Source organism: Bidens hawaiensis, unplaced genomic scaffold (assembly GCF_021521415.1).
Source record: "Bidens hawaiensis isolate Kalapana, Puna unplaced genomic scaffold, B.hawaiensis_p1.1 tig00020887_1, whole genome shotgun sequence".
Lineage (NCBI taxonomy): Eukaryota > Viridiplantae > Streptophyta > Magnoliopsida > Asterales > Asteraceae > Bidens > Bidens hawaiensis.
The window spans coordinates 209588-340264 of NW_027493214.1; the positions used below are offsets into that span (position 1 = coordinate 209588).

At 37.8% G+C, this 130677-nt stretch overlaps 9 protein-coding genes and 2 pseudogenes across 9 annotated transcripts; 6 read left to right on the plus strand and 5 right to left on the minus strand.

Moving 5' to 3' along the window:
- The first annotated feature begins 10224 nt into the window (after positions 1-10224).
- On the plus strand, positions 10225-10785 carry LOC143561946 (uncharacterized). Its single transcript, XM_077049897.1, has one exon. The coding sequence runs from the start codon at positions 10225-10227 to the stop codon at positions 10783-10785; it is 561 nt and encodes a 186-aa protein (XP_076906012.1).
- A 5077-nt stretch (positions 10786-15862) lies between these two features.
- LOC143561947 (triacylglycerol lipase 2-like) lies at positions 15863-18083 on the minus strand. Its single transcript, XM_077049898.1, has 8 exons — positions 17793-18083; positions 17558-17698; positions 17377-17487; positions 17001-17144; positions 16892-16932; positions 16733-16812; positions 16563-16658; positions 15863-16196 (listed from the first exon to the last, which is right to left on the minus strand). Exons 1-8 carry the CDS (start codon positions 18081-18083, stop codon positions 15877-15879), a joined length of 1224 nt encoding a protein of 407 aa, XP_076906013.1. The 3' UTR covers positions 15863-15876.
- A 2050-nt stretch (positions 18084-20133) lies between these two features.
- On the minus strand, positions 20134-20592 carry LOC143561948 (uncharacterized). Its single transcript, XM_077049899.1, has one exon. The coding sequence runs from the start codon at positions 20590-20592 to the stop codon at positions 20134-20136; it is 459 nt and encodes a 152-aa protein (XP_076906014.1).
- A 3698-nt stretch (positions 20593-24290) lies between these two features.
- LOC143561935 (large ribosomal subunit protein uL30w-like) lies at positions 24291-26413 on the plus strand. The gene is made up of 6 exons (XM_077049889.1): positions 24291-24472; positions 24633-24730; positions 24852-24909; positions 25740-25819; positions 25900-26002; positions 26077-26413. Exons 1-6 carry the CDS (start codon positions 24296-24298, stop codon positions 26290-26292), a joined length of 732 nt encoding a protein of 243 aa, XP_076906004.1. The 5' UTR covers positions 24291-24295; the 3' UTR covers positions 26293-26413.
- A 1955-nt stretch (positions 26414-28368) lies between these two features.
- On the minus strand, positions 28369-32546 carry LOC143561936 (AUGMIN subunit 2-like). Its single transcript, XM_077049890.1, has 6 exons — positions 32421-32546; positions 29418-29540; positions 29232-29336; positions 29083-29151; positions 28879-28992; positions 28369-28789 (listed from the first exon to the last, which is right to left on the minus strand). Exons 1-6 carry the CDS (start codon positions 32544-32546, stop codon positions 28490-28492), a joined length of 837 nt encoding a protein of 278 aa, XP_076906005.1. The 3' UTR covers positions 28369-28489.
- A 4817-nt stretch (positions 32547-37363) lies between these two features.
- On the minus strand, positions 37364-42937 carry LOC143561949 (uncharacterized). Its single transcript, XM_077049900.1, has 10 exons — positions 42749-42937; positions 41645-41798; positions 41385-41559; positions 39572-39687; positions 39438-39497; positions 39213-39345; positions 39063-39129; positions 38902-38973; positions 37817-37882; positions 37364-37709 (listed from the first exon to the last, which is right to left on the minus strand). Exons 1-10 carry the CDS (start codon positions 42935-42937, stop codon positions 37575-37577), a joined length of 1167 nt encoding a protein of 388 aa, XP_076906015.1. The 3' UTR covers positions 37364-37574.
- A 2278-nt stretch (positions 42938-45215) lies between these two features.
- Positions 45216-49817, minus strand: LOC143561937 (putative plastidic glucose transporter 1). The gene is made up of 12 exons (XM_077049891.1): positions 49768-49817; positions 49536-49662; positions 48151-48351; positions 47945-48044; positions 47682-47794; positions 47496-47589; positions 47239-47395; positions 47023-47169; positions 46855-46928; positions 46691-46779; positions 46463-46577; positions 45216-45458 (listed from the first exon to the last, which is right to left on the minus strand). Exons 2-12 carry the CDS (start codon positions 49565-49567, stop codon positions 45264-45266), a joined length of 1317 nt encoding a protein of 438 aa, XP_076906006.1. The 5' UTR covers positions 49568-49662; positions 49768-49817; the 3' UTR covers positions 45216-45263.
- Positions 49818-55481: 5664 nt separating this feature from the next.
- LOC143561938 (uncharacterized) lies at positions 55482-57333 on the plus strand. The gene is made up of 5 exons (XM_077049892.1): positions 55482-55825; positions 56549-56670; positions 56787-56878; positions 56962-57048; positions 57129-57333. Exons 1-5 carry the CDS (start codon positions 55482-55484, stop codon positions 57234-57236), a joined length of 753 nt encoding a protein of 250 aa, XP_076906007.1. The 3' UTR covers positions 57237-57333.
- A 26086-nt stretch (positions 57334-83419) lies between these two features.
- Positions 83420-87225, plus strand: LOC143561950 (uncharacterized). The gene is made up of 7 exons (XM_077049901.1): positions 83420-84446; positions 84570-84730; positions 84809-85016; positions 85138-85375; positions 85456-85600; positions 85898-86099; positions 87077-87225. The coding sequence occupies exons 1-7, from the start codon at positions 83420-83422 to the stop codon at positions 87223-87225; spliced, it is 2130 nt and encodes a 709-aa protein (XP_076906016.1).
- Positions 87226-104356: 17131 nt separating this feature from the next.
- LOC143561951 (endoribonuclease Dicer homolog 1-like) lies at positions 104357-106695 on the plus strand (annotated as a pseudogene).
- A 4109-nt stretch (positions 106696-110804) lies between these two features.
- On the plus strand, positions 110805-112854 carry LOC143561939 (ribonuclease 3-like protein 3; annotated as a pseudogene).
- Positions 112855-130677: the final 17823 nt, after the last annotated feature.

Genomic DNA, 130677 nt, shown 5'->3' on the forward strand with positions numbered 1-130677 from the left:
GTGTTCGGGTTTGTCGGTTCGAGACTTGATAATTGACCAAGCTCACAGTTAACTTCCCAAAATAATAAATGTTATGAGATAACTCAATAAAATCAAAATAGTCTTAACCAAGTATGTAGTTCTATTGTGAAGAACCTTAACGTTCGTTAAGAGAGTATACGACCTTATCGGTTCGAACTTGTTATAAGATCAAGTTGGTTACCGACATGCCAAGTATGTTTAGAAACTAACTAAAATTGATTTAAAATATAATCTTGAAGAAAAATATGAGTTTTGGTGGCTAAAAACACACTTGTGTGTCTTAAGCGAGTGAACTCGGTTTAGTTCGGTTTTTGGTTCGGTCCTTGACTCGGAATAAGACCGAGGATGGTTACCACATACCCAATTACCATGGAACTTGTAAAATAACTTATAATTCGGTTTTTGGTTCGGTCCTTGACTTGGAATAAGACCGAGGATGGTTACCACATACCCAATTACCATGGAACTTGTAAAATAACTTATAAATAATAATACTCAAGTTTTACATTCAAAAAGTTAACAATAATGCTTTTAAACAAAAGTTCGGTTTTTGGTTCGCTTCTCAACTTGGGATGAAACCGAGGCTAGTCACCACATACCCAATACCATGGAACTTGACAAATATGAACAATAAACTAAAATATGTAGAAGTTAAGCAAGTATAACAAGTTATATGGTTAGATTTGTTAAATATATAAACAAGGACTACAAAGTCCTCCATGTAACCTTGCCTTACTAGCCTGATATTTCAACCGGTCGAGACCGGAGAAATGAAAGACCGAAGGTAAACAAGGTGTGTATATTATATATATGTTGTAACATCAAGCTTTAAGTATTGAGAAGTTAGTTAAAATGAAAGATTAGCTTATGAAGAACAACCTTAGAATTCAAGAATTTGAGAGAGAAATGAAGAAATGAGCAAACACAAATGAAGAAGATATGTGTGTATATATAGGGTAAGTTGAATGGGTCTTTCATAAAGGGTGTTTCATGAAAATGGGTTGGTTATAGACCCAAAAAATACACAAACTACAAATGGGTCATTCAAGTCTCCATTTTGGTAGTTTTAGTCCCTGGAGTTAGTTTTGAGCGTTTTCGGGGAATTTTAAAAACCGAAAAGGGTGTTTTTTTTTTATCCAACAACTATAAAACAAATATTTAACATACAATTCATCATTTTGATAATATCGAAAGGTTCGGGATACAAAACGGGTCGGGTTTACATTAAGAATACAAGTATAAAATAACCAGAAATTGACAAATGTCACAGTGGATGTAAGGCCCCGGGTGCTGTTATGAATGAGGTTGTTGAGGTTGAGGCTTTTGGTAGCTCGAACCATGTTAGAACGTCTCGTAGGATAAACAAGTCCTTTCGATGTCATTTGTGATGATTGTATGTTTACCGGCAGGCGTTTGAGTTTTGTGGATACTTAGGGTTCTCTAGCTCGTGGTGAATTCGTGCCTTGTGTCGGGTGAGTTCATAAAGCCCCTTTTCTACTCTTTTAAGTTTTTGGGCTAGCATGCACACCTAAGCGATTTTGCTTGATGAACCGTTTAAACTATTTTGTATAGGCTTACTTGTATAGGGTAGGCATTGGGATGATATTATCTATGTTTGTACGTATGTTTATACATGTATTACTGTATGGCCAATAATTTGCGATGTTAATTAGTCGTTATCGAATAAGGATGTTTACATATGCCTACTTTGTGTTTGCATACGTTGGATGAGATGTTACGTGTTTGGGTTGTACGTGTGCTCGACCCTGATGTTATTACTTGGATGATATACATATATAGGGATGTAATTATAAGGATGTTTTATATATATATATATATACTAGGTTATAACCCGTGTACTACACGGAGCTGAGAATTAAAAAATAATCAATGTGAGAACTTCATTATCATATTATCTCCTCATTTTAAATTTATAAAGTTATTATACATTATATCATTAAGTCATAAACTATCATTTTCAACTTTTTAAAATTAAGGCAAAATTATGCATTCAGTAAACAATTTGTTCAAAACCATCAAACCACAACCAACTAAACTGAACCATAAAACCGTCAAAACCAGCCCAATTGATGATCAAGAAATATGGTGAAAGTAATCACACACACGAAAAAAAAGGTGTTGTCTTCTAACCATGTAGTCTTAAAAACCATGTAGTCTTAAAAATACATAAATAACCACATAGTCTTACAAACAAAAATAGTGTAGACAATAAGAGAAATTCAAAGCTAAACAATTAATACCCATTTGGCATGCCATGTCGTCAACTTCTTTCAAAGAGAGCCTAGCAATATCCCATTCTCCATTACGCTAAATGTAGAGAACTAAACATCACCAAAACATGCTAGCTTGTCAATGTTGTAGCTTAGATAGCAAAGAATCACCAACAAAAGTCAAACTTCAGTAATATTAATTAAACTGAAAAAATACACACCCAGTTCATCATTAATCAAGAAACCCAACACATGCAAAGCTAACAAAAATCATTATAAATCAAACACATTCTTATTTTAGGTTACCCGTGGCAACAAAAATGTCAAAGCATACATTAAAAATGGAAAGACCACCCACCAAAATCAAGTTTTATTCAGGAGTAACAATAATAAACGACGCCATAGATTTGTAGAGAAACTTGTTTTAATTCGGTTCCAAGCTCTTGCCCGATCTTATATTTACACCACAAAACACATTATTATAGATTTAAAGTAATGAAATGAAAACTTTATGAGTTTAGAAGAATATGATGAATATGCTAAGTAATTTCAAATTACATAAATATAAATGGGCCGTTTCCGTTTATGATTTATTTTTAAATGTCAAAAGGGTTATGCAATAATATTTAACTAAATTAAAAAAAAAAGTCCAATGGCTTGAAAGTCACCGAGCATGCAGTCTATCTTTTCCATTCCTGGCGAAATAGGTGAGTCACGTCGAATAAGTATCCCAGGTCATACGGTGTTCGGCTCAGATTGGGTTCGGGTCAAAACGGGCCAATTTGAAAACGATTCAATTTGGTTAGGGTCAAAACGGGTTATGTCCAAAATATGTTCAAGTCATAATTGGTCATGGCTAAATTCATTTTAAGGTCATGACCAAAATTTTCAGGTCAAAACGGGCCGTTTTAGAAAAGAAAAAAGAAACAATATTTATTTTAATATGCATATAAGCAAACACCAAGTACCAAAGCAGATCCAACAAAATATAATTCAAAAAGATTTCTATGACCCAAGACATGAAAACATCAAATCTCTTTGTAAGCTAAAATTATGATAACCCAATAATTCAAAAAGATTTCTATGACCCAAGACATGAAAACATCAAATCTCTTTGTAAGCTAAAATTATGATAACCCAGTAATATCTTTGGAACATCTACACTGGAAAATGATAAATTTGACACGTTAATTGAAAATGATGTGTGATCTGTTTACTAAAAACAACATTTCCGCTTGCTAAAATTATATATTTTGACCCGTTGACTAAAAATGATAAGTTTGACCCGTTTAATAAAAATGAGAAGTTTTACCCTATCTTACCTTAAGATCTACCTGAATGTAAACATTGGCCCGTTTTGACACAACTCCATTTTGGTCAGAACCAAACCCGATCCATAACCAAAAAGTGACATAGTTGCTACAACATTGTTTCCAATTGTTCCTCAAATTAAAGCGCATTTAACTTTCTTGAAATGTTTACGTGATATGAATGTTGCAGCCATACATGCAAGGCCATGCTCACTAAGACTGGTCCACACAAAGATCAAGGGATTTTTAGTGTGAAAAACTTACCAACAATCTGTGACAAATGATCTTCTGCATGACGAAACGCATCCAGGTTCCTTATTTAGCTTGTTTCGCACCCATGATGTTAAATGTATTGATTCTTTTACAATACTTTACGCTCGCCTGCGATTTTAAGAAGAATTAAACAAAAAATTAAAATTAAGTTAAATTGAAAACAACCATCATGCAACTACATAAAGGCGTTTTGTAAATAAAATTATGTACAATTAAGTACATAATGAGTTTAATGGTATTTTGGTAACAGAATAATTTGATTGAGCATAAATCAATCAATTTAAAATATTACATATTTAAAATAAATTCCATAACTATGTCAAAAAAATTATGGAGTTAACATAAATAAGTTGAACCAGGAAGTGATGATACCTGATATAAAGCGGGGGAGATTAGTATCAGCATTATATGATCTGTAACACTTGCAGATAAAATTAAAATCATCATAGAAGATTGATAGCGATCTGGTGGATGCCTTAATCATCATTATATGATCTGCAACACTTCAAACAATCACTTTATCATCATCTTGACTGTTATTTTAAGAAGAAAACAAATTAGTTATTGTATCATCAATCAAGTTATAATAAACAATCCTTTTAAATAACTTTTTTGTTCTTTAGTCATACATGAGATGCTCACCAATTACAACATGAAGACATTCGTTTAAGTAAAACCACATAGAATGTTCACCAATAAAAAAAACAACACGAGTCATTACTTAGCACAATTATCGACAATATGCAAGTTGAATCAAACATGATTAAAAGATTGAAAAATATAAATCAACTTTTTTACAGCAATCAAGAACATTGAAATGAGGAAAATAACAAAAATTTGTAAGTACCCTGTGATAATTGAAAATGCTTTTATCTACAAATCAATAATTCACATCAACTTTGGAGTTCATATGTATCATATTGGAACTATCGATATAATTTAACAAAAACATATAATAATCAACAATATGAAACAAACTCTAATAAACAATATGGAACAAACTCTAGATCACAAGCTAATGTCACAAGTTAATAATCAATAAAGTCAGAAATACAACAAATCTGAACCAATATATGAAAATTTGCAAAGAAAGTTCAAAATACCTGAAGCAATCGAACAATGATGATTGGAAACATGAAGATACTGATTCGTTTTTTAGCATAGATCCACAAAAGAAAACGAAGGATAACGATTTAGGGTTTTGAAGATAGTGATTCGTTTGTTAGCATAGATCCACACAGGAATCAAAATCGGCTAAACCTATAATGGTTGTTAAACAACTGTTTAGATATCTATACTGTGATAGAAATCCTCAATTGAAAAATAGAAAACCAACCCCAATACTAATAGCCCCCAATTTGCTAAAGCGTTAAATGAACAGAGGCTTCAATTTGAAAATACAAACACAACTTAAATTAAAAAAAAAAGATTAAGTTTCAAATCGTAGAATCAAGTATGCCTAAATAAATGAGTAAAGCAACCTAATCGACTGAAACAAATGATTATGAACTGAATCCAAATTAAAAAAAATAACGGCTAAACCTATAATGGCTAAACCTATATATTTAAATTAAACTGTGATAGTAATCGAAGAAAGGCATACCGACCGACATAAAAGTTCCGATTGAATAGTAACGATGGCGAGGAGAGGAAACTGGAAGGTGATTTTGAATATGGCCGGATCTGTGGTGGGAGGCGGTAACGATGAGACGTGGATGATGGCGAAGATGATGATAAGATAGCGGAATTTGTGGTGGGCTGCAGATACACGATGAAGAAGATGATGAAGACATGTTGATGATGAAGATAAATTTAGGGTTTGGAAAAGATAAAATGGATATTTTGTGAGATAAAATGGGTTGGATACCCGGTTTGGAAAAGATGTTTTTTGAGAGCGGGAATTGGTGAGGAATAATGTGGTAAGGAGATGACACGTGGCACGAGGAAAGTTTTATTTATTTATTAGTATAGATAGGGGATGGTTCAGGAGAGAAGTCATTTTATTATGAGAAGTGTGATAAGTTATTTACAACCTTTGATTATATTTGATCAATGGACTACATTAAAATGACAATTTAGTAATGTTGGCATTCCTTTTTTAATGTATTTAATGCTAAAAAGGGTATATTGGTATTTTATTATTTAGAAGCCTAAAATAAAACTTAGATGCGTTGATTGCATCTTGTAGTCTGCATATCACTCCATTATTAAATATTCTAAAGATAGCAACAATTGTTTAGAAAGTAGAAACATAGAAAATGTACGTTAATCACATTAGTTTTTATTTTTTATCAAACTATTGGGGTTTTACATTATAATGTTGGAACAATTGTTTTAATGTGTAGGAAAATATCGCATGTGTTGGAATAAACTAAGACTACATTTTTTTTTTATTTTGTTTCTTATTAATTGTTGTATGGTTGCGATTTCAAGTGTAAGACATATTTTGACAATATGTATGAATAACTTTTATCAAATAATTTTGTGTAAGTATATTATGTTGTGTAGGTTTTGAATTATAAAGAATGAGGTTAGATATTTAAATCTACATAGTTTGAGCAAAGCCTAAACATTTAGTATTTAAATCTATGGGTTATTTTTTTTATGTAGGCTTCATACATGTACGTTGTTTATGATATAAAGTGTAGGATACATAAATTGTTGTGTAGGAATGGAAGATAATTTTAGGAATGGAAGATAATTTTTGTTTATGAGTATACTTAATTGGTGCGTAGTGATTAAAGACAATATTTTGTTTGTGATAGATAAAGTTTGTGTAGGATACATACATTTAAGTTGTATGTGCTATAAATTATTATGTAGTATCTATAAATTGTTGTGTGGGAAAAAAAGTTATTTGAATGCTTATGGTTTTTATTTATCGTTTTGAATGATCAACAAAATTTTATATGTTTCAAAAACGAAAGTTATAGTAGAACGTTTGATATTTCTATGATAAATATCTAATAGATCTTTTTTTGGAGGGGCTCAATTTGAATGTAGGATGGGGAGATAAAAAAAGGGTCTTGGTGTTTTTTAATTTAATTAAAAACAAAGAATTAAAAAAATATATAAAATTAAAGATCTGAGCATGATGCATACGATTAAAACAAAAGGCACTATAAATGTTTTTAACTTAATTAACAAATAGAAAAACTAATAAAGGTATAATAATTAAGAAACAAAACTCTTAATCATTTAATAGTTACCAAATATAATAGTTTTATTTCTTACCATTATACCCCTAGAATTAATTAAAAGAAATAAATAAAAGAAAATTTTTAATTGGTTGAAATGACTTCTCACATTTCTCACACTAACATATTTTTTCTCCTGAACTTAAACCTATATATATATATATGTATGTATATGTATAAGAATGATTATTTATTGATGATGATGGCCTAACTGTTATACCTCGTTTATTTTAAAACTCTTGGAATGACTATTATGATTATTATTATAGATGTTAATTAATAAAATTTGAACTCACTTAGCTCAAGCTGACTTTGTGTGCATGTTAGTGTGAGTTTCAGGTTAGGAGGTGGATGCATTACCGCTTGGACGTGCACAAAGCTACTTGGACGGTGGAGAGCATGCTTAGTCGGAAGTTTTAATAATAATAAACATTTTTCTTTTAACTTTTTATTAAATACCTTTCAATTTGGTTTTGGGCATAATTCCCGGGTTTTGGAAACTTGTTTTATTAATTATGATTTTCTGCTGAATTATACTCTGAATTGGTTATTTTAATAGAATGAACTGTTTTTGAGTTTAAATATCTTTGTAAGTATTTGTATGAATACCAACTGTAGGATTCGGGGTCTTACATCCTAGCTCCCAAAAAGACTTTATTTCAAACATATAGAAATCATTCATCCAAAAATCATTACTAATTAATTCTCCCTCTATCCATATTCAGATGAATTCTTTATTATTAAGGTTGTCACAAACATTTGATATAAAAACCTGTTATTTTTAATAGGTTAGTAAGTAACAATAACCAGTTAATTGGTTACTAACATTAACATTTGTTTTTAAACGTTTTGACTGTTTTGTAATGGCTATATAGTCGTTTCTAGCAGTAGAAACCGGTTATTGACCATTTTAACTCTCCTAACTTACTATAAATAGGTATTGGATGTTTAGATTTAATTACAGTATTACACCACTTTTTTCTCTCTTAAAATTCTCTAAAACACAAAACCAGTCAGCCATCTCAAGTGTCAACCCAATTTGTTTAAATGGCAAATGAAGAAAACATTGTTTTGACACTTGAAACAAAGAGAACCCCCGAAATAGTCAAAGTTCGAGTTATGTCTTATGTCGGACAACACCGAAATGGCACATTACGAATTTAAGAGTGTTTCTCAAAGCCATTAGGTACATATGCAAAACATCACAAGACGGTTAAACCAAAATGAAGATGAAGACTCCAAGGGAGGCAATTAAAGACGAAAACGACGAGGCGACAGACAACAAATAACGATGATTGCATATCATCAAATAAATTTATTGTCGTTTTGTATTTATCTATGTTTGTTGTTTTAGGGTTTTTTTTTAATCTTTTCGTGTTTGTTTATTTTCTTTCTTTAATTTAGTAAAGCGAGTTTATTATATGTTATTACTAGTAAGTTACTTTTTTTTAAATAAAACCTTTTCTTTTTAAACAGCTATTAAAGCCTGTTAATTTAATCGGTATACGATTATAGGTTAACCGGTTAGATTATTAACTGAAACTCGTAGATAGAGGTGTACAAAACCGGTTTTAAACCCAAACCGAACCGGTTTGGTCAACGGCTGGTCAAAACCAGTTTAGACACAAGATATGCCGCCCTGGTCACGTCGGTTCGGTTCGGTTTATAAACCGGTTTTTCTCAAACCGGTTCAGTTTTAAAACCGGTTTGGTAGATCTTAAGGGGAACCGGTTCTGAAATCGGCAGTTTGGGTCGCTTTGGGTAAAACCGGTTTTAAACCCAAACCAGTTCGGTTCGATTTGCCTAAAACCGGTCCCAAACCGGTTGTTTGTACACCTCTACTTGTAGACATGGTAGAGAATTAGAGATTTTCACTCAAAACCGGTGCCGTCTCATTTAATCCCTTTTAGTTCAGTAGCCCATCAAATGTGAGCCCACGAAAAATAATATTGAAGTGCAGCCCCTTACAAATTAACTAGCCCACTAAAACTAAACAATTATTTTCCTCTTTTCTTGATTTGTATTCTCACGAACCTTTTTTTTTATTTGATTTTTATGTATCATACTGTTCCCGAATAAAGTAACCACCATTTTGGATGATCGTGGCCGTATGAAGTCTTTAACTTTTAATTTTATCCGTCCAAAGTTCTAAAAATTCTTCTAAAAGGAGTAGACGGAGGTTTCACTATCCCTCATGCTCCTTACCAATCTCCTAAATCGTTGTTCCCGCTCAACATATAAACTCAAATGACCAACCTTTGGGTTAAAATGGGCAAACTTTTTACTTTAGAATGGTCTCAATTAAGCAAGTTTGGATCTTAAGGGTGTTAGTTCTTAATCCAGGTTTTACGGGTGGTGACTTGACGCTATCTAGAACTGTCATAACATGCCGGACACGGCACGATAAGACACAATGACCTGTGGTACTAAACACGAACACGACATGATAACTAATCATGTCATATTTTCCAAACACGAGCACGAACTTGTTTAGCAATAGGTTAACCTTAAAACTTGTTAAGGGACTTGTTTAAGTATACAATGAATAATACATGTGTAATGAAATAAAAATTTTCAAAACAAGCATAAAAGTCTTAATTAATGCATAAGCCATAACATATTTGAAACGAAAAACCACAATCCTTAACATATATGAAACAAAAAACCACACCGTAGCACTTGAAACAAAAATCATAGAAGCAAATCATAACATCCATTAAAAATATGATGGCGGGTTCTGACGGACATGAGTGAAATGTCGTATATAAGTATAACTTTAGGTTTAGGATTTTAGGAGTGTATATTTATTTATTTAAATTAAAAATCTACACAGGTTACAACAGGTTAACAGGTCTTTAATTTGTTAGGATGTGAATTTTAACATGTCTTAAATAGGTTGACCTGTTTAATACACGAAACCTGTTAAGCTCAAACCCGAACTTTTTAAAACTTATGTCATGTCGTGTCGTGTTAACATGTCCATGTCTTAAACACCATCTTCATGCTAGATGTTGTAAACATTTTCTCACTTTAATAATACGATGCATTTTTATTTTATTTTTTAAATGTGGGCTTACCTACTCAATTTTATATTTCTAAATCTGACTCTACTATAAAGCTATTCGGTAACCTAAAACAAGTTGACAACGTCACATATTCCGCCACAATTTTTTCATAAGAATCCCCTACACCATGAGGAATCTCTACAACCCCACCAAAGGCAGAATCAAAATCCACCCGTCGCCACCGCAAACGTTGCCTTCCACCACCCCTAACCACTCTCTAGCCACCGCTCTTACACCCGAAGACCAAGAAGTGTTAGCCTACCTCCTATCAATCCATGCAACCAACACCAACATCTCCAAAAACCGAAAACCGAATAAAAAGTTCGGAGATCACCCTCCGCAGTTTAACTGTGGTTGTTTTAATTGTTACACCAGTTTCTGGGTTCGGTGGGATGCTTCACCGAACCAGAAACTGATTCATGAAATAATTGAAGTTTATGAAAATGGATTGGTTCGTGGTAGGAAAAATGGAAAGAGTAGAAAAGAAAGACGAAATAAGAAGGGTTCTTCTGATGCTTTTCACACTGTGGCGAATGTTCAGCAAAACCTAAACTGCACGCCACAGCGTGCTGAGCAAAAGAATATTGGTGGTGAGGGTGAAATCAGCATCGGGTCGTCGCAAAAAGGTTCTGTAAGGAAGATTGTAAGCTTTGTTGGAGAAAGGATTTGGGGTGTTTGGGGTGTTTGATTTTTGTAACAATTTGTGTAATAATTACGAAGAACAATAAGGTTCTGTTTTGTAAATTTCCTGAAAGTGAACGTTCGGTAAAATTTTCCATTACATTTAGTATTTAAAATTTTGAAGGTTTTCGTTTTATTTAGTTTAATGTTTTTGAATATATGGCAAATTTATTTAAATTACATTTAAAAAAAATATTTCATACATATCTTAAATTTATTAAAACATTACATACTAGAAACTCATGTATTACCCGAGTTAGGTAAAAAAAAGTATTAAATCATTATTAATATGAATTTAATAATTATAAAATGATTTGATAGGATTATGTATGATTAAAATTAGATATAACTAGTTTTTGTATACGGCGCGTTGCGCCGGACAGGTCAGATATAAGGGCCGGATATGTCGAATATGTTTATGTCACGTTTCGATTGTGCATTACTGCGGGTTTGGTTGATGAACATATAAAATATTACAATATAAAAAACGGCATTTGTTCAGTCGATAAAACCCAAGTGTTGTTGGTATCGGGCGCTGCAACAATGAGTTGGTAAAACTCGAACGTTGGCAAAACCTAAGTGTTCCTGGGCGTCGCGACGATGAGTCGACGCGAATTCGGTCGATTTTGATTACGTTCGTTATAATACAAGAAGTAAACAAAAAGAACATTAAATCCCGAGCATTGGTAAAAACCTAAAGTTATCCATCCCGAGCATTGCATCAGTGAATAAGACGATTAACCGTTTAATTATCAAAATTTAAAAAAAACATAAAAACAAAGTGTGGACTACTTTGGTGCCGCCACTTGGCCTAATAGAAACATAGCGGCACCAAAGTTATAAATTATATATATGTATGATTTATTAACTAATAATTTAATATATTTGAAGTCAAATATCTCACGTAAGTTATAGTATTTAATTTATTAAGTTTTATTACTATAAAATTGAAGGGGTAAAATAAAACAAGCCGTAAAATAATTTTGTGATCACGAGAATATAACGCATGGCATAAGTGTTTCTTATTTTGTTAGGTATAAATATGTTCAAACCGGAAAACCATTTTAATCGGGATCGTTTTTGCTAGCTCTCGACTTCCTCACTAGCTATATGTCTATCATGTATAGTTAATGTAAGAACGTATATTACGAACTCCGTCTTCTTTAAGCTTCGGTATGTTATCGTCTTTGTCACATTTGAATCGTAAAACTATAACATACAACATAATAACTTAATTAACGTGAGAGTACGCCGTGAAACAGATGTTAGATAACAAATATCATTTCGTACATTACATTTTCGTTATGGGTAGGAAGTAATTAATCAAAGAAATATCAAAAGCTTTAATAGTATAATTTGTTATTTTAATTAGTACTTATGATGCTTAAGAGTTACGTCTAAAGCAATATAATCATATAGAATTCAATCATATATATCAATCATACCCAGTAAAATCCCACCGACAGCAGAGCTATAGGTAGGGTCTGGGGAGGGTGGGATGTAGGCACACCGTACCTCTATCCAAAGGAATAAAGAGGTGGCTTCCAGAGAGACCCTCGGCTCTAAGAACATGTGTATGAAGCAAAAAAAAAGAAATCAAAGTTTAACAGTTATATAAAAAACTACTACTAATTATAGTAATATTAATAATAAGGTCACAGTTTAACCGCAATATAAAAGCTAATAATAATAATAATAAAATATGTAAGAGAAATACCATTATGGTATGTGACCTAAATAAGTTAAGTCTAAGCCCTAAGGTATTCAATTCTCTCTAAAAATCCTTAACTTTAATTCTACTTCTCCACGAATTCCTATCCTCAACCATGTCCTCGGAGAGGTTTAGGTCTATCAAATCATGCCTAATCCTCTCATCTTGGGATAAGGAAAAAATATATATATATATATAATCATATAGAATCTTTTATTTAAATTAAATTTATGATAAGAATATACTTGTTTTAAATCATATAATATAAAATTTATGCATCCTACAGGAATAAAAATATGTATGACGACAGCAATCCAGGATGGAGTAAGTTAAATAATTATAAAATTAGTTAAGGACATACACTAATTGAAAAACTGATATCTTTGAGACGACTTTCTTAACAATCCCGTCATTAAAGTTGGTAATGATTGACACATTATTTATGTTTAAGTTAGAGACCGGTTTAGACGTTGGACAGGATGGATGGAAAATAATAATCTGTTAAATGTAGTACCAATAATGATTTGAAAACTTAACTGGACCGGCCAGCTCAGTTAAACTGAAAATACGTAAGCGTCGGTTCAACTAATAGTTATAGATTGTGCACATATCAGTGTATCATTAGGGGTGAGCAAATTAACCGTCATAACCGACATAGCTGGTGGGTCGGTTTAATGAATTTTTAAAAACTGTCAAATGTGAGTCCGTTTGATTAAAGATAATTCCAAACCTGCCGTAACCGAACCGCCACATTTACAAGATTCTTAAAGTTATGGAGTACAATTAGAAGATGTAATTGATAGTTTAGAGAAAACAGAAGATATTAAATTAACAGTGTTCTTATTTGTTACCATGCAATTTACTTTTACTAAAAACTTGGTCCATTTATCGTTTGTTTGAATATTTGGTGTTGTTATGGATTATATATTTTGTTGAATTATGCCATGTTGTTCTTTTCTTTTTCTTTTTTATAATATTTGTACGAAACTTTTAGATCCAATTAAACTATTTTGGTCACGGTTAACTAACCCATAACCGAATCGTTATAATTTTCAAAACCGATTAACCGAAACCGTCATAACGGATCAATCATATATGGTTATAGTTATCTATTACACACCATATTCGTTATGGTTGTAGTTATCTATTAAGTATTAACCAACATATCTATTGATCCAAAACCGTCCCAAACTAACTCATGCGCATCCCAACATATCACAAGACCCTACTCTAACACTCTATGAGAGGGATTTTACTGAGTATTGGGTATGACTTATTAATTAATAATTTTGATATTGACTTTTAGATAGTGAACCGTTGAAGCCATCAGTTTTAACTTTTGATGACATGTTTGGTTTTCAAAAGAGTTGCCAACCAACAAGACTTTGAATTCATTTATTACTTAGCTGTTCAAACTCAAACCAATTTTAAATTCTCCATATTTTGAATGCATAGTTTTGTAATAAGTTAAAGAAATATATTCAAAGAGAGATGGTAATAACTGGGCTACACCAACCAACATAAAGGTGAAAAAATGTAACAGCATATCCAAGTGAGGGTCTTTTTTTTTTCTTTTTTTTTTTTCGGTTCAAGACAAAAAATGCATCGGTTTTAAAGGCAAAATTCATTGATAACAAGATTAGTAATCGACCCTCGCCTAATGGGTGGGTCGGGCCTAATCAGGAACCGATGAAAATAAGTTCATGTCAAAATGGGTATGTTTTAATAAGAAAAAGAAAATTTGGTTTTAGGTGAATTTGGGGTGAATGCATCCGAAAAACCTAAACCTAACCATAAAAACAGAAGGCACAAATAACCTATGGTTCGGTTTTAAGTTTTCTAAAAACCGAATGCTTTGGTTTGGTTTCGGTTTTTGTCATCCAAAAAACCGATATAACCGAGTTAACCTATATTCTTAGATACATACCACAATTAACTTTAAAAATGTTAGCAAGCCCAAGCCTTTTCCAATTCTTGATATTTGGCCCATTGGATTAGAGTTCAAAGTTTTAAGCCCAAATCAAAATTTTAACCCAAAAAATTCGGTTTAATCCAAATCGAGCTACAACCCAAACCGTAAACCAAGCTAGAGGTGTATAAAAAAATCGGTTTGGGACCGGTTTTAGGCAAACCGAACCGAACCGGTTTGGGTTTAAAACCGGTTTCACACAAACCGGTTCCCAACCCGATCAAACCGCCAGTTTCAGGACCGGTTCCCCTTAAGATCTACCAAACCGGTTTTAAAACCGAACCGGTTTGAGAAAAACTGGCTAAAACCGAACCGGTTTGAGAAAAACCGGTTAAAACCGGTTAAACCGGTTTATAAACCGAACCGAACCGACGTAACCAAGTCGGCCTATCTTGTGTCTAAACTGGTTTATAAACCGAACCGGTTTGAGTCAAACCGGTTTTGACCAGCCATTGACCAAACCGGTTCGGTTTATAAACCGGTTCGGTTTGGGTTTAAAACCGGTTTTGTACACCTCTAAACCAAGCCATAGTGAAACAAAAGAAGATCGGTTTTTAAAAATTATTAAATTTTCAGTTTTGGTTGGGTTGTGGCCGAAAACCGACCCATGCACACCCTTAGACCATTCGCATTCACAAACTAACCAAACCCAATCGTTATCATAAAATTAATTTTACTCTTTTCCACCAACCTAATCCAACCAAACCAAACTTTACACACTAATTAGCAAACCAAACTTCTCTGTTTTTTTAAAATAAATATAATTTATAATTGTTTTTTATTAATAATTGTTGTTTTTTTAATAAAAGTGTTTAGAAATATAAAAAATAATTTCTTTATTTAAAAATATAAACCAGTAATGATTAATATTTATTTTATTATAGAAATATTTTTTTTTCAATCTTATGTTTTTTAATAAAATTTATACCGGTGTGCTAAAAAAAACTAAACAATATGTGTTTTTAGATTAAAAAAAAAACTTATTTATTAAAATTTACTAGAGAAAAACATTTTTAGTGTTAAAATCAATTAGTATGAAAAAAAAAAGAAAAATAAATTAAAATACAAGCCATTCATTAGTGACATGTGGCAATGATTGAGTTCAGTGTTGTCGAGCAAACTAGTTTGCGTTTGCGAGCTGTTCGGCTGTGTTTGATGCTTTTTTCTTTTTAAAAAAAAATAGTACCTCAACCCATTCACATGTTCACCGATAAGAATGGTCTTGAGATGTGAATCCATTTATACAATCATGCGCATGAATATGTCATCTTTGTTTCATCCATATTATAATTTGATCAATCTTTTATTTAATTTCCATATCATATAAAAAACTGTACATATATATTAATAACAAATAACCTCAAAGTAAACAAACATAACCAAAATAACAAATAATCAAATTTGTTGCCAATGCATTCTCAATGAAGCTTGAAGAATGCCATAAGAGGTTCATACACAACTTGTCTAGCATTTGTGCCCATAACAAAATCAGCATGAGCATAAGATTCAATGAACTGAACCACAATCTTGTCTTTATCATGATGTTTTAGCATTCTTAACAAATGACTCACATCATTGACATCCGAAAGGGAATCCGCACCACCATGGCTGAGGAAAAGTGGAACATTCTTCAGTATGTTTTCTATGTTGTAAGCCGGTGGTGTGGGCTGCCCGTAACGCCTTCTGTTTTCGCCTGCGTCCTTATAATCATACATTCGGATCGTTCCATCTCTTATCACTGTTAGAAGTTTCAAACAATAAATATCATCAGGGCTGTCTCCATGAAATATAAATACATCGGCTGAGCTGAAATAAAAAGGACTGTAGGCCCTGCCGGCTAACGAAATAAAAAAACCCGTAGGCCCAATATCTCTAATGGGTTATGGGTAAAAAAATTGGGCCCTATATCTAAGAGGATTAAGATTTGTACCTATTTTATAAAATTTTTTTAAAAATATATATAAAAGAAATTTTGTGCCCCCAAAAATTAAGTGCCCCGGCCAGTCGCCCGGGCTGCCCAACCCTCCAACCGGCTCTGAATTTCGTTCATTAACCAATATTTGATGCGAAAAAGCATTAAACACATTTAGAACACAAAGCTTACTTTGAGCAACATGCATCATGTTTTTTGTAGAGCTCGGCTGAGGCTCGTGGTCAAGAAAAACATCGACTATCGAAGGCTTCAAGCAACAGTTTTTGCCTACATCCCAACAAAATTTGAGCTTTATTCCTACAATATTAAAGTTTTGGGGACAAAAACAATGCTTAAAATACCTGTGAATGAATTCAACAAGTTGGTACAATCAACGCCTCGTAGCGCACAAATTTTCTTGAGAAACTTGGTCACTGCGTCCCTGATCACATAAACAAAAAATCGTGTTAGTAAATAATAGAAAAAAGCGTGCAAAAAATGTGACAACTACAACATGTTACCCTTTTGGATTGAACTCATGAAGGCCCAACCATTTCAATTTCTGTTACGATAAAAACGGTTAAATTATGGAATTTGAGTAATTATGTAAAATAATAAATTAATCTTTACTTCAGCAATGAAGTTTTCAGCAGCGGTTCTGCCTAACGGAGATGTGATCTGGCCCACATAAGCAACGGGACTAAGCAAGCCCGCAGACCTCAGCATGCTAAGAAGCTCGCCTTTTGAAAGTGCAGCCATTGCAATCAAAGTTCCCTACACAAGTATGCAAAAATTGGTCAATCTTTGACTTGTTGACATTATGGTGCTGTTTGTTTTTTAGAGGTAAAATGTCTGCAGTCTGCGGACCATATCTGCAGACATCTGCAGCAGAAGAGGTGGACCAAACCTCTGCAGTCTGTAATAAGAAGACTGTTTGTTTTTTTAGCATCCGCAGACTGCCTATATACGTGCAATCAGACAACATGTTAAAGGGTTGGACACGCACCAACGAGTGGCCCACATAATGCAGTTTCTGGCCCGTTTGACCATGAACATATCGAAATGTGGCTGGAAGATCATTTGCTGATAACTCATCCCATGTCCAATCCCAATATGCCTACAAAGTAACAGAAAACTGTTTAGCATAGCATATGCAACATGAGATATTATGAAAAGACAAAATTAACCTCATCTTCCGGCTTGAGATACGCATGGCCACGGCTATATTTGCTTCCTCGCGAACTAACGATCCACACATCAAACTCATTATCAGCTAAAACCAAAGCCAGTGATTGGTCCGGTGGGCTCAACAGCCATGTTATACCATCCTGGTTCATTAGAAACATTTAAGGTGAGTTTAAAGAATAACTTAAAACATTAATATACACATGAGTGTAAAATGTAAATGTGTAATTCACCAACCATTAGAAGACCATGTTGTAAAAGAACCGGGACCCGATTGCCCTTCCTGCCACCCCCGCGTCCCAATGGTATTCTTTGTATGCTTAGGACATAACCATCTTTTGTTTTTACTTTATGTTCTTCACAAGGGTAGCCACGTAGCGTCACCATTGACTCGCAGATGCCCTTGGCATTAGAAGCTGCAGCAACCGCAGTTGTTTCGTTCCAAGATAAGTGTGGTCGGTTGGCTAAAGCTGATGAACAAAGCAGAATTAAAACATTTGTAATTGTGAATATTAATCTGTTGGCCATTTTAGATGGTTTTCTTGCATGTGACTTAAAGTAGATCAATCTTGCATATTATTATAGGGAGAAAAGATTAATGCAAACAAATTTGAGTATATGTGAATATAGAATTTAAAAAGACAAAAAGATAATGTTAGACCTCTATGATTGTAATTAAGTCTTGTTGCTAGAATCATTTGTAGGATGAATCAATGTTCCTGTTTCTCACTTTATGGACAATGGTTATGATTTTTGTCTTGCACATTTAACTCCTAAGAAATATATAAAAGCATGATTCCAAAAGTTTGGATGATATTTAAGGCACATGAGAGAAAAAAAAAAGATTCTTTATTTCATCTTGTTCTTTGTTTAAAATCATTTACAAATATGTTTTCTAAATAGTTGAATTTTGCTTAAGGTAACCTCAAGGGACTTCGACTCATCCCGCGTATTGTACAGGGAAAAACATTTACGAACTTGTTCACTTCTTGCATTTACATGCATCTTTTACTTCGCCTTTTAAATAAAATTCTGTTTAAAAAATAAAAAACTCAAAAACTCAAAAACTATTTGTATGACTATAAAAGTATATAAATGTAACTAAAAGAATATAAATGTAAAAGTGTAACTAAAAGAATGTAAGTGTACACTTTTTATGTATTACATTTAGAATTTTTATTAGATAAAGTTAGAAAGCTATGCTATTTTAGATTTAAATTTTATACCAAAATATATGTTACTCATTCCACGTTGAAGCAAAAGCGCTAAGAGGAGCCTCAAGGTATATAAAGAGAAGCCCTCACATGACCATTCTTACATGATTAAACACTTTCACCTTGTTTTCTTGCGGTTTTACCACCATTAAGCCTTACAAAAACAGGCATGTTTTTCTCATGCGGCCTTTTAGTTCGTGAAATGATCTAGCTAATGGCTTATCTAATAAGTGGATCAAGCTATTTTAAGATATCTAATGATAATTTTATCTTAGTAAGTTTTTATCGTAACCTTGTAATAATCTAGTTCTCTTTTTAATTATCTTAACTATTCGGGTCGTGAATATCACTTTGTGGCTATTTCTAAAAAAGTGATATATATGTTTTGAAATATGTTTTTCTATTTTATTTTCAATAATATTAAATTAAAGATACAGAAAATTTATTCTAAGTAGTTTCTATCTTTTATTGCCATTTGATAAAGGATCTAAAAGAAAGGGGGAAAAGTTCGTAAACAATTGAATCGACATCACAATGACTCAACGGAATCATAGCAAAGGGACAAAAGGGGATCTTCTCTAAACCGAGTTCCAAATGAAAGTGTTTCAAAAATAATGTACATCCAATATTTCTAGTTGCTACCACCTCGAACCCCCACCGGCCACACTATCTGAAGGTTAATCTTGAATTATCGTTAAAGTTGACGGTTTATTTTGTTGTGCTTTATTTTAATTATTTGAATTATTATAAGTTTAGGAAATGTTTTGTCTTGGAGAGAAAGCTTAGTAGTTGTCTTGGAAGACAAATTTAGCAGATCTATAAATAGGGGTTTAATTTATTGTTTTATGTAAGTCAAGAGAAATCTCTTATCCTTGTATGTTCCTAAAGTTATGTTCGTTTGTTAAGTTCGGTTGATTGTATGAAAAGATTCGAGGGTTGTCACCTCAATATCTCGTGTTTGTATGTTTGATATGATTGTTTGATCCGTCTGGGCCAACACTGTCTCCTTCCACCTCCACCATTTGCCACCCGGACACTACCACCCTAGTAGGGTTTTACAAAAAGATCTGAATCCAAACATACAAATGAAAAGCCCTAACACCGTCACATGATGGGAGCAACTCGGTGTGGGGGGGGGGGTTAAAAAGATCTGAATCCAACTAACTTGTTACAACCATATAACCTATGAGAAGATGTGAATGTAATTTTGTAAAACAAAGACCAAAAATCGACTTGACAAAACAATCAAATAGAAGAATACAATATTCACCCTTGAAGTACACATATTCCTAAATTTCTACCCAAACAATCATTTCTCACCACCCCCCTCAAGATCTTCAAGTTTCCATTTCCACCCTCACACTTCAAAATATTTCAAGGATCTCAGTAATCGACCGGCCGCAAACCGGACACGCCTCTTGCTTCGACCACATCGCTCGAGCACACACCCTACAATACGTATGCCCACATGGAATCAACGCCGCACCTTTGCACCTATCACTACACAAACAACACATGTCATTGACCACTCCACTGTCTTCTACTTCAAACAATCTAACTATCGACTTCAATGGTGTGGGCCCCGCGTTCAGTTTCCTACGGTCAGCCGCCAATGCCGTTGCCAGGCTCATTGTAGTCTCATTGTTTGTCAGAATCTGGTCGTCTGGGATCATTAACGGTTGTTCTCCGGTGCTTTCGAGGACCCACTTGGAAGATGAAGAACCGCAACAACCTAGGAATATGGTGGTTGGTTTGAGTTTGAGTTTAAGTCGGTGTTTAAGGTTGGTCCATAATGGCCAATGCTGCGGGTTGGTGGGCTTCATGTTTAGAGGTTGAAGATGATAATTAGTTAGAATGTAAGGTGTCATGCAATAGTGGAAGAGAGTGTTGTTGATACTGAAGAAAGTGGAGTGTGAATGAAAGCTGGAGGTTGAATTTTTGTACAAAATGTTTGAATGTTTTATATAAAACAAAGATTTCTCATTAAACTCAAAACAATTACAATAAAGTAACAGGTAAACATTCAACAAGCTGCGCCGCAACCTTTCTTTTGAATAATAAAGTTAATTCTACTTAAAAACGAAGCTTTGGGAATTAGATGCAAAATGTTGGTTGTTCGAATGGTTAGGCTAATTAAGGTTTTATCAAACGATGAAGAACGGAGACAATCAAAATGACAAGATAAGGAGCTGATTGTAATCATAAGCTTTATATAATGATTAGAACTCAAAAACTGAAACTAAAATTTTTTATAATTTATTGATAGTTACAGAGATACACTGCCATTCCCATCACACTTTGATGGGGTGAGTCGGTTAGGGTCGGAATAGAATAGAAGGTCAAGAATTTAATTATTATAAAGTTTAACAATTTGTGTTAAAAAAGAGTGAGATACAGTATAATATTTTTTTTTCTAAAATAAGAAAATATTTATAGTTTAGAGTGTGATAAATTTTTAAAATTTACGACATATCATTTTGTCTTTTAATAAAGTCATCGTCACAGCTCACATGATGTGAAGTAATTTATGATTGGTTTCTAAAAACAATAATTTTATAAAATCATATATGTTTAAAAAGATGATTTGAAAAATGTGCATCAACTAATGATGTTGGGCCCCAAAAAGGGTATACGTAGTAAAATTAAAATGATAAGAGTTTACAAATACCCAAAAAGGGTATTTGTAAATCAAATATCTCCTTTCAAAATCAAAACCACTCCATACGATCAACATCATATTTCAAAACCGGGCATAAACAAAACAGATGTCAACCGATTCAACCTCCATGGTGCAGAATTTGCTTAGTGTCGATATGAATAAAATTTCAAGCAAAAGGAATACGATTTTACAATGAACGTCATATATAACATAACCCAACCTATTGTGTTAGTAACTTAGAGGGTGTTTGGTAGAGGGATTTGATTGGGGAGAAATGGAATTAGAAATATTTCTTTTTTTGTTTTCCACTTTTCATTTCTATTTCTCTTTCTATTTCTCTAAAACTAGAGAATTCCATTTCTCTTTAAAACAAAGAGAAATCCATTTCTCAGCAGCCTCCTCATAGCATGTCACCACCTCGTCTCCGGCCACCAACCCGTCTCCGGCCACCACCTCGTCTCCAAGTCTGCAACCGCCATCTCGTCTCCAAGTCTGCAACCGCCATCACGTCTCCAAGTCTGCAACCACCCCGTCTCCGCCGTTCGCAGTGGTGAACACAGAGATGGTAACCGGTTGTAGGTTGCAGGTGGTACGGGTGAACGGAGATTAGGGTTTCAAGTGGTGGTTCGTGGTAGGTTAGGGTTTTCAGATGGTCGGGTGATTGTGGTCGCAGGTGGGTGACAGTGGTGGTGGAAATCGGCGGTGGTCGCAGGTGGCTTCTGATTATCATCATCGCCACCACAACCACCACCACAAAATCTCCAAAGAGGCAGTGATGACAGATCTGAGCCTCCTTTTTCTATATCTTATGTTCCAAAAATTTGAATCTTTTTAATTTCTTGTGTACTGTGGTTGAAGAAGGGGATTTGGTGGCGGCAGCCGGTGGTGGTGGGCTGTGGTTGAAGAAAAGGCTGTGGTGGTGGTGGTGTGGGGCTGTGGTGGTGGGGCTGTGGTGGTGGGGCTGCGGTGGTGAGTGGTGTCAGGTTGGGCGGAGGTGGGGTTGGGTATGGTAGAGTTCTCTGTTTATTTTCTCGTGTACCAAACAAGAGAAATGATTCTCATTCTCCATACCAATTCTCTTTCTCTACAATTCCATTTCCATTTCCATTTCTATTTTCTCTCCTTTTCCATTTTCTGTACCAAACACCCCAACCTATTGTGTTAGTAACTTAGTATACTTCATACAAAGTCCGCCGTCAAATCTATCCTTTAATGCATGGTGGGATACATTCATCATTAAACGGATTCAATACCTGACTTTCTTGTACACTTTTTTTCATATTTGCACAAGCATGCTTATAAAAGCTATAGTTTCTATAGAATATTAAATTCAATTAAAATAAATTATATTCTAAAATATATGTTAAATGTATTTATTTACAAATAAAATCAAAACGCATTCAAAGGAAAAGTTATGTGACAGAAAAGACATGTAAAGCAATGAATGTGTAGACATGGTGGTAAGTCAATTATTCCAAATTTATGAAATAGGAAATTTAGATTATAATAATCCTATTGGACTATAATAATTTGTGCTTGTACCTTGATCAATCAATGATAATACTAGCTTTAGTTTTTATTGTCAAGCACAATATGCTAACATAATCATTATAAAAATATACTTGATTTTAATCATTTTACCTAAAGTTAACAAAAAGGTTAACAAAAGTTAGCATTAGAACCTAAACTTCATACCAAATCGAAACCACAAACCTCAAACTTTTTAATTTAAAACCTTATTACCTATGTGTGCTACTTTACCTAAACTAGGGGTGTAAATGAGATGAGCCCGAGCTCAACCAGGCTCGGTCTTGACTTGTTTTGACTTGCAAGAGCTCAAGCTCAGCTCGTGAGTTTTATTTCAAACTAGGGCTCAGTTTGTGAGTTTATTTTCAGGATATGTCTCAGCTCGAGCTTGACTTGTTTATCGTATATTAATTAATTTGTATTCATTTTTAATTTTGTTTATATTTTTTGAGAAAAACCTTAAACGAACCTAAGCTCGGCTTGAGCTTGTGTAATATCTTAAACGGGCCAAAAGCTCGGCTCGAGCTTGGCTGTGCAATGTGAAATTAATACATGAAAGTCTAAAACAGGTAAAACTTAAAAATACACAAGGCTTGATAAGGCTCAACGGGTCTAAACGAGCATCCCATATAAGGCTCGAGCTCAAGAACGAACCGAGCTTTATTTGAATCTCAGGATCAACTTGACCTTGAAAAATCTCGGCTCGTTCAAGTTTTTTAATAATCCAAGCTCGTGAGCTGCTAGAGGTGTACAAAAAATCCGGCTTAACCCAAACCGCCAGTTTCAGGATCGGTTCCCCTTAAGATCTACCACACCGGTTTTAAAACCGAACCGGTTTGAGAAAAACCAGCTAAAACCTGTTAAAACCGATTTATAAATCGGACCGAACCGACGTGACTAGGCCGGCCTATCTTACTTCTAAACCGGTTTATAAACCGAACTGGTTTAAGTCAAACCAATTTTGACCAGTCGTTGACCAAACCGGCTCGGTTTGGATTAAAACCGGTTTTGTACACCTAGCCCAAACCATATGATGTAATAACTCCTAAAAATTGTTGGAAGTTAAAACCCATTTGGATCATACTTTTAGCCAAGGCCCACAAGTCCTTCACGTAAGCCCATTGGACTAAGCCCAAACCCAAGTCAAGATCCACACATCTGGTTTTAAAACACACGCTACAAAACCCTAATTCTAATTCCTCCATCATCATCTTCATCGCCGGTGCCGCTTCCAATACGTAAGCTTCTTCAAACCCTAGTTATTACCAATAATAATAATATGTGGGATTGATGAATTGAAATGTGGGTTTTGCATAAAATGTGTGTGTTAGATTGAATCAATGGCTGAAAAGGCAGGATCACTTGTACCAGAGTCTGTGTTGAAGAAGCAAAAGAGGAATGAAGAGTGGGCCCTTGTCAAGAAGCAAGAGGCTGCTGAGTTGAAGAAGAAGAATGCTGCCAACAGGAAGTTGATCTTTAATAGGGCCAAACAATACACCAAGGAGTATGAAGCTCAGGTATTATTATTATTATTATAAAAATCTTTATTATTATTATTATTATTGTTATTGTTGTTATTATTATTATTATTGTTATTGTTATTATTATTATTATTATTTGTTTAATTTGTTGGTTTATTGGTTGTTTGATATGTATGATTAATTGGTTATAAATTAGGAAAAAGAGTTGATTCAGCTGAAGCGTGAGGCTAGGTTGAAGGGTGGGTTTTATGTGAACCCGGAGGCGAAGATGTTGTTTATCATTCGTATCCGAGGGTACGTGTTGTTGAAATTTATAGTTTTTATATTATAATTATGATATGTTTTGCATTAAGTGTAATATTATTATATGTGTGTGATGAAGTTACTTAGCTGTTTAAAAAAAATTATGTTTCAGTATCAATGCAATGGACCCAAAGTCAAAGAAGATTTTGCAGCTCTTACGTCTCCGACAGGTGATTTGCCGTGATGTTTAGTTTATGGCTAATTGGCTTTGTTTTATTATAGTTTTTTGAGAACTGCTTGTGATTTTTGTGCATTGTTTTGATTGTTTGTCATGAAGTTGTTGCCCAAAAACAGGCATTAGTTTTAGACTTCTTCGAATAATTTTAGCTTTTTGCATTTTGATTATCTTTGAAACATCCGGTATGAATGCCGTGGTTGTTTATCTTGGAAACAAATGAGCCTTTAGCTTTAATGTTTGAACACAAATAGTTTCGTGATTCATAAGCCACTAGAAAGCAAAGCATAGTTTGATCTTATGTTGTTATAATTTATAAAACAGTTGACATACAAGTGTATTTGTGTGCGTTAAAGGTTGTTTCTGGTCTTTTTTTTAAGATTTTATAAAAACATGTTTCATGTATTGTATTCAAAAAGAAGTTATGTTATTGATTTATTTTTATTCCTAAGTTGGGATTATTGATTTTACTTGCTATTTGTGAAAAAAAATTTAACAACTCTCGGATTTTGTATACACCTGTAAGGTAGTTTGAAGTGATTTTTTTTTTGTATTTTTATCACTTCTAAGCATGTTGAATAACAATGGTTTGATAGGTTACTATATTCATAATTGCTTCACGATAACATGCACCATCTGATTTTTGCTCACACTTTTTTGTTGGTGCTATTTTCTTAATCACGAGATGTTTGTTTATGGTATATCAACTTTTTTTTATCTCGATTTCATGTATCATTTGATTTTTCCAACACCATCCTTGTAGGTTTCTTTGTTGGTGCTATCTTTATCATTTGTTTTAATGTAATTTCTGTTTTTATCAACCAGATCTTCAATGGTGTATTCTTGAAAGTGAACAAAGCCACTTTGAACATGCTACACAGGGTCGAGCCATACGTTACTTACGGGTATATATCTCTACACTTATAATAGCTTTTCAATCATCATTTCCATATTTGTTATTAACCGAACACCTGTTTCTTTTCAGTTACCCTAACTTGAAGAGCGTGAAGGAGTTGATCTACAAGAGAGGATACGGAAAACTTAACAAGCAAAGAATCCCCTTAACCGACAACTCAATCGTTGAACAGGTTTTTATTTCTTACGTCTTTTTGATAACTTTTTTTTTAATAAATATTTATTAAACCATCTTTTTGAACAACAGGGTCTAGGTAAGTTTGGTATCATCTGCGTTGAGGATCTCATTCACGAGATTTTGACGGCTGGCCCACATTTCAAGGAAGCCAACAACTTCTTGTGGCCATTCAAGTTGAAGGCACCTTTGGGTGGGTTGAAAAAGAAAAGGAATCATTACGTTGAAGGTGGAGATGCTGGTAACCGTGAAGATTTCATCAATGAGTTGATCAGGAGGATGAATTAGAATGATGACGTCAATGTTGAGATCTTGTGTTTTGAACCTTAGGTTTGATATTTTGTTTGTTTGTTTTTGTCGGATACTTTTGTTTTTCAAGCAAAGAGAATTTTTCATCGTCAAGAATGTTTTGATTATCTTCCAAAGAGTTGGTGGTTTAAAAAAAAATGTTATGAGAGTACTCGGGTAGTGCTTTATGCTTCATTTGAGTATTTTCGGTAAATTGGCGAGCACCAAATGTTATGAATGAGTGTGTTAAAAGCGTTTGGATAATTTGGCTATATCTGGAAGACCACTGCAACACATGCTAATTTTGATGATCATTGCTAGATATGACACATTGTTATGCTTTATAATAGCTTCTACAATTTACAATTTCACATACTGCACACCATAGGCACATTACCAATCAATTTAAAGCAATTTGAATATAAGGAGGGCCGTCCAAACCGTTCGTCGCTCGCTTGGAAAATGCTCGCTCGTTTCGCTCGATTGTAAACGAGCCGCTTTGCTCGGTTCAGTTTGTAAACAAGCCAAGCAGCGAGCAAAGGTCTGCTCGGTTTGGTTCGGCTCGAATATTTTTAATTTATTATATATATATATATGAACAAATATATAATATATAGACAACACACATAAAATAGTATAAAAATTTTAAATTCTTAAATTTTTCTTATCCCGTCAATTTTATAGTTTTATTAGTTCAATTCAAGTTTTCAGAATACTAAAAGTTTGTTTACATACTCCTTATATCTCACTTCAAACTTCTTTCTCCTAAAAATTTACAACCTATTATACGTTTGTCTAAAAACTACTAATTTATTTACAAAATATATTATTTACAGTCTTCAAAATTGTTTCTTATTGAAAAATTTTGAGGTAAAAAGGAAATAAAAAATGCTCGAAATCACTCGATGTTCGATCGAAAAATGCTCGGTTCGATTTTGACTCGTTTCGTTTTTCGCTCAGTTTGAATTTCAGCCGTTCGGTTCAGTCCGATTGTAAACGAGCCAAGCAACGAGCAAGCTTTCGCTCGGTTCGGCTCGGCTCGTGAACAACCCTAAATATAAGGTACAGCTGCCATAGAAGTTTGGCAACTCATTTTATTACACAATCCTAGTTGTTCCAAAAGAATCACTTGCTAGTTAGATGATAATTTAAATTGGTAAACTACATATATGCTTAGTTGATGAAATTGTTGCGAAGATGTGGAAGCATTTTATTATTAGATTCTAACAGTTAAAATAATAGTCACCATAGAATATATGATCATGGCTACAAGTATACAACTAATGATGTGCTGTTATATCTCGGAATGGTACCGGTACCGGTACTGAAAATCCCGATCCTGAAAATCGGAAATAGTTGGTACCAGCACCGGTACTGAAATATTCGGTCAGTACCGGTATAGTATCGGTGTTTCATGCAAAATTCTTCAAATCCTTAGCCGTGAACGAAGTGTCGTAAACCTTTTGCATATCCGGATAAAACAAACCATAGTTCCGCTCCGACATCGGTCCGGACTTCTCATTCTCTTTAAAAAGGTCGAAAAGGAACACCATAAGGTTCGCGTACGGCCGAAGGTCAACGGGTTTACTAAATTGTAATAAGCAACTTGCATTAAAGGTAAACGGGTCAAAAATAATCAACATTAAAAAGCCAACATCCGGTTCGTTAAAACTGGTGGAGGGTTCAAATTTTATTTATTTAAAACCATAATGTTGCAAATTATAAGGATAGTCTTTAACATAAAACCAAACTTGGGGATCATAGCGGGGTCTTAATTGAAAAAAATGCTCGCTATATTTACAAAAATGTATTTTGTAAAAACGTCTTGTATTTATAAAATACTTACCACAAGGCCATATATACCTGCAAAAATGTCATCATAGGATTTATACCTGCGTTTAGGGTTCCATCATATGAACCATATTTACAATTAACTCTTATGTTAAATATGAGACAATTTGTATGTTGTAATTCTAAATTATTGCTATATCACTAACAAAGAGACATTTAGTAGTAAGTTAGTTTGCCGTTATAAAACATTTAGCTTCCTAATATATCAAAATAGACTCAATCTCATAGTCATATTCATATTCAAGCACTCATCAAACACGCTAAAAATACACAAAGCACACAATGAAATTATAAAACCACCAAACAAAACCACATCAAATTATCATAAAACAAAACCCGAAAACAATTACAAACCATTTGCCTTCCCCAAAGGCCACGATAACCTTCGGTTGCTCATACCATCTAAATTATCACTACCATTCCCATCCTCAGTCGGGGTTGTTAGAGCCAAATCATCAAAACTGGATTCTTTACCCCAAGGCGGAGGAGTCACACAATCCGAGCCGGCACCTGTCATTTTCAGTTGAGATTCAGAAGATCCCAACCGCAACTTTTGAAGGGTCACAAAAGATTCTCTCATTGCAGTCATTGCTTCAAAAAACCGTGTGCATGAAGCCAGCGCAACAGGAATTGGCCGAAGCATCTCCTGCATCATGAGAAGGGTAATATAGTAATTTGCAGCTGGATTAACGACATCGTTTTTGTAAGTTGTTATTGATATAAGATTATACGTACCCCCCATACTGTAGGTGGTTCTTTAAAGTTTTGAGTCCACTGAAAATCTGCCACAGATGATGTTAGAAGACCATAATCACTGGCAGCCTTCATTAATAGTTCTGAAAATTGTTTCTGTAAATACCATGTGAAAAACATTATTATATTGATTATTAAATGTTGCAAAATGATAAGAAATTGGATTTTGAAACTGTGATAACTAACCTGATATTCTGCTTCCACAGGAATACAATCTAATGAATATGGTTGTTGAAGACGGGATATAATTCGATCCTGCAAATTAAATGAAGAAAAACTAGGTTATTTTTTGTAACCGTGAGAACTCGTTTAGGAAAACTCTCCATCTGTATTACCTTATTCTGGATAACGTCTTTTAGTATAGTAGTGATTCTTGATAAAGTTTCTATCTTCTTTTCCATTTCACTCACATGTGTCAAGTGAGCAACATTCTTATCTTCCTGAAAAAAAAATTCGCAAACAATATGATAACTGAAAGCACACAATAACATGGTCAATAATATGATAACTGAAAACTTTACCTTGCGGCCTTGAAGTTCAACTTGCAAATCTGCAATTTTTCTTTGTACAGAGGTGAGTTCCCTCAAGACTCGTATCAAGTCATCACCTTTTTCACCACCAGCTGATAAATTCTGCAAGTCTTCCTAAACAAGGAAAGAAGGTAGTATAAAGTCAATGGCAAAAGTGAGGAGTCTATTTGATAATATAAGAGACCATTGATAACAAAATTAAATGACAAACCACCATCATGTACATAACTTCTATCAAATATTCAAATGTCTAACCACCATAATTCTATGATCTGACAGACCACATTGTATGTCTCACCAAATGGAACAGTCCATGTTTTGGAAATTCAGAAATTATGCATATGCTGTTGCCTGTGGAATAATCAATGTTTCTACTTTGTTGAAACTATGCTTACAGTATCTGCATATGTATTTTTTAAATAGTCTGTATTCAAAATGGTAGTCCTATTTTCAGGAAATTGTTAATCAATGAACTTTGCTTTGAGATCTCATTATTAGTGCAGTTTGGAAGGGTTATAAAGTCTTTCACTTAGAAACTAAGACTATAACCATCAGCAGAGATGTGCACTTCACGAAAAATGGAGTGGAAATATGAAGACTAAAAGATCGTTGCAGCAAATAGGAACCCATGGCTAGATGAAACCGAGGATGATGTATCAATTACAACTTTACAAGTAAAAATGAGCAGGTACCGGTACCGATTTTCCCAAATTCTTGGTACCGGTACTGAACCTACCGACATTGAAGGCAAAATTCAGGAAATACCTGTACCGAAAACTCAAAACTTGGTACCGTTACCAGTTTTGCTCATTGGTCGATCCTAATTACAAGCACTCTTAACCAACAAACTCATGACTTGATGAAAGAGAGTATGATCAGTCTGACATACATCAAAGATGCAATATTGAGGAATGTGAACTGCTATTCAAGAAGCTCTAGAAGACCCCAAATGGAAAAATGCAACACAGTTTTTTATGATAGAAAAAGAGCTAACTTGGGAGAATCTCAATAAACCTCAATATAAAACGGTAACTGAGGTTAGACGGGTGGCATGCTCAAAGCAAGGCTCGTAGTCAAGGTTATGCACATATTTTTGGTGTTGAATATTTTGACACGTTTGCTCCGGTTGCAAGGGCTGAAACAATTAGGCTACTTCTTGCTAGTTCATGCATTGTCCGAGTGAACCGCATCTAAAGGCAGCCAAAAAAATTGTTTGCTACATCTAATAAACTCTCAAGTTTCAACTATGAAGTCATATTTCAAAAGACTCAAGACAAGAAGTTGTTTAGGTATTCTGACAGCAATTAGGCGGTTCCTTGGCTCCAGGTTTCTTTCATGGAGCTCTAAAAAGCAGGATAGTGTGCCTCAATCCACTGCAGAAGCTGAGATTTAGGCAGAGACAACAGCAGTGAATCAAGCATCGTGGCTAAGGAAGATATTGGTTGATTGGGGTATGAAACTGATAGAACCCCGAAACTTAAACAAGAAATTAAAGGATAGTTGACCCGATTTGAGACGGGTTATTCTCCAATTAATCCAATTCGAGAAGGATTAGATCTCCATTACAAGGATTTTAACCAAGTAAATTCATAAACATAAAATCGATGATCAATACACTAAAACACCAACATATAAATATACCTAACTATATTAATAATGATGGGGTTACTTAAACCCTTCAGCATCCTCACCCATTTATTTCCCTTGGACCCTTCTACTTCTTTGGATCTGGCTCTAATACCGACCCGTAGAGAAAACGGGTTTGTATCAGAAACAAACACAAGTCAGTGAACTTTTTTGTGGATAATCAAGGTGCAACACCAACTTCTCACAATCTTATACTTCATGGCAAAACGAAGCACTTCAAAATCAAGTTTTTCCTTCTTAAAGGAAGCAATTCAAAATCAAGTTTTTCCTTCTTAAACGTAGCACTTCAAAATCAAGTTTTTCCGTCTTAACCGAACTCTAATTACAAAAATGCTGCAAATGTCTTATCCTAAGTACATAAATCATAATAAAGTTTAGTTTTTTAAATCTAAATATTGAATAACATAATTCTTTATTTCAAAATATGCAAACCCAAATATATGTCAGAATATCTGCATGTCTCCCATTTGCACCAAACTACTATATTGCAAAATATTGAGGATTGACAATATTTACCAATCCTACATTATCAAATATAAAGTAGGTCACATGCAACAATGTACTATATGAGTCCATTAAAGTCTTCATATATCTATGACTCGAAACATGAAATATGTCAAAAGTGAAAACCTGGGTCAAAATAAACAATTCAAATTACACAATACACCTATCTTCAAATCACAAACCCTAAGTGTAAGTCTAGCGATCACGAAACTAGCTAACAATAATCACCCACTCACATCAACTGAACATCACACATACCTAAACCCTAGAATCCACAAACTGAACATAAAAAATGGGCCTGGGTGCAAGAAGCGAAGGCTTTTAATAAGTATGGCTCAAAGCAAGGCTTGTAGTCAAGGTTATGCACATAACTTTGGTGTTGAATATGTTGACATGTTTGTTCCAGTCGCAAGGGCTGAAACAATTAGGCTAGTTCATGCATTGTTCTAGTGAAGTACATCTAAAGGCAGCGAAAAGAAATGTTCACTATGTCAAAAACAACTTTCAAGTTTCAACTATGAAGTCAAATTTTGGTTAATGTTGCGGCGCAGCTTGTTGCCCGCTCACCTACCTCTCTATTGGAATTTGATCCTTTTGAGAAATCAATTTTATTTTATACGAAAAAATAAATAAATAAAAGTTCTTTGAATGAAATCATGAATCAAGGTGCAATAGGAATTTCTCACAATCAAATGCAATTAAGTTTCAAGGCAAAGTAACTAATAATAATAATAATAATAATAATAATAATAATAATAAACCCTAGAATCCAAAAACTAAACATCAAAACCACACTAAACAATAATAATAAGAATAATTAGATGAGATAATATTACAATTGACCTGAGGAGGAGGAGCAACCGAAAAGCCTAAGTCAGCGGCAATGGAGAGTGCATCGGACATGCCACCGAGTCGCCGGAGAGGCTTCTTTCCCACCCAACCACCGTCACTACCCTGAATTGACGTCATTTTTCAATAATAATAATAATACTAATTATTATTTGCAGATCGGAGACTTGATCGACAGTTTGCTGTTGTGTGTGATCTGGTGGCCGGCGAAGTGGTCGTTGAAGATTGAAAATTGAAAATTGAAAATACTAGTTTAACCGCAGCATTGAGTGTTGATGTGTATAGTGGTATAGTCCTTGGAGTATTAGGGAGTTTACATTTCTAGTCTTCTAATGTTTTTACTACCATTGACTTCCACTTTGGTTTACAAGTCATGATCTATTATAGGGGCGAAGGTACTATGCCGGTACTGAAAATTATAAATTCTTGGTACCGGTATTGATACTGAGATATTCGGTTCGGTATCGAAACAGCACCGGCTTTGAAGGTAAAAATTCAGAAAATACCGGTACCGTACCGATCCCGAAACTCAAAACTTTGGTACCAATGCTAAAAGCATCTATTATAGGGAATGTCATAAAATAGTAATCAAGTTTTAAAAGTGTTCCAATTAGGTCACTTAAGTTTAAAAAATGTTTCAATTAAGTCACCCAACTTTCATTATTTGATCAAATTAAGATTTTAACAGATGCTTTTAGCATTTTTATTTTTTGTTTCACATAAAATTTTTTTTATCTTTTTTTTATATTAACGTTGAGTGGTGACGTGAATTTTATTTTTTATTTTTAAAATTTAACTACATATATTGAAATTTTTGACGCCCACATCTTATCCTCTATTTCTTTCTTGATGCACAAAAAAATTGGTGAGACTCGATTTAAATATTTAGTTACCCGATTTATGAAAAATTTACATAAGTGACCTAATTGAAATACTTTTAAAGCTTAGTCATTATTCTATGAAATAGCCCCCTACTATAAAAACAAACTTATGAACAATGTTTATAAGCCTATTTCAATGCTATTTGTACCCATTATGAACAATGTTTATATGCCTATTTCAATGCCATTTGTACCCATTTTAAAGCATATCCTTCCTCCTTTTTGCCTTCTACTTCACTGTATTTTTCTTTTTCTATTTTCCTCTATTGTGTTCTTACGTTCTTCAACCGTATATATCACAAAGACATAATCTTCTTCCAATTTATTCAAACTTTCACTCAAAATACATACATATATTCTTTGCTTATTGCATACCCTCTATGACATTACGCTTTGATTTCATCGGTGGTTGTTGTCGATCATGATGTGTTCGCTAGTTTTCTTGCTTCTGGCATTCCTCCAAGTACGTTAGGGCTTTATTTTCGTCATTGATTCTACTAAACGTTCCAAATTTGATTACCGAAACGGTTTGTTTACAATTTGTTTAATTTGGATTTTGTATTTCAATATTTAAGAATAAGAGTTTAGCATCGCGATTTTTAAGAATAGAGGTTTGTATCTAGTGAGTTATATATGAAATTAGCGATTGATATGCAGAAGTTTGTAGCTCCAAAGAACTAGCAGACATTAATTGAAGTCTTTAAACGAAGGTGTTACTTCTTTTCTTAAGATGTATGCCAATTAAAACACATAAAGTGGATATTAACAACTTAATGTTTAGGATTGAGTGGCTTATTAGGGTTTTCAAAAAGCCATTAAGATAAAACGTGTTTGACAATCATACAAAATTTTATTATTTTAGCTTTTTGAGAAAGTTAAAATACAGTTTTCCAAAAGCCTCAAATATTGGCTTTTCAAAATGGTTTTTTGAAAAAACCAATAAGCATGTTTTAAGCTCAATCCCAAACATGCTCTTAATTATTATTTTATCATGTGAACTAAGATTTTCGCATATGAGACACATCATCATCATTATAATTGCCGTACTTTGTAAATCCATCAATATCAAAACTATGGTAGGATCTAAGGAGCGTAAGATGTAGATAACCTTACATTTATCACATAGGAATAGAGAAACTACTTCTAATGAGTCCACTTGCTCAATAATAGTCTTGCATCAAGCATTAAACTCAAGACACATAACACTCAACCATAAACCGATTGGCGCATGCACCCTTGTCTTTCGACTGTCAACGCCACCACATGATGCATTAACCTTCCACACTTTTAACGTTATTTCCACAAAATTAGTAAATTGAGATACCCGGTCCTAAATTTGACCCGAGTTTGCTTTGGGCCTTCGCAAAATTAGGGTTTCCGGTCCATCCTCTACTTCTTTATAAATAAACTAAACCTCTCATCCCAAACCGTCTGCTTCAAATTAGGGTTTTTAATTCTTTGTTTTCTTATCGTTTCAAATACAAATCCGTTTCAATTCTTCATCGACGATTTACTTACAAACAAAATGGAACGAGATCTCAGTTCTCGTAAACTCCAATAACAAATCGTCGTAAATCGAGTCTTCTCCGGCATGTATCGGTTGAGCCACCCGTCACCGGGAGGTTCTCGTTGCCGGAGAAAGCGTTGTCACATCCTATCTCCGTCGGTAGCAGTTTCTGCAATTACCTCTTTGGATTGGCCGTGAGAAAAACATTTTTATTAATATTTTTATTTTTTGTGCTTATGGACGGTCAAGTGCTGTTTAGATTTAAACCGGCAGTAGTTAACATTATTCATAAGCTATATTTAATTGTAGCCGCAGTTGTTTGTTTTTGCTTTTACTGGTTTTTAGATATGGTTTTGGCTATACATGCTGTGGCTAATATCTTATTTAACAATTGTGCATGTCAATTGTTACATGTTTATTGTTACTTCTAAATGTTTCAACAAAAACAATACGATTACAGTTGCATCGTTTTCAAGCACAAGTTTGAAGTGTGCTTTTGTAAAGATGAGCTAATTCTAATCGTGGTGGTTTATGCAATTACGGGCCTTAGGTTAAGTTAATGTATTGACTTGATTAAATACAAAGGATCACTATTTATTCGTTTTAACATGAACACACATGTAATGGTTAAATGAATATTTGTAACATCTTTGAAGTTGTAATATAGCTTCAAATGAATATTGTAACATTTTTGGTTAATTTTACTCTATGTTAGTACGAGTTCAAATGGTTTTATGAGGTTTTGATATTTAAAATGTTTGTGAAGTTATTATCATTTATACGAAGAACTAGAATAATTATGTTAGAAATTATTATATAGTCTCTTAACTTTTGAGCTATACTAATTATTGTTTTTTATTTTTTTATAATAATAATTTTATACTAATTATTGTAACATTTTTTTTATAACAATACTTCCACTGGTTTTTTATATGTTTTAGTAGATATATTTTATTTGTATAAGATTCCATCTTTATATGTGTATTCATGTTATATAGCCTATAAATAGTGGGCTTTTGTATTTGGTCAAAGCATTACATGTTATTTAACTTATATTTTGAAAGTACGTATACCCCCATGATTAGAAATGACTCATATATACAAAAGTACACTTTAAACTTATGCTGAAGGTGGTGCAATTGCTAATGTGTTGTTTTTTTGTTAAGATATTTTAAAAGAGTTGAAATGGAAAAAAAGGAAAGATTGTGAACCATCTATATCTTCGCTTGCACTTTGAAGAGGATTTATAAGTGAGCTCTGTATTCTTGTTCTCAAGGCACATGCTTCTTTGGGTTTGAACGTATTCTCGCCAAACCATAAGTTTGAAACTTGTTTCCCAAGTAAAAGACCGACATAAGGAGAATAGTGATTTTTTGAGTGGCTAAAATAATGGTTTTACGTATAATCGTTAATTAAAATTAGTTTTAAACAAGTGAATTTTAAAAAATAATTAAAATGTAGTACTCTAGTGTGTCTTGTTTTGCCCATCTTTAAGTACTAGTCATTGATGCCGATTGCGTTGTTGTAGACGAGCTTGCGTATAGTTGAAGTACGGTTTTGAATAGTGGTGAATCCCAGGGTCCCTCGCGTATCCGGTGCTGCTGAAAGTATTCAAAGTTGCGCTCCAAATCTTCAATAATGCGCTTTGGACATCCAAAAGCGACGTCCAAAACTCTTCGGGTTCTTCTTTTTATTTAGTGGTACATTTAAGTAATTTGCCATTAAATGAGCATTCGCACCTTAACGATCTCATTCAATATATTCCTTTTTTGAGCCCATGGATGGAGAACGAAAAGATTGCATACACTTTGCCGTAAGGTATTCAGACTCATAACCGCCTCTTACTCTGTGTTGCCATTGACATTCCCAAAAAAATGTTTTTTAAAACTAAAGAGGGAGAATAGATTGAGTTTTGTAGATTTTATTTATTTTTTATTTGTTATTATTTTATTTTTAAAAAGTTAATGTTGATTAGGGATTAAATAGATTATATGGAAAAAAAATTAAATTTTGGTCCGTTATTGATAGTATTTGACCATTCAACCACAACCTCGTGCATGTAACAAGCCCCGGAGAAAAGAGCACGAAAACGAGGGGTGAGGGTGTGGTGTGGAGCATGTTTTGGGAGGAAAACACTATCACTACGTTTGGTTTAAGAATTTGACTCAACTTCACACTTGTAAAGGGAGCACTGGTGTACCATGGGTTTATGATCATTATAGCCAGCAGTTTACTATTAACAGTTTAATAAGCAGTGAATTAGAACATCTACAACTATTAACAGTCTAGGGTTAGCGAATCGTGGGTCAGAGCACGAATCGTGGTTACTCGTCAATTAGTTCTTAACTCCTTTTTGTGCTCATAACAAACATCAAGCGGACTTGACCAGTAAAACCGGACTGGCATTCTGTTTGTTTTCAATTCCAGCTAAATATCATAAGAAGTAAACAATAATATCAAATTATACAAATCTCAATTTACAAATACCAAACTAACAAATATCGAAAGAATATTATTTGAGCCAAGTAACCTTCATGAGTTAGTTTAATGACTTTCAACAAAAATATTTTCACTTACATAATCATATAACTACATCACGTTTCAACTTAATATACAGCTTAAGATGAAGGATATAAATTTGACCCAACATAAACAAAAATATAACCAAAAACTTAAGTATGCGAATTATAATACTTGAATTTCAAAATTGCATTTTGGGACGCAAAAACATAAATGGGTGCGCATTGATTTCTGCACATCTTACTCCATTTCTTTTTCTGGTCCAAAATACATCGTACAACAAGCTGAAACAAAAACAAGTAAACATCCAACAACTTTACCGAATGACAGAGCCACTCGCAATGAACCCATGCCCCATAACTGGTATAATGCAACCTGAAACCAACATATTATTATATAAATCAATCCGCAATAATTTGAAAATAAACATAGTAGTGTAACTTATAAACAAAAACCGAATTCATATAAGCAAGTGATGTTACCTCAAGGTATTGAACATTTGCAACTTTGCTGGTTTTCTCAAGCTGAAGCCCACGTGCCAGAAATAACTGCAGCAGAATATTATATTTCTTTCAGATTTATTTTTAACTTGTGCTTGAGCACGTACAGAGCGATGGGGAATTAGACAGTGATGTCACCCACCGAGTTCAGGTAGGATGGTGTAGATGGAAAGCAGCCACAGGTATATTGTGCGACAAGAGTTTCCCGACTAAACTAAAGGGAAAACTCTATAGGGTGGCAGTTAGACCTGCAATGCTATATGGAACAGAGTGTTGGGCCATCAAGAAGGCACAAGTGCGGAAGATGGAGGTAGCAGAAATGAGAATGCTACGTTGGATGTGTGGGCACACAAGGCTAGACCGAATAAGAAACGTTGTGTTTCGCGAGAGATTAGGGGTGGCGAACATAGCAAACAAGATAAGAGAGTGGAGATTGAGATGGTTTGGACATGTAAAGAGAAGACAGACGACGAATCCTGTTAGATCCGTAGAAAACATTACTATAGAAGGGAGGAGGGGTAGAGGACGACCGAAATTGACTTGGGATGAGAGGATTAGGCATGATTTGATAGACCTAAACCTCTCCGAGGACATGGTTGAGGATAGGAATTCGTGGAGAAGTAGAATTAAAGTTAAGGATTTTTAGAGAGAATTGAATACCTTAGGGCTTAGACTTAACTTATTTAGGTCGCATACCATAATGGTATTTCCCTTACATATATTATTATTATTATTATAATTATTATTAGCTTTTATATAGCTGTTAAACTATGATCTTATTATTAATATTATTATAATTAGTAGTAGTTTGTATATAACTGTTAAACTTTGATTTCCTTTATTTTGCTTCATACACATGTACTTAGAGCCGAGGGTCTCTCTGGAAGCCACCTCTTCATTCCTTTGGATGGAGGTACGGTGTGCCTACATCCCACCCTCCCCAGACCCTACTTATAGCTTTGCTGTCGGTGGGATTTTACTGGGCATGATTGATTGATTGATTGATTGTGCTTGAGCACGATAATATACTGAACATAAATCTTTAGTGTGTAGATATTGTATGTTACCTCAGCAAAAAATGCCAATATGCTGAGAAAAATCATAAGAACAAACGTATAAAAGCTAGGCAGCACAAATTCCTGAAAGAAATTATTAAATACATACGTTAAATGGCAGTAAAAATAATATGAAACACATACATTCGTGTGCTAACATATTACAGTCTTACTTGGGTGGTTATCATGCATATTGCCACTGCAGCAGTAGAGAGTAGACCAAATGAAAATATAGTACCCCTGAAACGAAATGAAATAAAAAAAAATAGATTTAACTTGGTAAAATAATATTGACAGACAGTAAAATGAGAAGCCATACTTACACTGGTTGGTCAGAAGCCTTAGCTGCAGCCCTTAAAAAGCAATAACTAACTCCACCAGCCAATGATGACACTAAACCAATCAAAACTGCAAAAACATGCACCCCTTGACCTAATTTAGGTTCCACCAATACCCCTGCACAGAAAATATAAACACATATGATAATACAAAAGCTGTTAAAAGACCTACAATATTGAAACATTTTGATTATTAACTCACTTCTGTACCTTCTATGCTGGTAGGCGATCCAAGTAGAAAGAGCACCCCAAAGAAACTGAAAGCAACACCTGAAGAACAGACATTGGTAAGCATTAAGTATTAAACTAAATCAAATGTTTCATAACTGCAGATGTTATTGTACCTGCTATGTCTGTTATTTTCAAATTCTCATGTAAAATGAAGCGTGCTGCAACTGAGGCCATTAACGGAGTTGTAAAGCTTAATGTCATAGCTTGAGACATAGGTAGTCTCTGAATACTGCAAAGAGAAGTTTCACCATAAAAGTAAGAGACAAGATGAAGGATGTAACCTTGATTTCATATGTGAAACGGGTCAAAGTCTATTGGATAATCCGATAGGAATGGAGCCGAAGAGAAGCAAGGCTAGCATTGTTGGTTATGGACTTATGAGTCAAGATAATTATCAGTTTCTAGTTTGTACTTTTAGTCTTATTGGGTTGTTTTATTAGTTAAACAGTTAAGAATAGTGATTAGGAATTTGTTGCTTATCATTAGAAGTTTGAATTAGGATAGGTTTGGGTCAAGTGTTAGTATCAATGTGTGGTTTTTGATCAATAACAATATAAAAGGAGTTGACCTAGAGTGGGGTCAGGAAACCAGCTGTTTGTCAGTGATACTCGATCCAATTAGTTTCCAACAGATGTATTGGACAAATGCTTAAACACATGTTTGTGACAACCTTAGGCAACAGCAAGGCAAATATAAAATTAAAATCTCAATGAGAAGTTAATAGCCACTACAAAAAGCATCTAAAGTAAATGGCATTTAATTCGATAACACAGTTTAACTGGTAAACAATGTTGCAAAAAAACCAATCGTGTTTCAGAATAAATCATTAATAGTTGGAGAAGCACTTAAAAAAGCATGATGCGCTTATCCGGTTATCCTTGAAAACAGTATAAGAATTTAATACGTAAGAAAACTAACACGTGTTATTTTTCTCACAGAAGAATGCAATTTACTCTCTCGTCTAGTTTATGGTTAAATTGGCATTATACCATATACATGAGTGGAGAAAACATATGGCTTCTTCTTGGCAGTCATATGGGTACTGTTAAAGGTTTTACCATACTGAAGCAGACCAAATCACTAACAACGGTTTTGACAAAAAAAAAGGGCCGAACTGCTAACAACGGCTTCAGAATATGGCAAACCAAATCGGCTGAATTGGTTGGGTTGACCAGACCCACCAAAATAGGTCAATCTGGTGATTTGACCACTTCTTTATTTCAAGATTGCTAGTTTGTGTAGAATAATAACATATCTGAATTTTGTAATTGCAATGGAGGAGAAACCCTCAATATACAGGAAATAAACCTTATATAAACTTATAACGGGCTCGTTGGCAAAAGACAACAAAAACCAAATAATGACAGTTTGTATCAACTTTTTTCTAAAGATAAAGATGGCATATGAATATAATGCATGAATGCATCTACATAATGCATATTCCAAAATAAATATTAATAACCAAAAGTAAAACATCCGGTTCTAAGTTCAAAGTTCAAACTGTTGGCTGAACCATTAAACTGGTTTTTCAAAACATAAACCGTGGATTGAACCGCATAAACCTCAAACCAGCAGAACCGGCCGGTTTGCTTTGAAACTATGCCCTTATATCCACTCAGATAAACTCACAACTAGCTACATAAGAGGGGGAAAAAATCTAGAAGTCTGATTTGATTTGCAAAAAAACCCAGAAAACATCAACGGCAAGATACTAAAAAATGATTCTATCACAAAACAGATAACTAAGAGCATACAAATGTAGAAATTTAACCAAATGCATACACATTTCAGATTTGAATGTGAAACATAAATGCCAAAAAGCATGAATGATCCGATACTAAGAACACAAATTTGTAGTGCTAACGGTTATTCACAATGCATAAGGGTTAATAATTCAACGGCAGACGGTTCAGAAGGAAGACTTACCAGTAAATGAAAGCTAACAATGATACACATCCAGTAACAGCCCTTGAAGCTAAAAGATTCCAAGCATTTGCAGGTCCAAATATAGGTTCTCCGCTTCTTCTTAACCACATAAACGATAATATTGAAATAACTACACATCTTGTAAATGCTACCTCAAATAGAGGAAGTGACTGAGCTGCCATCACATAAAAATACACAATTATTGTCATTCTAGTAACTTAGTAAAGGTCAATGTTCAACTGCAGCAAGAAATTACTAACCAGAGAAAACATCCAGAAGCACTTCCATGATACAGTAAATGGTAGACGATGATGCCATACATAGCAAACCAGAATACCTAGATCCACCCCATAACCAACTAACAAACTGTGTAAAGGGTGAAGTCTCTGCTTCAATCAATCTTGCAAGTTGTTCCTGTTTTAAACACAATTGGTTAGTTAAGTTATCAACAAAACACCAGAGCGGATAATCATGTTTCTTTTCTTTTATGTTTTGCTATTCTTTTCCAATACAAGCTTCCGACTCTCTACAGCTCTGCCAACGGTGGAGTATCAGAACTTATACCTAAAGGTGAGAAATAACTGAACCGTTAACCAAAAACCTAACCTAAACTAACCGAAAACCAAATTAACCGAAAATCAGTTTTCATTTTTGTCTTGTGTACCCTCGGTTAACCAAAATTAGCCGAACCGAAACGAACCAGTCATATTTTCATATGTTTCTAGTTTTTATACCTCCAATTCATGTATCTCATGTTTTATACCTCAATTTCCTGTATTTATGCATCAACTTCGCATATGTATACCTCAATTTCATGTATTTCTAAGCAAATATATTAGCTCAACCGAACCAAAAACCGACAAACTAAGCAAATAAACCAAACATGTTAATCAAAAATCAATTAATCAACAAAAAAGATTAACCGATGACTTCGGTGGTTTCGGTTTAGGCTAATAACCGAAGTGCAGTATTTAGAGTTTTGTACCATCAGGCTAACCAAAATTAGCCTAGCCGGAACGAACTGGTCATATTTTGATACATTTCTAGTTTTTATACCACCAATTCATGTATCTCATGTTTTATACCTCCATTTCAAGTAACTCTAAGCATATATATTAGCCCAACCGAATCGAAAACCGACAAACTAACCAAATACACTGGACAGATTAATCAAAAATCAATTGATCAACAAAATAGATTAACCGACGACTCCGGTTTCGGTTTAGGCTAATAACCGAAGTGCACACTCCTACGGCTGGCTACCTATAGTATTTAGAGTTTAAGTATCCAATATAATAGCGCAATTAAGTCTTCTATCATCTTACAAACTAGTACAAATAACCTAGGGTTTGTGAAACGAATACCTTGCTGGATTTACTACGCCTAGGGTAAGAGACGGTGAATATGTTGATATTAGGCTTATTATCTGATTGAACCAATAGAGGCGTTATCTGATCTTCTGTAGCTGAATCGGAAGCTTCGGTTGATGCGACTAATTCGACGATATGAGATAGCTCTTGATCTTGTGCTCCGTTAACCGCCGTGGTGTCCATTTCCGCCGTTACATGAATCAGAAACCCTAGATCTTCACGAAGGTCCTTTAAGTTATAATTGAATTTGCTTTGCTTGCAGGGAGAAGAAGAAGAAGAAGAAGAAGAAGAAGAAGACAACCACTTGTGTGTTGGTCAATGATGTGAAATTGTGGGTGGTGACATGCCAACGGTCAACCGAGCTGGCTATACGGGTCCAGTTAATTTACTACTAGTTGCTGGTGGATATCATCGACGGTCAGGGAGCCGGCTGCCCGTCAAACACAAGTTTATTGATTGACGGTTTGGCTATTGGGTGAAACCAAAACTGAAACCGAAGTGGTCAGTTTTTTATTTTTCTGTTATTTTCGGTTTCGGTTCGGTTATAGTCGGGTTTTTTTAATAACCGAATCGAAACCGAAAATTCGGTTTTTCCAAGAAAAAAAAAACAAAAAATTATTTCGGTTTGGTTTTTTCGGTTTTGGTTCGGTTAATTCGGTTTTCTGCTCATCCCTAATCAACTAACGTGAAAAGAAGAATTTTGTTTGGTAAACTTTAAGAAGGAACACGAACATAGGTCACGTTCGTTCAATTGTGTTTGAGAACGTTCGTTAATGTGTACGTTTAGGTTGGTTTGTTTATTTCCGTCTGTCTGGTTATGTTCGTTTATTAGAATTTTACTATTACTATTTTTATTATATGTTTATTTATTTATTGCTCTTACTGTTTTTCATATAATTATGTTTATGAGTACTACATTAAGCTTTTTTGGGTATTATGTAGTGTACTTATGGATTTTAATGTAGTTGTGTGTTAATTTATTGATTATTATTCTCAAATTAATATATGTTCTTTTGTGTCCATTTGTGACGGGTTAAAATCATATGTGTCTGTTAGTGTCTATTTGCGTATATTTTTAGTGAACTAACACGACAAACACAAACTCAATTCCTTAATGTACAATCAGTATAGTGTTCATGAACCGTTCGTTTGTCCAATAAAAGCTTAACGGATGAACACGAACAAGGTCTCATCCGGTTCGTTTTGTTTACGTCCCTATTTATTATAAAGGCTTTTAGCAAGATGAAAAAACTGTTTCCAATAGGATACATGCATCTTTGATTCTTTTGAGTATATGCATTGATGATTGCTAAAAAACAAAAATTCCAAAATGACATATAATATGGTCAATACCATGAATATGAACTTAGATCACCTATAATATGTTACTTTTTTTAGAAAGTACAATTCTTACATCAGAATCTAATTAAGATACTTTTTATTGAAAATAAATAAACTTGAAAATAAGCGACTCAAGAAATTCTAGGCTAAAGGTTTGATTATATACAACTTGCATCAAGCGCGACATGTAGCCAATGAAAGGGCACAAACCAAAGAAAGCAATACGTATTGTAAAAGAGCGCACTCCTACTTGGTGCAACTCGTCATAAATGTTCCAAATACCATAGATATAGAGGGCTGCTATGCAAACACTTGTACAAAAATGTATATCAATGTGCATGTCACATCATACGGTCATATAATGTCATACAGACCATATGATGTTAAATTAAGTATGCACATCAGAGTCTGTCACATCATACAATCAGTAGGCACTAAGTTATTTCTTTGTCAGTCAAACGCATCATATAGGCCATATGATGTGCGTCTCATACGACTCATATGACCAGTTTTCACCTCATACAACCTATGTGACAATTTTTCCATCGTCAAACGGCCCATGTAGACCATATTGCCTGTATAACACGCAAGTGGTGTTTGGATAATGTGTTGTCCCTTTAGATGCCACCCGTATATAAGATACTTAACTGAACATTCAATACCCTCATTTGTTAACTTGTGTTGATTTACTCCCCACAAACTATGAACGCACTTTCACATTGGAGTCGGGTCAGAGTGTTGAATTATCCTTATCGGCTCTTGGAGCGCAAAATAATCACAAATTCAGCATTGCAGCGACCCGTTCGTTGTAACACAATGCCTCTACAACCAAATCATCTTTAAGGTTAAGGGCAATTCTAAATTATGTTGTTACTCCATCTCATAAAATATAAGAAGATATCACAAATTCCATATACTGTTGTAAAATATAGAATTATAATTGAACATGAAAAACACAAAAAAAAAACTGGTACAACATATCATACATATGTGTCAGAATTCGACATAAATAACAAGAGATCCCTTGTACAACCTACACAACAGGCTTTATGGTTTATATATACATTAACACAAATGAATGTGGAAACAAAACTATCTTATATCTTATACACTGACTATACAGAACATGCTATTTTGGTTCCATGGACCTAAACTAAAAAAACTTACCCTAATCACGTTTTACAAAATTCGAGTTTAATGACAGCTCGATTTCTTCAAGAGACCGCCCTTTAGTTTCAACTAAGAAAGCATAAGAGAATATCGCTGCCAATATAGAAACCGCACCAAAGCTCCCATACACCGGCGCAACACCAAATTTCTCAGTTAACTCAAGGAAGAATAGCCCAACCACGAAATTACACACCTGAATTAAAATCTCATTCAGAATATATATATATATATATATATATATATATATATATATATATATATATATATATATATATATATATATATAGTAAGGATCCTAAGAGAACCATTGATAAATTGAGAACTTTGAGAACCATTTTGGACCACTAAAAAAAACCTCTAAAAAAATATTTAAAAAATTTTAAAACAAAAAAAAAACGAAAATTTTAAAAAAGTAAAAAAACCAAAATTCTTATATTTCATTCCGGTTTCATTAAAAATAAAAGTAAAAAAAAAACGAATTTTTTTTTTTCTTTTTAATTCGTATTATACTTATACACATATGTATACTTTCATTTAATCTCTAGTTACGTAATGTACACATATGTACATTATCATTTACCTTAAATTATACATATGTGTATAGGAAAAAACATGTTTGTACATATTATACATATATGTATAATAAAAAAACGATTTTTTTTTCTTTTTAATTCGTATTATACCTATACACATATGTATACTTTCATTTAATCTCTAGTTACGTAATGTACACATATGTACATTATCATTTACCTTAAATTATACATATGTGTATAGGAAAAAACATGTGTGTAAATATTATACATATATGTATAATAAAAAAACGATTTTTTTTTCTTTTTAATTCGTATTATACCTATACACATATGTATACTTTCATTTAATCTCAGGTTACGTAATGTACACATATGTATATTATCATTTACCTTAAATTATACATATGTGTATAGGAAAAAAACATGTGTGTACATATATGTACATATTATACATATATGTATAATTTAGCTAAACCAAGATTTTTTTTTTTGAAGCCGGGATGATAAATTAGAACTTTGGTTTTTTTAGTTTTTTTATTTTTGTGTTTTTTTTTTGTTTTATAATTTTTTTTATTTTTGGGTTTTTTTTGTGGTCCAAAATGGTTCTCACAATTCGTGTGTGTGTGTGTATGTATGTATGTATAGAGAGAGAGATCAGTGCCCAATGAACTGAAAAACTAAAGCTCATGATCTTCCCGCGTGTCCTGCTGCTGCTAAGCTCGGGTATGATAACACCGGTTACTGGACCGGCTCCAATTGCAAAAGTCAGCATATACCTTACATTAACACATACTTTATAATATCAGAGACACCATATATATTAGTATTTCGGTATTTCCAAATAAGCTCTATAAGCGTGAGGATTTTAAATATCAAAGATTCAGCTTACAATATGGTCCCGAGAATAGACAAGTTGTTACGAAGCTCTTCATCTATAGGAAAACTGATAGCATATGCAACAAGAAACATTGACATTGCCTGTAAAAGGAAGCAACAATTACAGTATTGCATTTTTAAATAAAAGATTATACAATGTTTATGAAAATAAATTACCATTCCCAGATAACTTCCAATTATAAGCTTCTGCCTTCCTTGCCTATCAAGCAAATATAAAGCACAAAGTGCACCTGTAAGCCATAAATAACATTAGATGAAGTTGGATTCATGCATGTGTGATCAAAATTATGTAGTTAATAATATTATTAATATCACATTATAAACCTGCAAAATTGGTAAGTCCGACATACAAGCTTGCCAATGCACCGTTTGTAACTCCAGCATCTTTGAACGTCAATGAGGAAAAATAAAGAACTGCATTGATGCCAGCAAACTGTTGCAGTACAAACAGAGCACCTCCAATGAAAGCAACTACAAACCATTAAAGACAAATAATGTGAATTTCAATTTGATTTCATGGTCATTAACAAATAATAATACCTCTAGAATGTGGTTCTTCTAGAAGCTCTGACCAACTGCTGTCCAAATCGCCACCGTCATTGTTAAGAACAGATTGAAATTCTTCAATGCTTTTAGCAACTTGAGTAGGGCCCCACAGGTTAGAGATAACCTTTTTAGCTTCATCAAGTCTTCCAGCCTTCACAATCAATGAATACAAAATTCTTAACATGTTTTTTACTAAAAAACTATAAAATTTGACGATGGAAAAGATATAAAAGTTATTTTTGGAACCCTACTTTGCATAGCCAGCGGGGACTGTCTACAGCAAACTGCATACCAAATGCTATAATAAAACCAGGCACACTTGCAATGTAGAGCATTGTTCTCCACCTGTCCAAAGTTCAATAACTTGTATAAAATATATTTATCAATAATCATAATAATTAACAAATACAGAAGTCAATTCCATGTAAGCATGTTACCAATGCGGATCAGTTTCTGAAAAAACTCCTAAACAGAGTGAGGCTATAATTCCAGTACATGTACCAATTTGACATAAGCTTCCCAATGCACCCCTGTACTTTGTTGGAGCCACCTGAAAATAAATGGTGAATGTGTTATTATCTATTAACATAACAGCATACTACAAGTGTAAATATTAAATAATACATAAAAGTGAAGATGCTTCTTATATATTAACAAGAGACACCAAATAGCGTTACCAATGACTCATGGCAAAGTATACCTCTGATATATAAATAGGGACAAGAACCGCATTTGCTCCAATACCAAGACCAACAAAAAACCGCCCCCACAATAATTGATCCAAAGAGTCGGCTTGTGCACTGTCAAAAAGATCATTTAAACTGTATTAAAAAGGATTAACTGGAATTTGGTGAATACTTTGTTATTTCAAAGTGAGTGATATGATTTCAATCGAGCTAAAAATACCTTAAAATAGCACCAAGAATCAGTGGTAATGTGTCAACCTGAAGCGTTCTCCTAAAACCAATTTTATCAACCAGAAAACCTGCACCTGCACTTCCTAGAAAAGCACCTGCAATGAATATGCTCACCACCAGCCCTTCGAGTATTGAATTGCCTTCAAACCCTAGCTCTTTTGCAATAGATAATATAGGTCCATTCATCACACTGCATCACACAATTATATTCAAATTTTACTTTTAAGACTTAAAATGTAATTTCGTTGCAAGCGCAATACTCCCATTGGCCCACGTGGGAGCCTATGGGTGTGCCATCATCATCATCATCATCATCATCGTACTCAGTATATCCCACCAATAGCCAAGCTATGGTAGGGTCTGAGGAGGGTAAGATGTAGACAGCCTTACCCCTACCCCATAGGGATAGAGAGGCTGCTTCCGATGAGACCCCCGGCTCGATAGTAGTTTTGCATCAAGCCTTGGACATAAGGCACATAGCACTCAATCATTGGGACACCGGCTGATTGGTGCATGTACCATTGTCTTTCGGCTATCAACGCCACCACATGATGCCTGATTAACCTTCTGCCACTTTTAACGTTATTTTCACGAGATTAGTAAAATAACGTTAAAATTAGTGCAATTTTACTTTTGCCCACCCGAGGGTTCACACATATATACATTATATGCGCGCACCGCAAGCAGGGCGATGGGTGTGCCACATCCGCAAAAAAAATTATTTTTAAATATGCTATTTTGTTGTATCATAAGCTATACGAGTGCTGATACTATCTTGGATGTTTATTCTTTTTTTATCATATATACAAGTGCTGATATTATCTTGGATGTTTATTTTTTGTATCATATATACAAGTGCCGATACTATTTTGAGCGTTAAATTTTTTAAATATGTTATTATTTGTATCATAAGCTATACGAGTGCCAATACTATTTTGGGCATTTATTTTTTGTATCATAAGCTATACGAGTGTCAATACTATTTTGGGCATTTACCTTTTGTATCCTAAGCTATACGAGTGCCAATACTATTTTGGGCGTTTAATTTTAGTATCAAATATATGAGTGCGGATACAATTTTCAGCGTTTAGTTTTTTAAATATGTTACTTTTTTGTATCATAAACTACACGAGTGCCAATACAATCTTGGCGTTTATTTTATCAATCACAAGCTATACTAGTGCCTGTACTACTTTCGGCGTTTAAATTTAATTTTTTTGGTTCCACGACGAACTTAATTCATACCGACCGATTTTTCATCAAATTCAAAATTAGATTTGGTATTTGAAATAATTGCCCTAGAATTAAACTAATCACACAGTTTCATCATGTAATGTTGATAAATAAATAAATAGCAATAATTAATTAGCATACCCTATGTGAAAGCCGAAAAGGAAATTGGACATGGAAGCAAGTAGAACATGAGGAAATGCAGGTAGCCATCCAACGTCGTCGTTTTGATTAGTATTAATATTAATATTAATATTAATAATATCTTCTTCTTCTTCCGTCGCTAAATTATCATTATCTGTCCAAAATAAACAAAATATAATAATGTGACTAAAAAGCCTAAAAAGTATTTGTGTCAGGTAATAGATGATGATACCTGAATTGGAATCGATGACTTCTGGAAGCTGTGATTTGTTGACGCAATAAGGTTTGAAGCGAAGTGGTCGGTGAAGGTGAAGTGAGGAGTTAGGGTAGGTGAATGACGGTGGCGTGCGGATGTGGATGCCGGAGAATGGAGTGATGCAGCGGTGGCAGACGGTGGCGAGCATCGGATCAAATTTATGAGGTGAACAAATTACGCATATGTATCTTATGCATAAACCATCTTTTATCGTTTCTTCTAAACACAAACTAACATTTTAACAAAAATCATGTTTGCCACCCGTTTCGGTACAGGTCGGTTACCGGGTGCTATCGGGATGTGATTCGGTACCAACTATTTATGTTTTGAGATCGATACAGTACTGGTAACGGTACAGTTTGATACTGGGATTTATCAAATTTTTGTATACGGTATCTGTTGGACACGGACTGCCCAAGACACATATCATTATTGTGTGGCTAGTACGTTATGATCCAAGTCGGGTCATACCCAATAACAAGCTAGACAAACACCAATAATATTTGTTTATATATGATATGATCATAACAAACAAATATTAACACCTGAGTTATTTGGAAAGGGGTTTCTAAATACATTGTACTTGTGAAATAAATAAATTATATGGATGATTTATACTTTGAGAGAGAGCATTCCATAGTGTTATTTAAGATGGTTAAATAATAATATGTGAATAATGGTTACCAAGCATGTTACGTATATTGTGTTATATTTATTTTGGGAAATAACACAATGTGAGTTTTATGATATAAAACTTATTTAAAGACAAAAATATACATATAATTTGAAATGGGTGAGAGGGTGGCCGCCTCCCCTTACTCTCTTATACCTTTTATTTTATATTATCATATTTTCTTTAGTGGAGACATGTATTGGATGTGAGTGGGTGCCATGGGTGGTGCTTCCATTAACTCCCTAACTCTCTTTTCATTCATTCTTACAATTTTTTGCAAGTAACAAAACATTCCTCTCTTCCTTTTCTCTCACATTTTCGGCCACAAGGAAGAACATCAAGGAGGAGTTGGTTTTTCAAGTGAATCCTAGCTAAACAAAGGTGTATTGTCGGAGGCTTGGGGTATGCTAGCTTGAGGAGCTTCCGTATTCAAGTTCTTGCCTTTCAATCACTCTTTCTTCACCCGGTTTTTGGTTTACTTGACAGGTAGTTTAACATGCATGAACTTATAGTGACATGCATGTGTTTGATAGTATGTATTTCGTATATGGATCCGGGTTTGGGTTTTGCATGTATAAAATTGGTTTTATACACTATAAACTAACAAGATTTAAAACATTTATCCGCTGCGTTTTTGGTAAAAGTAAGGTTTTATCACTTTGATAATCTTGTTAAAACCCAACAGTATCAATACCAAGTTTATAAGAAAAAACTAGTTCTTCTACCCGGCGCGACAGCTGACAAAACTCTAGCGTTGAACTCAATCGTTGGTAAAACCCGAACGTTATGACGATGAGTCGACACGAATTCGGTTAGTATCAGTTATGTTCTTAGTGTATAGACATCGTTGGTAAAGTTTAAGCGTTAAAGCCCAAAAAATTAATTCGTCAATTTAACTTATAAAACATTAACATATAAAAAAACTAAAAATATTTGAAACAGTGTTTATTTGGTCGGCAAACCCAAGCGGTGGAAAATACAAGTGTTGTTGGTCTCGGTCATTGTGGCAGTAGTTCGACATGATTTTGGTCGGTTTTGATTATACTCGTTACGGTATTGGAGCTAAAAGATGAAAAAAAATATATAAATATGAAGATGAACCGATGGCCAAGGGGCGTCGGACGGTAAACTTGCATGTTGGTAAAACCCGAGCATTGTCAGTCACAGGTGTTGCAGAGGCGAGCCTACGCGAATTTGGTCGGTTTCCGCTAGCTTCGTTATGGTACCGGAACTAAAACAAAAAAAATTGACATTTAGTCGATTTCCGTTACTTTCGTTATGATAACTAAACTAAATAAAGCAAAATAAAAATTACGAACTAATATGGTGCCGTCAAGTGGCCCAATAGGGCACTTGCGGCACCAAAGTTCGATTATATATATATAAGTAATAGCAATAGTAATTAGGATCGGAAAATTCGGGATTTGTATCGGTATGGTATCGAGCTTATTCCTAGCTCAAACTAAAATTCACGACAAGTGAATTTTAAACTTAATAAAATAAAAGAAAATCTGATCATATACAATTTCATATTTCTACAAGATAGATATAGTTGTAACAGTTAGATTAAGCTTGATTTTTTTTTAATTTCCTTTACTAATCTATCTCTATGCCCTTCAAATGAATAGGCGGTGAAAAAAAGTACTATAGCACGGAATTCAAAGAGAGTCTTAATGTCTAACAGTTGAAGTTTGGTATGAACGAACTTAGTGTATAACCCCACCCAGAAGAAATGAGTTCGCAAACTATGTAGTAATTAATATCGTCAATGCGTTCTCTCTTTTACAAGAAATCGGATTTTAACCGAAAAAGATGGTGTTGGGTGAAGAAACATGAAATGGTGATACATATCAATTAGGCACGATGCATTAAAACCAGACCTCGTCTCTTGAAGTGCCAAAAGGCAACCGTTGTGTAAGGGCATATTCATTATTCTCCATGAACATCATGCATTGCCGTTGGATTGACCTACACTTATTTGTGAAAACCCCAACACCATTTCTTCGGTTAAAATCCGGTTTTTTGTAAAAATACTTCAATATAAAAGGGAGATTAAGATACATCAATGAACATAATGTATGCTGAAAACTTTGTTTAGTAATGTGTAGAATAAAGACATGTATTTTTGTTTGTTTTTCTTTTCTCATTTTTAAGAATTAATGAAAGCTTATTAACTATATATTAATTAGGAACTTTCCTTCGTGGGTGTGTTTTACTATTCATTTTTGAAACAATTTAGGAAGCTTTTAGTACAACCTTCTTATATAAGTAAGGCTGAGGGGTGTGGAGCGCGAGAAAGGGCGCGTGAGCGGCTCACGCGCCTCGCGCCCCGGGGCGCGAACACCACACCACCGAGGCGCGAGAGGGGCGCGAGAGGGGCTCGAGCGCGGAAAAAGAGGCGGGCGCAAGGGGGTTCGCGGGACCTGTGTGGCGTTTAGGGCTTGGGGAATGGTGAAAAGAGCCGTTGGAGACCTTAAATGAGCCGTTGGCTCTTTAATTTTAAAAAAAAAAAAAATTTCTACTCCTATATATTACCCATTTTATACAACACTTAACTTCAAAAAAACCCAACTTACCCATTTCTTTATACAACACTTCCTATATATTACCCATTTCTTTCAAACTTTTTTAAAAAAACCTTTACAAAATCCTATATAATACCCCTAAATCAACCCATTTTTACCATATCAAACACAACTTCAACCTCCAAACAACCCATCGTCCCATTTTTTTTTTAAAATAATGTCGTCGTACTCGTCTGATTCCGACTCCTCCGAAGAGGATGATTTGCTTCTTCATGTAGGGGGAGTTTTGACCGCAACCGTGGTCAATCTCTTGCAAAATCAAGCCCATCAACCCCGACTCCCGAGGGTTAGAGCACCACCTCGTGATCGTGATCGATCGGGTGCTAACGATACTTTGATGAGGCATTATTTTAGCCCTCAACCGGTATACGCGGAGTCGGATTTTCGAACTCGTTTTCGAATGAGCAGGCAATTGTTCACGCGTATAGCGAGTGATTTAGAGGCACGGTATCCCTTTTTCCAACAAAGGGAGGATGCTAGGGGTCTTCCCGGTTTTACCCCTCTTCAAAAATGCACGGCTGCTATCCGTCAATTAGCGTACGGCATCTCGTCGGACGCTTTGGATGAGTATTTAAAGATGTCGAAAAGGGTTGCACGTGAATCCCTTCATTTTTTCTGCCAAGGTAAAAAACATTAATTTTACTTTTTATTAAATATTTATTACATTTTGTAATATATATTGTACGTAGGAGTCATATCGACTTACGCTCGGAGATATCTGCGTAAACCTACAACGTATGACATCCAACGCATATATGAGGTGCACGCAGAAAAACATGGTTTTCCTGGGATGCTAGGTAGCATCGATTGTACGCATGTTGGATGGGCTATGTGTCCAACGGCCTGGCGAGGTCAGTTCCACCGTGGTGATCATGAAGGGCCGACCCTCATACTTGAGGCGGCGGTGTCACAGGATCTTTGGTTTTGGCATGCTTTTTTTGGTGTTGCTGGGTCAAATAACGACCTTAATGTTATCGATCAGTCACATTTGATCAACGACCTTATCGACGGGGTTGAACCACCTCAATCTTTTATTGCAAATGAAGAACTCTTCAAGTACGGGTACTATCTGGTCGATGGTATTTACAACGAATGGGCTGTGTTAGTTCAAGCTTTTACAGATCCAATCGCCGACAAACGGAAGTATTTTACGAAGAAGCAAGAGTCTGCTAGAAAAGATATTGAAAGAGCTTTTGGAGCTATAAAAAAACAATATTATGTTCTGGCGAACCCGATACGTTATTGGACTCGGGAGAGGATAATGGACGTCGTCTACACGTGTCTTATCCTACACAACATGACGTTAGAAGACGAGGGCAAAGCTATATGCCAAAACTACCAAGGTGACATTCCGCCACAACCGTCCACAATCAGTGATCAACAAAAACTTCATAACATAGCAAATATCAAGAGCCGTGAGATACACGGGGATCTTCGACACGAGTTGGTTGAACATTTGTGGGCGAGGCGACCAGATGATCTTGTATTAGATTAGTTTTATTATTAAATATTATTGTTTGTTTAATTTTTAGTATGTTTTTTTTTATTATGAATTTTCAAAAAAATGTGTGTTTTTTTAAATAATTTCTTGTTTTTTTAATAATACGTTTTTTTAATACATTTATAAAAAAATAAAAAAAAACCGCTCGCGCCCCTCCACACCATGTCCCGGGGCGCGAGCACCACAACCAACACCCATCTTATCAAGTTTCTCTCTCTGTCACACGTCACAATATTATTGGCTGGCGCCCCACTCGCGCCCCCTCTCGCGCCCCCCACACCCCTCAGCCTAAGGGTATATACTTTACCAAATCCAACATACATCTAAAACACATTTCCATATGTCACAACATTAATCCTTAAAGTTTATCAACGATACATTTTTAACATTAATTTTAGTTTTATTCTTTTTTTTGAATATTTACAGATGAACTTTGAACTTTATAAGTTCATACTATATGTATAATAAAAAAATTAAAGTTTGAAATTTTATATTTTATGCATTTAAAGTTTTAATTGCTTTTAATTATTTTTTTTTTGAGAAATAGTTATTTTTTCACAACTCAAAATATACAATCAGCAACAAATAATGATAGCACACGCTACAACGCTCGAGTTGATAAGAGTGCACGTTTCAACATTTTTACGTCGTTCTTTGTATGGTATAGCAATTTGCCGCAACACGCATGCTTTAATACCTAAAAGTAGACGCAACACGTTTTAACGTTTTTTATGTATTCTTTTTGTACGATTTAACAGCCAATCGCAACACACGAGTTCTATTACATTGATCTACTGACCCCACGCAACGTGCGGGTCCTCGATAATCAGTATGAGTATCAAATGAAACCAAACACCGCCATATATAATCACCACTTACAAATTAACCCCCAAATCAACACAATTCACAATCAAAGTTCACACACTCTGATATGAGTTTTCTCGTCGGAAGATTAGCCGCTGGGAAAGAAGGCGCTTACTTCTTACAAGAATCAAAGCACGCCGTCGGTCGTTTAGTTGAAAAAACAAATAAACCCACCGCCACTAATCACCCTTCGGCCGCCACAATTAACAACGCCGATATCTTGCCGGAGATTTTGAAGCACAATTTACCCTCTAAAATTTTCCAACCGCCGTCCGATTCGACTCTGTCGACTGGATCGAAATGGCTTCTACAGTCTGATGAAATCAATGGTGTCTCCTCTGTTTCGCGTGATGCTATTAACCCGCTTAGGGCTTACGTGTCACTCCCTCAAGTCACTTTTGGACCCAAAAGGTACTTTTTTTTTAAGCTCGAGTTCGGTTCGTTTTGAGATTATTTTTTAAAGGTCTAGCTAGCTAGTGAGTTGTTTTTTCAGCTCGTTTATTGCTTATTAATTAGTTTATATATGTATTTAATTATGTTTATATATTTAGATAAAAAGCCTTAAACGAGCCTAAGCTTGGCTCGAGCTCGTGTAGTAATGTGCGAAGTGTGTGTGTGTGTGTGTGTCATCATCATCATCGTACTCGGTAAATCCCACCAATAGCAAAGCTATGGTAGGGTCTGAGGAGGGTAAGGCTGTAGACAACCATACCTCTACTCCATAAGAATAGAGAGGCTGCTTATATATAAGTTTAAAAGAGGTAAAACTTGAAAACACACAAGGCTCGAGGAGCTTTCCATACAAGGCTATACCTCGAGCTCGATATGTCTAAACAAGCTTTATTTGAGGGTCGGGCTCGGCTCGAGCTCGTATTAATGTTAAATTGTGTGGTTTTGATATAACAAATGAAGATGGATAAGTGATTTACTAATTTAATGCAAATATTGAACTGATTTGATTGTACTTGGAGCTACAGATCAATATTCTTGGGGTTTATGTAAATCTTTGCTGATTTTAAGTTGAAAATGAACCCTTTTTATAACATGCTTCATGGGATAATTTTTTCTGCGAGTGTTGTTTTTTTCTTGGTATATAGTATTTAAAAGATCTCTAAAGTTTAATGTTTCTTGCAGATGGCAGCTGCCTAATACGGAGAGTTCGTTTTCTGCATCAACCGCCAATGAACTTCGAACTGACAAATATACCCCTGTTAATCCCGAGAAGTTGAAGGCTGCAGCTGTTGGGTTGTCACAAAGTATGCATAAACATTTCAAATTCTCATACTTTTTTATAGCTTCATTGTTTGTTATTAAACTTAAATGAAAATAGTGTTAGCATGCTCATTGTTCTTTTATCTTTTATTAATTCTAGTTGCAAAAGCATTTGCTGCTGCCACTGCTCTCGTCTTTGGCGGGGCCACATTGACCATCGGACTTGCAGTCTCACAACTTGAGCTACATACAGTAAGTGATCTTTAATCTTTAATATATATGCTTTGTTAGTATAACATTGTCTAAGCGTCTATTAGTGTAATCTGTTTTTGTAGACGGATGATATTAGAACAAAAGGAAAAGATATTGTGCAGCCAAGATTTGAGTCAATTAAGGAGCGAGTGACACCATTAAGAAATTGGGTATGTTGAATCAAATGATTTTGGTTAAAGATGTTAATTAGGTAATTAATATGCAAACTAAAGTAGTGTTACTAATATAGGCAGAAGATGTAACTAACAAATGGCATAAGAAGAGAGACGAAGACATTAAAGAGAGGCCTTTGATTAAGGAGCTTTCAAGAATGTTGGGTGCTAAGAGATCTAGCTAAATGATGAGTAAAATTTACGTTGTTTTCCATGATGTTATATATATCTATCTATATCTATGTGTGTGTGTGTTTTTGTTGTGAAAATGTAAAATTAATATGTAATTTAGTCAATGCTGTTGTATTACAGATTTATGTTTTATTAGAAAGAAAATATCTATATACAAATGCATATTATTTAAACTTAGATTTCTACTTGCTGCCTTTTGGTGAACCTAATTCTGGTTACTTCTTAATCGTTATATTTGAGTCTAGACCAGCTCCATGTTTCCATGCCTCAAGTTGGCTTGTCCATTTGTACTTTATCTTGTGGTCTAAATCAAAAAGCTTGTAGCCTAGTGTTACAAGTTGTGATGCCAAGGTATCCCGGGTGGTGGACAGAGGTGTGGGTGATTTTAGTATCAGCATATCATTTTAGTAATTTGGGATTCACTTAAGACCAAATTTAGAAAATAGAATATACATTGATTCAAGTTAAGAGGGCGTGCAAAGTGCACACTTGATCAAGATTGTTCTAGTTCCTGATGTTAATATGAACCGTGTGATAGTCAATCGGAGGATGGTTACTGCGGATTAGAGGTGGCAAATGAGTTGGTTGGGTCGAACAGGTCATGAGTTGAAATGAGTCAAAGGTCGAAACGGGTTTGGGTTAGAATGGTTAGGGTCAGAATAAGTCAACTAAAAAAAAGGTTGTTTTGGTTTAGGTCATAACAGGTTAGGGTCGAAACAAGTCAGAACGGGTTTTGGGGGTTTTTTTTTTTTCTGGAACGAGAACAGCGGCGAAAACAAGTATTTTTAGATTTTTGGTTTATTATTTATATTTTAAATTATGATTTTTTTATTATTTTTTTGAATTTTTTCTGAAGAGTTTTCTATTAAGATAAAAAAACCCCTCAATAAAATATTCAGAAATTATCATAACTCGAAATATATATAAAAAACAAAAAAAATAAAAAAAACTAAAATGTTTCCTCCGTTGTACTCGTTCCATTAAAAAAAACCCCACTGAGAAATTGAACCGAAATTGGAAAATCGATGGAAATGAAACAAAAACCAAAACCAAACCAAAACAATCGAAAAAAAAAACTGATCAAAACGAAACTAAAAAATTGAAACCGAACAAAAACGAAACTAAAAAAAACAGACAAAAACGAAACAAATAACCAAAAACGAGTCCGAAATCGACCAAAAAGAAACCAAAACCCAACCTGTCCTATGTGAAAACTCGTGATGGCTTGAAATCTAAACCAAACCCGTTTCACGCCGAAACCTGTCTCGTGCGGAAACCTGTTCCGATCCGAAACATGCCACATTTTTATAGGACACTGACCTACATCGACCCATTTCTTTAAATATGTCGACCCATTTTGACCCGAAAATAACAAGATGAAATTTCAAATGACCCATTTAGTTAAAATCTTTGACTAAACCAACCAATTTAATTTTTAAAACAATTCAAATTGACCTATTTGAAATGGTTTGAATCAAGATTGTCACTCTACATATCTATCATTGATGATCTCATCCTTATGGCTAGAGGTGCACAAATCGGGTTTTTTCAAATACCCGGGTTCGGGTATGGCCGGGCATTGGAAAAGCGGGTATTGGTAATTCCCGGGTCGGGTTCGGGTCCGGGTATTGTCTCTAAAAACCATACCCCATGCATCGGTTCGGGTTGGGTATAGAACCGGGTATTCTAAAACCGGTTATTTGAATACCCTATATCCGGGTACTGAAAAACCCTATTTTTGGGTTTTTTTTGGGGTTTTTCCAGTTTTTTTCGGGTACAGATTGGATTTTTTTAAGGGGTTACAATTTTAGGGGTATTTCAGATATTTTTTTGGGTAATTTCAGGTATAGATCGGGTATTTGAAAAACACGGTTTCGGGTATGGAACCGGTTCCGGTTTTCGAGTATTACCGGGTATAAATTGGGCCCGGTTCCGGGTACGAGTTTCGGTATTACTGGGTAATTTTTCGGGTCCGGTTCCGAGTTCGGGGTTTTTTGTACACCTCTACTTATGGCTTTGTGCATGGCCGGCCCAAAGAGTATGCGGGGTGATCAGACCGCTTAGGGCCCAAATATTTTGGAGGAAAAAAGGTAATTAGAAAATAATTAATAAAAGGTAATTCAAAACTAAACAATAATATCCATATCCATTTGGAATCTACAGACGACATATCTGACTTTCTTTGAAGCTTCAGTTCCTAGAAACCGTGTTACCTTTTGAAGAAACGTGGATCTACTCACTGGTAGCAGATCTACCTTCCTAGGGTGTGATTATACTATTTCACCGATGGTTCTTCTGGATCCGTGCTCTTCCACCTACAAAATGAACAGCGCCGTTACTTACCCCTCAGAAAGGGACAGAGGGGTCCTCTTTGGGGTAACCCTCCGGCGTGAGAATCAGTATATTGTGGAGAAGATGATAATGTGTGTAAGGGAATCTCAAGAGTATTGCTTAATAGCTGAATACCCTCTGATTGTGAGACTGTGTGTTTGTATGTAACTGACTGTGAGTGAATGTAATTCAATATGATTGAATGTGATATCACTGCCTGTAACTGTCAATGATTGAGTATGAATGTCCCCATCAAAGTGGAGTTGATGCTGTATTTATAGTGCTAGGGTTTCCACTGGTTGGGCTCAACCTCGTTGGCCTCCTCCAATCGCACTGCGCCACGTGTCCTCTGGGACACCTGGCGCTTTCTCGTTGGTTGTAATCACGTGGTAGCACATGTGTCATGCTGAGTTGTCGACCTTTCATTTGGCAGCTGTCAACATCAGCATATTCTTACTCTTTAAAAAGATGCCTTCTGGAAGGTCGTCTGACGTGCACAATCAAGGTTGCCCTAATCCTGATTTGGATAAGGACGAGGTCGATTATGTGCATGTGTGATATGCGCCAATCCTGAGGATGCGCGAGGTCTTCTCTTTATTCTCACGCGCAGATATTTCATGCGCAGATGTGATATGCATGAGCATGTGATATGCGCCGCGCGCATATGTGACGCGCAAGCATATGTGTGCCTGGGCAGATGTGATATGCACGAGCATGTGATATGCGCCGCGCGTTGATGCGCCGCGCGCATATGTGATGCGCGAGCACATGATGCCTGAGCATGTTTTGTATGCGCCATGCGCATAGGTTTTGGCTTTGTGCCTTCATAATGTCTTTATCTTGTGGGTTGACCCGCCTTGCTCGGTGTTGAGGCGGGTACATACCTCTTCAAGCCCCCCCAGTCTAATGTGTGTCTTATCTCGCGCGAGCGCGGTAAGATAGATATTAGACTTACTGATTTTGGTCTTTTAATGGGGTTTTGTCGTTTTCCTGGTTTTTTCCATCGTTGCGCGAAGTTCTATCCATTTGGTTGAAACGAAGGGTCCAAACACGTGGTTGGTTGGTGGTGTCGTGCGCCGTAAACGTGTCAGACGTTTCGTGTGCTCGAGGTGCTACAGTTGCCTTTCATGTCCCCTCGCACAGCTGTCTGGAACACGTGTCGCGCTCTCATTGGTTTGCACCTGCGAGTGGGGGCGCGTCTCTGCTCCGTGGCAGGTCCGTTACGTTTTTATGTCCCCTCAACAGTGTTAGGGACGCGTGCCGCGCCCTCGTTGGCTTACACCTGCGAGTGGGGGCGCGTGAAATCCCATCAGTTACCACTTTTCTCTCTCCTGGGCCTATAAAAGCAGGCCCTTAGGAAATTTTTTATCTTCATCTTCATTGTTACTAATTTTCGAATTTCTGTCTTTCATATTCTGAATTGAGTGTTCTCATCGTTTCAAAACTTCTATTATTTGCTGCTGCAGTTGTATGTCTGATAGTTCAGACTCGTCTAGCCCCTCAATCACCTCTATTGCCTCTCGAAGACGCCGTGTGAAATCTGTGGTGATGTCGACATTGAAGCAAAAGGGGAAGGGGAAGAGGGTTGTTGAGACCACATCGGAGGAAGTAGGGAGGACCAAGGCCACCAAAAGGTAGAATGAAATCCCCTGCAAATTGAGGCAGGCCGATCTCGACAGCCTCATCGCCTCTCAGGGCTTTCCCACCCTGTTTGGCTGCATGTTGCCTGGGGCCGGGCAAACGGCGGCAGACCCGCCTGCCGGCTATATTTCATTGTACACCCATTTTTTCACCCACTGCAACCTTCGTCTTCCGATGACAAGGTTTGTAGGCGCGGTGTTACGTTTTTTCGGGATTCATATATCCCAAGTCCATCCGTTTGGACTTGTGCGCATGACTCATTTCGAGTTCATGTGCAAATCACAGCGCGAGGAGCCCACCCCTCGGCGCTTTCAATTTTTTTACAAGCCCAAGATCCAAGATTCTTGGATCTCCTTTATTCCTCGCAGTCAGAAGGTGAAGTGCTCCACTGTTTCATTCAAGAGCCTTCATGACTGGTCTGAGAGGTTTTTTTACATAAGGGCTGGTGTAATCCCCATCCGCATGACGATGAGCGCGATCGATTCTGCGCCCGCGGATGCGGATGTTATTAAAAACCCAACCGGCGCCTGGGATAAAAAACTGACCGCCGAACCATCCCCCGCGAAGAAAATTTGCGAGGAGGCGCTGGTGGGGGTCGGCATGAGTAAGCTATGGGCCGACAGCGCGCTTGAGCCCGTTATCCAAGTCGACGGGTTGTGTAAGTTTATTTCATTGCTTTATTTATTTTTCTGCGCGAACATTATTCTTTTGCTGATATCACTTGACTTGTTTTTGCGCAGTCACCAAGGATTATATCCTTGCCGCTTATGATGATCAAGTGGAGGGTGGCTCCGTCGCGCTTGGCGCTGGGGAGGTTGGTTTCCCAGATCGCTTCGATGACATGTTCATCCCAGTGGATCTGGATTTTGACTTTGACAGTGACGCGCCTGGTAAGCCTTTGCACTTATGCTCATTCCTTTAGAATACCCAAGTTTATTAACAGTTCTGTTGCTTGTTTTTGCAGATGCGCTTGAAAACTACGAGCTGGAGCTCGCGGAAGAGGAGGAGGAGGAAGAGGAGGCGCCCCTACTAAAGCGCAAAGCTAAGGGGAAATCTGGCGCAGGGGCCAGTAAGAAACAGAAGAAAAATGACACCCCTGTCACTCATCCCCATGCTCAAACGAAGGGACCTAAGGAAACCCAGGTGTTTACCACCAAGGTTTCTTTAGCTTCCCTGCCTGTGAGAGTGGGCAGACCTCCTGTCCACTTGAGTGTCACACCCTCAAAATCCACTAACGGAGTTTTACCGTCAGAGGGTGTGAACTGGCAGGATCGGAATCATTAGTTATAACCAAACCAAAGAAAAACGTTTAAATGAAAGTAAATGCGGAAGCGTAAAACCTTAATTCAAAAGTTGCGTCACGCAGGACGACTTAAAAACCAAAAGTAACTGTTTAAGTTTAAATTTGCAGAAAAAAAGTGTTTTCAATAATGCATGCTCCTAAACCGCGCGCCCGCCTCGGCTACCTGAGAATAACATACTAAAAGTGTCAACACAAGGTTGGTGAGTTCACAAGTAAGATAAGATAAATTGTTTAGCGTTTTGCGTAACCTCGTTACGGCGTTTGAGTGTGTAACCGCGTTACAACGTTTAAGTATTGCGTAACCTCGTTACGACGTTTGAGCGTGTAACCATGTTACAACGTTTAAGTGTTGCATTACCAGATAGTGTTATGTTAAATTATATATCGATAGGTAGCTAATCTATACAACAAGTATTGCTAAGTGGTTCGCGACCGAAGCTGACTGTTTATCAAGTGCCCGTCACCAGGTCCTCCAGACCATGGTATGTGTTAGCCCAAATTTACACCCACTCAACCTCCAGTTGAGCTATAACGTCGGGTGGGGTTTGTCAAACCCAGTAGTACTACCCAAAAGTGACTCGCTATTCCAAATATTAACCGGTCCGATGTGTGGGACTTCAAGTTGTTACAAATGCCGCTTAGCCTTTACAAGTGATATATAATTTATAACAAAATCTTTCATATGCGTTTATCTCAGAAAATATGTTTATCGGAGTATGTTATCTCCCCCAAGTGAAAAACGTTTGAAAGCAGTTTAAGAGTGGGGTAAAGTGAACTCACTGTTTGCGAAGAATATCCGATCTAGATCACCGAGTGATGCGCGTCGTAGAAAACTCTCTAGCGTTCTAAAACAACAAGGAGATTTTCTAAGTATCGGAACGTTTAACGAGTCTCTAGACTCGGCACATAATACCTATGCACGTAACATGTTTCGTTTGTGTATTGTGTGTGACTCTACAAGTACAATCGTGATACGACATATGAGTGAGCAATTACTTCCGTGTCATGTGTTAATAACCTACTTACTAGCAATAATTCCCGTAAGGGCAATTTGGTCAACAAACAAAGACTAACTAACCAATATTTCCCGCAAGGGTAATTTGGTCAATTCATGGCAATCAACTAGCAACTATTTCCCCGCAAGGGTATTTTGGTCAAAATTACAACAATTATATAGAAACTACCATATTTCATGCATTCCTATACAACTCAGCAGCTAGTTTCGTCATGACAGAATTTCTACTTGAAAGATTGTACTAGTTCACCGATTATAATGTCTCAATTAATTCACCAAAAATTACCACAGAAACATACATGTCTTAGGTTTCCAGAACATATTTTATCTTATTTTTATTCCATATAGATTGCTCACAATGATCAAAACATTACAGCTAACTTATATCAGCCAGATTCATGCACATCAGAATGTTATTTGCAATTCCCGTTAAACGAAAAATCCAATAAATGCAAGACCACTTGGGTTTGGTTCCTAACTCAGTGAGTCAACTTCCAGAAGTGGAACCAACCCAATTGGTCTCGTGGTTCATGAGATATAACATTTACAACATAGCCTAACAGCAGGTCTAACAGCTCAGCTTTGCATCACGTTTTTGTAAAATCATAAAAGTATACTTCCACTTATCCAAAAATTACGAATTTATACTTCATAGAAACTAGACTCAACCTAGTTTACTGCAGTACTCACAATCTCAATCAATTTTCACGTTTACACTTCGTTACAGTCAGTTAAACATCGTATATACATTCTGTCCAGAATCTGTTCACATCAAAACTCAACATAATCACAACCTATGAGCTATCATGCATCCATACAACCCTCTAGATACTATAATTACTATCCATGCATATCAATCCCACATACATACAAGCTTAGGGTTTTATTTACACTCCCAATCAAGGACACAATAATTAACATGCAATACTATCAAACTAGTTATCAATCTATTATCCAATTAACAAGAATCATAATAATCATATATATACAAGAATCGGCCAACTTAGGGTTTTCCTACAACCCATCAAACATAAAAATTACACAACAAGGAGGTAAGAGGTGATCAAGTATACCTTCCTAGCACCTAGTTCTTGGATCAAGGGCTTGAATTGATGGTGGTTGTGTGTATGGAGGTGGACGGCAGCCGTGGATAGGGAGGAGCAAGGGGGCCGATCGGGTTTTTGGTGATAATAATAATAGCTAGGGTTTAGAGTTTATGTTATATTTATAAGCAACCAAGTTGCATTCTAGTCCCTAAACTTCCAATTGTTGTTTTTCTCTAGAACATTCCATCATACTTGAACAATAAGTTAACATGACCATACTATTATCACATAGCACATAATCCTAACACATAATAATCATATAATTAGTGTCTTGACGTTTGTCGTTTATTTGTCAATCGTTTGCGTTAACTCGTTTGCGTTTCGGTGCAAATCCCGAAAGACTACACATGTAGTAAGTGTTAAGCGTCATTTAAACCCTAGTTTAAATGTAATGAAGTGTGCGTTAAAGATTCAACAATCTTAAAGTTTGAATTGACGGAGTTGAGTTAACGAGGTTAACCTGAAATTGACGATTGTCACATCATTCCCATGTTAAAGAATTTTCGTCCCGAAAATTGAGTCAAGTTGTGATGAGAGCCTGAAAAAGTAAGAAAAATTTTCAGTTTGTCATATCATCCCCTAGTAGAAAGAAATTTCGTCCCGAAATTTAGTTCATACCTCCGGTGATGTTTGACGGTTTGCCGGGTTTCGCGGTTTCCGGTGTTTGGTTAGCCCTTCAAAAAGGTGAGGATACTTTTTCATCATTTGATCCTCGCGTTCCCACGTGAACTCCGGTCCACGTCTCGAGTTCCAACGAACCTTAACGATTGGAATTTTGCTGTGTTTGAGCGTTTTGGTTTCCCAATCCAAAACCTCGACTGGTTCCTCAATGAACCGTAACTGTTCATCAACTTGTAGTTCCTCCAAAGGGACTACTTGGGTTTCATCAGATAGGCATTTCTTCAAATTTGATACGTGGAATACATCGTGTACGCCACCGAGTTCTGTTGGTAGATCCAGTCGGTACGCCACCGGACCAATGCGCTCAGTTATCCGGTACGGACCAACATATCGCGGGTTAAGTTTGTTTCGCTTACCAAAGCGAACCACACCTTTCCAAGGTGAGACTTTGAGTAGCACTCGATCGTTTACTTGAAATTCGAGAGGTTTTCGGCGCTTGTCGGCGTAACTCTTTTGTCGATCTCGTGCTGCTGCCATGCGATTTCGGATTTGAACAATCTTTTCCGAAGTTTCGAGTACCAGTTCCGGACCAGTGATTTGGCTATCACCCACCTCTGCCCAGCAGAGTGGTGATCGACACTTCCGTCCGTACAGCGCTTCAAACGGCGCTGCCTTAATGCTTGCGTGGTAGCTGTTATTATACGAAAACTCTACCAAGGGTAAATGGGGTTCCCAACTTTTTCCGAAATCTAAGACGCATGCACGCAACATATCCTCCAGGGTCTGGATAGTCCGTTCACTCTGCCCATCTGTCTGAGGATGGTATGCGGTACTCATATCGAGACGTGTGCCCAGTGCGCTTTGCAGCGACTTCCAAAAGTGTGAGGTAAAACGAGAATCTCGGTCGGAAATGATGGAGACAGGCACTCCGTGTCTCGACACTACTTCCTTCATGTAGACACGAGTCAGTCTTTCCATTTTGTCTGTTTCCTTAATCGCTAGAAAATGTGCCGATTTAGTCAACCGGTCAACGATCACCCAGATGGTATCGCATCCCGTCGGTGTCTTAGGCAAACCCGTAATAAAGTCCATTGAGATTTGTTCCCATTTCCACATTGGGAGTTCCGGCTGTTGCAGTAGACCAGATGGTTTCTGGTATTCTATCTTGACTCTGGCACAAGTCAAACATTTGCTCACGTAGGTTGCAATGTCGGCTTTCATGTTCGGCCACCAGTAAAGTTCCTTTAAATCATGATACATTTTATCTGAGCCGGGGTGGATAGAATATCGGGACTTGTGAGCTTCGTCCATCACTAGAGTTCTCAACTCTCCGTATCGTGGAACCCAAATCCGGTTCTCAAAATATCGGACCCCGTCCGACCTGGTTTCAAGTTGCTTGCTCATGCCCCGCATGAGTTCCGATGGGAGATTATCATCTTTCAAAGCTTCCAGTTGCGCATCGCGAATCTGATCGGGTAAGCTGGCATGAATCGTGAGTTGCAATGCTCTCACCCGTCTGGGTTTATCTGTTTCTTTTCTGCTAAGGGCGTCGGCCACCACATTGGCCTTGCCAGGGTGGTACTTGATGGCACAATCATAGTCTTTAAGCAGCTCGACCCAACGACGCTGTCGCATGTTCAGCTCTTTCTGATCGTAGATATGTTGGAGACTCTTGTGGTCGGTGTAAATGGTAAACTTGGTACCTTACAAGTAATGCCTCCATATCTTAAGAGCAAACACTACAGCTCCGAGTTCCAAATCATGGGTCGTGTAGTTCTTCTCGTGAACCCGTAGTTGTCTAGAGGCGTAGGCTATAACTTTCTCAAATTGCATCAGCACACAACCGAGACCTTGTATAGATGCGTCACAGTGTACCTCAAAATTTTCCGTTCCCTCGGGGAGGGCTAAAATAGGGGCGCTACAATGCTTGGTTTTCAACAGTTGAAAAGCGGATTCTTGCGCGTCACCCCAGTTGTACTTAGTGCCCTTGTGAGTCAAAGCGGTTAGGGGTTGAGCAATCTTTGAAAATCCCTCGATGAAACGCCGGTAGTAGCCGGCCAGTCCTAGGAATTGTCGCACCTCAGTCGGAGTCTTAGGTGCTTCCCAGTTTTTGATGGCCTCTACCTTACCGGGATCGACATGGATACCATTCTCGTTTATCACATGTCCTAAAAAGTGAACCTCTCGAAGCCAAAATTCACATTTCGAGAGTTTAGCATACAGTTGTTCCTTCTTCAGCAGTTCCAGAATTATCCTTAAGTGTTCGTCGTGGTCAGTCTCGTTCTTGGAGTAGACGAGAATATCATCGATGAAAACAATCACGAACTTGTCGAGGTACGCCTTGCATACTCGATTCATGAGATCCATAAATACGGCTGGTGCGTTGGTTAGGCCAAAAGGCATAACCGAAAACTCGTAGTGACCATACCGTGTTCTGAAAGCCGTCTTTGAAATATCTTCTTCGCGCACTCTCAGCTGGTGATAACCGGATCGTAAATCGATCTTCGAGTAGTAACTCGATCCCTGAAGCTGGTCGAACAAATCATCAATTCGGGGTAAAGGATAACGGTTCTTGACCGTCACCTTGTTCAATTCCCGGTAGTCGATGCACATCCGGAAAGTCCCGTCTTTCTTTCGGACAAACAAGACAGGGGCTCCCCATGGCGATGAGCTAGGTCGGATAAAACCCTTATCCAACAAATCTTGCAACTGAGTGGACAACTCCTGAAGTTCCGCCGGTGCGAGCCGATACGGGGCTCGTGCTATGGGTGCTGCACCGGGTGTCAACTCGATTTGAAATTCGACTTGACGAATAGGAGGGAGTCCGGGCAAATCCTCCGGGAAGACTTCTGGAAAGTCTCGCACAACCGGAATGTCTTCAATTCGTTTCTCCTCCACAAGTTTCTCAACAATCTGCGCCAGAATTGCCGGATGACCCTTTCTTAAATACTTCTGTGCCTTCATAATGGTAATGATGCTGGTGGTCATGCCGCTTCTCTCGCCTCGGACCGAAATGATCTCGCCTGAAGGGGTGGTAATATGGACGATCTTATCATGACATATAATCTCCGCTCGGTTCTCAGATAACCAGTCCATGCCGACAACGACATCGAAACTACTAAGCGTAAAAGGAATAAGGTCGATGTCAAAGACATGACCTGACAATTTCAACTTACATCCCGCAAGTATATGAGTTGTTATTACAGTCTTACCGTTAGCTAATTCAACAGGAAACTTAGCGTCTAACGGGGTTGGAGTAAGGTTTAAAAGTTGGCTAAAGGCCTTTGACACAAAACTCCTATCAGCTCCAGTGTCAAACAAAACAGAAGCAAAACAATCGTTTACAGGGAACTTACCAGACACCACATGCGGATCTCTGCGGGCTTGACCTGATCCAATCACAAACGCTCTTCCTTTACCATTTCCTCCACCGTTACTGCCACTCCCATTACCCCCGTTATTGTCGTTCTGTTTCAGCTTGGGGCAGTCCTTCCGGAAATGACCTTCCTGTCCACATTCATAACATCCCTTAGTCATCATCGGTGGCTTAGGAGCACCCTTCGCCACAAGGTCAACTCTACAATCCTTCGCTTGGTGACCTATCTTTCCGCATCTTTGACACTTGACACGGTCACACTGCCCAACATGGTGAAAGTTGCACCTATTGCACTTTGGATGTTTCCCAGCATACCCGCTCGAAACCTGCCCGTTACCGTTGTTGTTGTTGTTGTTGTTGTTGTGATTCTGAGTGTTGAAACTCCGAGTAAATTCGGGCTTCCGGTAGTGTTGCGGTGGGAGGTTTGAGGATGAAGATCTGGTGTTGTCAAACTTTCTTTTCCCGCTGTTCGGGTTGCTGTTGTTGCTGTTGCTGGCATGGTCATTATTCGGGTTGTCACGGGCTTTTACAGTCGAACCCCTTGGTGGTAACGCACCCTGGGTCACAGCCTGATCCGTTAGTTTGTGAGCCAAACGGATCGCTTGTTGGATCGTGGCTGGTCTGGAAGACGTCACCATACCCTGAATCTGTGGTGCCAACCCATCAATGTACATCTCTATTCTTTTGCTCGGCGGATCCACCATCCGCGGACACATCACTGCCAACTCGTGCGAACGAGTGGTGTAGGCTTCAATCTCTGAACCCACCATTTTCAGTGACCAAAACTCCGACTCTAACTTCGAAATTTCTTCCCTCGGACAGTATTCCTCTCGCATCATGTTTTTGAACTCCTCCCAGTTCATCGCGTTTGCCAGTTCCAAGCCAAGGATCTGGACGTTCGAATTCCACCAAGTGAGGGCGGAATCCTCGAGTGTCCCAGCAGCAAACTTGACCCTATTGGCATGGGGACAGTTACACATCTCAAAGGCCGACTCGGCCTTCTCAGCCCAACGCAGGAAGCCTATAGCTCCCTCAGTGCCCTTAAACGTACTGGGCTTGCAGTCTAAGTAGTTCTTGAAGGTACACGTTCCATTTGGACCTCCTGTTTGATTCTGATTGTGTGCAGCTAAAGCGGCAGCAACATGGTCATTCAGCAAGGTTTGGAGTTCAGCTGCAGTCATGCTGATGTTACCTCGTCCTCGTCCAGCGTTTCTTCCGGCCATTTCCTAGAATCACAGTATAAAATGTTAAACATGAATTTTTCTTTCATATACAACACACCATACATGTAATAAAAGGTAGGTAAGAAAAAAAATCACATCACAACCACATATTAGTCTAAATAAAAATTTTTGATTAAAACCATTGTATTCGCTACAAAGTATTTCCAATCAATCCTTAAAATCGTAGAAAAATAATAGTTTGGATGGAGACAACCCCTCCATCTAAGTGTCATCATCACTAGATGTCGTCATCTGAGGACACCTCTGAATGTGCCTCCTCCTCAGCCGGTTCCTCCTCCGGTTCTTCTTCGGGTTCCTCCTCGGGATCTTCCTCGGGATCTTCCTCAGGCTCCTCTTCGGGATCTTCTTCAGGTTCTACTTCGGGTTCTACTTCAGGTTCTACTTCGGGTTCTACTTCAGGCTCTGCCTCGGGCTCGGCCTCAGGTTCTGCTGCGTTCTGATCGAGTTGCGTTTGTAGGATATCGCAACGTTCTAACGCTATTTCCGTTCGGGTCCTTGCTTCTTGGAGTTGTTCTTGCAAGTCTATCATCTCGGCTTGCATCTTCATCATAACCTTGGTTCGTTGTTCACTAGTCTCTTGCATTTCTTTCATTGCCGTTGTCATGCGGGCAATCTCCTCTTGAGTCTCGGTTCCATCTTTAAACAGTCTAGCAACATTTTCTCTAGTGTAGCGCATGTAACCCACATCACGCTCCAAACAAGAAACGACAGCTGCGAGGACTCGTTCCACAGGTTCGGTTATGGGTGGTAAAGTGTTAGGGTAACCAGGGTGGTTCGGGTGAGGCAATGGGGGAACTTGTTCACGGTAGACCATACGTCTGATCATGTTGGGATACCATTCCCAGCTAACGTCGTTATCATACAGGCCTCCGGATGGGCGGTACCTCTTTGGTGCGGGAGCTTCGAGTTCCGGGACTACACGGGGTGGCGAGGCAGTAGGTAACTGCGGTTCCTTCCCGTGAGCATGCGTCATCGAATCGGATGATGATGAGGGTGGCGTCGACATTCCTACAGGTAAGCCGTGTATATGCGCGCGTATGAGTGAAGGAGGTAAAGAGATAAGATTTAAAGACTACACAAGCCTATGTAGTGCGTAACTCTATAACTAATGGGTCGTCGCGGTTATAGTCTAGTATGCATGCAGCTTCTAGTTCGCTATAACCAATGGCTCTGATACCAATCTGTCACACCCTCAAAATCCACTAACGGAGTTTTACCGTCAGAGGGTGTGAACTGGCAGGATCGGAATCATTAGTTATAACCAAACCAAAGAAAAACGTTTAAATGAAAGTAAATGCGGAAGCGTAAAACCTTAATTCAAAAGTTGCGTCACGCAGGACGACTTAAAAACCAAAAGTAACTGTTTAAGTTTAAATTTGCAGAAAAAAAGTGTTTTCAATAATGCATGCTCCTAAACCGCGCGCCCGCCTCGGCTACCTGAGAATAACATACTAAAAGTGTCAACACAAGGTTGGTGAGTTCACAAGTAAGATAAGATAAATTGTTTAGCGTTTTGCGTAACCTCGTTACGGCGTTTGAGTGTGTAACCGCGTTACAACGTTTAAGTATTGCGTAACCTCGTTACGACGTTTGAGCGTGTAACCATGTTACAACGTTTAAGTGTTGCATTACCAGATAGTGTTATGTTAAATTATATATCGATAGGTAGCTAATCTATACAACAAGTATTGCTAAGTGGTTCGCGACCGAAGCTGACTGTTTATCAAGTGCCCGTCACCAGGTCCTCCAGACCATGGTATGTGTTAGCCCAAATTTACACCCACTCAACCTCCAGTTGAGCTATAACGTCGGGTGGGGTTTGTCAAACCCAGTAGTACTACCCAAAAGTGACTCGCTATTCCAAATATTAACCGGTCCGATGTGTGGGACTTCAAGTTGTTACAAATGCCGCTTAGCCTTTACAAGTGATATATAATTTATAACAAAATCTTTCATATGCGTTTATCTCAGAAAATATGTTTATCGGAGTATGTTATCTCCCCCAAGTGAAAAACGTTTGAAAGCAGTTTAAGAGTGGGGTAAAGTGAACTCACTGTTTGCGAAGAATATCCGATCTAGATCACCGAGTGATGCGCGTCGTAGAAAACTCTCTAGCGTTCTAAAACAACAAGGAGATTTTCTAAGTATCGGAACGTTTAACGAGTCTCTAGACTCGGCACATAATACCTATGCACGTAACATGTTTCGTTTGTGTATTGTGTGTGACTCTACAAGTACAATCGTGATACGACATATGAGTGAGCAATTACTTCCGTGTCATGTGTTAATAACCTACTTACTAGCAATAATTCCCGTAAGGGCAATTTGGTCAACAAACAAAGACTAACTAACCAATATTTCCCGCAAGGGTAATTTGGTCAATTCATGGCAATCAACTAGCAACTATTTCCCCGCAAGGGTATTTTGGTCAAAATTACAACAATTATATAGAAACTACCATATTTCATGCATTCCTATACAACTCAGCAGCTAGTTTCGTCATGACAGAATTTCTACTTGAAAGATTGTACTAGTTCACCGATTATAATGTCTCAATTAATTCACCAAAAATTACCACAGAAACATACATGTCTTAGGTTTCCAGAACATATTTTATCTTATTTTTATTCCATATAGATTGCTCACAATGATCAAAACATTACAGCTAACTTATATCAGCCAGATTCATGCACATCAGAATGTTATTTGCAATTCCCGTTAAACGAAAAATCCAATAAATGCAAGACCACTTGGGTTTGGTTCCTAACTCAGTGAGTCAACTTCCAGAAGTGGAACCAACCCAATTGGTCTCGTGGTTCATGAGATATAACATTTACAACATAGCCTAACAGCAGGTCTAACAGCTCAGCTTTGCATCACGTTTTTGTAAAATCATAAAAGTATACTTCCACTTATCCAAAAATTACGAATTTATACTTCATAGAAACTAGACTCAACCTAGTTTACTGCAGTACTCACAATCTCAATCAATTTTCACGTTTACACTTCGTTACAGTCAGTTAAACATCGTATATACATTCTGTCCAGAATCTGTTCACATCAAAACTCAACATAATCACAACCTATGAGCTATCATGCATCCATACAACCCTCTAGATACTATAATTACTATCCATGCATATCAATCCCACATACATACAAGCTTAGGGTTTTATTTACACTCCCAATCAAGGACACAATAATTAACATGCAATACTATCAAACTAGTTATCAATCTATTATCCAATTAACAAGAATCATAATAATCATATATATACAAGAATCGGCCAACTTAGGGTTTTCCTACAACCCATCAAACATAAAAATTACACAACAAGGAGGTAAGAGGTGATCAAGTATACCTTCCTAGCACCTAGTTCTTGGATCAAGGGCTTGAATTGATGGTGGTTGTGTGTATGGAGGTGGACGGCAGCCGTGGATAGGGAGGAGCAAGGGGGCCGATCGGGTTTTTGGTGATAATAATAATAGCTAGGGTTTAGAGTTTATGTTATATTTATAAGCAACCAAGTTGCATTCTAGTCCCTAAACTTCCAATTGTTGTTTTTCTCTAGAACATTCCATCATACTTGAACAATAAGTTAACATGACCATACTATTATCACATAGCACATAATCCTAACACATAATAATCATATAATTAGTGTCTTGACGTTTGTCGTTTATTTGTCAATCGTTTGCGTTAACTCGTTTGCGTTTCGGTGCAAATCCCGAAAGACTACACATGTAGTAAGTGTTAAGCGTCATTTAAACCCTAGTTTAAATGTAATGAAGTGTGCGTTAAAGATTCAACAATCTTAAAGTTTGAATTGACGGAGTTGAGTTAACGAGGTTAACCTGAAATTGACGATTGTCACATTGAGGTATGGTGGCGTCACCTCCTCCGTTCGCGCGGCTGAAGAGAGAAGCAGTGCCGCGCCTGCAACAGGTATACTTTGCTTGTCTTCATCTGGTTGAATTGTTATTAAACCTTTGCTCCTTTGAATGTTTGCAGAACCGGCGACGGTAGCAGATCAGCCGCAGGCGCCACAAGGTGCTACGGCTGCGCCGGGGGCTGCGTCGAAGTCCCCTGTTCTACCCTCTGAAAAGGGTAGAATGAACTTTATGGCGATGTTCGCCGCGCGAACAGAATTGCGCCAAGGTATGTTTTGCACATTTGTCTTCTGAATTTTTTCTTTTGGATTCAGTCATAAACCATTTTTCCTTGTTGATTTGTTCTTAGGAGTTGTAGCTGGCGCACAAGTTGCTGGTGACACTCCTGGCGCCGTTGCCGGCGCCGCTGGTTCTGCTCCTGCTCCTGCTAGTGCTGAGTCTCCCCTTATTGGGATTACCACGGAGCAGGAAGCCGTATTGCGCGCCGAAATGGCGACGCCGAGACCTCCCTCACCTCCTCCTACACGTAGCCCTCCCCGCGAAACTGGTTTGGAGCCCTCCAGGTCGCAGGAGAAGAGGCCTATTGAAGAAGATGAGGAGGATGAGGGGGCTCAAGCTGAGGACTCCTTGGGAGACCGCGCCAGCCCTGCGATGCCACAAGACTTCGCAGCGCAGACTTTAGGTGGGGCTGGCACTGACTTTTCTGCTTCATCCCCGCAGGTAGGTTTTAATTTTCTGCTCCGCTGCGCGTACCTCCATATAAGTATGTCTTATGACTTAGAACATTTCTTGTGTTTTGCAGGGAGATGACCACGTTTACCGCCCGAGATGGAGTATTAATGAAGACAGCTCCTTCCAATCCTTGGGCGTATGCGAGGACTTCTGGGCTCATGCCGTGCCTCCTACTGAAAGGAGGTATCAGGAGGAGCGCACCCGCGCGGACTTGCTGAATGACCATATTTTCGCTGGGTCGGCTTTCTTTGCTGCCTCCCAGGAGCTTCGTCGTGATTATATTAAAGTACGCGATGCTCTTGTGGAAGCCCAGCGAGAGGCTAAGGTGGCCGCCTGGAACCTTTCTGATGCTCGCGCGCGAGCTGAGAAACTCCAGGCGGAGCTCAGCGAAAACCGAGCAAGTGCCAACACCGCCTATATTAAGCGCGGGCATGAGCTCCAAGCTGCGCGGGAGAAGCAGCAGGTGGCGGAGGCCGAAGTTGCCAAGTACGCGCGTAGAGTGCGTGTCTTGGAACAGCAGGCTGAGGCGCGTGACCAAGCTATCGTCCAGAGTATCACTGAGAAATCATCACTGGAGAGCGAGGTTGCGCGCCTGAAGCGGGAGTTGGCGGCCGCGCAGGCCGATAGAGATGAGGCCTTGGCGACGGCAGCGTCCAGCCAGGAAGCACTTGGTGCTGCGCAGGCGGAGAAAGAAAAAATTTTGGCGGCAACAGCGTCTGATAAGGAGGAGCTAAAAAAGACCAAGGAAACTGTTGAGTTATTAAACTCCCAGGTTCCTGCCCTCGAGACGTCTGTTGCTGGCCTCGCGCAGGATCGCCAATGGCTGGTGTCACAGGGCATGACTCGTTGCGCTTTGGTGATGAAATATTCCGCCGAGTTTCAGGCCCTTGTGATGGACTGCAATGCTGCCGCGCGCTTTGTGGGTCGAGCTGAAGGGTTTACGGATGGGTATGAATATGGCATGTTGAAGAAGAACCCATCCGAGTACCCTTTCAAGAGCGACGCGGCCTGCGCGGACATGGCCGCGGTGGGGGAGAAGTATATGAATACTCCCATCCCCATCCTTATGCAGGTACCTTGACCTCAATGAGTTTTACTTGATTAATTTTCCAAGTGTTTTGTACTCAATACTTTTCTAATGATTTTGCAGATAGCTGCGCTTGCTGACCAGCCCGACCTCGGCGCGCTAAAGAAGTTGCTCGATGAATGCGAGAGGGCTGGTAGCGATGATGGTGGCGCGGGGGATGTTGCCCCTGCCAGCGGCTCTGGCGCTGCGAAAGAATCTGCTCCTGACACCGTCGTGATAGAAGACTCCAATGAGGAGGAAGAACTTGACTATGGTCAGTTCGGAGATGAGGAGCAGGCCGCGCCAGATGCTGCGGGAGATGATGAGGGTGATGAAGTGGCTGACGTCGACGTGGAGACTTGAGAAGCCCTTCATCAAATTTTATAATAATTTTTTTTTTATACTTGTAATTTGTAACTCATCATACTTGTAAATTTCAATGCTATGGAATGAAACTTGTTTTCTCTTTTTTACATCTTGCGCATTTCCATTCATCTCTTCATGTTTGCTTGTATAGATATAAGATATGCTTGCACGTTAAAATAAGAACAAGGTTGTAAGGAAATTATTCACTTAACCATAGCAGTATCTAGTTTATGCTGACATGCGCGATAACTTTTCACAATTCCTTTTTCGCGCGTCGTTGTCGCTCGGTTTTTACATTGAAGTATGAGTTTTAGCCATTACATGTCAGCATGTGTTACTCAGATATCCACTATGATTCCGCGCGCGACCTCGACCTGAGACCTTAACAACTATGATTTGGCATGTACTTTGCCTTAGTTGTTGTTAAGGATTTTTATGATCAAGCTGCGCGGGATGTAAGATGGATGTTTGTGAGTGTTTTGAGCTAAGGCTCTTTGTTTTGGGCTAAGGCCCTGACGTTTTTAGAGTTAAGACTAATTAACGTGTTTGAGCTAAGGCTCATAGTTTTGGGCTAAGGCCCTGACGTTTTAGAGTTAAGACTCGTTAACGCGTTTGAGCTAAGGCTCGCGCATGTATGTTTTACTTAGTTTTATTTTGTTTTTGAAGTCAATATAGTGTTGTCATATTGCTCCAAATTAATAAAGGAAGTGTGAAACATGTATGCAAAGGTAATAGAACAAATATTGAAAGATAGCGCGAATCATCATTCATGATGGCTTAAAAGCCTTGATTACATATTTGAACTTTTACATGAAGCATTTTCTAAGTTGTGCCGCGTTCCACGCGCGCGGTATCTTTTTTCCATTCAAATCTTTTAAAGTGTACGCGCCTTTCCCCAAATCTTCTGAAATTTGATAAGGTCCCTCCCAATTGGGGGACATTTTTCCTGGGGGTATCGCGCGGCTAGCTTCGTTGTTTCGAAGGACAAAATCATTTTTCTTGAAGTGGCATTCTTTAACGCGCTGATTATAATATTTTTCCAGCTTTTTCTTGTATTTGGCTTCATTGATGATAGCCGCTTCTCTGCGCCCTTCAAGCAAGTTGAGGTCCAATCTTCTTTCGCGGTCGTTATCAGTCTTGCTCATCATGAGTACCCTATGGGATGGGCATCCAATTTCTGCTGGGATCATAGCCTCTGTCCCATAGGTTAGGCTGAACGGGGATTCGCCGTTGCTAGTTTTGCTTAATGTCCTGTGCGCCCACAGGACATTAGGTAACTCTTCGACCCAAGAATGGGATTCTCCCTCCAACCTTTTCTTCAGCCCTTTTAACAAACTTTGATTCGCTCGCTCCACTTGACCATTCCCTTGAGGGTGGTAGACCGAAGTGAAGATTTGGTTGATGTGCAATTCTTTGAGCCAGCTGGATATCTTCCTGTCAGTGAATTGTTTGCCATTGTCGCTCACAATTTCCATAGGAAGGCCAAAACGGCAAATGATGTGGCTCCAGATAAATTGCTTCATCGCCTCAGCTGTGATTTTTGCTAGTGGTTTGGCCTCAACCCATTTTGTGAAATAGTCTATCGCCACTACCAAAAATTTCACTCGCCCTTGCGCTTGCGGCAGGGGCCCCACAATATCAATGGCCCATTTGTGGAAAGGCCATGCGGAGGTCACTGGAATCAAGTTGTTCTTTGGCCGCATGGTGTTTGGCGCGTGGCTCTGACATGCCTTGCATTTTTGGATTTCTTTTAGCGCATCCAAGTACATGCCTGGCCAATAGTAGCCTGCGCTCATTGCCTTGGCAACCACCATGCGCGGGCCAGCGTGTATTCCGCAGATTCCTTCGTGAATCTCCCTAATCACATAGCTTGCTTCTTCAGCATCCAGGCATTTCATGAGCGGTCCAAGATAAGAGCGTCGATATAATGTACCCTCAAGTAGTTCATAGTTCTGCGCCTTGTGTCTTATCTTCCTCGCCTGTGCGCGATCGTCTGGTAACTTCCCCTCCTTCAGGAATTCCATTATTGGAGTTATCCAGGATGGAGGGGTTGTATGAATTACAAGGACCGATTGCGTTTGCACTGACGGGCTGCTCATTACTTCCACCCTGACATCTTTGCCAAAGTGATCAAAATTAGTTGACGCCATTTTACTCAACGCGTCAGCGGACTTGTTTTCGCTGCGCGAGATGTGTATGATTCTGAAGAAGTCAAACTGCTCAACGAGCTTTTTTGCCTGCTCTAGATATAGAGGCATTGTGTTCACCTTGGCGTCATATAGGCCGTTGACCTGAGCAGCTACCAAGTAAGAATCAACATGGGCCTCTAGCCTTTTAACTCCAAACTTGCGCGCAATGCGCAGACCAGCCAGCAGGGCTTCATACTCTGCCTCAATGTTGGTACTCTTGAAGTCCAACCTAATAGCATAAGTATATTCATGATTATCAGGGTCCACCAGTTTGAGACCTGCGCCGGACCCTTCGTTGTTGGAGGCCCCATCAGTGAATAGCCTCCAAACATCTTCTTCATCATTTGCTCGCGGAGGGTCTACCTCGCGCTGAGCTTCTTCAATCTTTCCCTCTGGGATTTCCGTGATGAAATCCGCTAAAACTTGACCCTTTATTGCTGGACGGGGCTTATAGGTGATCGTGTGTTCACCTAATTCCAGCGCCCACTTTGTCAGCCTTCCGGAGAGCGCGGGGCGTCGCAAGACTTGCTGGATGTTGTAACCAGTCAGAACTTCAATAGGATGACCATTGAAGTATCTATGGAGCTTGCGCGACGCGTGTGTTAGTGACAAAACTAACTTTTCCATGATGGAATAGCGCGTCTCAGGGTCTGTCAGCACCCGACTCACATAGTATATTGGCGTTTGGATCCCCTTGCGATCCACCAATAATACTGCGCCGATGGCGCGGTCTCCAGCTGATAGGTACAATGTAAGGGTTTCGCCAGGAAGTGGAGCTGTTAGCGCGGGCAGCTTTATGAGACATTCTTTTATCTCACTGAAAGCTTGCTCAGCCTCAGGCGTCCACTTGAATTGGCTCTTCTTCAAGCAGTTCCTCAAAGTGTTAACGAATGGAGTAGATTTGCTGGCGTGGTTCGCTAGGAACCTGTTGATTGACACCAATCTACCATTCAGCTTCTGAACCTCTTTCATGGTGGATGGTGAAGGCATGCCAAAGATGGCTTCCACCTTTTCAGGGTTCACCTTGAAACCATCCTTAGTGACCATTACACCAAGAAATTTCCCCTCTTCCGCGCCAAAAGTACATTTGCTCGGGTTGAGCTTCATGTTAACTTCCGTTAGGCGCTGAAGAGTTTCCTCGATGTCTTTGAGCATTTGTCTCTCCTCCCTGTTCTTGATCACCAAATCATCAACGTAGACTTCTAGATTTCTTCCGATTTGTTCACTGAAAACCGAATCCATAAGTCTCTGATAGGTTGCGCCTGCATTCTTTAAACCAAAGGGTATTTTTGTGTAACAAAAAACACCCTTGTCGGTTCTGAAGGCAGTCTTGTCTTCGTCCTGTGGTGCCATTTGAATCTGGTGATAGCCTTTGTAGGCATCCAGGAAACACTTGAGCTTGAATGGCGCCACGGAGTCCACCTTTGCGTCGATGTTTGGGAGGGGGTAACAGTCTTTCGGACATGCTTTGTTGAGGTCCTTGAAGTCAATACACATCCTCCATGACCCGTTGCTTTTCTTTACCATCACAGGATTGGCTACCCACGTCTGGTATCGGATCGGGCGGATGATGTTTGCGCGCAACAGGTCCTCCACTTGGTCATTCATGGCCTTCGCCTTTTCATCCCCCATGATTCTCTTTTTCTGAGCAATTGGCTCCACCGACTTGAACGTGTTAAGAGAATGCTGCGCCAAGTCTCGCGGGACCCCCGTCATATCTGAGTGTTGCCACGCGAAAACCGCCGTGTATTTTGTGAGCAACCTTTTCATTCTCAATCTCGTTTCGTCTGAAATGGTAGCGCCAATTGTGACCGTTTGCTCTGGGAATTTTGGGTTTAAAATCCACTTCTCTGGCGCATTGTCCGCCATTGGAAGTTTCATTCTCCCTTCCCGCGGCGTGCTTGTCACTGCGCACAAATGATCGCGGTAAACAAATGTTACGCCTGTTGGTGTAGGGAACCCCAATGTGCCGTGCGCTGGCGACGGTACAGCATTAAATTGGGCAATCGTTCCCCTACACAGGATCATATTATGGCATGACGTGGTGGGCAAGACCAAGAAGTTGACAACTTCTGCTCGCTTATGCTCATCATCCCCCATAGTTAGTTCAAACTGAATCTGGCCTAGGGGATGGATGATTTCATTTGAAACACCACAAATTGGTGCGTTCACAATTTCGAGCCGCGCTTGGTCTGCCGGGTCTAACTTTCTGAAACATTGCTCATACATAATGTCAGATTCGCTTCCAGTGTCCACCAGGACCTTTGACACTTCGTAATGAGCAATGTGTGTGGTGATGACGAGAGGACTGCTTATTGAAGGGCCTCCCCTGATTCTTGGGAAGATGACTTGCTGCTCGCGCCAATCTCCGTGGATTTGCGCGCTTCTCTTTTTTGACATCTGCCCTTGTCGTCCCCCCTCAGCCACACAGATTCTTTTGTATTTCTTACTGGCAGAGGCTCCTTCCGGTTGCTCATCTTCTATTCTTTGGTTTTTCACCAAGTGAGCCAGCCTGCCTGATTTTACATCCTTCTCGATCGCATCCTTTAAATGATGGCATGCGTCGGTGTTGTGGCCCGGGGACCTGTGAAATTCACAATATTTGCCAGTGTTTTGCGGTCCCTTGTAGTGTAGCTGCTTGGGGGGCTTGAATTGAACATTCTCAGTACTTAATACCTGTGAAGGTGTTTTAGTGAGTTGTGTCCATATTCTTGGCAGAGGTCTGCTAGGATCTCTGCTGCCCTCCCTCTTGTCACCCTCCCCGCGATTACGAGCATCTTTTTGGGGTTGGGGTGAGCTTGGTTGCGCTTGCTTTTCTGCGGAAGAAAAACTTGTTGGCTGCAACCTGGACCATACTGAGTTCTGTTTGGCCCTCTTCTCTTTGCTGCGCGGTGATTCAGCCTGATGCGCTCTTTCTCTTGCCCTATCTTGGGCAATCTGTTTTTCATTTCTCGTGAAAACTCGCGATGCCTCCATTAACTTGGCCCACGTGGTGGGCATGCCATCTTTGCTTACGAGAGCTCGTCGTAATTGATCACTGCGCGCGCCTTGTATAAAGGCCACGCGCAGGAGTTGCTTGGTTATACCTCCGATTGCCAGAGACTCCTGATTGAACCGAGTGATGTAATCTTCAATCGTTTCATCATTCCTGCGTACGCAGTGCATGATGTCATCAGGATCGCGCGTGTGCCTGCGCTGCTGTACGAAGTGGGCTTGGAACTTTTCTAATAGTTCCTCGAACCCATCAATTTGCCCAGTCGGCAAGCTCTCGAACCATACTCGCGCCGCGCCCGTTAGGCAACGAGCAAACATATGACACCATGTTGGCATCGTCCAGCTCTCTAGGTTTCCCGTGTTGTAAAAACCTTGCAAGAAATCGTCTGGATCTGTCGTGCCGTCATATTTACCCAAACCACTTGGCATCTTGGTCTTGTGCTGGATGGGAGCCTGCGCGATGCGCGCAGTGAACTTTGAGTGTTTCACCAAGATGGCTGGTCTGTAGGGTGTGGTTACGTCCACTTGCCCTCTGACTGGTGGGCTGTACGGCATGTGCAGATCCAGATCGGCTCTGGCTCCAGGCGCCATGTTAACAGGCGCGCGGAGCTGTGAGCCTCCTGCATGAGTATCCCGCGTCTTCCTCATGCTATGCACTTCTTCATCACTGAACTCAGTGTGTGCAGTGTGAACAGAATGTCCTTCTTCCGGCGCGCGCGGCCTTTTTGTAGTCTGCTTATCAAAAGCTTGCCTTTGTGTTTGGTCGGCTAGCTTCTTCTGCTTGACCATTTCATTGTACTTTTCCATCAGACGCCGCTGCTCGTTTATGAGCCATTCATTCGGATCATTTGTTTCTTCTTCTGGACCCATTGGTCTTTTCAGTTTCGCGCCGGCCATATTTTGTAACGTGAGATCGTCTGGAGGAGTTTCAGTCTGGCCGTGAGGGGTTGTGACGAAGGGACGGTTGCTGGTGGTACGCGTAGAATCACGCGGAACCCTCAGAACCTGCTGTCCGTCGTTAACACCCTCACGTTCAATATCCTCCAGAGCTTGATCAACGTTACGAACGCCAGAAACCATGGTGATTGATTTTTATGTAGATCTGATGAGATCTGATTGCCGATGTAACAGTGGATGGCGCCAATGAAGAAACGTGGATCTACTCACTGGTAGCAGATCTACCTTCCTCGGGTGTGATTATACTATTTCACCGATGGTTCTTCTGGATCCGTGCTCTTCCACCTACAAAATGAACAGCGCCGTTACTTACCCCTCAGAAAGGGACAGAGGGGTCCTCTTTGGGGTAACCCTCCGGCGTGAGAATCAGTATATTGTGGAGAAGATGATAATGTGTGTAAGGGAATCTCAAGAGTATTGCTTAATAGCTGAATACCCTCTGATTGTGAGACTGTGTGTTTGTATGTAACTGACTGTGAGTGAATGTAATTCAATATGATTGAATGTGATATCACTGCCTGTAACTGTCAATGATTGAGTATGAATGTCCCCATCAAAGTGGAGTTGATGCTGTATTTATAGTGCTAGGGTTTCCACTGGTTGGGCTCAACCTCGTTGGCCTCCTCCAATCGCACTGCGCCACGTGTCCTCTGGGACACCTGGCGCTTTCTCGTTGGTTGTAATCACGTGGTAGCACATGTGTCATGCTGAGTTGTCGACCTTTCATTTGGCAGCTGTCAACATCAGCATATTCTTACTCCTTAAAAAGATGCCTTCTGGAAGGTCGTCTGACGTGCACAATCAAGGTTGCCCTAATCCTGATTTGGATAAGGACGAGGTCGATTATGTGCATGTGTGATATGAGCCAATCCTGAGGATGCGCGAGGTCTTCTCTTTATTCTCACGCGCAGATATTTCATGCGCAGATGTGATATGCACGAGCATGTGATATGCGCCGCGCGCTGGTGCGCCGCGCGCATATGTGACGCGCGAGCATATGTGTGCCTGGGCAGATGTGATATGCACGAGCATGTGATATGCGCCGCGCGTTGATGCGCCGCGCGCATATGTGATGCGCGAGCACATGATGCCTGAGCATGTTTTGTATGCGCCATGCGCATAGGTTTTGGCTTTGTGCCTTCATAATGTCTTTATCTTGTGGGTTGACCCGCCTTGCTCGGTGTTGAGGCGGGTACATACCTCTTCACCTTTTATAGTATGTATGTTTGACCATATGATGACCCCAATACATGTACATCAGATGATCAACAACTCTTAGACCAAATATTTTGAGATGCTATCTTGATTCTAATCTAGGCAACTCTTCATAAAGCAATAGCAAGTATGTCTCAATCGTCAGCTTTAGATTGTCTACCGCAGTGTTGTCGGTTTACTTTTCCCGAGATTCAAGTAGCAACCAAAAACTTTGATGAGTCATTGGTGATCGGACACGGTGGTTTTGGCAAAGTTTACAAAGGAACGTTTACTAATGGAGAAGGTGTTGTTTTGGGTGCTGCCATTAAGCGGCTGGAGTCAACTTCTAGTCAAGGAGCTGAAGAATTCTGGGCTGAAGTTGAGATGCTCTCTAAGTTAAGGCACTGCAATTTGGTTTCTTTAATTGGCTACTGCAGTGATGGAAACGAGATGATCCTTGTTTACGAGTATATGCCCAATGGAACTCTTTCAGATCGTCTCCACAAACGTCTGTCTCCTCTAACATGGGTGCGAAGGCTCAAAATATCCATAGGGGCTGCCCGTGGGCTCGAGTATCTTCACACCGGTACGGGTATTAGTCAGGGAGTTGTGCATCGAGATGTCAAGAGCTCGAATATATTATTAGATGGCAGTTGGGCATCAAAAGTTTCGGACTTTGGGTTGTCGAAAATAGTTCCAACGAATCAGGCTAGTACTCATGTCAAGACGTTGGTGAAAGGTACATTTGGATATCTGGATCCGAATTACTTTCAAACCAGCAGGCTGACTAGAAAGTCGGATGTTTATGCCTTTGGGGTGATACTGTTTGAGCTCTTGTGTGGGAGGAAAGCATTAGATACAAGTGTTGATGATGAGGAAATGAATTTGGCAGCATGGGCTCAAGCCTACATTAAAGAAGGTAGGTTAAAGCATATTGTGGATTTTAATTTAACCGGAACAATATCTTCTAAATGTATGAATAAGTTTGCACAACTAGCCAACGAGTGTTTGCATAGCCATCCAAAGAAACGTCCAACAATGGCCCAGGTTGTCGCGGGTCTTGAATCAATCTTAGCCTTACACGAGAAAACCAACAAGATGTTACTGCCTATGGACACGAAAATATTTGGTATAAAGGTACCCGCTTTTGGAATACCATCTAGTAATGAAAACTCAGGTATTAATTTCGCTTCGTTTTGTCACATTATATATGCTTAGCTACCAGCTACAAATAGTGTTGTCGATCCTTAATTTCCCTCTGATGTATCCACTTTTAACAAGTTATATGTTGAACTTGTAGTTGTAGGTAGCAGTTCAAAGTCCCTGGAGTCATATCTTTATACTGTTGGAGGTGAAAACCGAATATTACGCCGATATGATTTTAAAACTATTAATATTGCAACTAAAAAGTTCTCTAGATCGAATGAAATTTCACGTGACGTATTTGGTCCCATGCACAAGGTATCCATATAATCAATTTAGGTTTGCCCTTAATTTGTTTGCTGGAATGTTAACTTGTTTCTTTCTTAATTAATTAAGGGAAAACTGGAAAATGGTCAAGATATAACAGTTGTCGGGCCATATCCTCATGAACGATATGACTCTTGTATGAATCAAGTGTCAATACTTGTAAAGGTTGAACATCCGAATTTGGCTCAGTTATCTGGATGGTGCATTGAACGATCAAGCGTGTACCTCATCTATGATATCCCACATAATTACGCAACTTTGGGACATGTGTTACATGGTAAAACTTCAGTTTAAAATGTACTCATGATGGTTCAAGAACAAGCATTATGTTTACTGTTCAAAATTATACCAACTATGATTCTTTTTTTAAGCATGTGTACCATGATCTGTCTTTGTAGATCACAACCGTGCTCCCTTGGACTGGGATGAACGGTACAAAATATTACTAGGTGTTGCCCGGGTACTTCTTTACCTTCATAAGCATGCTCCAGTTAGGGTCTTATATTGCGATGTCAAAGCAGGGAACATTCTGTTAGATGAAGGTTTGGACCCGAAACTGCATGGTTTTTACTATGCAGCGTCTGCAGCTATGAACGACACCGATTGCATTTACATGGATAAGATCTGTGCGACCAGGTGAGTGCATTGCAGTACCTCTTCTGCAAAGAACCATCAACTACTGGTGATGTTTAATACATTCATTGTATACGTGACAGGGGATATTTAGCACCAGAATATATGCATCGTCGTCTGTCAACTAAGACTGATGTTTTTGATTTCGGCATGTTAGTTTTGGAAACTATATCAGGGCATAAAATGCATCCCTACAGGTTTGAATACGAGGAGACGATTACTGCATATGTAAGTATGATTAGATTGGATCACAACAGACTCGTGCTTGAATAAATTATGTCTTCCCATCAATAGATGATAGCCTATTTTGCCAAAATACTTTTTAAGCAAATAATTAACATGGATTTTGATGTCGATCTATGGACTTTCACAACACTTAAACCTAAATCTTTTGATTACATTTTTGCATTATATAATCTAACTTGGAAAACTCATCAAGGAGGCTATTGGACATAAGTCTTTTTAAGTTTCTCTTGACATACCATTGTGAGATTTTACTACTATATTTTTTTTGAATTAATGCAGATATGGAGAAATTGGGTGGATGGAACACATTCAAATATAATTGATACCAGAATATCTGTTGATTCAGGATCCATGACAAGATTTATCCGCATCGGATTGTGGTGTATTCAAATTGAAGCTACAAATAGGCCAGCAATGGAGGAGGTTGTTGGCATGTTCCTTGGCAACTCATATATCCATCCCCCTATTTTGGAAGACCCAAGTATGTGGTTAAGTTGGATGAGAAGAATTTGTAACGCATGTGGTTAAGTTGGGTGAGAAGAATTTGTAGCCAATCCTAGTGGTTCCGAAATGAGTCCCAACCATTAAGATTCCATCTTTGAAAATGTTAAAATTACCAATATGCCCTTTCATGAGGTTCGTATGAATCCCTGTGATTTGTGGCCATGCTCAGTTTTAATCCCTCATTATAAATTTCCCTCCATACAACTTTAAAAAAAACTAATCGAACCGGACTACTTTTTAACAAAACTAATCGAACCAAACTATTTTAAAGAAAAACTAATTGAACCGAACTACAATTTTAACAAAACTAATCGAGCCGAACTACTTTTTATTAAAACTAATCAAACCGAACTACTTTTTTAACAAAAACTAATCGAACAGAACTACTTTCTTAGCAAAAACTAACCGAACTACTTTCTTAACAAAAACTAATCGAACCGAACTACTTTTTGATAAAACTAATCAAACTGAACTACTTTTTTAACTGAACAAATCGAACTGAACTACTTTTTTAACTAAGCTAATCGAACCACACTACTTCTTTTAAAAAAATTAATCGAACCGAACTACTTTTTTAACTAAAGTAATCGAACCAAACTACTTCTTTTAAAAAAATTAATCGAACCGAACTACTTTTTTAACTAAAGTAATCGAACCAAACTACTATTTTAACAAAATTAATCGAACCAAACTACTTTTTTTAACAAAACTAATCGAACCAAACTACTTAAAAAATTAAAAATAAACTAATTCGAACCAAACTACTTTTTGAGATTTGAGAAAACTAAACGTACCCCACTTGTTTTCCTTTGGTGTTATAATTCTGTTTACACTTGATTTCTAGACAATTAACCTTTTTTTTTTTCCTGCAAAAAAAATGGTAGGAGGCACTAGTTCATGTACCAAAAACGTGTCACTGTGTAACCTAATAATTATAAAATTGATTTTTTTTAGATTGCGTGTTTGGCGTGTTTCTTTTAGATTGGTACATGGCTCCTGAAGTGTATCATCGGGAATCTTATGGCAACAGTGTTGATGTTTACGCATTTGCTTTCAGTGTTCACAAAGTACGACATACTCGGCTCTTAACTAAAGATGCATAGTTTGACTTTTATGGTCAAATTAGTCAATCTTTGAATGCAAAACTTGTTTGAATTCCGTTAAGGTTTCATAACAAGGCACCATTTAGTTAAAGCTTTCTTTAATCTTTTAACTTCAAATCTTCAATAGTCAATGTATGCATTAAATAGAGACACATATGTTATTGACTTCTATGGTCATAGACTCCAAAACTTTTATGTTCATTTAATCTTCTTAATCTCCATTGTTTCCATATTATATCTAGATGCGGCTTTAGATGTTTCAGGGTGTGCCATCTAACAGAGAAGAATCACTAGAACATATAGCGTACAAACGGGCATACGAGAACTCAAGGCCACCTTTATCTTGTTATCTAAACAAATCGAACCAAACTACTTTTTTAACCAAACTAATCGAACCAAACTACTTTTTTATATCAAAATTAATCGAATCGGCCTACTTTTCTAATAAAACTAATCGAAACGAACTACCTAAAAAAACAAACTACTTTATTAAAAAACTAACCAAAGAGAACTTTTTTTTATATAAACTAGTTGAACCTAAATTTACTAACAAAATATTTTGAACCAAAATTATTAATGCCAAAACTAATCGTGTTAGGCAATCATTTCATAAAAACTTACAAAAAGCACTCAATTTGATAATTTGATCCTAAGCGGCATTTCGTCGAACACTTGGTAGGCATCACCAAATTAGTGAACTTTACACAAAACCCACTTCAAATAAACACAAAATCTGATAGTGATGATGAAAAAGTAACCATTTTGGGTATGGTTGAGGTTTAGAATACAAAAACACAATTGAGTATGAACCCTAAAATAACAACAACTAGTTCAAACATGATAACAGATCACCATCAGCAATTGAGCTTAACCATGAATAGAACTAGCTAATAATGCAACAACAGCAAATCGAAGAATAGAATTTTACTATTCAAAGATGTCCTTCACGTTCGCTTCAAATTCACAAAATTCAGCTCCAGCGACGGATTCATTTAATATTATGATTAGTCGAGGAAGGAAGGGGGAAATTTATAAGCTGCAAGAACGGTTATTCCTTTTTATTTTTTTTCTTTATAATCTTTTAAGGAGTGAATTGACTAGTTTGCCCATAATTTTAACAGTGCTAATGAAGGAAAGTTGACGGAGGAACTTATTTGGGTCATTTTCGGAACCATAGGGATTCAACCAGTTCATTTTTTTCGGGGACTCAATGTGACTCCGCACTCAACTCAAATAGTAATTTTCTCATATATAAATGCATATTATTCACACTTTGGATTTTACTTACTAGTGGTAATATATAGAATGAAAACTCATTTGAGTTAAAAAAATCCGTAAAAAACCTTATGTAATATCGTTCTTTTTTTTTTACATATGTAATATATGATATTACATTTAATACAAAGTATTGGAAAATTGAAAAAAATTGTTTTGCTATGTTTTTACATTTTTTACTAACTTTTACATATATTTTCAAGAGAGAGAAAAAATTATTTTTACCTTTACGGTTTTTATGAATTTTAATTGTGAACCACAAGATTCAAATTTTAATTAAAAACATGTAATTAAAAATGAGTTTCTAGATTTTTCTCAACTCAAATGGGTTTTTATTTTATTTCTTACACATCAAAATATCAAATTATCTTGTATATGCACCGTTATGGCTACTAGAAAAATGCCTCCTCATAGTACTACTTAATTGTGGGTACACATCAGTTAGGCACGATAAGTTGAAACTAGACGTTGTCTCTTGGAGTGCCAAAAGACAACTGTTTGTGTGCCAATCAAGCTGTAAATTCAAATATCATACTTTGTTAACGCTGTTGTTTAGATTATTTGGATCGCCCATCTTCTCCATAAGCATCATGTATTGCCTTTGGATCGACCTACACTTTGTGAAAACCCCAGCACCATCTTTTTCAGTTAGAATCCGATTTCTCGTAAAAGAGCTAACACATTGATGGCACTTATTGTGACATTCGTCAAATTCGGGTATTGGATTTTCTTTCGCGTTTTATTTTAATAAATAATACGTTGAACCCGTACTGTATTGTAAACCTGACCCGGTAATTTTATTAATCACTTTAGTCGATCTTTAAATTTTTCAAGTACTTAATTCACCCAAAACCCGTCATGTAGGCGTGTAATAATCATTGTTCATTTAACAAAAATTAGTTATAAATTGTAAAGGGTAATACTTACCATTTTTTTTGAATCTATATTGTCATTTCTTAAGTTTAATACATTTTCATAAAATACGTAGAACTTGGAGGGCCTGTATGTAAATATGTGATATGTATATAAAGAGAAAAACCCTAAACCTAACTCATTAATATCACCAGCCGCCCCCATCTTCCCAGCCGTTTTCCGGCAGGCCTTTGGCGCACGCCACCACCACTTCCCTCCTCCCTCTCGGTTCTCTGATAACCCCCACACCCAAAACCTCTTTCTTTCCCTCTTTGGTTTCGTTTTCCGGCGACCCCTTAACCCCCTCCCACTCCGCCTCGCTTTTCCGGCGAGCTCCATCACCTCCGACCCCCCCTCCTTTCCCTCGGCGTTCAGGCAGCCCCTTTCCTCCCTATAATCGTTTTTCCGGTGACCGGAGGCTGGCCACCGGTGTATCAGATTCTCTCTCTCTCCGCTTCTCCCTCTCACGCAGCTCCCTCTCTTTCTCTCCCCGTTTTTCCGGCGCGTTTGCTGGTGGCCGGAATTGGTTATCTCTCTCGTCTCTCTCTACTTCTCATGTTTCTCTTTCTCCCTCGTCGTCTCTCTCTCTCTTTCTCTACATCTCTCCCTCCGGTTGCGGTTTCCGTCTCCGGCAGGTGCGACTCGTGTCATTCCTCGGTATAGAGCCACGACTCGTGTACGACTAATAGGTAAACTAATTTGGGCGTTGGTGCTTTCGGTTTCGCCTATAAATTGTTCGGATCTAAATTGTTAATAATGGTTTTTGTTATCGGTTATATTATTTGAAACGATTATGGATGGGTATTGAATTATTTTGGAATTCAGGAAAAGATAAACGATCGGGTAATGGATATGTTAAGTTCATATGGGTTTAATTATTTTGGTTCGGTTGGTTTGTATATAAGTTGTTGAACGAGAGGTCTCGGGTTCGTCTCATCCTAGACCGGTTTTAATATTATTTTTATACTTAACAAATTTCGATTGCTATTAGTATTAATATCAAGACATAAAGATTATTATTAGTATTATTACATATAACATACTATTTTATTTATTAATTGATATTATTATTTATTACTATTATAAATATTAAAGTTGTTATTAATATTATTAAATATCATATTATTATTATTTAGTAAAATCATATTTCTATCATTTATTATTAGCAATAATATTATTATATTTATTTTATGAATTCGTTTAGAAATCAAACCGACATCGAGTATGATATCATTATTTACTATCAATATTATTTATTATTATTATTATTTTAATCAACAACATTTTAATTAATACTAAGATCGTTATTCTTTGACTAATATTATTAGTACTATACTATACTAGTATTATTAATAATAATTATCGTTATTATTATTAGCATCATTATCTTATATATATATATATATATATATATATATATATATATATCTAACATACCTTTTAGAAGTATTATTATCATTACTATCTTATCATTAATAATACTATTATAAGCTTTATTATCAATTCATTTTTATGAAAACTGAACTCTTGATTTAAAACCCTTGTCTCTATTTTAACATTGGTTTAGTTATTTAAAAGCCCAATAAAATAATATTACTTTACTTTAAATTTATCAATTTTGTACGAGTCCCTAACCATTAACAAACTAACCGGTAACCCGATTAACAACCGAACCTTCTCATTCAATGTTTCCAATATAGTTTCATTATGGTTTCAAGTTCATTAATATATATTACATTATTTATTTTAGCTACGGTGTTTATCGTTTCAAGTTGGATCTGTTCGTTTACCATTCGAGCTTCATTTATTTATTTATTTATTTTCTCGGTTCATCAATCGAGGTGAGCACTTTCATACCCCTTTTTTCATCTTTCGTTTTAGGGTGACATTTCATACTTATCAAACTAAATGCTTTAATTACTTGCATCTTAAATCCACAAACGTGATTGTATACCTTACTTGAATAATTGCTCGATTTGGTGTTGTATGCTTATTTGACTATGTGTTTACAGCTTTTGGATGGTAAAACTATAAATCCTATACCATTTGGCAATGGCAAGGTGTAGTTAACGTATGCTATTAACGATAACTATAAATCCTAGACTACTCGGCATCCCCTTGTAGTTAGGTGGTGCTAATGTAAGCTTATTAGCAACTGTCATAAAATCCTAGACTAATTGCCAATAGCTAGGTGTCGCTAACTTGTTTAGCGATAACTATTTATTCCAATTTATAGCTCTTATTTATTGTTTGTATACAAGTTTTGTGGATTTTCATACTATACACTTATATGCTCAAACTTATGAATTGCTCACCAACCTTTGTGTTGACAAACTTTATTTTATGAAATGTTACAGGTTTGACTTTTGTTAAACTCGAGTACTTGACAGAAAACGTTACCAAGACCTTTAGGACATTAGCAAAACGAACAATATAATTATTACTTGTATTCAGTTTGTTTGTGTAGACGAGAAGTGTTGTTTATCGATTTGTTGAAATAAAATGAGTTAAATGAATATTGTCACTTTAAATAGTGTCTTGTGTATTTGTCCAATCACGTTGCACCCCGGCATTTTCCGCCTTTGGTCGGGGTGTGACACTTATTACTACTTAGTTTGTGAACCCGTTTCTTTTGCACGGTTATACACTAAGTTCGTTCACACCAAACTTCAAGTGTTAACACCAAGACTCTCTTTGAATATTTCCGCACTAAAGTGTGTTTTTTCGCTGTTGATAAGTTCTTCCTGTTAGTAATGATAAACATGATAATATGATTAGCCTTCAATAATATGCATACATGTTACAACAGAGAGGGTGGCAACAACAGAGGAGTATGATGTAGACGACGTGATTGCCAGTTTGGTCGAGTTCCCCTTTAGAATGTATAGTTTAGGATGGGAATTAGGGTTTATGTGAAAACCGATTTATAGAGAGAAGAGAGGAACACGATTTCGTGAATGTGTTTTTGATTAGGTTAAGTTCTAATGTTAATTATTCACTCCATATGGCATCCAAGAGGAAATCATTTATTGGCTAACACTACAAGAAATTTGAGTTTTAGCGGCGACAAAATTCGCCGATAAAGACCCCGTAAGTCGCTGCTAAAAGAAATAACATAATTAGTCGCTGCTAGTTCCTCGCCGCTGATGCCCTGTTAGTCGCCGCAAAATCTTTAAGGCGTCGCCAGAGAAATTGCCGGAAATTTTGCCGGAGGCAGAGTTCCACATTTTGAATGCGACAAAACATTTGAGTAGGAATAAACTGAAGTTCTAAACAAACCAAAACAAAACACACTTTGATTCTCATTAAAATCGTTTAAAATTACATGAACTTTAAATGACTTCTACATAAAATTACAAGAAATAAAAAACGGGTGGCCGGAACTTGAAAATACGGTGGTAGTCCGACAGCGATAGAGCTTATTAATGGTGGAGCTTGACGGTAGCAGATCTTGAAAATACGTTGGCGGAGATTGACGGTGCCGAATCTTGAAATTACGGTGGCAGATCTGAAGTTGTTTCTGATTACGGTATCGGAGCTTCAACAAGATGGTTGATGGTGACGTACGGTGTGGAGCGTCAAGAAAGTGTTTGACGGCGTGTCGGAGCTTTTACGATTACAATGATGGAGCTAATTTACGATGATGAGGTGATGGCCGGTTGATGTTTGAGGGGAGCTTCGTCAATGAGGAAGATTGGGTGTTTGAGAATAGATAGGTGAGGATAAGGTTATGGTGTGTGAATGTAAAGATGAGCAGAACACATTGTCGCCTTTAGATCAACTTTTTATCAATGGCTAGTAACTAACCTCACATGAAGCATGCGGATCATGGCCTTTAGCGGCGACAACTCAGATGTCGCCGCTATTGGTTGTTTTCCTTGTAGTGTAATATGATCATTCAACAACTATCAACCTATAATATAGGGTATATTAATATTTTGATGTATGATAATAGATATATTTTCAAAAAAAAAATAACAATCAAGTTTTGTCCAAGTCTTGCAACTATATCTTGTAGAATTATGAAATTGTATCTTAGATTTTCTTTTATTTATCACATAAACTGTAACCTTATAAATATTTATCAAATTAAATATTTCACTTGTGGTGAATGTTAGTCTGAACCAGGGAGGAAGCTCAATATCATACTGATACGAATCTCAAATTTTTCGATCTCGATTTTATTAAAAACGTGATACCGGTATCGTAGGTAAAAATTCAGTAAATAATAATACCGAACCATACCAGTACCGATCTGAAAACATAAATAGTTGATACCAAATCGATACCAATAGTACCCGGTATCGAACCAAACCGTACCGACACTGAACATTATTTTTGTTAAAATGATAGTTTGCAGTGAGGTTTTAAAAAAATGATAAAGCTGAGTTATGCATAAGATACATATGCGTAATATCTTCACCTCTTAAACTAGTTTTATACCCGTGCGGTGGACGGGTAGTTTAATGTCATAATGACAAATCTATCTTTCTTTGTTAAAGAAGAGATTCTGCTTACATCAAACACAAGCTCAACATATTAGCACCTGAATATTGAACTTCCTATTTATTTCAAACAAAAGTCGCTTTAGTAAAAAGTGAATCTCCTGGTCTCATACATATAGCTAGAGATGCACAAAGCGGGTATTCTCAAGAACCGGAACCGGGTCCGGGCATAGTCGGGTATTTGACCGGGCTTTGACCGGCTCCATCAGGTTTTTTTTCGGGTTTTGGGTAGGGTACGGCCGGGTTTTGACCGGGTATTGGCGGAACCAGTTCCACCGGGTCCGGGTCGGTTTTGGTTCCGGGTACAGTTTCAGAGGGAAACCCAAAACCCGGTCCATACCCGCGGCTAGGGTAGGGTCGGGTCTGGTTCCAGAACCGGTTGTTTTGTGCACCTCTACATATAGCCATACATTACATTGTCTTGATGTATAATATAAATCTCTATACACAGTTTAAGGTTTTTTTTATCAAAATATATAAAAATTACCTAAAAACGCATACAATAATTTAATAAATAATAAATGAGCCAAGCTCAAGTTTTGAAAAACAACTCGTGATCTGGTCTCGAGTTTAGAAAAAGCCAAAAACAAGCCAAACTCAAGCTCTCGTAAGTCAAAATGAGCCGAGCTCGGGTCTTTTACACCCCTTAATTAGCCTCAATTACGAACAACTGAAGTACCTTTTGGGTCCAAAAGTGACTTGAGGAAGTGACACGTAAGCCCTAAGGGGGTTAATAGCATCACGCGAAACAGATGAGACGCCATTAATTTCATCAGACTGAAGAACCCACTTGGACCCAGTTGACAGAGTCGAATCGGACGGTGGTTGGTAAATCTTGGACGGTAAATTATGCTTCAAAATCTCCGGAAGAATATCGGCGTCGTTAATTGTGGCGGCCGGAGGATGATTAGTGGCGGCTAGCTTATTTTTTTTTTCAACTAGACGGCCGACGGCGTGCTTTGATTCTTGTAGGAAGTAAGCGCCTTCACTCCCAGCGGCTAATCTTCCGACGAGAAAACTCATGTAATTAATTTGGGGTTTGGTTTGGTTTGGTTTGGTGGGTTAATTTGTATATTGTTGTTTATATAGGGTGCATATATGGCGGTGATTGATTTCGTTTAGTGAAACTCGGGAACACAATGTAAAAGACTGATTTTTTTTATGTCAAAAGAAACATAAATTTAGGGGGGTTAGGGCATCCTCGGTTTAGGAGTAGGCTTCATTGGGTTACTTGGCAGCACCGTCGCAATCGATTCAGTTAGGGAAATCAGTTTGTTTGGTGAAACTGAAATGAGTTGGAGGATGATTGATGATCGGCTTATACACATAGTACATTCTGGTAGTTTTGAAAGAGTGGGTAAATGATTATGTGGCATGCAAATTTGTTCGGGTTCTTGGTTTACGACCAATAAAACACCCTTGTTCTGCATTAAGAGAACATACGACGAAAATATGGTTTGTCTAGCTGGCCCATTTTAAGAAGAATCTTGATGGTAATAACTAAAAGTAATGTCATGGTAACCTAGGTACAATGTTGTAGTAATTGCTAGCTAGTCGGGTGGTGGGGTGGAAACTAGCGATCGAGCAAAATTAATCAACACGTATTAGAATGAATCAGGATTAACTGGGATTGATCTGCGATTAATCGGGACTAATCGACGCCTTGGGATTTTTACAACCATGCCTATGTATATGTCTTTCTTAGTAAAACCTTATTTTTTTTTCTCAATTCGAGTATGACCAACTTCGAAGACTCGGTGAACCCTCCAACACATCTTTCTTTCTTTAAAGTAGGTTGGAGCCTTCATTTGTTATTTTTTCCACTTCCGTTTTTATATTGTTACATTTAGTTGTCAAGGGTTTGATATGTTAACATATTTTTTAATGTTCATATATCTATCCTACAATATTCATCGTTTAACTTCAACCATTTCTTTCTTATCCAATATGCCTCACACTTTTATTTATGTTTTTTTGTGAATGTCATATGAAATTTTTATTACAAAGACGGATGTTGTTTATAATTACATATTAGACTCCCTCAAAGTTAAGTAACTAGAGCTAAAGGATAATAGTTTAGCCAACATATGCTAATCGTCATGATTATTATTGATATACATGATTATAGTTGAAATCTAGATGAAAAGTCTGGATTAAACTATAAGCATATGTAGTCAACAACAATACTACCTTTCTTTAACTACTATAATATTTGGCCGCATGCATTACTTGCCGTTTGGCCCAAGAAATATTGACTAAAAACAATCCTCTTATCCTCATATATGTTATATGTTTGATCAGATATACTTTCTTATTGTATTTAGTCAACCATAGTAAATTGGACTGCCGGAGTATTATTTATTTGATGACCAAGCACAATACATTATAAGCAAAGTAAGAATTTGTTGGGCTTTTCACAAAGAATGATAAAAATTGTCTTGGGCATTTATTAAGTGGACGAAAGCATCAATGAACAACGGAATGAAATGGAATCTTTAGGTGGATCAAGAAGTTAGTTTGTTATCTTGCCAGGCGACTTGACTTGAAAATGATACGTGTTGATTTCAAAACAAAATATTTAAGCCATTTTTATTGAACTTTTAGCGACAGACTATTTGAACAATCTTAACAGAGGAATCTTAAAACAACAGAAAAAAAAATTAAAATATATGAAAATGTTATTGTGAAATGATATTGTTAAGAGATATAACTTTGACATATATAATATTATGTAATAATACAATAGGGCATAGGCTAAATAGCATGAACCGATCCGTTCATGTTGAGTTTCATACTCTATACCGATGACAATTTTCAACTATTGCGACAAAGAAGCTGCGGCGAAACTTATATCGACGAAATGTCGTCGATATATCCTATATCGACGACAAACTGGAGGTATAGCGACGGAAGTTAATAGGCTTGATTTGTTGTAGTGTTTACCATCCAGATAATATATATAACCGCCTAGAACAATCTTTATGAATTTATGATTTATGTATAAGTTGTCCTTCTAATGTCAATTTTGGAACTAACTCAACAATCTCAATGTATGTCAAAGTTAAAAACATAATATATAAAAACTTCATATCAAATTGTCGAATAGATTAGTCGTTCAATTATCACATGGAAGCAGATGAATGGATTCGAATAGATTAGTCGGTATCTATTGAAGCAGATCTGCTAGAAAGAAAGTCAATAGGTTATTTAGCCAACCAAAATTTGTAGGCATAAGGCTATGTATAGTGGGGGGCTACAAACTGTGATTAATTTTTGACATGTGACCCACAGTCAGCAAAGAGGAGATGAGATTTTTGTGTTAGAGGTGTAGTGGTGTTGTAGACCAATATTACACACATATAATAATATAATAATAATAAACATAAAAGACACCCATGCGACAAAAACTCGCCCCCCCTATCACCCCACATATCGCCCCCGGGGGTGGGGGGTGGGGGGGGGCGGATTGGGTTGCCGCCTGAATGTCGCCCAAATCTTGTGATTTGCCGCCCCCAGTACGGATACCTAATGGGCTCTAGGGAGCTAGTTTAGCCATTATATCTACTTGGATTAGACATCTGCACATGTGTATATGCCGGCTGAAGTTTTGGCAGTTAGCACATATGTTAAATTATTGTTGGACAAAATGTCGATCATTAACTCTTTTAGGTTGAAACTTAAGAGTCTGTTATGTTGAGTTTGTGGACCAACATAAGTCTACTTTGGTCATTTTTCATTTGAAAAATATATTGTTGCGACCGAAAGATGCCAAGAAATCATGCACCGATATGATACTGGTACCATTTGCAAGCTACATGAGTGAACAAACATTGCACAAAGTACAAGCAGGAGAAGCATGACTGGTGAAAAGAAGAAAAAAATGTAAATGAAAATGTATATGGATAGGCTGAAAGGACACATGAGGAAAGGAATCACATGCATGCACTTTATTTGTGTAAGGCTGTAAACAGAGCGCATCGACTCTTATTAAGTGCATGGTAGTTGTATCTTATATTTATTGGAATTTAACACCACCCCATTAAACTTCAAGGCCCTTGCCTTCTTATTTTTCCTCCAATTCAAATATTCAAGCAACAAATCTAATATGTATACACACACATACGTATATACATACACATATACTGATCGAGATCTTGCGCCTAACGCAACCTGAAGTTAAATGGCGGATTTGAGTAAACGAGTTGACACTGTTAAAAACATTATATGTTTAATCATGTTCAACCCGTATGATCACTTATTTAATTAATCATGTTAAATAGGTTATCACATTAGCATGGTACGCGTAAGACTATTTATCGATGTGAAATACGCAGTTTTATAATATTATAAATAATCAGATGTATGGTCTAGTTTTCTAAAACTTTCCGCATCTTTTGAGTTCATGTTAAATAAACGTGTTCACGACCCGTTTAACACAACACCACCATATGTAGACCTATTTAATGTAGAATTAACTTAGAGAAATGTGAGAAAATTAAAGCACATGACATTTCTCCATCTAAATTTGATAGTAATATTTTTTGTATCACAATAAAAAGAATATATATTTATATAAAATAGCAATTGAGTTTTAAAAGTGAGTTTTAACTTATAGAAAGTAGCTTGTGTGTATATATATATAAGAAAACAACAATGGAAATAAACCCTAGCATCAAGAATAAGAAAACAACAATGGATCTCTCCTCTAAACAACATGTAAAAATTCTAAAGAGATATGATATAACAAGTTCGTGATCGATTTAACGTCCTTTTAATTATCCGTAGATCAGCTTGTCTTTTTCAGGTCACCGGAGTTCAACCGTAGAAAGAACACAAGAGATATAAGTTATATAACTCTATAAGTATAAAACACCTCAAAATCATGTATAGAATTTAAACATATAATTCAAACATGCTAATTAAACCTAAACTATATGTCTATATATAATGTTTATAAACACAACAACACACATCATGTAGTGGTTCAAAATCTATATATATATGGATCAGCAAGATAAACAACTGATCATTCTGAATCATCAATCTATATATAGCAATTATATATATATATATACACTAACCGATACAAATTCAAGCTCCAAATTATTGTTCTAGAGTTTTCTTTTGTTGTGCAATGGATTTGAACCGGTGGGAACTCTTCGCTTCTCATACTGAAAACCCGTAGGAGCCGGAGTTGGGATGGTTGTTGGAGGGAGATGGAAGTGTTGGTGGCCGAGAAAGGGCGCTGGCGGCAGCACGGTGGAGGCAAAGAGGATGAAGAGGAGAGAGAGAGTGATGTGAAAACGTATGATCATAGTTTTGGAGAATTTAGAAAGAAAGATGTAGGGAAAGTTGAAGACCAAAGATAGAAAGGTAGGGTGTGGTGAAATGCCCACTTCTATACATTCTATTTGTAGGTTGTCACACTACCTTTTTACCTTTCTAATTTTTCAAATAGGTTGCAAATTTAATTATGAAATTTTAAATATGTAGTACTTGAACTAAAAGATTTATTTGCTTATGCTTTAAGCAAGGGGGAAATTTTCTTATGTTTTATGACTTTAATTGTTTGTAACCGAAAGTTCATGTAACCATTCCCGGCACTACTAGTTTTAGGCCACATGCTATAATTGGTAGGTTAACCACGCGATACGCCGGATTACAACACTTAAGATTGATAATGAGCCGAGCTAAGTCAAGCTCGACTCAAACTTCATATCAAGCTAACTCGGCTTCGTTAGAAATTAGAATCGAGCTTGAATCTTTAAACTTGAGCTCAACCCGATCAAAAATCAAGTTGGTTTGCTTGAATCTATTTAGCTTAAAGACAAATTATTTTATAATTTTTTTTAATTAAACCGATATTTCTCATTAAACTCAAAATCTAACCATACTGTCTAATCTAACTATACTATTAAAACAATAGAGTTTTTAGACACATGGTCTTTTCTTATTGATCCAACCCTATTACTTCCATATATAACGGACACTTCTTTGATTTTCTTCACAATTAATTCAAAAAGAAAATAAAATATCAAGTCTTCTTAGATTTCATTCACATTTAAATAATTTTAAATTCATATTAAATGCCAACTTATATCGTATGACCATTAGACATATTTTTAAATCATAGTCAATACATTAACTATCTTTAAATCATAGTCAATACATTAACTATCTTAAAATAAATTAACTATTTTTTAATAATTTTTATGAACAATCTAAATTATAAGTAATTAAATTAAATTATTTTTAACACATAACCATTTCTTACGCAACAACTCATAATCAAGTTCAGAAATATATATATGTATATTAAAACAACAGCCTTTTTGGAAGCATGCCCTTTCCTATTGGTTAACTTGTCTATTTTCCAAAAATAACTTCCAACCTTAAAATTTCTTACTATTATATTAGTTCTATATTGAATTTTTTAAAAAAAACTCCTATTGAATGCATTCATTTACTATATCTTATAACCCATGACCCATTTAATCTGAATATTTCATGATCCGTTTGTTAGTTATATGAGATAATTGATAAAATTGATAATTGATAATTCATGTTCTTATTGTATGATTTTGTAAAGTGTGACATTCGTCAATTTTTGAATCTGAAACCCGACCCGTTCCGATTGATGGAATACCCTAAAATTTAATGTTTTTATACGAGTATTTAGATAGTGAAGCCGTTTTTCAAATTTTGTAAACTTAATATCTTTTTATGAGAGGCTATTTAAACTTGTGCTTATGACGTAATAATATAATATATAGATTGTTAGTAACGGTTTAAATCATTATTCTTTTACAAATCCTAATAAATGGTTAAATAAGCTAATAATTAGAAAATATGCTTTTCAAATTTAACAATTTAAGTATGTTAAATTCAATAATTTTTGTATTTTAAAAATTATTCGTAATATTAGATAATTGTTATGGAGTAAGTGATTTATATCACTAAATGAAAATTTAAGTAAAGTTAAAACATAAGGCGGTTATGATTTATAAGTAATTAAAGAAAGCTGAAATATAGGAATATTATAATAATTATTGCATTCATTTAAATTTAAATTTGAATGAACTAAATTACCGGTTCAACATAAAAAGTTTTGACTATTTATGAAACTGATTAATAATTGTCATTATTTGCCTTAAAACATGTGTTTTTTGTTTAGACCCTTTAAAATACCGACTTATCCTCTTTTTCGAGCACACACCCTAGTTAACAGATGCTTCCCTTCACCCAACCATTTTCTATTTTGTACTTAGCTCCCCCCCGGTCGTTATTCGAATCATGTATCAGTCAAGGTATTTAAACCATCCATTTACTTGTATCTTTATTGTGAATCAAAACCCTAAGTTTATTTTTTTCCTATAGTATGGCACGAAAAAAAAATCAAATTTTGGTCATTTAGTTTGGGATCAGTTATGGGGTTTGAATGAAGATGACGACTTGTTTATTTTATATTGTATTAGTATTATTTTTAACTTCTAAACCACTTTTCTTTTTTATTAACTATTTATGAAACACATTATTTATAGTGTAATAAGATCTGATTTTACTAATAATTATATTAATAATATAAATTAAGCATTCCTTCAGAATTATGATTATTTGGAAACTGATTGTACTTTTATATATATGTGTGTGTTTATGTATGTGTGTGTAAATTTATCTATTCATATTAATACAAATTTTTATATATCTTTAAATAAATATACATATATGTTTACTTGACAATTTTACTAATTTTCACCCGTGTAGTACACGAGTTAATAACCTAGTGATTACAATAAAGTGGCAGACAAACGGGTAACAAGTTACGTCGCAACCCCTCTTTTGAATGACAAAGCCAACCCTACTAAAAATGAAGCTCGAGACTTAGAAGACCGAAAAGTACCAAAATAGCTAAATATTATTGCCAAATAGCTAAATATAAAATTTTATTTAGTCAAAGGGCCGAGTATATAAGTTTCATAATTTTATTTAGTCTTGCATTGTTCCTTATAGAGGTGAGGTGACATGTTCTTTCTTTCATCAATGTGGGACACAAAAAAAATGAGTAATGTTAAATGCTTATCAAAAAAGTATATTATACACTTTATAGGATTGCATAATGTGTTTTAAGTTTTAACACTTGTAATTATTTTAACTCTTTTTATGTAAAATTACTTTTTTTCCTCTTCATATGTATTATAATATAGTATAGATAACATATCAATTGTAATTTTTTAATTTAATAACATAAAACAATTATTTTAGTTTATTATAGTTTCTAGTACAGTAACAGCCAATTACAAATTAGAATTTATAATGATGATAGTTGTAAGTTTACCGTATATTTTCGTTCTCTAATCTTTGGTGATCAAGCAATACAAAGATGAACTGAAACACCTATTTTATTATTTCTTGTTAAAGAACAATAAATTTTAAATAGAACTTTATACATTTTTCAAATTGCACAATCGATTCAAGTGATTAATTATCCATAAAAGAATTATTATAGTAATCACCACACTTGAGTATATGGTTGAAACCGGATAAATCGGTGGTTGTTATAGACTTGAAGGCTCCTCACATCACATCGATCGTTATTTAAATGCGATGTGTTTGACTTTGCCAACCGAAGTGGTTTCATAATCTTTTCACACTTTCTTCCAAATTAGTGTCACGGTTTCAAAGAAAACGGCATGTAAACTTGTAATGATGGATCAGGCCTTTTAAGTAAAAAGAATTCGGGACCTCGGGTCGTAGTAAACAATTCAATACTAAACAAACGAGTATCACTGACTCTGGCAGACATAATCCGTCACTTATTACCGACATAATCCACAAATAATAAAAAAAAAAACATTATCAAGAGTCCAAATTTCATTGGGTTTTTTTATTTCAACTAGGGCTAACAATTTATACACGAGATACGAATACACGACACGTATCTACATGACTTTAACAGGTAGCAGGTGAGGCCTTAACAAGTTTCGTGTACTAAACAGGTAGAATACATGTTTACCTGTTAAATACATGTTAAGTACCTGGTTAGATTTATATATATATATATATATATATATATATATATATAAAAGTTATCCTAAAACCTACATTCCTAAAACATTCCCTAACAACTACACGATAAAACACGAACATGATATGTCATCCCTAATTTAAACATATTCTTCGAACATAATTTACAACTTATGAAATAACTCAGTTTGAGCTCCCGCATCTAATTTATAATTTATTTCTTGAAGTAAATAAATGTCTGTTTTCATCAAAAGCAAATAAATGACTTCATGTTGGGCCATGCAGTCAAATTATATGGGCCATGAGTATGCATTTTTAACACAAATGGATAATGTTATTGGGCTATGAATCCAACTAAGACTAATCAACAATCAAAATATCAGCTGGAGCAGAATGTTCTATGCTACTAGCAAGTAGCAACTATTCATGCACCAGAACGCCAAAACTAATCGGAGCCAGGGAGGGTCAAGGGTATCTATTTTTATTAAATTTTTATATACAAATGTCAGATTTTAAAAAAATAAAATAAAAAATAGTTGGAGCTCTTAGTTATAGTCAAATGAGAAAATAACCTTGTGATTACCCTTTGAGTAAAGAGTTCTGAAAGTCAAAATGAAGAATAAGCTCAAGATTGACTTTTGAAAGTCAAAATAGCCAAGAACACCAATTAGGGTTATTAGATGGCTTAGGATCCTCCCACACCACTAGAGATCCTTACACACCATTTTTTAAATGGTTACATTTTTTTAAATGTAAATGGGAAGAAACACCAAGTGTTTTTTTAAATGGTCAAGAACACCAAGTGTTCTTTTAAATGGGAAGAAACATATATAAATGGTAACATTTTTTTTTATTTTGGTTGCTATACCAGTATTTGTATCAATCAAATACTCACCGCAATCCATTGGGTATTCCACCAGTTATATATCATCTGATATTTTTATCCTAATTTATACAAATAATAATATTTATATCGCATTAGTTTATTATATATAAAATAAAAATATTATATATTAAATTAATGACTTGGGTTCAAAATTAAGTTAAGGTAGTTGGAATCTAACTTTAAAACGTCATGTTACCATAAGTAGAAATATTTGTATAAAGTTAGTTTCTTAACTTTTTATCAACTTATAGAAAGTGTTATCATCACTCCCTGTGACCATGAGGTACGGATACATGGGTAACCGGGTAAAACTAAAAGTAAAAGCCAAATATATTGGGCAGCAAGATACTACCCTTTCTAATTTAATATTTTAAACACCCATAAAAGTATGATATATATTCAAAAGACCTAGCCAAAGACTTGAGCTTGCAAATAACATAACACTTGGGTGTGTCATTCTTTCAACTTATATATATGGATCTCTACTACTAGACTGACTTTAATGTTACGAAGTCCGAAAGTTGTAGCCATGGAAGAACAACAAGAAAAGAAACATGAAAAGAGACCGAGCCTGACTGAGGTGGAAGAAATAATCGGCTACCATTTTAAAAACAAGGAGTTGTTAAGGGAAGCACTCACTCATGGTTCTTGCAAAGAAGAAAGTTCTTTTTCATATGAGCGGCTCGAGTATCTTGGTGACTCGGTTCTGAACAACTTGATCGCGAAGCTACATTTTACTTTGTACAAGAAGATGCCGCCTGGTGAATTGACTCGGTTGAGAGCTGCCAATGTTGACACTGAGGCGCTAGCTCGAGCAGCTTTGAAATACAATTTGCATAGTTATCTTCGACACCGGAAGCCTCTTCTCAACGGACAGGTAACTTTAGGTTTAGTTTCTCAAGATATAAGATTTGCTGGTGAATTGTTTTTAAATTTAGGGTTTTCTTTTAGTTTTTATTCCACAATTTATGTGAGGATGCCCAAATAATTTTGTTATTTTTATCCCATTATAAGATTGCAAATATGGTTAAATTTACATGAATAAATTTGTCAAAAAGTACAGATTCAAGAATTTATCAACGAGATTGTGGAGTACCCGTTACACTCTTATGGTATGATCGATCCACCTAAAGCTCTTGCTGATATTATCGAGTCATTGATCGGTGCAATCTTTCTTGATACTGATTATTCGATGGAAGATACTTGGAAGGTAACATATTGAATTTCATTTCAATACTAGTTGTGAAGACCCGCGCATTACATCAGGACAGTAAAAGTGTATTCAAAACATACATAAAGTTAAATTTTGCTAATTTTGAGTATTGATTAAGTGAGAGGGGTTAATTTTGCTAATTAATATAGGGGAAATGTGGGTCATATACTTATATTTACATGATTAATTTGTTGGAACACTTTGTGTAATTTGATGTGGATTTTGAACTCGGGTTTTATAGGTTGTGAATTGTTTGATACACCCCTTGATCACTCCCGAAAATTTGATGAAAAATCCGGTGGCAAAGCTCAATGAAGCATGCAACAAATTTGGAGTGAAACCACATACAGAAGATCTATGGAGCAAAACCGGGCAAATTGAGATCTATGTAAATGATGAGTTGATCGGGAAAGGAGAATACAAGTTAAAAAAGATGGTAGCTATAAACCTAGCAGCCGATGATGCATACAAGAACCTTTTTGAAAAGATTGGTAACAAAGAAACCCTTAAATCACACTTGAATTGTTCTACAAAACATGCAAAAAGAAAAGAAAGGAAGGAATTGGCAGTCGTGGAAGAAGAACAACAAGAAAAGAAGAAAATTGAAGAGCGGTTGCCACCACGAAGCCTGGAAGAGGTGGAAGAAATCATCGGCTATGAATTTAAAAGCAAGGAGTTGTTAATGGAAGCGTTCATTCATGCTCGACCAAAGGAGACTACGATTGTTTATCGTATGAGCGGCCCGAGTATCTTGGTGACTCAGTTCTGAACCACTTGATCGCGAAGCTACATTTTATTGAATACAAAAGGATGCTGCCCGGTGAGTTGACTCAGCTACGAGCCGCTAATGTTGATACCGAGGCGTTGGCTCGAGATGCTTTGAAATACAATTTACATAGTTATCTTCGGCATCAGACTCTTCTTCTCGACGAACTGGTGAATTTAGGTTTAGTTTCTCAAGATCATCAGATTATTAATTTAGAAAAGCTAAGATTTGTTGGTGAAGGTTTAAAATGTTAAACCAATTAATTTAGCATTTTTTAGTTTTCATTGCAAATTTCATGAGGTGATGCCCAAATATTTTTGTTACTTTTATCATGTGATATTATTGCATATATTTGTCAAAATATACAGATTCAAGAATTTATCAAGGGGATTATAGAGTATCCATCGCACTCGCATGGTTTAATCGATCCACCTAAGGTTCTTGCTGATATTATCGAGTCATTGATCGGTGCCATCTTTGTTGATACAGAATTCTCGACGGATGACACATGGAAGGTAAACATGTCGCACTTGATTGCATTATGGTCTTGTTGACAAAAATTTGGTGCAACCATTTGCGTAATATGTTGTGGACTATGAAATTTTAACAGGTTGTAGACCGCTTGTTGCACCCCTTGATCACCCCAGAAAACTTGATAAGGAATCCCGTGGCAAGGTTCTATGAGGCGTGCCAGAAAATCGGATTGAAACCGCATGCCAAAGATCTATGGAGCAAAACCGGGCAGATTGAGATCTATATAGACGATGAGTTGACCGGGAAAGGAGAATACAAGTTGAAAAAGATGGTAGCTATGAACCGAGCTGCCGATGATGCGTACAAGAATTTTTTTGAAAGTGTTGGTAACAAAGATAGTGCTATTGGGGCTTAATCAATATTGAATATTGAATATTGATGTCATATCATTAGTTAACTTTTTTCTTTAAAAATCATCATATGTTTAAAAAAAAATAGTGCAACATCTTGCAAAGTGCTAGAAAAACGCTAATGATTGATCAACTAAGTCGTTATCCAACCAAGATTTCCTGTTTTACCAGCTTAAAGAAAGTTAAGAAAAACTTGTCCAAGGAAGTCAAGTAGCGATATTGAATAATTAACTTAGTCTAAGGGCGTTTTGACGGGAAAACCCAGAAGTTTTGTGAGGGGCGTATTTGGGTGCACTTTTAGTCAGGTTTTTATGTGGGAGGGGTAAAGCTCAAGTAGACATGTGACATTTTTTTAACTTTTCATTGTGGTAGCTCTAGTTACACCGCTTTGAGGTAAATTAAGTTTATAATTATGTATTCTAGACGCGATATTTGCAGTGACGGATCTACTTTACAAGGAGGGGTTAATAGGCCCGCCGTGCTGGGTCATGAAGTGACATAAAAGAGTTACTTAAGGTTTTTACTTATTTATTTATTATTTTGAAAAGGCTTGTAGAAATATTTTAGAAAAGAAAGTTTAGCAAGAAGGGAGATGACTCAAGAAAAAAATTACAAGTATTGAGCCTGTTTTTGTTTTGTAGACGTACAATGGTAATATTTATGTGATGTCATGGACACTGAGAAGTTGATGGGGACCATTATAAAATATTCATGCGCCAATTTTGTAGTCAAAGATAAAATGAAATAGATTTTTTTATGTATAAGTTATCATTTGAACCTTTCTATTAGACTTCAATTTAAATAGCCCAAGAGTTATGGCTTGAATGGTAATGTAATTATTTTTTTTGTTAATTAAGTTGTTCGATAGTATTTTAGTCTCAGGCCACGCATAATTGTTAATGTTCTTAACGAGCATTTTCCGCCACATCATCTTCTTTTTAGCTAAAAAAGTTTGTAATGGATCATTTTTCACCACATCTTCTTTTTACTATGAAAATGCCCTACTCTTATAATGCCTCATTATGCCCGGAGGAGTGTATAAAAACTTTACCCGCTCTTACAATCTCTCTTTACTTTCCTATTACGAATGATCTCATGTGCTTCTTTGACTCGATTTAGTTTTTAAATATTCCGATAACGTTTTTTATTACATATATTTTTTATTGATTGACTATTTCTTAGTGAAATAGATTATGAAAGTTTATTAAACATAACCTAAAATATCTTTTCACTAAAATAATTATATAATATAGAAACCTAATTACAAAGTTAATGTTGATATTTATTATCCAAGTAACACTTACATTGCCAAGTAACACTTACATTGCCATTCTCAGTTTAATTGGATGCTAAGGTGATTAAGGTGTTAAATAAAAGGTTATTATAAATTTATAATATATAAAAGTTTAGGAGTTACAAAAAAACTTTGATCATTGAGTTAAAAAGTTATAGAATCTTCTTTTACTATTTGTTTTGCACGTGGTTAAAAAAGACAAAGATGTAGAACATGTGATGATTCCAACTGAAAATATTATTTAGGAATAGATACCTATGATTTTTTGTCATACACTTGCAGGGGGTGGGTTAAGAGTCACCTCATTGGAGTAAAAAATAATATTTTCTAAATAATAGGTATCTATTCCTAAATAATATTTTCTTTCATCACAAAAGACAAAGAACAAAGTGAACAAAGTGTAAATAGTTGTGCTAGGGGTGGGTTAAGAGTCACCTCATTGGAGTAAAAAATAGAAAAATACTTTTCATCCTCAGATGAAACTTATTATTATAAAAAAACCCTTTTAAGCTAGATCTAAGATCTTAAAAGATTTCAGACTTTAACAATCATCACCTCATGCAATTTGTGATTGAATTAAAAGGCCAATTGTTCACCTCCACCCACCTAAACTCCATATATAGTTCCAGTTCTCAAAAAGCTCCAAGGGGGCTGCCAATCCAGGTTTCCTAGTTCAATGAATTCCATATCGATCAATGTTTTATCCAATTGAAAGTAGACTGCTTGATGTCATTAAATACTCTCGCACGATTTGTTAACCCTTTAAGCACAAGTTCGTTCCTATTCTTTCATAATTCTCAACACACGTCATGTAGACAATAGAGAGCCAAACTTGACATGTCTTGATGTCAATCCTTGCCTTTGAGATGTGCACTACAAGGGCCTCAACTGAATTATTTCCTGTAATTGCACGTACAACCTACCCACTGACTATGTTCCACTTTTCTCCAAATATCAGTATCAACTTTACAAGAATAGAAAACATAGCCTGCATCATCTACCCCCAACGAACATAATTTGTAGCCAACAAATTGTAAATGTATTGTGCATCATTTTTTATAAGGGTACCGATATTACAACAATCTCCACATGAACAAGACACCTATAGGATTACACACGTAAACCAATTAATTTTTTTTACTTACGAATCCTCCACACTATTACGTGTAGAATTATACTTAGCATTTTAACTGTGAAGATACCCGATGATTCCTAACCCCATCAACAACCATCCTATATGAAATCTGGTTTTAACATTTGTCAAGAAATTTTAACTTTTCACTTCCAAATTGTCAGAAACTCTCTTCGTGCCCTTTTATAACATTATCTGTCACAAGACACGTTTATAATTTGCATTCAAGCTCAAATAGCTTAGGATACATGTCCTTTAATGAAAGTCTTAGCTAAACATCTCTTCAAATTTTGTTTTATTATGAAATCCTATATTCCTTTTGAAAATGTGTTCGCGTAATGCATTACGAATTTTTGACCAAGTACCCAATGTCTTTTGATTTAATGACATTACACCAAGCAATTCAATGTATTTTCCATTTGCTTCTATATCCACACCAAAAGAAAAGAAGTTATTCCTTATTTTCTCAAGCACTTCAATGAGCGATTTAGGCACCAAAAACTTACAGAAAAAAAATACAAGGAGGAACTCCCAAACACCGATTTGACCAATGTCAATCTCCCACCAAATGAGTTATTCCAAAGTTAATTTATTGCTAAAATTTTCGACTATTGGTTTCCAATGTTTCATCAAGGTCATATTTGATACTAATAGTAATCAGCGATACAACTTATCCTCATAGCCAAATTGATTACCGTGGTTTGAGCCAGCAGGAGGGTGGCCGGATATTCTTGTAGGTGGGGAGGGGGGGGGGGGGAGAGACAGAGAATGTCTAATGAGAAATATAATATGCGTGAAGAGTGAGGGCCAATACACAGTGTTAACTATAACATGCCTTTGGAGTTAGCAATAAAAGTTCCAAGGGTGTTACCTATATAGTATCCACACAAGGAAAAACACTTGTCATTCGTTGGTTATTAGTCGCATCCCGAAAACGTCCGAGTTAAAATATGGCTCTCAATTATGTTTCGAATTAGTGGATGCTGCCAAAGGGAGTGGTAATGCCATACGTAAAAAAGAATGAACTCATATAATGATAGAGGCAAATAAAGGTTTTACACATTTTTGTTAATCCATAAACAAGATCGATACCCCTTGATCGGGAAAGTGTTGAGAGAAAAAGTAAGAATCGAATTAATCGATATATTTATCGAAACAAACGAAAAGAAAACAATATAAAACCTAAATCATTAATCAACTAACTCCTATTAAGAACTTCCTTAAAAATAAGGGAAAAAAAACTCTAATGTAAATACCATATAAAATAATATTTAATTCTATTTAATGAAGATTTCATTCCAAAAATGAAAACAACTAAGATTTTTATTTTTAGAAATTTGATGGAATTAAAAAATGATGATCTGACTTAATTAATTCTCGATTCCACTAGAATCTTTATAAAAGCCCATATTATTATATTATATTTACTTCTCTTCAATGAAAGATTGCTTTTCCACAATATATCCTACCTTTTATTTTGTTTTTACTGAAAGTTTCTAAACTTTTAGAATATAATAATAATAATAATAATAATAATAATAATAATAATTCTATAAAAAGGTCACCGTCAAAGTCATCCTCTCGTGCACGTTACCGAGTCCACCCTCAAACCCTTCGCCAACAAGAAACCAACCCAAACCTTCACACAATAATCATTTCCCATTTATTAGTTATTAATTTCATCCTCCATGGAACAATAACAACATAGTATTATGGACTCTCTTCAAAACCTTAACCTCAACCTCCAACCGAGCCTAACCGAGGTTGAAAACATCATCGGATACGAGTTCAAAAACAAGGACCTGTTGACCGAAGCGTTCACCGATGCTTCGTATAAGTCAGACGAGTGTATATCGTACGAGCGGCTTGAGTATTTAGGTGACTCGGTTCTGAACCACTTGATTGTGAAACTGCATTATACTCTTTATAAGAATATGGCGCCTGGTGAGTTGACTCGGCTACGAGCCGCCAATGTTGACACTGAGGCGCTGGCTCGAGCCGCGCTGAGGTATGGGTTGCATAAGTATTTACGCCACCGGAAACCGCTTCTTGATGGACAGGTTATTATTATTATTATTATTATTATTATTATTATTATTATTATTATTGTTTTGAAGATAATCACTTTTTCGTTCCCAAATCTTTTTGTCACTTTTATTCCGTGATCCGTTTTAATTGGGCTAGAACACAACCTAACAAAAAATTGTCTAGCTACTCGGTAGTCGGTAAGGGGTGACCCAATGGTAAAAGATCCAATGGCGAAGGTTGCTTAGGGCCCCGGGCCCTGTTCCCTGTTTTTTCACGCAGCAGTGTAAAGTTATCCGTTTCGTCCAAATTTTTTTATACGTTGTGTAAATTTAGCAGTTTTCGGCCGAAATTTTTTATACGTAGTGTAAAATTTAGCCTTTTTCGGCCAAAATTTTTTATATGTAATGTAAAATTTAGCCATTTTCGGCCGAAATTTTGTATAAGTAGTGTAAATTTAGCCGTTTTTGGCCGAAAATTTGAGCACGGCCCCCGGTTGTCTTAGTCCAAGCTTCGTCACTGAAAAAGTCACCGCCAGTTGTTAAGCGTCTCCAAGTTATCTCGAGTTTCGGGGGAAACCCGTCCACCTGAAGGGCAAATGGATGTAAAATTCGGATGCCCTTAGGTTCGAACCAGAGATCACAAAGATCCCGGTTTTCCTTCATTGAGCCTCCCACGCTCTCCCCAAATGTTGTCTGTGGGAGTTGAACCTGCGTTTCCATTGAAGAACCCATGCTTGTGTTTTAGCCATTATTCTCATAATACTCATGTATTTTTTTGTTTTATACTTAAAGTTTTGCCTAAATTTATTGGTAAGATTAGAAAAGTAATTAAAGAAATTAAAAGCCTTTAATGAACAAACAAAAACGTATGTAAATGAACGTAAACGAGTACATTATCGAACGTTCACGAACACAACTCAACAAACATGGGCTCTATTCGTGTTCATTCATTTAGCTAATCGAATGAAATTCCTTGTTCATGTTCGTTCATTTATTAAACAAACAAATATAAACGAACTTCTTGTTGAACACTTGGTTGTTCCTAGTTTTAAAAATTGAATATGTTTTGTTACAAAAACAGATTCAAGAATTCATGGAAGGTATTGTGGAATACCCTTCACACTCTCATGGTATGATTGACCCACCCAAAGTCCTTGCTGATATCTTTGAGTCTTTGATTGGTGCTATCTTTTTGGATACAGATTCATCAATGGATGATACCTGGAAGGTAACATATATACTGCATTTGATTTCAATATCACATATTATTTTAATTTTTTTAAAATTATAAACTCGATTGTTACAGGTTGTTGAGCGTTTGTTGCAACCGTTAACCACTCCAGAAAACTTACTGCAGCATCCGGTGGCTAGGTTTAATGAGGCATGCCAAAAGAATGGGCTCAAACCGCAGGCGATTGATTTGTGGAGTAAAACCGGGCAGATTGAGATTTACATAGACAATGAGATGATTGGAAGAGGGAGTTATAAGTTGAAGAAGATAATCGCTGTGAATAGAGCAGCCGATGATGCGTACAAGAATCTTTTCGGTAGTAAAGGTGGTTGCATTGGTGCTTGACCGAACACCATTTTTGTATCAAATTAAACGAGCTTTTCCCTGTGTGGTTACAAAGGAAAAAGCTCGTTTATTTAGGAACGAAGAGGGTTATTGCATTATCGTTTTCTATTTGTTATGTTTTTGCACCGACTCTTGTTATTTCAGTTTAATCGATCATACTTTCTTGACATATGACTTGCTATTAGTTGAAGAATCTCTTTTGCTATATTATATGTTTTCATCTTTTTCATGGATTAGTTTGTGTGTAGCATGTACATTACAACAATTAAATAGTAACATAATTAAATAGTAAAAAGGACTCACTCTTTTTAATATGTAGTTTATAATACTTTAATATCATATGATGTTCGTACCAAAGTGATACGTGATATAAAGTTAAAAGTTGTAGCTATATTTTGCATAAATCTTCTTTCACGTGATTATGTAATGATGTAATTTAGAAATGGTTGTAAAATCATATTCATAAATCTTCTTTGACCTACTTTTCTTTATTGATATGATGTAATTTTGAAATGGTTGTAAAATCATATTCATAAACGCAAATTAATTCTTGATTAATCGATAGTTCTTACTCCATCGACTAATCGTCGATTAAGCGTTATTTGGTCAAAATCTGTCGAAATTAAAATTTTTATATAGAAAATCTGGTGTATATGTATATTTGAAAATTTGAAAATCTGGTGTATATGTATATTTGAAAATTTACATACAAATTCCAATCCGATTAATCCTGATTAATCGCTTACCCCACCGCTCGATTAACGCCTAGCAATTTCTATAAAAGTAGCTATATGCACATCCCACTTTGCTAATTAACAAGCAAAACAACAAATCTGGTAACAAATTAATGCAATCTGATTGTCTTCCTAAAAAACCCTAGCTAGTCACAAATTTTTAATGCTTGATACATTAAACACAACATTAAAATGAAAGCATTGGTTAGGGAATACGACAATACGTCACGGCCCCATCTAGGACGAAAACGTCGCCCAACACCAAACAAATGGGATGTGATCCGTTGTTGGGGGTGGCAGCGTGAAGTGAACAACGAGCGTGAGGCAGGGAAACATTCTGTAATAATTGTCATGGCTGATCAAATGCATACACGTCAAACTTTTTTTATAATTCTTTTGCTTTATTTAATTTTCATATTACAATTTTCAAAAAATGTTTTTCACCTTTGTGTAATGAGTTTTAGCATTGTATAGATGGAATCTATTTATCATATTTGTTTTGCATTGGTTAGAAAGAAAAAGACAACTGAAAAACTTATGATAATGTCGTACAAGGTTCCAATTGTGGTCCTCTCGTTTTAGGAACAAATAAGGAAACTGGAGGGTTATTTGTCACATGGAATCCTGTATGTACTTCCAAGTAAAGACAAAAAAATGTTATGTTTGTTTTGGGTTAACCGCTTGAAGCAAAACTCGCCGATTTATAGGTTTGGAAACGATCAGAAAGAAAACGGAGCATATTTATGTTCGCTGATTTAACATTAACCGAACAAACAACCAAACACAAACACGAGTAACAAATTAACGGGGTTTTCTTGTCGGTGTTCATTTGTTAAGAAATGAACGTTAATTGATCATATATGAACAAACATAACCGAGATAACATGATTAAAAGTAAACGTGAACATCATTTATTGGATCTAAAAAGTAGAAAAACTAGACTAATTGCAATGGGTCAAAAAAAGTATATGAATAAATAATTGAACGAACTTAATAAACATGCATTATTGTTCATTAATGAGCATATACGAACAAACACAAATAGACGTAAATGAACAAACTATCACAATTATAAATGAATGTATCACACATGCAACTATATTCACAAAGTCTAAATGCACCTTTTGAGAATATTGATTTATCCCTGCTACTGATTAGAGGTTTTCGTTTTGGTTTTTATATATTCGGCATTTAGAAAAATATAGATGTGAGGAACATAAACTGAGCCATTAATATATTGGCATTCAAGTAAAAACATTTTGGGCCTATTCTGTGTGGACTGCCAAACACAGTTTTAAAAAGCCCAAAGTTTATACAATAATTAGGCTTAGAGTTGGCCCAAAGACTGTTAATATTATAATATATACTTTTACTTTGTTTAAATAATTAGGGTATTTTGTTCATCAAACACTCCATTAACAAAATAAGTTAACCTTTATCCATTTCAGGGACCAAGGGTTTGGGGTGTGCACAATACGGTTTGGTTCAGTTCAATTGATGGCAATAACCGAAATTATAACCGAACACTTTGGTTATTAAAAAATAATAACTATTCAGTTAATCGGTTATTAGCAATTAATTCAGTTTTGCTCGGTTAATTAACCGCTAAACCCAAACTTTTAAGACGGGCTAAATTTTTGTTGGTATTTATTAAGAATTTTACTAAAATCAAAACCACTAACATAATAAACAATCAGGTTATATACATTACTTCCACAATATACATAAATGATTACCCATGAACTCAGTTTTAAGTTTTAATAGGTGAAAAGCTAACTATCAAACCGACTATATAAGAGAATAAATGCAATTTAAAGTCACTGTCATTATAAACGAATTAATATATGTTACTATTGGAATGAAATATCCAAGATCAATTATACAGCGGTCAAAGAAAGTTGGATAAATATTATTTTGAAGTAGTGAAACATAATATCATTAGAAGAAGATGATTGTTACGGATAAAATATTGGTTAATTGGCTTGGTTTATTTTGGTTATTTAAAAATGGTTAACCGACACTGAACCGAAAAATTGGTTATTCAAAGAAATCAAAAAATTAAACGCTGGTTAATGCTAATTCGGTCCGTTTTTTTTTGGGTTAATTCCGTTTCGGATTGGTTAATTCGATTTTATGCTCACCCCTACTAATGGTGTTACCCCGTATTCAACGGTTGGTCAAACCTGTATTGCTCATAGTCGGGGACTAAACATACAAAATGAGCAACCTACATAAACCATCCATGTAATTAATTCATCAAAATAATTTAAAGCATGTTCTTGATGGTTGATGGCTCGAGTTAGCATTTGTAAGGGTTATGCTAACCATTCGTGTAACTAATTCATGTGACATCTGCCCCGATCCGACCCGACCCAGGTACCCGTTTCTCTGATCCGATCTCTCTCTTTTATGATTTAATATTTATTTATACTTATATTTTACTTTTAATAATAATAATATATTTTCCTTCCCGCCTCTTTCTCTCTCTTTCTTTCCGCCGTCCCGTCCCTCTTCTTCTCTCTTTCCGCCTTCTTTTCCCTCTTGTCGCCGTCCCGCCCTTAAGCCTTGAACCCCTGTCCTTTGTTCCTTCCCGCCTAAGGTTGTCTGCGCAGCTCCACGCGCCAGACTCCTTACAAGGAAGCCTGCGTGAAGACCACCTGTTACTGCGATACGCGAGACGAACCGTCCCCGCAGCGCGCTAAGGATTTTAGTTCTTCCCGCGGCGCGCTATGGATACCGTTCTTCCCGCGACGCGCTAAGGAATATAGTTCTTCTCGCGACGCGCTTAGAATTGAAGTTCTTCCCGCGGCGCGCTTTGAAATGTAGTTCTTCCCGCGACGCGTTAAGGTTGGTTATGTCTGCCTTCGCGCTCGCGCACTCTTGACCTTCTGTGTCTGCTTTCGCGCTCCAGCCTTCTCGCGCTAACCCTTTGAGTCTTTTCTTCTGTTTTGTCCAGCCGTTTGCTTTTGTGATGTCTTATCTTCTGTGCTGTTGACCTGACCTATCTTATGTCTGAAAAGCCACTTTTGGCGCAGCATGCGCACCAACCCCATTGGTTGACAGAAAAAGTGACTGACATTATCTTTTGAGATCTGCTTTTCCATGCTTGACCAGTACCTTTATCTGACCCGCCCATGCATGGTTACTGTTACCTGTCAGCTTTTCCTTTGCCCCCTGCAGCTGCCATATCTTTTGATATCTTTTGCTTTTGGAATCTTTTACTTTTTGGAGATCTTTTCCTCTTTTCTAGGGATTGTGTTCCCTAGGGTTTCTCTATAAATAATAATATTATTTTTCCTAACACATCACACACAAACACTTAATTTAACCTCCTCCTTGCTCTCTCTGCCGTCTTCCTCTCTGCCTCCGTCTTCCTCCCTGTTCTGTCCTGCTTTTCCGGTAATATATATTATATATAATAATTTACTTACTAATTATGCTAACTTGTAATTAAGACTAAAAACCAATCATTAAAACAATAATCTTATTTATAGGTTAACTTGTGCTTGTTTAAAGTTGGTTCTTGCTTTATCTTACACCGCATCGTTTATCAAGTGAGTAATCTCGTACCTAATCCCTTTTTTTTTATTTTAATGTTTTGGGATGTTCATGTGTTCGTACAAACTTAAGAGTCTTAATCTGTTTATGAACTTTAGTCGCGCAGTATCCCATGTGTTGAGGACGTAGACTTGGCTGTTTATTTGTATGTGTGGATCATTAACCGTCTTGTCGGTCTATTCCGCAGTTCTCATGGTACCATTAGATGAACACGGGAGAACTATCGTTTATGATTTTCTCTTTTGTTTACACTTGCACAGTCTTTCTTGTTTGTGAGCTCAATTGTGAGCACTGGCAGTCTATGAATCTTAGAGTTGGTCCCGATCGGATTACACCCTTGTTGAAAACCAGACATACACATGTTGCGCGCAGATTTATTGTTATCTATGTATTGTATTAAACTTGATTTCTCACCAACACGCAAGTGTTTGACGTTTATTTTAACACATGTTCAGGTTTGCAGTAGCTGTTTTGGAGTTCGAGGACACGTAGGAAGTTTTCTTTATTTTGGACCTAGATTAAAATGTATCAAGACAAGTTATTGCTGTTCGAATATTATGATTTATAATATATTGATTTATGATGATTTATGTTATCTTATGGTTACTTTGCGCGTGCGCGAATGAATGTATTTATTAAATATTGACACCCAATAGTGTCACGAGTAATGAAACAATATGTGGCGCCCCGATGTATAATCCGCCTTTGGTCGGGGTGTTACAATTCATTAATATAATTTAAAACTTATGGCTGGGGTGTTCTTGATGGCTCGTAGCTCGAGTTAGCATTTGTGTGTGAAGAAACGTGGATCGACTCACTGGTAGACGATCTACTTTCCTCGGGTGTGATTATGCTTCTTCACCGATGGTTTTCTTGGATCTGGGCTCTTCTACCTACAAAATGAACAGCACCGTCAACTTACCCCTCAGAAAGGGGCAGAGGGGTCCTCTTTGGGGTAACCCTCCGGTGTGAGAATAAGTATTTGTAGGAGAAGATAATGTTATCAGAGTAAGGAAATCTGGAGAGTATTGCTTAATAGCTGAATACTCTGTAATTGAATATGATTGTGTATGTTACTGGCTGTAACTGTCTGTGATTGAATGTAATTGAATATGATTGAATGTGTTTGAATGTTTTTCCTTGTGGAGTTGATGCTGTATTTATAGTGCTAGGGTTTCCACTGATTGGGCTCAGCCTTGTTGGCCTCCTCCAATTGCTCTGCGCCACGTGTCCTCTGGGACACCTGGTGCTTTCTCATTGGTTATAATCACGTGGTAGCACATGGGTTATGCTGAGTTGTCCACCTTTGATTTGGCAGCTGTCAACATCAGCATATTCTTATTCCTTAAAAAGATACCTTCTGGAAGGTTGTCTGACGTGCACAATCAAGGTTGCCCTAATCCTGATTTGGATAAGGACGAGGTTGACCATGTGCATGTGTGATATGCGCCTATCCTGAGGATGCGCGAAGTCTTCTCTTTATTCTCACGCGCAGATGTTTCATGCGCAAATGTGATATGCACGAGCATGTGATATGCGCCGCGCGCGGATGCGCCACGCGCATATGTGATGCGTGAGCATATGTGATGCGTGAGCATCTGTGGTGCCTGAGCATATGTGATGCCTGAGCATCTGTGGTGCCTGAGCATGTGATGCCTGAGCATATGTGATGCCTGAGCATCTGTGGTGCCTGAGCATATGTGATATGCGCCATGCGCATAGATTTTGGCTTTGCGCCTTCATAATGTCTTGATTTCAAGCCTCTTGTCTATATCTTTGTGGGTTGACCCGCCTCGCTCGGTGTTGAGGCGGGTACATACCTCTTCAAGCCCCCCCAGTCTAATGTGTGTCTTGTCTCGCGCGAGCGAGGCAAGATAGATGTTAGACTTAACAGTTTGCTCTTTTAGTATGGGTTTGTCTTTTTCTTCTTATTACTCGTCATTGCGCGAAATTCTATCCTTTTGGTTGAAAACGAATCGTCTATGTACGTGATGGAGACGTGTCAGACCTTTCGTGTGCTCGAGGTGCTACAGTTGCCTTTCGTGTCCCCTCACAGAGTGTCCGGAACACGTGTCGCGCTCGCATTGGTCCGTTCCTGCGAGTGGTGGCGCGTGAACTCTGGCAACAGCTGTATTATTTCTTTTCGTGTCCCCTCACACAGTGTGATTGACACGTGTCGCGCTTCCGTTGGCTTACACCTGCGAGTGGGGGCGCGTGAAGTCCGATCAGCACCCATTTTTCTCTCTCCTGGGCCTATAAAAGCCAGCCCTTAGAGTTTTTTATCCTTCATCTTCTTGTTTATTATTCTGAGCTTTTCTTTCTTTCATTCTATTCCAATTAGCTGTCTTCTGCTTCCAGGTCTCTGTTCTTCAGATCATCCTTTGTTCGTTGTCACAGTTGTATGTCTGATAGCTCAAACAACACAATCTCCCCCATCCATTGCCGTAGAAAATCGTTAGTAATGTCTACATTGAAGAAGACCGGCAAGGGGAAGAAGGCTGCTGAGGTCTCATCGGAGGAGGTAGGGAGGACCAAAGCCGTGAAGAGGTGGAATGAAATCCCCTGCAAACTGAGGCAGGCTGATCTTGACAGCCTTATCGCCTCTCAGGGATTTCTCCCTGTGTTTGGCTGCATGTTGCCTGGGGCCGGGCAAACGGCGGCGGACCCGCCTGCTGGCTATATATCCCTTTATAGCCATTTTTTCACCCACTGCAACCTTCGTCTCCCGATGACAAGGTTTGTGGGTGCGGTGCTTAGGTTTTATGGGATTCATATATCCCAAGTCCATCCGTTTGGACTCGTGCGCATGACTCACTTTGAGTTCATGTGCAAATCTCAGCGCGAGGAGCCCACCCCTCGGCGCTTTCAGTTTTTTTACAAGCCCAAGATCCAAGATTCTTGGTTCTCCTTCATTCCTCGCAGTCAGAAGGTGAAGTGCTCCACTGTTTCATTCAAGAGCCTTCATGACTGGTCTGAGAGGTTTTTTTACATCAGGGCTGGTGTGATTCCCATCCGCATGACGATGCGCGCGATTTCTTCTGCGCCTGCGGATGTGGGTGTCCTCAAGAACCCAACTGGCGCCTGGGTTAATAAGTTGACCGCTGAACCATCCCCCGCCAAGAACATTTGTGAGGAGGCGCTGGTGGGGGTTGGTATGAGCAGGAGGTGGGCGGACAGCGCGACTGAGCCCGTTATCCAAGTCGACGGCTTGTGTAAGTTTATCTCATTGCTTTACTTCTGCGCGAATATAATTCTTTTTGCTGATATCATTTGACTTGTTTTGTGCAGTCACCAAGGAGTATATCCACGCCGCATATGATGAGCATATGGAGGGTGGCTCCGTCGCGCTCGGCGCTGGGGAGGTTGGTTTCCCCGATCGCTTTGATGACATGTTCATCCCTGTTGATCTGGGATTTGTCTTCGACAGCGATGCGCCTGGTAAGCCTTTGTACTTATGCATTTTCCTTTATAATACCAAATTTTGCTAACACTTCTGTTGCATGTATTGTAGATGCGCTCGAAAACTACGAGCTGGAGCTCGCGGAAGAGGAGGAGGAAGAGGAGCCGCCCCAACTAAAGCGTAAAGCTAAGGGGAAAACTGGCGCAGGGGCCAGTATGAAGCAGAAGAAGGATGATGCCCCTGTTGCTCAGGATCCTCCTACTAAGGCGGGGGGATTTGGGAAAACCCAGGAGTTTACCACCAAGGTTTCCTTGTCTTCCTTGCCTCAAAAAGTGGGCAGACCTCCTGTCCACCTGAGATATGGTGCCACTACCTCCTCCCTTCGCGCGGCGGAGAAGGGAAGCGGTGTTGCGCCTTCGACAGGTATACTTTGCTTATCCTTTGCTTATCTTTTATGGTTCTATGAGCGCGATTCTGATAGAATTACTAATGAATCTTTGCTCACTCAAATGTTTGTAGAGCCGGCGACAGCGCAACAAGATGCCGAGGCTGCGCCGGAGGTCGCTTCGAAGTCCCCTGTTTTACCCTCAAAGAATGGTTGAATGGACTTCATGGCGATGTTTGCTTCGCGAACGGAGTTGCGCCAAGGTACGTATTGCGCTCTTTTTTTCTGACTTTCTTTTAGATCAAGTCATGAACCATTTCTTGTTGTTGATTTTTTCATAGAAGCCGTAGCTGGCGTACAAGCTGCTGGCGGCACTCCTGGCGCCGGTGCCAGCGCCGTTGGCTCTGCTTCTGCTCCTGCAAGCGATGAATCTCCCCTCATTGGGATTACTAAGGAGCAGGAGGCCGTTTTGCGCGCCGACCTGGCGGCGTCGAGACCTCCCTCACCTCCTCCTACGCACAGCCCTCCTCGCGAGACCGATTTTGGCTCTAGGTCGCAGGAGAAAAGGCCTGTTTCCGAGGAGGAAGAGGAGTTTGAAGTTGAAGACTCCGACCGCGGTCGCGCCAGTCCTGCAGCGCCACGAGGCTTCACGGCTGAGCCTTCTCGTGGGGCTGGCGCTGACTTTTCTGCTTCATCCCCGCAGGTATAGGTTCTTTTTTGCTCCGCTACGCGGACTTCCATCTTAATGTTTTGATGACTTAGATAATTTCTTTGTTTTTGCAGGAAGCCGATCACATTTACCGCCCGAGATGGAATATTACTGAAGACAACACATTTCAGTCCATGGGTGTGTGTGCGGAATTCTGGGCTCATGCTGTGCCTCCATCTGAAAGGAGGTTCCAGGAGGACCGCGCTCGCGACGACTTGCTCAACGATCATATGTTTGCTGGGTCGGCTTTCTTTGCTGCCTCCCAAGAGCTTCGCTCTGATTACGTAAAAGTACGTGATGCTCTTGCGGAAGCCAAGCAAGAGGCTAAGGTGTCTGCTTGGCATCTTTCTGATGCTCGCGAGAGAGCTGAGAAGCTCCAAGCAGAGCTCAGTGAGAACAGAGCAAGTGCCAACAGCGCCTTCGTGAAGCGCGGTCATGAGCTTCAGGCTGCGCGGGAGAAGCTGCAGGCGGCGGAGGCGGACGCGGCCAAGTACGCGCGCAGAGCGCGCGACTTGGAGCTGGAGGCGGAGGCGCGTGACCAAGCTCTTGTCCAGTCTATAACTGAAAAATCATCGCTGGAGAGTGAGGTTGCGCGCCTGAAGAGGGAACTGGCGTCCGCGCAGGCCGAGAAGGATGAAGCCTTGGCGATGGCAGCGTCTAGCCAGGAAGCACTTGATTCTGCGCGGGCGGAAAAGGAAGAAGCCTTGGCGGCAGCAGCGTCCGACAAAGAGGAGCTAAAAAAGACTAAGGAAACTGTTGAGTTGTTAAACTCTCAGGTTCCTGCCCTCGAGACGACTGTTTCTTCTCTCGCGCAGGATCGCCAATGGCTAGTCTCACAGGGCATGACTCGTTGCGCTTATGCGATGAAATATTCAGACGAGTTTCAGGCCCTTGTGATGGATTGCAACGCTGCCGCGCGCTTGGTGGGTCGAGCTGAAGGGTTTAAGGATGGCTATGAATATGGTATGCTGAAGAAGAACCCATCCGAATACCCTTATCAGAGCGACGTTGCCTGCGCGGACATGGCCGCGATGGGAGAGAAGTATTTGAATACTCCCATTCCCATCCTTGGGCAGGTACTTTAACTTTAATGAGATTACTTTGATTTATTTTCCAAGTATTTTTGTACTCATATTGTTGCTTATGATTTGCAGATATCCGCGCTTGCTGACTAGCCCGACCTCGGCGCGCTAAAGAAATTACTTGACGAGTGCGAAGGGGCTGGTGGCGGCGATGATGGCGCGGGGAATGCTGCTCCTGCAAGCGGCTCTGGCGTGGCCAAAGGATCCGCTCCTGACACTGTTGTGATAGAAGACTCCATTCAAGATGAACAACTTGACTATGGTCAGTTTGGAGATGACGAGGAGCAGGCTGCGCCAGATGCCGAGGGCGATGATAAGGATGATGAAGAGGCTGATGTCAACGTGGAGACTTGAGAAGCCCTTCTTGTTTTTTTTTTATTTGTAGTTTGTATCTCATCTTGTAAACTTGTAAATTTCAACGCTTTGGAATGAAATTTTGTTTTTCCCTTCTTCGCATCTTGCGCATTCCCCATTCATCTCTTTATATTGCATGTTTGCTTGTTGAATATAAGATATGCTTGCACGTTGAAATAAGAACAAGGTTGTAAGGAATTTATTATACTTAACCCTTGTCATATTGTAAGTGAATTTGCCATATCTTGATTATGTTTACACGTGTCTTGGCGCTTTCATTATTCCTCTTTTGCGCGACGTTATCACGCGTTTATGGAATTATGAGTTTTTTAGCCTTTACGCGTCAATGTGTTACTCAGATATCCACTACAATTTCATGCGCGACCCCAACCTGAGACCTTAACAACTATGTTTTGGCATTTGCTTTGCCTTAGTTGTGTTTAGGTGTTTTATGGTCAGGCTGCGCAGCATGTAAGAGGGATGTTGTGAGTGATTTGAGCTAAGGTTCACATTATTGGGCTAAGGCCCTGGCGTTTTAGAGTTAAGACTCATTAACGCGTTTGAGCTTGAAGCTCGCGCATGTATGTTTTACTTCGTTTTATTTCGTTTTGATGTCAATACCATGTTGTCATATTGCTCAAAATTAATAAAGAGAAGTGTGAAACATGTATGCAAAAGGTAATAGAATTGGGCTAAGGCCCTGACGTTTTAGAGTTAAGACTCGTTAACGCGTTTGAGCTTGAAGCTCGCGCATGTATGTTTTACTTCGTTTTTATTTCGTTTTGATGTCAATACAATGTTGTCATATTGCTCAAAACTAATAAAGGAAAGTGTGAAACATGTATGCAAAAGGTAATAGAATCCACATTAAGAGAAGATAGCGCGTATCATTATTCATAATGGCTTAAAAAGCCTTGATTACAAACTTGACATTTTTTTTTACATGAAACATTTTCTAAGCTGCGCTGCGTTCCATGCGCGCGGGATCTTCTTTCCATTCAAATCTTTTAAGGCGTATGCGCCTTTTCCCAATTCTTCCGAGACTTGATAAGGTCCCTCCCAATTGGGGGACATTTTTCCCGGGGGTATCGCGCGGCTAGCCTCATTGTTTCGAAGGACAAAATCATTTTTCTTGAAGTGGCATTCTTTCACGCGCTGGTTGTAATATTTTTCCAGTTTTTTCTTGTATTTGGCTTCACTGATGATAGCCGCCTCTCTGCGCCCTTCAAGTAAGTTGAGATCCAACCTCCTTTCGCGCTCGTTATCAATCTTGCTCATCATGAGCACTCTATGGGATGGGCATCCAATTTCTGCTGGAATCATTGCCTCTGTTCCATAGGTTAGGCTGAACGGGGATTCGCCATTGCTGGTTTTGCTTAATGTCCTGTGTGCCCACAGGACATTAGGTAGCTCTTCGACCCAAGAATGGGATTCTCCCTCTAACCTTTTCTTCAACCCATTCAGCAAGCTTTGGTTAGCGCGTTCCACTTGGCCATTCCCCTAAGGGTGATAAACTGAAGTGAAAATTTGGTTGATGCGCAATTCCTTGAGCCAGCTGGATATCTTCTTGTCAGTTAATTGCTTGCCATTATCGCTCACAATTTCCATGGGCAAGCCAAAACGGCATATGATGTGGCTCCAGATAAACTGCCTCATCACTTCGGCTGTGATTTTTGCTAGTGGCTTGGTTTCAACCCATTTTGTGAAATAGTCTACTGCCACTACCAAAAATTTTACTCGCCCAGGCGCTTGCGGTAAGGAACCCACAATATCGATTGCCCATTTATGGAAAGGCCATGCGGAGGTCACCGGAATCAAGTTGTTCTTTGGCCGCATGGTGTTTGGCGCATAGCTCTGACATGCTTTGCATTTTTGGATCTCTTTTAAAGCGTCCAAGTACATGCCTGGCCAATAGTAGCCTGCGCTCATTGCCTTGGCAACCACCATGCGCGGGCCAGCATGAATTCCACAGATTCCTTCGTGTATCTCTCTGATCACATAGCTTGCTTCCTCAGCATCTAGGCATTTCATGAGCGGCCCAAGATAAGAGCGTCGATATAATGTACCATCAAGCAGTTCATAGTTCTGCGCCTTGTGTCTTATCTTCCTCGCTTGTGCGCGATCGTCTGGTACATTTCCCTCCTTCAAGAATTCCATTATTGGAGTTATCCATGATGAAGGGGTTGTATGAGTTACAAGGACAGACTTCGCTACCACCGACGGGTTGCTCATTACTTCTACCCTGACATCTTTGCCAAAGTGATCAAAACTGGTTGATGCCATCTTACTCAGCGCGTCTGCAGATTTGTTTTCACTGCGCGGAATATGAATGATTCTGAAGCAGTCAAATTGCTAGATGAGCTTTTTCGCCTGCTCTAGATATAGAGGCATGGTGTTCTCCTTGGCATCATAAAGGCCATTGACCTGTGCTGCTACCAAGTATGAATCAACATGGGCCTCTAGCTTTTTAACTCCGAATTTTTGCGCGATGCGCAGGCCGGCCAGCAGGGCTTCATACTCAGCCTCATTGTTGGTGCTTTTAAATTCAACCTGATGGCGTAAGTATATTCCTGATTCTCTGGATCCACCAGTCTGAGGCCTGCGCCGGACCCTTCGTTATTTGAAGCTCCGTCAGTGAACAATCTCCAAACATTTTCTTCATCATTGGCTCGCGGAGGGTCTACCTCGCGCTGAGCCTCTTCAATTTTTTCTTCTGGAATTTCCGCGATGAAATCAGCTAAGACTTGTCCTTTTATTGCTGGACGGGGCTTATAGGCGATCGTGTGTTCACCTAATTCCAGGGCCCACTTTGTCAGCCTTCCCGAGAGCGCGGGGCGGCGCAAGACTTGCTGGATGTTGTAACCAGTCAGAACTTCAATGGGATGACCATTGAAATATCTATGAAGCTTGCGCGACGCGTGTGTTAATGACAAAACTAACTTTTCCATGATGGAGTAGCGCGTCTCAGGATCTGTAAGCACCCGACTCACATAGTATATTGGCGTTTGGATTCCCTTGCGATCCACCAACAATACTGCGCCGATGGCGCGCTCTCCTGCTGTTAGGTACAGTGTCAGAGTTTCACCAGGAAGTGGAGCTGTGAGCGCGGGCAGATTTATCAAACATTCTTTAATCTCACTGAAAGCTTGCTCGGCCTCAGGAGTCCATTTGAATTGACTTTTCTTTAAGCAATTCCTCAATGTGTTGACAAATGGGGTAGATTTGCTTGCATGGTTCGCTAGGAACCTGTTGATTGAAACCAATCTACCATTCAGCTTCTGGACTTCTTTCATGGTGGATGGCGAGGGCATGTCAATGATGGCCTCCACCTTTTCTGGGTTCACCTTGAAACCATCCTTGGTGACCATTACACCTAGAAATTTTCCCTCTAGTACGCCGAAAGTGCATTTGCTCGGATTGAGCTTCATGTTAACTTCCTTTAGGCGCCCAAGGGTTTCCTCGATGTCTTTGAGCATTTGTTTTTCCTCCCTGCTCTTGATCACCATATCATCCACATAGACCTCTAGGTTTCTTCCAATTTGCTCGCTGAAAACGGCATCCATAAGTCTTTGGTAGGTGGCGCCCGCATTCTTCAAACCAAAGGGCATTTTTGTGTAGCAAAAAAAAACCTTGTCGGTTCTAAATGCGGTCTTGTCCTCATCTTGCGGTGCCATTTGAATCTGGTGATAGCCTTTGTAGGCATCCAGGAAACATTTGAGTTTGAATGGCGCCACGGAGTCCACCTTTGCGTCGATGTTTGGGAGGGGGTAACAATCTTTTGGGCACGCTTTGTTGAGGTCCTTGAAGTCAATGCACATCCTCCACGACCCGTTACTTTTCTTTACCATCACAGGATTGGCTACCCATGTCTGGTATCGTATCGGGCGGATGATGTTTGCGCGCAATAGATCCTCAACCTGCTCATTCATGGCCCTCGCTTTCTCATCCCCCATGACTCTCTTCTTTTGAGCAATTGGCTCTACAGACTTGAACGTGTTGAGAGAATGTTGTGCCAGGTCTCGCGGAACCCCATTCATATAAGAGTGTTGCCACGCGAAGACCGACATATATGCTGTGAGCAACCTTTTCATTCTCAACCTCGTGTCGTCTGATATCGTTGCGCCAATTGTGATCTTCTGCTCCGGGAATTTTGGGTTGAGAATCCATTCCTCTGGCGCGTTGTCTGCCATTGGAAGTTTCATTCTCCCCTCCCGCGGAGTACTTGTCACTGCGCACAAATGATCTCTGTATACAAAAGTTACACCTGTTGGTGTTGGGAACCCCAACGCGCCGTGCGCTGGCGACGGTATGGCGTTGAATTGGGCAATCGTTTCCCTACCCAAGATCATATTGTGGCATGAAGTGGTGGGCAAGACCAAGAAGTTGACAACTTCGGCTCGCTTGTGTTTCTCATCCCCCATAGTTAGCTCAAATTGTATTTGGCCTAGAGGATGAATGATTTCATTTGAAACACCAGAGATTGGTGCATTCACAATTTCAAGCCTTGCTTGGTCTGCCGGATCCAGTTTCCTGAAACATTGCTCATACATTATGTCTGATTCGCTGCCAGTGTCCACCAGGACTTTTGACACTTCGTAATGAGCAATGTGTGTAGTGATAACAAGAGGACTGCTGATGGAAGGGCCTCCCCTGATTCTTGGGAAGATGACTTGTTGCTCGCGCCAATCTCCTTGGATTTGCGCGCTTCTCTTTCTTGACATTTGCCCTTGCCTTCCTCCCTCGGCTACATAGATTCTTTTGTACTTTTTGCTGGCTGAGGCTCCTGATTGTTCATTTTCTGGTATTGAGTTTTTTACCAGGTGAGCCAGCTTGCCTGATTTTACATCTTTTTCAATTGCATCCTTCAAGTGGTGGCATGCATCAGTGTTGTGTCCTGTGGACTTGTGAAACTCACAGTACTTGCCACTGTCTGATGGTCCCTTGTAATGTAGCGGCTTGGGGCTTTTGAACTGGACATTCTCAGTGCTTAACACCTGTGAAGGCGTTTTAGTGAGGGGAGTCCATATTCTTGGCAGCCCTCTTGTCACCCTCCCCGCGATTACGAACATCTTTTTGGGGCTGGGGTGAGCTTGGTTGCGCCTGCTTTTCTGCGGAAGAAAAACTGGTTGGTTGCAACCTGGACCATACAGAGTTCTGTTTGCCCCTCTTTTCTTTGCTGCGCGGTGACTCAGCTTGATGCGCTCTTTCTCTTGCCTTATCTTGGGCAATTTGTTTTTCATTTCTCGCGAAGACTCGCGATGCTTCCATTAGTTTTGCCCAAGTGGTGGGCATGCCATCTCTGCTTACGAGAGCTCGGCGGAGTTGATCACTGCGCGCGCCTTGTATAAAGGCCACGCGCAGGAGTTGTTCCGTTATACCTCCGATTGCCAGAGACTCCTGATTGAAACGTGTTATGTAGTCTTCAATCGTTTCATCATTCCTGCGCACGCAGTGCATGATGTCATCAGGGTCGCGCGTGTGTCTGCGCTGCTGTACGAAGTGGGCTTGGAACTTTTCCAATAGTTCCTCGAACCCATCGATTTGCCCAGTCGGCAAGCTCTCGAACCAGACACGCGCCGCGCCCGTGAGGCAGCGAGCAAACATGTGACACCATGTTGGCATCGTCCAGCTCTCTAGGTTTCCTGTGTTGTAAAAACCTTGCAAGAAATCGTCTGGATCTGTTGTGCCGTCGTATTTGCCCAAACCACTTGGCATCTTGGTTTTGTGCTGGATGGGAGCCTTAGCGATGCGCTCAGTGAACTTTGAATGTTTCACCAAGATGGCTGGTCTGTACGGTGTGGTTACGTCCACTTGCCCTCTAACTGGTGGGCTGTACGGTATGTGCAGATCCAGATCGGCTCTGGCTCCAGGCGCCATGTTCACAGGCGCGCGGAGCTGTGAGCCTCCTGCATGAGTATCTCGCGTCTTCCTCATGCTGTGCACTTCTTCATCACTGAACTCAGTGTGTGCAGTATGAACAGAATGTCCTTCTTCCGACGCGCGCGGCCTTTTTGTTCCATGAACAGTTTGCTTATCAAACGCTTGCCTTTGTTAACAGTCGGCTAGCTTTTTCTGTTTGACCATCTCATTGTACTTGTCCATTAGACGCCGCTGCTCGTTTATGAGCCATTCTTTAGGATCATTTGTTTCATCTTCTGGACCCATTGGTCCTTTTTGTTTCGCGCCGGCAAGATTTTGTAACGTGAGATCGTCTGGAGGAGTTTCAGTCTGGCCGTGAGGAGTTGTGATGAAGGGACGGTTACTGGTGGTGCGCGTAGAATCACGCGGCCCCCTCAGAAACTGCTGTCCCTCATTAACATCCTCTCGTTCAATATCCTCCAGAACTTGATCAACGTTACGAACGCCAGAAACCATGGTGATTTTTTTTATATATAGATCTGATGAGATCTGATTGCCGTTGTAACAGTGGATGGCGCCAATGAAGAAACGTGGATCGACTCACTGGTAGACGATCTACTTTCCTCGGGTGTGATTATGCTTCTTCACCGATGGTTTTCTTGGATCTGGGCTCTTCCACCTACAAAATGAACAGCACCGTCAACTTACCCCTCAGAAAGGGACAGAGGGGTCCTCTTTGGGGTAACCCTCCGGTGTGAGAATAAGTATTTGTAGGAGAAGATAATGTTATCAGAGTAAGGAAATCTGGAGAGTATTTCTTAATAGCTAAATACTCTGTAATTGAATATGATTGTGTATGTTACTGGTTGTAACTGTCTGTGATTGAATGTAATTGAATATGATTGAATGTGTTTGAATGTTTTTCCTTGTGGAGTTGATGCTGTATTTATAGTGCTAGGGTTTCCACTGATTGGGCTCAGCCTTGTTGGCCTCCTCCAATTGCTCTGCGCCACGTGTCCTCTGGGACACCTGGTGCTTTCTCATTGGTTATAATCACGTGGTAGCACATGGGTTATGCTGAGTTGTCCACCTTTGATTTGGCAGCTGTCAACATCAGCATATTCTTATTCCTTAAAAAGATACCTTCTGGAAGGTTGTCTGACGTGCACAATCAAGGTTGCCCTAATCCTGATTTGGATAAGGACGAGGTTGACCATGTGCATGTGTGATATGCGCCTATCCTGAGGATGCGCGAAGTCTTCTCTTTATTCTCACGCGCAGATGTTTCATGCGCAAATGTGATATGCACGAGCATGTGATATGCGCCGCGCGCGGATGCGCCACGCGCATATGTGATGCGTGAGCATATGTGATGCGTGAGCATCTGTGGTGCCTGAGCATATGTGATGCCTGAGCATCTGTGGTGCCTGAGCATGTGATGCCTGAGCATATGTGATGCCTGAGCATCTGTGGTGCCTGAGCATGTGATGCCTGAGCATATGTGATGCCTGAGCATCTGTGGTGCCTGAGCATGTGATGCCTGAGCATATGTGATATGCGCCATGCGCATAGATTTTGGCTTTGCGCCTTCATAATGTCTTGATTTCAAGCCTCTTGTCTATATCTTTGTGGGTTGACCCGCCTCGCTCGGTGTTGAGGCGGGTACATACCTCTTCAGTGTGGGCCATGTTGTTGACAATTGCTGCAACATATACATATTGATGGTAGGTTCACGTCTTCACGATAAAGGCAAATTTACGAAAGACATACCGGCTTTAGATGAAACTGGAAAAAACAGAAGGAAAAAAAATATATATATTGGTTTTTACTAATCTCTATTATTGACTTTTGGTCAACGCTGGTCCTAACTAATGAAT

Coding starts and splice junctions, on each gene's coding strand:
- LOC143561946 (XM_077049897.1), top strand. CDS start 10,225: ATGAGGAATCTCTACAACCCCACCAAAGGCAGAATCAAAATCCACCCG.
- LOC143561947 (XM_077049898.1), bottom strand. CDS start 18,083: ATGGCCAACAGATTAATATTCACAATTACAAATGTTTTAATTCTGCTT. Junction 17,699..17,792: donor TACAACATGGTCTTCTAATG/GTTGGTGAATTA, acceptor CTAATGAACCAG/GATGGTATAACATGGCTGTT. Junction 16,197..16,562: donor CATGATGCATGTTGCTCAAA/GTAAGCTTTGTG, acceptor AACTTCTAACAG/TGATAAGAGATGGAACGATC.
- LOC143561948 (XM_077049899.1), bottom strand. CDS start 20,592: ATGAAGCCCACCAACCCGCAGCATTGGCCATTATGGACCAACCTTAAA.
- LOC143561935 (XM_077049889.1), top strand. CDS start 24,296: ATGGCTGAAAAGGCAGGATCACTTGTACCAGAGTCTGTGTTGAAGAAG. Junction 24,731..24,851: donor TTTATCATTCGTATCCGAGG/GTACGTGTTGTT, acceptor ATTATGTTTCAG/TATCAATGCAATGGACCCAA. Junction 24,910..25,739: donor AGCTCTTACGTCTCCGACAG/GTGATTTGCCGT, acceptor TTTATCAACCAG/ATCTTCAATGGTGTATTCTT.
- LOC143561936 (XM_077049890.1), bottom strand. CDS start 32,546: ATGACGTCAATTCAGGGTAGTGACGGTGGTTGGGTGGGAAAGAAGCCT. Junction 29,541..32,420: donor CGGTTGCTCCTCCTCCTCAG/GTCAATTGTAAT, acceptor TTCCTTGTTTAG/GAAGACTTGCAGAATTTATC. Junction 28,790..28,878: donor AACCACCTACAGTATGGGGG/GTACGTATAATC, acceptor CTCATGATGCAG/GAGATGCTTCGGCCAATTCC.
- LOC143561949 (XM_077049900.1), bottom strand. CDS start 42,937: ATGGACACCACGGCGGTTAACGGAGCACAAGATCAAGAGCTATCTCAT. Junction 41,560..41,644: donor GCTTCTGGATGTTTTCTCTG/GTTAGTAATTTC, acceptor ATGTGATGGCAG/CTCAGTCACTTCCTCTATTT. Junction 38,974..39,062: donor TATGCATGATAACCACCCAA/GTAAGACTGTAA, acceptor AATTTCTTTCAG/GAATTTGTGCTGCCTAGCTT.
- LOC143561937 (XM_077049891.1), bottom strand. CDS start 49,567: ATGTCCAATTTCCTTTTCGGCTTTCACATAGG. Junction 48,045..48,150: donor ATTCTTGGTGCTATTTTAAG/GTATTTTTAGCT, acceptor TCTTTTTGACAG/TGCACAAGCCGACTCTTTGG. Junction 46,578..46,690: donor TCTATTCTCGGGACCATATT/GTAAGCTGAATC, acceptor TGTTAATGTAAG/GTATATGCTGACTTTTGCAA.
- LOC143561938 (XM_077049892.1), top strand. CDS start 55,482: ATGAGTTTTCTCGTCGGAAGATTAGCCGCTGGGAAAGAAGGCGCTTAC. Junction 55,826..56,548: donor GTCACTTTTGGACCCAAAAG/GTACTTTTTTTT, acceptor TGTTTCTTGCAG/ATGGCAGCTGCCTAATACGG. Junction 56,879..56,961: donor CACAACTTGAGCTACATACA/GTAAGTGATCTT, acceptor CTGTTTTTGTAG/ACGGATGATATTAGAACAAA.
- LOC143561950 (XM_077049901.1), top strand. CDS start 83,420: ATGTCTCAATCGTCAGCTTTAGATTGTCTACCGCAGTGTTGTCGGTTT. Junction 85,017..85,137: donor TTTGGGACATGTGTTACATG/GTAAAACTTCAG, acceptor CTGTCTTTGTAG/ATCACAACCGTGCTCCCTTG. Junction 86,100..87,076: donor CCCTATTTTGGAAGACCCAA/GTATGTGGTTAA, acceptor GATTTTTTTTAG/ATTGCGTGTTTGGCGTGTTT.